Source organism: Strongylocentrotus purpuratus, unplaced genomic scaffold (assembly GCF_000002235.5).
Source record: "Strongylocentrotus purpuratus isolate Spur 01 unplaced genomic scaffold, Spur_5.0 spur5_scaffold_8, whole genome shotgun sequence".
NCBI lineage: Eukaryota > Metazoa > Echinodermata > Echinoidea > Camarodonta > Strongylocentrotidae > Strongylocentrotus > Strongylocentrotus purpuratus.
The window spans coordinates 18,407,427-18,551,605 of NW_022145614.1; the positions used below are offsets into that span (position 1 = coordinate 18,407,427).

General features: G+C 37.2%; 4 protein-coding genes across 6 annotated transcripts; 1 reads left to right on the forward strand and 3 right to left on the reverse strand.

The window, feature by feature from the left end:
- Positions 1-3,697: 3,697 nt before the first annotated feature.
- Positions 3,698-58,946, reverse strand: LOC100890216. 3 transcript variants are annotated; one of them, XM_030975132.1, is made up of 36 exons: positions 58,800-58,946; positions 46,519-46,713; positions 43,992-44,060; positions 42,833-43,380; positions 42,144-42,437; positions 40,932-41,119; positions 38,909-39,174; positions 37,974-38,147; positions 36,490-36,632; positions 35,135-35,239; positions 34,618-34,732; positions 34,033-34,139; positions 31,148-31,246; positions 28,878-28,950; positions 27,989-28,086; positions 26,610-26,811; positions 24,870-25,106; positions 24,188-24,456; positions 23,028-23,198; positions 21,489-21,608; positions 20,948-21,085; positions 20,198-20,365; positions 19,703-19,860; positions 17,878-18,047; positions 17,540-17,619; positions 16,638-16,829; positions 16,009-16,142; positions 14,773-14,857; positions 12,430-12,627; positions 11,768-11,905; positions 10,267-10,409; positions 9,038-9,161; positions 7,905-8,050; positions 6,924-7,044; positions 4,988-5,229; positions 3,698-4,066 (listed from the first exon to the last, which is right to left on the reverse strand). In XM_030975132.1, exons 2-36 carry the CDS (start codon positions 46,643-46,645, stop codon positions 3,913-3,915), a joined length of 5,796 nt encoding a protein of 1,931 aa, XP_030830992.1. In that variant the 5' UTR covers positions 46,646-46,713; positions 58,800-58,946; the 3' UTR covers positions 3,698-3,912. The 3 variants fall into 3 exon arrangements, with proteins under 3 accessions (XP_030830992.1, XP_030830994.1, XP_030830993.1); XM_030975134.1 differs by lacking the exon at positions 58,800-58,946 and adding an exon at positions 53,957-53,997; XM_030975133.1 differs by lacking the exon at positions 58,800-58,946 and adding an exon at positions 53,914-53,991.
- Positions 58,947-87,566: 28,620 nt separating this feature from the next.
- LOC578328 (dipeptidase 1) lies at positions 87,567-97,824 on the reverse strand. Its single transcript, XM_003726825.3, has 10 exons — positions 97,416-97,824; positions 94,361-94,502; positions 93,865-93,997; positions 92,830-92,980; positions 91,988-92,054; positions 90,888-91,064; positions 90,294-90,402; positions 89,793-89,868; positions 89,287-89,422; positions 87,567-88,827 (listed from the first exon to the last, which is right to left on the reverse strand). The coding sequence occupies exons 1-10, from the start codon at positions 97,562-97,564 to the stop codon at positions 88,651-88,653; spliced, it is 1,317 nt and encodes a 438-aa protein (XP_003726873.2). The 5' UTR covers positions 97,565-97,824; the 3' UTR covers positions 87,567-88,650.
- Positions 97,825-101,265: 3,441 nt separating this feature from the next.
- Positions 101,266-112,034, reverse strand: LOC585068 (deoxynucleoside triphosphate triphosphohydrolase SAMHD1-like). Its single transcript, XM_011682029.2, has 11 exons — positions 111,763-112,034; positions 110,812-110,927; positions 109,970-110,052; positions 109,011-109,154; positions 107,453-107,686; positions 106,340-106,431; positions 105,561-105,620; positions 104,439-104,646; positions 103,874-103,945; positions 102,841-102,945; positions 101,266-101,493 (listed from the first exon to the last, which is right to left on the reverse strand). The coding sequence occupies exons 1-11, from the start codon at positions 111,897-111,899 to the stop codon at positions 101,326-101,328; spliced, it is 1,419 nt and encodes a 472-aa protein (XP_011680331.2). The 5' UTR covers positions 111,900-112,034; the 3' UTR covers positions 101,266-101,325.
- A 10,996-nt stretch (positions 112,035-123,030) lies between these two features.
- LOC105445892 (monocarboxylate transporter 3-like) lies at positions 123,031-128,971 on the forward strand. The gene is made up of 4 exons (XM_030975061.1): positions 123,031-123,366; positions 126,025-126,165; positions 126,715-127,644; positions 128,458-128,971. The coding sequence occupies exons 1-4, from the start codon at positions 123,165-123,167 to the stop codon at positions 128,580-128,582; spliced, it is 1,398 nt and encodes a 465-aa protein (XP_030830921.1). The 5' UTR covers positions 123,031-123,164; the 3' UTR covers positions 128,583-128,971.
- Positions 128,972-144,179: the final 15,208 nt, after the last annotated feature.

The window sequence follows — 144,179 nt, forward strand, 5'->3', positions numbered from 1 at the left end:
ATTTGCTGCTTAAAATCATCTGTCCGGACACACAATACGTGGCTATACTTAATGAGCTTTAAATAAATTTACATGTATAACGCTATTATGGGCTTATTATGTACAAATTCACAAAAATTACCTTACTTTCAGAGAATTTTGCCTCATGTTATTCGATTCGTAGTTCCTCTTTGAAAAGTATGACACTTTTTCATGAAGTTTCTAACTCTCAAAATCATCCTGGAAAGTTATTCTTCTTTGAGTGAAATTTGTAACTATCATATGCACACACATAGTCAACATGAAGTGAATATGCCAGGTTGTTAGTACTGCACATCAAAATGACAATATGTGAAACAATTAGTATACAAGCGCAATACAAATACATGGAATCACACATAAAATTCAGATACTGTCTAGTACTAAACCTATAAAAAAATATACACAAATATTGCTACTTAAAAAGAACTACATGTGGACAGCTATATGAATAAAACTTATCAGCAAGAGAAATCACACACACTATTTAGATACTTTCTAGTAAAAAACTTATTAAAAATATACAAAAATATTTCTACATCATCAGAACTAGATTTGGACATATGAAAAAAACCTGGCAGCACGATCAGAAAAACTCTGTCAAACAAATAATAAACGTAAAATAAATTTTTAAAATGCCTTGTATCCTCTGGAAAAAACACTATTTAAATCCCAGGCATTATAACTATTAGTTTGTATCTAATTTTGGTGTACTGTACAAACTTGTGTCAAATTTAATATAGTGCACAGTCATTAAAAATAAATTGTTTATTTTTTTCCAGGTGGATGAACATACCAGCAGATAAAATATTTTACTTTGGTAAAACATTGTCAATAACATATACACTTATTTCACTTATATCATAATAATTCAAACCAATTTTTTGTCATGGTTATTCATCTTAATCGTTCCAACATCTACGAATAATATTTCCAACATCTACAAATAATATTTACAATATTTGATCCTTTGTTGTAATCTATAGTTAAATATTCATCCCTAAAGTTCATATCAAATATGAATACAACAATTCAACAGTAAGACAAATAAAACATGTACACACATATTGGTAGTAATGAGTGTTTAAACATCAAATTCTAATCAAAGTTGCCCTGATAAATACTGACCTATTTGGTCTCACAAAATTAAAGGTTGCATGAAAGACAAGATAGACGAAATACTTCTCAAATTTTACCCTGATTAATTCAGATGTACTCAAGGTGACAGAAAGACACACATTACAAAAATACTTCTCTCAAATTTTGCCCTTAAATATTCAAAAGTATTTAGTCTCATAAATTTCAAGATTTCAAGGTGACACAGAAAGGCATGATCTACAAAATATTTTATCAAAGTGTACCATGATATAATTCACAAGTCTTTGGTTTCACAAAATTCAAGGTGGCATTAAAGACAAGACAGACAAAATAATTTAACAAAAATGAAATTGTCCACAAACATTAATTATTCACACACATATTGGTAAAAATGATTGACAAAACATCAAATACTGATCAAGGTTTTCCTGATAAATTTAGATGTATTTGGTCTCACATAATTAAAGGTTACATGAAAGACAAGACAGACGAAATACTACTTATAATTTATCCTGATTAATTCAGATGTACTCAAGGTGAAGGAAAGACACAAGGCTCAAATAGAAAATTCCTTTCAAATTTTTCCCTCAATAATTAAAAGTTCATTTATTTTAGGAACACAAATTCCAAGGTGACACAGGAGGACACGATTCACCAAGCACACATCCACATTTACTGATTGTTTTCAAACACTTATCAGGGGATTGTTTCACAAAGATCCTAAGTCGTACTTAACTTATGGAGAGCCATTTGTAGCCTTCAAATTAAATATATTCAAAAGCAAAAATTCAAGTATTTTAGACTTTCCATAAATTCCACATCAACAACATGAAATCTCCTTGATAAAAGAAAATAGAAATGATCTGAATCAACATTGTATGCCTTTCAAATAACTTTAACAAGATATTTTCATAGATGCTAACGGCTTTCCATAATTGTTAAGTCCAACTTGGAGATAAGTTCAACTTATGATCTTTGTGAAACACCCCCCTGGGCTGGTCTCTTACATTCAAGGTGACACAGACGGACATGGTATATGAAACAAAGATTATCAGAAAAGTCTAAAATACAAGCACTCATAAAATTTAGAACATATATTATGCAACATGATGACATTATATTCATGTGTATAAAAATCCATGCTAGTTTAGGAATAATATTTTATTGCCATTGTTAAAAACTAATATATATCTACACAAGTACACATTGAATTGAATAACATTGCAGATAACCACAGCAAATTGTACTGAATGAAAGACGGAATCCCTGAAAATAAGTCAATTACGACACAATACCCATGTGTAAAATCCAAGCTTGCCTGAGAATTATACTTTTAAAACCATCTTCTAGATTATAAAACAATAACTTAGTAGAAACAATTTTTCAGCTAAAATACTGAATCCATTAAATTGACACACAAGGCATTGAAGAACTCAAGCAGATACCCTGTATACATGTACATGTATAAAAATAATAAGATTTTCTGGCTTGAAATCTTAAATATGGACAAAGTAATAATGCCCGGTCTTAGTCCACAAACTCATGGATCATTGAGTTACGATACTCCATTCCGTAAAAAAAAACTAATGTTATTTGTGACAAAATGAACAATGAACGCATGAATTAAATTATGAAATCCATAAGATTATATGTTATAAACAAGTTAACTGGACTTTTTTTTTTTTTTGCTTATGCTGTTATTGATGTTGTTTAATCCACTACCTGGATGGTTGAGAATTTTTTTCGAATTTGTGAGAAATCAATTTCACAATGACATGTATGAATTTCTTCAATCATTAATTTTATGGTATTCTTCTACAAAGGACAGCACCGGCAATTGGTATATTTAGCGAAGTCACTTCCTGTTCCCATACAAATTCAATGGGTCGAGAACGGGGAAAGTCTGATAGAAATGATAGTTTTGGAACCAATAAATTCTAAGTTACAGATTGTGGTGTTGCCTACATAACTCTCATCAAATCAATGGAGGAGTGCATGAAACCTGAACAATAGTTTAGTAAAATAAGAAAATTGTCGACACTGCTGGACATTCTCTATGGAAGCTGGAAGAAACCTTGTCTTATCGTCTTCTCAAGTATTGGTTCTGCACATGTGGACTAGTCATAACTGAACGAGTCGTTGGACAGAGTTTAACAGGACCTTAACTTTAAAATATTTAACTTTAAAGAATTAAAACAAAAATTTATCTATCATCTCAACAACCGCTGTACAGACCTGGGATCTGTTTCTCAAAATTTGTTATAAAAAAAAAGTTACACTAATTCATATAAGCATTTGAAAGCAGTGCATTCAATGATTGGTGAGCACACTTGTAAGAGAACTTAATTGTGGTAGACATTAATTATAATGAATTTCATGACACAGCATCCTCCTGATAGGGGTGATCTTCAAGTTTTGTAAAGTATAAGTTCCTTGATTGACAGAAATGACATTCACAAATTATTAACAATAAAGAAAGATGAAAACAATTATTTTGTCTTTCACCATTTTTTTTCGTCTTCATAACTAGAGAATTGTTTGGTTGGAATGATTACCATTTTGGCCAAAAATTCATGTTTTTTCCAAATATTCAGAAATTTGACCAAATAGGGGTCTCAATCAACCTTATGACATGTGGGGGTATTCATTTTGAATTATGAGCAAATGGACGCAATCAATTCCCCCCTCCCTATAAATGATTAATGATGAAAGAGATAAATGGAACAGCATCTTCCTGATGCGGGTGATCTTCAGGTTTTGATAAAGGATAAGTTACTTGATTGAAAGAGATGACAGTTACAGACTATCGACCATATCAACAGCTGTCTTGGCTGCCTTGGTGCTGGGATGCTCCCCGAGGAACAGGTTGAAGACGCGGTAAGCCTCCTCAAACTGGTACTTGGCACGCTGGTACATCTTGTTGCCAAAGAACTGTGCTCCGAGATTATATCTGTAAAATTGAATAAGATTAAACATACATACCATGATTGAAAGATATATTGGACATACATCTTTAAATATCTCCATAGGGACCATTAACAACAGAATCAAAGACCTAACCCTTATAGGCCGAATATATTTCATGCACGTGTACGAACAGAGAGTTGGCGGTCTCGTTCACGCACAGTTCTCTTCAGCTAATTGTCAACTTAAATTACCTTTTATACTATACTAATTACAATCCTTTCACCTGGGAACAAACTGATTTGGAATTTGTGTATTTTTATCTTTTTATTAAAATTTTCGAAATCTTGTACCAGTAATCTATGCAACGAACCTGAAAGAAAATCGCGCTCAGCCCACAGCCTACTAGCAACATAACATACAAACAAATAATAATTAAATCAATTGGAGTTGAAAGCATAAATTACAATTCGATATCTTCAAATTTAATAATTTCAAGATGGTTTCTCTTAATTATCACATTGGGAAAACAAGAAAACCATAAAAGACTTTACCTATTACATTAAAAATACATGCAGTTATTCCTTCATACCAAAGAGCATTTATTAACCTTATAAGCCTCTCATGACTACTATACTTTAACTTTAAGACTGGCAAATAAATAACTCTGCATTAAATTGTTAATTTTTTTCTGCTAAAATCTGTTAAATATTGCTTGATTCTAATTACACTGCTACAATATAGAATGTAATGTAGATATTTATCTACAGGCCAACTGTCATTTCTTCTTCATATTCTAATACTGATAGTAATCCATTTAAAGCCCCACTGCACTACTTATAGCTACTTGCACCCTCTATATAGCAAACAATGTCTAAGCGGTGACCATTGTTCACATGGTCCCCTTTATCTTTAATGTTACTTGGCAGATAGGCTTTAAGGAGAATATGTCTTCAATGAATCTTACCTGATTGTAGCCACATCAACATGATCCTTGCCATATGCCTCGAGTAGGATCCCCAGGGCTAAACTGAAGGTCTTCTCTGTACCACTAGCATTCATGTCATCCTGCACCAACCCGATGTTGTTCAAGATGGCCGCTATGTGGGGATGCTCGGATCCACTTTCTCTCAGAGTCTCGTTGAAATCAAACGTGTGACACGCTATGCCTTCCTCCAGTCGACTTTGGTCGTAGAGTATCTCTCCAAGCTGTTGGACAGAATGCATGTCAACCAGGATGAATTAATGTAGATATCGGTGAATTGCAAAACATGGGAGAACTCCATGCTTGAATCGTAACCATGGCACTTCATTTTATTTTCATATTTCTCATGTTTAACATATAATTAACAGTAATACATAATAATTAATAAATAACATAAAGATAAGTGGTCAATATAGAGTACTGATTTAACTGAGAGAAATATGATGGGACCTACATGAAAGCAAGCTTGTAAAGCTGTAGGCCCCAGTAAAATAGTTTGTGGTAATAAATGGAGGACGGATATAAATAGTGACCAGTCCAAAAGAATCCAAAAATAAATAATTTAATACCGGGCAAATAACATTTGAAATTCCTTGTAGCACAGTCCAAATTAGCTTTTTAGATATTACATGGCAAAACCAAGCTTTATTTCTTCTCAATGATGACGTAAAGTGTAGTATGCATCATATTTCTTTATCTTTAATAACACAGAGCCCAGGAATACACGCACAACCTTTGTTGCACTCACCTGCCATGCACTTAAACGTCAATTTTTTTGTATTTATTTAAGGAAGAGAAACAAAATTAAGCTACAGATGTAGATCACTTTACTTGAACAGTGGGTATGGTATCTATTCAACCAAAGAACGTCGGGACTTTTTAAAAATCCCACTGAATATCTTAAACAAGATGCTCAGTCTGTGTTGAATCAATCAGAGAAACTTAGGCTAAATGAGATTGATAAATTCATTTCAGACTAAGCTTGAGCACAGCCTCAGGTTTAATTCAATGGGTAAAGGGCATAGGGTTTAATAAGGTAGCACAGTGATATACGGTGGCACTGATGAGTACAACTTTCTAATATGGAATACATCATCAATAGCCCAGTTTGTATTTAGCACAAAGTAAAATTGACCCTAAATATCCACATATCTTTTACACAGCATGGAGTAGACCCCGGCTCTTTAGGCATTTCAAAATCACTGAATCAACTAAGTCATGAATGTGCTTCCTGAATACCTGTGTTTGCCCACCTGTGTTCCATAGAATGTAGTCGGTGCATAAATTAATAATGATGACACAACTTTCATGAGCATCGTATCCGGTACTTTTTCTCGGTGGGTTTTACAATTCTGGTACAAATGACCTTTATCAGCCCATACACAGATTGTATCTGTGGCTTTTTAACATATGCTTGTCTCGGCCATCTTGGACTTCTAGTGGTTCAGGCATGCATGCAAGTCTGGATCAAAATGTCTGGTGCATGCATGCTATCATCAGCTAGCTGGATTCATGTAGGTACATGTAGGTGAACTGTTGATATTATTGGCCAGACGTGGTCTTTTGTTAAAAATCTGTGGTTCGGCATGCCCCTAACTTTAACTATTAAAGCTCTGAAGTACAAACAAAAACTACAACATATCTAGGGGTCAGTGACACAAAGACGTAACTCCATTTTGGCCATTTTTAGAAAAAGTGGTTTAAAGATAGAGGTCCACTTGGGCCTTAAGGAGTTAAGTCTATGTTTCACTAGCCATTGACTTCAATGGGGTGTTGGGAGGAGTTAAGTCTTTGTGTTTCTTGGAAAGCCAACATTTTTCTGAACATTTTGATATCAAATACTCATTTTGGCAAAATATGGATTTACGTCTGTGTTTCACTGACCCCTCGATATATTGTGATTCTAGACGGGACTCACCTTTCCAATTAAAGCAGCCGTGTAATGGTGGTCCTGACCTACGACCTCCTTGCTCACTCCAAAGGCTCGCATCAGTAGCTTCTTGGCAAAATCAATTTCACCTTGGCGACGCTTGACGGAGCTACAATTTAAAAAAAAAAGAAGAAGAGCAAAGAATTTATCAGTCTACAATTGACATCACAATTCATTTGTTTTATTGATGGCTGCTGCCTCTGATCTAGAGATCAGTTGGAGTAGAACATGCTGTAAATAATTATTTAAAAAAAAAAAAAATAATAATGATAAAAGAAATTTTAAGACTAACAAAATTGTAACTTTCTGCTCTTCTAATTCTATGTGGCTGTTTAAGATTACAGCTAGTTGAAGTTCATAGTAAATGAATTGTATATAAGACATTCAAATGCTGCTCCTCACTTAAATTCTGGCAATTTTGAAAGTAAATGTACATGATTTGCAGCAGCACATATATTATAGAAAACTTTGAAGGGTTGCTCTTGCAACAATTATTCTGAGGTAATTTCCTACACTAACTGAATTCCTAACTTGATCACCCTGGACTAAACACTATAAACTACCCTAATCCTCACCCCAAAGCTAACCTAAAACCCAATTGCAAATCTAACCCTATACTTTTTACGAAATAACGCCTGGAGAGTCTAAGGAGAGACTTTAAGTTGGACTTAACTATGGCAGGCCATTCATGCCACTGTTTGCTCTCGCCATTTATCTGCATTGGTCTCTCAAGGGACATACAAATCATGGTCACAAATCTACAGAGTTAACATGTTTTGATAGTTCATTATTGATGGAAAACATATTATCTACAGATCATAATGGTGAGAGCAAACAGTGGCATAAATGGCCTGCCATAGTTAAGTCCAATTTAAAGTCAATCTTAGTCTTTGTGAAACACTCCCCTGGAGGAATTGTTGCTAAAGTAAACGCTGGAGCATCGATCGCTTGAAGATCATGTATACTCACACCATGGTTATGACTGCCTTGACCAGCTGCAGTTTCTGCTGTGGGGTCTTGACCTTGTTCAGCCTGGAGAGGGCATCTTCCAAGTGCATCTCGGCAGGTTTGAATTTGCCTTGTTTCAGACAGACATTCCCAAGCTCTATCAAGACCTGACATTTTACATCACAAAGATAGAAAGCAATCAACAGATCGTATAGCTGGCCATAGATTACGATGCAGCAATTCTTTTGTCACCGACTATTTTCCAGGCCTGTGATTGGTCAAATTTAGTCAGCACTGACTAAATTGTCGGAGAACATGATATTAGTCGGTAAAAACCACTGACTAATTGTTTCATGAAACACCCCCCTGATGGGATTGCATTATGAAAGAAACGTTGTGGATTCGATCAGAAAACGTTGATCATCTAGCTAGCATATAAGTATTGGTGTGTACTGCGAGGTTCTGGAATCATCAAAATGATATGAAATTTGGCCCAGGCTTATTAAAGTAACAAGCACTGTACTTAGAAACATGTATTTTGGACTTCACGAACATATGGCATAAAAATCTGTCCCGATATTATGATGTTACATACCATATTTAGAATATTAAGGCAGTTGAAGAGCCATGCTTTTCAGGGAACATTTTTTATCTCATGTTCTTCCATACTTGCATAACACAATGATAATTAACGCTCGCCAATTATTTTTTACCTCTTCCCAGAACTCAACCTTCTAATTAAGCTCAAGGATGTATAATCGAGGCTGACCATATTTTCAAATATCTTACATATCAAATCATCTGCTAATACTAGATAAAATTTGAGACTCCAGAAATAATTAGTGAATTATATTTTGGAGTGCATTTTTATTTCAATGCTCCATATCACCACGTTGAAATCTTCTCCACATGTCTGTACCTTAAAATTAACTTAATGCCCTTAATTCAAGCAGTATTCTACAAGGAAATTATGGAGAGTCAAGCTTTAGCATAATTTATCTCTCATCAAAAGTATATATTACAGAGGTATAGCAAAATACTATGTTCTTGTACCCTTTATAAATATAATATAAATGTATAGGAATAGCTAGTGCATACAATTTCTGTGAATGGATTCATAGAGAAAGGAACTGCATTGAAGTAAATTTACTTACATCAATGACGGTGGGATGATTACATTTGTGTTTCATGCTGTAGTTGAAATGATGCTGTACGATGGTAGAATGCTCAGCAAGGTATCGCAACTCAAGCTCCTTCAGCAAGCGCTCATTTAGGACTCTGAAAAAAGACAAGGACATCAGAGATGACAATTAAGCTGCACAAATTCTTGGTGTTTTATAGATTTTTGCTTGTTTAAAAGGCAAACAATTTCAGATTATTTGAGATGTGGTACTAAGAGGAATGGTCTTGGAACAGAGAGATTAAAAACAACTAGACGGACATTCGACTGCGCGCAGTCGAAAATGATGTCTCCGCCATGGAGCAAGTTTACAAACCAAAACGGAAGCAATTTTAAAAATTCAAGTTTGATTGTAATCCACTAAAAGATTCTCAGAATAATATGATTACAAGCTATTTTTCATAAACATGTTTGACCCTTCGATCTTTGACCTCAGGAACCTAAAATCGAATCACTTCATTGGCTCTGCAAGATACATGTTTTGAGTTTGATAGTAATCCATCTGTCGGTTCTATTGATAATACGTTCACAAGCTATTTTTGCATACATAATGAGCCCCATATCCTTTGACATTTGACCTCGTGACCCCAAAATTTAATTAGTTAATTGGGTCTGCAAGATACATACATGTCCCAAGTTTGGAGGGAATCCATCAATTGTTTCTTGAGATAACGCGATCACGAGAACGGGACATGCGTACGGACGGACGGACAGACAACACAATGCCTCCGGCTTCTTTATAAAAATATGATATTCACCTCGGTTGCAGAAATTTTTTGCAAAGGCATTCAAGAGATATACAGATGTATCTGTTTTACGAATGATCCTACCTCAAAGTTGTAGAAGTGTTAGTGAAGGTTTATTCAGATATGACGCGGTAAACCGTTGCAAGCAACAATTAAAGGACTCATGTGTGTTCATTGAGCTCTGTGTTATAATCTCCAGGATTTGTGAAGCGTTTTGTCATTATCATTTTTTAAATTATTTTTTAAACGCAGTGTCGAAACCAAGGCGATGCGCTAGTGCCCTTTGGTAAGGCATTAATCCTCATTACCAGGTCTCTCGGAGAGGACCTAAAGCAGTCGGTCTTCTGGTTGCTTACTAACAAGCTTTTATTGCTTTCTTAGCTGTCAGGTAAAATAACAACCACTATAATATGAACCAAACTTCCTTTAACTTCACTGCACTGTCCAGTATACCTACCTAGCTCCTCGTAGTAATCCTAGCTGCATGAAGAAGACAGCCATAGACTTGATCAACTCCACCTTGTCTCTTGACTGCTCCCAGATCTCAGATCTAGAGAGGACGTCCAGATACGCCTGCTCCACAGGCTCAAAGCCTCCCAACTTCGATAGAAAAATGAAAACAAAAAATGAAGAGTGGCAAAATAAATGAAAAAGTAGTTTAGTCATAGTGACTGGATAGTGAAGAGCTTGATGGCTTAGTGGTAGAGCAGTGGTCTTGTAAGACGTAACTGGGAGGTCCTGGGTTAAAACCCAAGTCAATGCACTCTTGCCCTTTGGTAAGGCATTAATCCTCATTATCAAGTCCCTCAGAGAAGACTAAGTAAGCAACCAGGGAACCAACGGCTTTAGGTCCTCTCTGACGGACTCGGTAATGAGGATTAATGCCTTCCCAAAGGGCACTTGTGCATCAACTTGGTTTCGAACCCTGGGACCTCACAGTTATTAGACGACTGCTCTACCACTGAGCCATTGCATCTCCAAAAGTTTTGATCTACCCTTTTCAGTGTCAGCTTGAAGTCAAATACATGCTTGGTAAAGAGTATATGAAGCAATTGTGGCTGTTACAATTAATGTCCACTAAAGAGCAAAATTTATGATCTGTAGTTCCTTCATACTAACTTCCATCGTTAACACTAAACTTGAAATCAAATGCATTCACTATTATACTGTACTCTTGGTAATGTGAGCTTTGGACGCCATTTGAAAGAGATTCTTAGTCAAATATTACTTAAAGCCCCACTGCACTATTTATAGCACCCTCTTTATAGCAAACAATGCCTAATCGGTGACCATTGGTCCCCCATGTTCCCCTTTTTCTTATGTTTAATAGTTGAGAGCTGATTTGATGAGATAACCACCTGTCAGTGACCATGTAGGGAGGTCTAATCCCTCCTGGCAAAACTAGTGCAGAGGAGCTTTAAAGGTAATACAAAGTTTTGGGAAATTTTGAAAATTGGGTGGATAGTGGATCTTTACAATTTTGATATATTTTTGGATGCCCCTGTGGATGTATTATAAGCACTAAAAAAATTAGCCCCTAAAACACTTCTGTTTTCGAGAAAAATTAAAAATAAAAATTTACCGGTGCTCCCGGTAAATTTTGATAAATTTCAAATAGCGCCTATGGCCGTACAATCGTAGCTGCGACTATGAAAATCTCAGAATATGTAGTTGGGATATATATTTTCCAAACGGGAATAGCTAATCGGTCGATTTCAGTCAAGAAACATTGTTTTATAGCTAAATTAATATCTTGACCTTGAGAGGGAGCTATACAACATAAAGAGTTTATTATTTATAATTTCATAACTTTAGACTCGATTTCAACCGCGACAACGATCAATGTATATTGTAGGAACGCATATGCTTCCAATATGTTAATTTGAACCAAATTCATGACCCCATACCAAAACTTTGTAATACCTTTAAACTCTGAACCAAAGCAGCAGTTATCTTACCATTCTCCAAGCCTTGATAAGCTGGAAGTTTCCATCCTCCGTTCTCATCAGGATCTGGAATACGTTGACGTTGAGGACGGTAGCCCTGAGCCGAGTCAGCTCCCTCGCTTGAATCAATAAGTAAGGCACTTCATCAGCCTACAGCGTAAGAGAGTAACATGCCAATAGTTTGAGAGTGCTCAAAATGACATGAAAGGTACCCTTTACTGCTTCTTTCATTGAGCACATAACAACAAGACTAATTTGAACTAAAAGACTTTCAATAATATTACAATTTTCACTGTTCTAAGACTTGGAATTTCCAGTTATTTAGAATGAATAAAACCACTATCGGTTGTTGAAAGAAATAAGAGAAGAAATTCTCTGTAATTCGGTAAAAGCTGTAATTCAATATGAGTACACCTTGAATTTGATATTTATCTCTTTTGTGACATGGTTGGCAACTTCTCACCAGGAATTTCACTGGTGTACAATGTGTTTGGACTAAGAAGAGCTAGTTGTTTTGTTCTTTAAAAAAGAGTTATTAGAAGGGAAGATACTCTAGGCAAATATGACAATGAAGAAGAATCAGAACTTAATCATGACTCTTGAAAGTTAATTTATAATTATCAATCATGAACCTGCTGGCTAACAGACGGTTTGAAAATTAAAGGAAAACTTACATATCTATCATCGATATCCTGTGCATTGAAGAAGTTTGCCAGCTCCACATAGTTCTTGCGCTTGTCCTCATCTGTGGGCAGGTAGCGACTCTCAACGGCTTGTCTGAGATGATCGTGGAAGAAATTCAGCAGTCCGTTGCGATTGATGAGATTCTCCTCCAGGGAGAGGTAGAAAGGAGACCAGACTGCGCTTGGTACCTGTGGAGTGACAAATTCCATGATTGATGATGAACTCTTATCCTGCTGTAATGAATACAGACAGGGCTAATCCCCATTGTGCCAAGCCACAAATCCCCCTGTGACAAGTTTATTTTGAGATAATCTGATAATCTAATGGTGGGATCAATAGCGCGTGCGAGGCACTCAGCACAGTACAATGAGCACGAACAATAACTGCTATTACGAATGCGAGCATGCATGCTTAAAGCAGCTAAGCTATGGCTCGCTCGCGTGAATTAAGCAGCCAATCGATAGCGTGCTCGCATGTACAAAGCACTTTAACGGTAGCTTATGGAAGGATATGAGTTAAAGAGAAGGTTGAGTTCTGGGAAAAGGTGAAATATAATTTGTGAGCGTTATCATTGTATTTTGTAAGTGTGGAAGAACATTAAATGAAAAATGTCCCTGAAAAGCAGGGCTCTTAAATACCTTAATATTCTAACTATGGCATATGTAATATCATAAAAATCGAGACAGATTTTTATGCCACATGTACGTGTAGTTCCATACATCTTTCCGAGTACAGTGCTTGTAGCTTTACCAAGACTGGGCCAAATATTTCTTATCATTTTGATGATTCCAGAACCTTGCAGTACACAACAATACTTATATGCTAGATGATCAACCTTTTCTGACCAATTCCACAATGCAATCGCTTGACCAGAACTCAACTTTATCTTTAAGCCTTGCATCCTTCCTCCTTATTTCAACTATTGCACTGTTAAATTAAAAATTCTATTCCTATGCCTTATTATTTTCTTCTCTTTCTTTAGTTTCTTTCACCTTTTCTAGGTTTCTAATTGGTCTATTCCATTATCACAGTCCTAATTCTACCAAATTTGTCTACTTAATTTGCCATATTCTGCCTGATCTTCTAAACTCTGAAAATTAAATCATAAGAAAACACAAGACTTTGTTTGCATCAGGGAATACAAGCATTTTCAAAATGCAATGTTACTATAATCGAGACAGATTTTTATGCCACATGTTTTTGTAGTTTCATACATCTTTCTGTGTACAGTGCTTGTAACTTTACCGAGACTGGGCCAAATTTCTTATCATTTTGATGATTCCAGAACCTTGCAGTACACAACAATTATATGGTAATGCAAATTTCTTGCCTCTAAGATATCTATCCTAGAATTTCCAAAGAACTAATTAAACTTGCACAAACGCGAACCTTCCAAAACACTGGTGCTACCATCATCATCTCCATCATCATCATCATCATCATCACCATCATCATCATTCCACAAGCTTGATCATATTTTCAACATCTCTTCTTGCAAGTCACACCATTGAAAGCATGTCAGAATGGCTATTCTCTGCACTGTCACCACCAATGATAACACACCAATGTTTGAGTTGAATCAAGTGCGAATGTTTACGAGAGCCCAGGGTTCAGGTCAAAGGTTGACCATTGAGTGCGTTGTGTTGAATTAAAGAGGTGCGAATGATGAGCCAATGAGAAGGCTGTGATTTGTGAATGATTAAGTCATTTAATTATTGTTTGTTGTGTGATCCAGCAGGTCTGGGGGGGGGGGGGGTGTTTCACAAAGCCTTTTTGCAATGACAAATGACAAAAATCAGTGACAAATCTGCTGATAACCAATCAGAAGCAAGGATTTCAGTAGCTTATAACAAAACTGTCACTTGTAACCGATGACAAGTTTTGTGAAACGCCCCCCTGGTATTTACATGTAGTCTCTTTACAACATCATCCAGTTGTGACAAGAACAGAGTCTAGCGCTCTTAATAAATACTAGATGGTGGCAGCTTTAATACTATCCTGAGAATGTTTACTTGACTTTGGTGGCAAAGTGATATGTAAACCCCTTTTGCTCACTAGAATTACATCACCCCTCTTAATTTCTCCCTCTTATACATATATTCTTCCTCTTCAGTTATTATTAGTCCCTGCCCCCCCCCCCCCCCTTTTCCGCCACAACTAGTGGCAGCGGTTGGATAGAACTAATGCAGTGTAGTACTATCATTGTACTTTTACCAGTAATCAAACCTTGATCTATACACCAACTACCAATGCAGCACTATACCACCATCACTAATATCCTAATCCTTATCATTGCACTATCATTCACCATTATTACACCATTGTATTCTTACCTTGAGCAAAGTCATGAGTTCATTCTCACTCAATCCTCTGTGTGAACACCAGATGGCTGTGGTTGTATCCCTTACAAGATTAGGTCTGAGCAACAAAACAAGATGTGGGAAAAAAACACAACAGTATATTAAAATGAAATATTTCAATTACTATTAACCCAAAAGAAGCAGTATAGTGTCATACTCATTATTAGATGTTGCAGGTTATGCTAGGGTCACAAAGGTTTGTATGAAAGATAATTTCGTATGAATCTCCGTTTTTCCATTGTCTTCCCGAATTTACATTGTCTGAAAATCGTTTGTACGGCGTTCGTAGCAGTTCGTAATGGCATTTGTGACCAAGGCTTTACATGGAGCATATTTGGATGCCTTTGAAAGAATACTTGCAAGAATAATTCATCAATTGAACAGATTTAAAGACTTGTGACCTGTAGATTATAGTGCCAATATGGAAATAAAAATGTAACAGTAGTATTATGTTGTAGCCGTACATTGTATTTGTCATTCTAAGAAAAGTATTTGTTGACGTGTGCATCTTGTACAATTTTGTTTGTAAGTTCTAAAATTGAGCTATACATGGTAAAGCTATCGTAGTGTCGTATTCAAGCGGTTTAAGCACTTGACTTGAAATTTAAAGGTCATGGTTCGATCCCCTACACGGCACTTATGTCCTTTGGCAAGGCATTAATCTTCATTTGCCACACTCGACCCAGGTGAGGTAAATGGGTGCCTGGCAGGAATTAATTCCTTGAAATGCTAGAGCGCTGTATAAATGCCAGCTAGGCTAAAGCTGGAGTAATAATAAATGCGCCTCGGAATAGAATTTCTAGATAGACGGCGCTATAGAAATGCCTATTATTATCATTATAGTGTAGACTTAAAATTCACAAAGGTCTGATCCACTGTATGATTTTCAAATCAGATTAGCTCCCTGAAAAATTTAAACTCATCATAACAGAGCTCATTAATTATGAACATTATTTAAGTATTATGTTGTGAAAATGAAGATATCTACTGCTGCATAAAAGACGAACCTAGATATGGCTTCTTTCACAAACAAAATTATTTAAACAAAAAATTAAGCTTTTGAGTAATGTACGCATTCTACAGCTGCCATCAGTGCAAGCACCATTAAACCAAGACACATCTCATTTCTCGAAAACCTTGAACAAACTGATCTTGATTTTGAGTAAGGTAGACATTCTGCTGCATGCTGCCAGCACTGGAAACACTCACCTAGACACAGCTCCCGTCTCGAAATCACTTTCCAACCTCTGCAGGATCAAGACAAAGAGGGCGCCAGCATCATCTGCGGCCAAGTAACTCTTGATGGCAGTAGTGAGCTGGGAGAAACTGCCGTACATACGAACCTGATCAAAAAAGGGGCAAACATATAACACACATTTGTAACTCAAAGCATGATATATCTACTGGTATGGACTTTCAAGCAATAGAGACAGAGATGAGACTGTTTGGAATCATAATGCCTTGCATGGAGATGCTAAGGTGGTTAAAAGTCTGATGGCTTCTTGAATTTTCTCAGTTTGCTGTCTTTAGCACCTGCATATTTTTGAAAAAAATGTGACCATCATGCATATGCCTACTCTAACAAGTGATTGAACTGACTTCAATTGATGCATCACCTACACATAGTTTATGTAAATGTACGGTCATGAGAATAATATTGCCAATTAAATCTTGGGCACATATACTTGCAATTATTGTAATGATACGCTCAAAACAAAATCAACCACTCCCCTTATCAAACAGAATGTTAACAGTGGTAACCATAGAGATGGACAACTTCCACCATTACTACGAGTGTCAAGAATAAATTCAAACAACGTAAATATGAGTTGGCTTACCTCATCCAAAAGAGCCTTGAGGTAGAGAGGATTTGAGCTCTGTTTAGCGTTGAGGATGAGGTCCGTTTGTTCTTGGTTAAGTGTCTTTCCATACAGGTCCATGTAGCCGGTAATGATATCCAGCTTTTCCTTTTCTTGAAGTCCTTCTACCTTGTACGTCGGCATGCCTGACATGTCAATCACGTCCTGGGTCTGGATTTAAAAAAGTAAGACAATTTAGGCCTGTTTTCATTAGCTTGAGATTGCCAAATATCTCGCTATTTGAACTATTCCAATCACAAATTATCCAGTTAATTTGCGTCGTCATTAGCCTGAAGTTGCAATCAGCGGGATATTTGCTTGAGATAATCATCCCAAGATATCTTGGGCAAGTTTGCAAAATATCTCGCTATTTGTTCGGTGCGTCTTCACCAGCACGAAGACTCGCACTATTGCTGAATGCTGAGCATTCATATCATAAGTGATAGGGTATACCTGCAATTGCATGGCCCTCAGAAAGAACAGCATTGATGCTGATGAGGCTTCCCTAGATTCACCAAGTTATTATTATCCTTATCAAACCACAAGATTAGGTCCCTTTGGGATCAATTAGTCATCTAAGCATTGGCTTATCTATACTACATCAAATAAAGGAGTGAATAAATACACATACATGTATGCCTATACCACCAGTCCTCAACAATCGTTTCTACAGTTGACTTGCTTTAGCGCATTTATTTTACTTTAAAAAAAAATCACTATTAAAAAGTTGATATAACTTCTATGATGGGCAAACTTTGAACATGCACTTTCTATAATGGTGGGAGATGCATGTTCAAGATTTTAAACTTATACAATTAGAGAGTAATAAAAACTCATGGTAATAATAAAGAAATGTTGGTAATAAATCAATGATGACATACCTGCCCAGGAAGCGTAGATAGAAGCATTTGCAGGTTGCAAGGCAACAACTTTGGCAACCATATCAGGCTCTTCTCCTCACCTAAACAATAAAACAAACATGGAAACAAGAATTTCAAGGAATGTGTGAAGAAACCATCTCAGCAATTCCTACAGTCCACTCTGTCAATATCCATCTCTTCTTCTTTTTTTCCTCCTCCTCCTCCTCCTCCTCCTCCTCCTCCTCCTCCTTCTTCTTCTTCTTTTTCTTCTTCTTTTTCTTCTTCTTAACACCCTCAACTCCTTATGTTCTCTCAAATGAGCGACCCTTTAAGACCCAGAATGACTGGCTAACACATACCACTTCCTCCTGCTCCACTGTCCAACTGATTCAAGGCATCCAGAACAATCATGACCTTTGACCTGCTGCTAGCGATACTGAGCCATGATGGGAGGTCAATGACCAGGTTCCTGTCAGAGGTCGGTATTTCCAGGTCAAGGTTATAGAACTGCTTCATCTCACCATACAGTCTATATATAAATGTGTATGATTAAATGAATTTTAATAACAAATTAATGAATTTTGATATCAAATATCTTGTGGAATTGCATCTCAGTCATTGGACAATAGCTAGATTACAAGATATGGAGTAAGGGGTTAGAATTCCTGCCACAGCATTGTCATCCCTTAGCAAGACGTTAATCTACATTTGCCACTCTCCACCCAGGTATATTGTATCCAGTAAGAAGAAGCTCCATGATACATTATAGTGATACATTCAAGGAATTTAATAGATTTACATAACATAAAAACATTGAAAAAAAGGAAATTATAATAAATGATTTACTATTTTAAAGACAAGAACCAACGGCACATAATGGTTAAGTAATTATGATCTTAGTCCGGTATAGTTTAATAAGTTATTTCCAAGAAACGACATAAAATGCTACATATCAGGGATAGCTGTGCAAATTTTTGCTCACCCCTTTGACTCTTGCCAACATTATCTTTGGTATTTCAAATTGAACTTATTATTGTAAACTCAATCTAATTTGACTTGGTCTAAATCAAGATTTATTCATTTCATTCCATAAAAAAACACATATGTAAATAAACTAGATGGAATTCGACTGCGCGCAGTCGAAAATGATGCCTCCGTCATAGAGCAATTTTACAAACCAAAACAGAAGAAATTTTTTTCGAATTCAATTTCAATTGTAATCCATTGACAGGTTCTCAGAATATCGTGATAACAAGCAATTTCTCATATACAGAATAAGCCCTTGACCTTTGACCTTATGAACCAAGAATCTACTCAGTTCATTGGCTCTGCATGTAACATACATGACCTAATTTTGGCAGGATTCCATCAATCGGTTCTTGAGATAACGGGATCACGAGCTGTTTTTGCATACATAATGTGCGCTGTGGCCTTTGACCTTTGACCTCATGACTCCTAAATCTAATCAGTTCATTGGCTCTGCAAGTAACATACGTGACCTAAGTTTGGCGGGAATCCATCAATCGGTTCTTGAGATAACGCGATCACAAGCTGTTTTTGCATACATAATGTGCACTGTGGCCTTTGACCTTTGACCTCGTGACCCCAAAATCTAATCAGTTCATTGGCTCTGCAAGTAACATACATGACCTAAGTTTGGCAGCAATCCATCAATCAGTTCTTGAGATAACGCGATCACGAGCTGTTTTTGCATACATAATGAGCCCTGTGACCTTTGACCTTTAACCTCGTGACCCCAAAATCTAATCAGTTCATTGGCTCTGCAAGATACATACATAACCAAAGTTTGGCAGGAATCCATCAATCGGTTCTTTAGATAACGCGATCACAAGCTGTTTTTACATACCTAATGAGCCCTGTGACCTTTGACCTTTGACCTCGCGACCCCAAAATCTAATCAGTTCATCGGCTCTGCAAGATACATACATGACCACAGTTTGGCAGGAATACATCCATCGGTTCTTCAGATAACGCGATCACAAGAACGGGATGTACGTACGTACAGACGTACGTACGGACGTACGTACGGACGGACAACCCGAAAACATAATGCCTCCGGCTACTTCGTAACGGAGGCATAAAAATAATATAGGTGTAGAAAAGAAATATGAATTATACAAACATGAGAAGGTCACTGATACATACGAAGGATAAATGCAATACCTTCTCAATAAATTCAAATGAGATGCACTTTCTGCTGAGCTCCCAATGAAATGTTTGAAGAGGAAAGTTTCTGGGTTTTGCTCTTCAAAACGGCCACACCAATTGGCAATGAGAGCAGATTTACCCGATCCAGATGCACCGATGATTGTAAGAGGTACCTAGATATATTACAGAGATGAAAGAAAATAGGAAACTAGTAAACTACCTCTTTAGCGCCTCATTCCGATTAAGAATTATTCACATCCCCCTGATTGTTTTGTAAGTCTTTCAAAAAAGGGGGAAATCGGAACAAAACGAAGGGATACTAACAATTTATACCAAAATGATAAAGAATTGAAAAGCATTTCCACACATTAAACACTTTAAGGTTATCACTAAAATGTATAAATTATGACTAATAAATGTGCATGATATCACTGTAAAAAAGAAAAAGATCATTTCTTTGGGGGGGGGGGGGGGGGAGAATCATTCGCATTGATTCATGTGGAGTCTTACCTTGGGTTTCTGAGCAAAGTAGTTGTCGATGTAATCAAAGTACTCCTGTCGTCCGATGTAGACGCGTCGTCTAGCGTCGGCAAAGGCATCATGGGCTTCTGACTCTCTCTGTAGAGCTGTCAGGTTGGTACCGGGCGGGAAATCTTCGTTGATGCACTTGACCAAATCCTAGGATTAAGAAAATTATTTGGACATCTATTAAATTACTTGTTGGTTTACATATATGTAAGTTTGTCTGCAACTGGAAGATGCAGGGACATCGGAGAGTGCAGAAGGCCACTGGTTACCAATTAGTCCTTGCCCATAATATGTTGGTCGTTAATTCTGGTTTATCACATTATTCTGGGCCCCGTCTTATAAAGAGTTACGATTGATCCAAATCAATCGTAAGTACTGCAATCAATCAATAAAAAGTTTGCAATCTCCTATATCTTATGTACATATAATTGCGATTGATATTAACTCTTTATAAGATAGGGCACAGGTGTCTAAAGTGAATTACTACAACATTTTAAATATAAGCAGAACAATTGAGATGTTTTGTTTTTTGAGGGAGGGGGGGGGGGTGGGGGGTGGGTGGGGGAGAAGAGTATCTCACTGTCTATAACTAGAAAAAAACAACCAAAAACTATTCTCTGATACTATATTTACATGTAGCAACGGATATAGCCGGTGGCATACAATCACACCAAATCTTTTCCTTGTCTTTCACTTTAATAAAGGCAGGGGTTCGTTCTTCCGTAAACCAACCTCTCTGATCATCGTCGCAGCATCAACCGCGCCCTCAAAGTTCCTCAACGGATGTCCAGAAGCCACAATAGATGCCCTCAGCTTCTGCTGTAAGTCAAAATGCCACTGAGTCTCTCCTTTCACATTCTCTCTCTCTTCCTGCACAGGAGAAGAAAAAAAAATCCCCACTTAAAAATGGAACAAAGAACAGGTAAAACTGCAGATAGTTTGCATCTCTGTGAATCACGGAAAACAGAGAATCATACTTTCTCAATTTGTGTCTTTCCTGTATCGTTCTTCAATCACTGTACTTGCATTCTAATGACTTAATATCAGTGTTGCACGGTTGTAATTGAGATTCTGATACATGCATGAACCAAAGTTGCTACTCATTCATTTCTTTGTCATCTACATGTATATCTGCATTCACATACGACGAACACAATAACGACAACTACAACAAAGATGCCGGAAATAGTGACGACTATGTCGCGCTCTGCTCTAAGAGAATGAGATCCAAATGGATGTGAGAGCTAGAGCATGTATATAGAGATCTTCTTACTTCAGTCTCTGCAGGGGGTGGCAGGTCTTCTCTCTTCACTTTCGCCTCACGCAGATAGAAGAAGATTCTGTTCTTCTTGTTCTCTTCATGAGGTCTGATCGCTCCATGCATCACCTCCAGCTAAAAGAGAAGAGGAAAACAGAGAACAATAAACATGCAATTTTTCAGGAAAAAAACAGTGCAATGTCTTTAAATTCCATGTCTTTAAAATTTTCAGGATTACTACTTTAGTAAAATATCTCACACATACAGAGCCTCTCAAGTAATCTAGAAAATGGGAGTTCAAAGTAACATGCTCATCAGATCAACAGGTTGAAAATTCAAAAAATATCTGTAATTGATTCAAGCTCCTTTAATTACCTTGACATTGCTATTCGGAAGGGTCCGAGTTATAGCTTGTTCACATTACCACAGTTAACCGTGCTCTTTTTGTTAGTGCACTGGGTAAATGAATGACACGTGGGGATGAAAACAGGAGCTGCGTGCAACAATGGTCCTATACTCATACTCACGTAAATGCACTGTACAGTACGTTTAAAGGGATAGTTGAGTTCTGTTTGCAGACCGCAAATGCCTTCAAAGTGCATGGTTATTGCTCCATAATTCTTATCTATGACATTTTTTAGTGCCCTTTTAGGACCTAAAATTGCTATGAAGGTAATTTTAGACCCCAAAATGTGTGAAATTTAGCCAATATGATCATACCAATTCAGCTCCACTTTCAAAAAAAAATTCGGTGACCGTTAATTATTTAATTTAAAAAAACAATACATGGGCCGGCTGGTTGTGCGTAATATAACCAACACGGAAAAGCCAATAAAAAAGCCAATATCGGCATTGGCTAAAATACGACGTAAAAGGCGCCATTTTGTTTTTTCAACGGCTTTTTCAAATTATATAATATTTGTGGGGGTACACAAGTATTATAAATCGTTATATTTATGGATATTTCAGTTGTCTCTGAACCAATTTTGATCAAACAGAGATGATTTTGTCATTTAAATTGAATGTTCTTTCAAATTTGACACTAAGTTTTTCATTATCTCACAACAAAACCATTTTGTGTAGCGCCCTCTGCAACAGAACTCAACTATCCTTTAAAGGGATGCTGAAAAAAATCTGCCAAGGTTTATCGAGATATGTGAACAAGCCTATATTCCCCTGGGCCAAGATAACCAAGATCTAACACACACATACCTGCCAACATTTGAAAATAAGAATTAGGAATTTTTAGCACGGTATGCCTTCAAAAATAAGAAATCCCACTTGCAGCTACATGTTTAACTGGCAATATGCGGTAAATCTGTACCAAAAAGCGAACACAAATTCGCTGCTCGATCATGCAACTATTCAACGCACACAATACGTGAACTCTCAAATCGCGGCAAATGATAAAACAAGCTTAATTTGGCTTTAGCACACACACAAAAAAATTGAAAAATCAGAATATTCCGAATTTTCAGGACCTAAAAATCCAGAAAATCATAATATTCTGGATTATTCGGAAGGGTTGGCAGGTACGCATACATATGAACTTACCTGTGTGACGCTTGAGTCAAAGCGGTATTCATCGACCCACTTGAAGTGTTGGTACTCATCCACAGCCGTGTCATAGCTTATGTCTAGGAGTTCATCTTTGAACTTTCGGGACTGGCTCCAGCCGAAGCGATCCCCCATCAGGCAGATGAAGTACGGACGACACTTGTCAATCTGTAGGGTTATTATAAAGCATTTGTATAATACAAACAACTGGAACTCCATTTTACTTCACTGAAACCGGATTAAGATTGCTTTAAATGCAGATGATCTTCAGCCAGGCACAGGTTTCTTTCATGTTTTGATGAAAAACACTGGTCAAGGGAAACAAAATATAAGGTCTTTTGAGACAGCTAGGTGGTTGCTGAAGCAGGTTTGACTCGATGGATGTTTAAGAATTGTTTAGATTGTGATCCAGCTACAGAGTAGTTATCATCAGCAGCAGCAGCATCATCATCATCATCATCATCATCATTATCATTATCATCATCATCATCAGCATCATCATCCCATCATCATCATTAATCATCATCAGTACCACCAACATCATCTCAATCATCATGAGTACCATAATTATCTCATCTTCATTTATCATTATAAATCATCATCATCATCACCATCATCACCATCATCATCAGCAGCACCATCATCATCAGCAGCACCATCATCATCATCACCATCATTATCTCATCTTCATTTATCATCATAAATCATCATCATCAGCAGCAGCAGCATCATCATCATCAGCAGCATCAGCAGCATCATCATCATCATCATCCGCATCATCAGCTGCAGCATCATAATCATCATCATCATCATCAGCAGCAGCAGCATCATTCATCATCCTCATCATCATCATCATCATCATCATCATCATCATCGTCCATTCATCATCCGCATCACCAGCTGCAGCATCATAATATTCATCATCAGCAGCATCATTCATCATCATCATCATCATCATCATCACCATCATCATCATCATCATCACCATCATTATCATTATCATCATCATCATCATCATCACCATCATCATCATCATCATCGTCCATTCCTCATATCATAAACATCGACTCTCCAACTATGAAGAATAAGGTACTATATACATTCTTTCTTCCTCTTCATCTTCCAACAGAAACAAGTTTGTCAATCAATTAAGTTACCTCTCGTAGACATATCTCAATGGTCCTTCCGCTTTTCGTTTGCTCCTCCGTGATGCCCCATCGAAGGTCGACGTAGGTGAAGAAGACCCCCCGATCCAGACACAGTCGATTGACCTCACGGAACACCTTCTTGATGATCAACTCTCTCTCCTCCTCAAAGTCTCGGAACGTACTGGAAACAAAGACTCGGATCTCACGCTTCACTGCTTGTTTTCTCACGTTGAGGGTAATTTCGGTGTTCCCTGGATTGGCAGTTACTTTTGCAGCAGCTTTATTGTTAGGTGAAAAAAATGGAATAACAAACTTTGATTTGTATTCAACTTGATGTTTCTTCAAATATTAAAATAATTATGAAGATGCATATACTATGTATATATATATATATATATATATATAGCGAAATGATGTGTAAGCCTGAATTCATCTTTCCCTCTTCTTTACACATATTATATAATAGTGGTCTGATTTTAAAGCCGATTTACTAGATAATATAAATGTCGCAGAGGAAACTCTGAGATACAAATACAGGAAATATGGAGACCTTATTTCTATTCCCTTGTCCATATTGATACGATTTATACACTATCAAATCAATATATAATCTCATAATAATGAAGAAAATCATTTCATGGGATGGGAAGTTTGATGCCCTTTACTATTCTCTCAGCTCTTAGATGCTTACCTTTTGTTTTATCAGCAGAAGACTGCATTAGCATAGCTATAGGCTTCAAAGCGTCACGGTACTCCTCTTGGAGCTGACTCAAGAAAGAAGCGATCCCTTGTTTCCGTTCTTCTGCTGTACTCGTCTCGACGTCTGAATATTCATCTCCGCTTGCCGGGCTGACTTCACTCATGACACGCAACGCACCAGCGGACATGACGATCCCAAAGTGCCCCGCCCAGCCCTTATCATCTTGACCTAGTTCCCAAAAAATGAAAAGGGAGGAATCATATTTTGAAAAAAACAAGGTTTATGAAAAAATGGATTTGAAAAAAATTGAATAAAATTGAATTCCATTCCAACGTCCTCTTTTGCCTTCCCTCTCATTCTATTCTAATTTGTCTGTATTCCTCTAAAACGCCATACACAGATTCTTAAGACAAAATAATATATAAACACAAACTGTGGAAACCTTCAAACAATTCTTTTACTTATGCCCCCCCCCCCCACCCCCTCACCATTCAGAAGTCAACAGGTTAGGCCATAAAAAGTTCATGATGAAGGATTTTTTTTTTTAAAGAGTCAGTACGAACTATCTTTAAACTAGATGGAATTTTGACTGCGCGCAGTCGAAAATGATGCCTCCGCAATAGAGCAATTTAAACAAGTTTGGAGTTTAAATCTCCAGTGGTTCTTGAGATATCATGATAACAATCTCAATGTATGGAATTTCATAAGTTGACCTCTGTGACCCTTGACCTTTGACCTACGTGCTCCAAAATCTAATCAGATTGTCTTCCTATGGTGATACACACTATCATTAAGTTTGAAGTTTAAATCTCTAGTGGTTCTTGAGATATTATGATAACAATCTCAATGTATGGAATTTCATAAGTTGACCTCTGTGACCCTTGACCTTTGACCTACGTGCTCCAAAATCTAATCAGATTGTTTTCCTATAGTGATACACACTATCACTAAGTTTGAAGTTTAAATCTCCAGTGGTTCTTGAGATATCATGATAACAATCTCAATGTATGGAATTTCATAAGTTGACCTCTGTGACCCTTGACCTTTGACATACGTGCTTCAAAATCTAATCAGATTGTTTTCCTATAGTGATACACACTATCACTAAGTTTGAAGTTTAAATCTCCAGTGGTTCTTGAGATATCATGATAACAATCTCAATGTATGGAATTTCATAAGTTGACCTCTGTGACCCTTGACCTTTGACATACGTGCTCCAAAATCTAATCAGATCGTCTTCCTATGGTGATACATACTATCCTTAAGTTTGAAGTTTAAATCTCAAATGGTTCTTGAGATATCGCGCTAACAAACTCAATACAAGGAATTTCATAAGTTGACCTCTGTGACCTGTGACCTTTGACCTACGTACTCCAAAATCTAATCAGATCGTCTTCCTATGGTGATAAATACTATTCCTGAGTTTTAAGTTTAAATCTTAAATGGTTCTTGAGATATTGTGATAACGGTCAAACGGGACGGACGGACGGACGTACGGACGGACGGACGTACGGACGGACGTACGGACGTACGGACGTACGGACGGACAACCCGAAAACATGATGCCTCCGGCACCACCTTCGGTGGCGGAGGCATAAAAAAGCTCTGAAAATTAACAGATTTTTTACAGACTAGTTCCCCCCTCCAATTTGGAATTCAACCGATGAGGACATCAAATAGGTCATAGTGCAAGATTGATTTAAGACAAAATTTGATGCAATCTGAACCTACCAGAGCTCTGAAAGTTGACGGTTCTAACTCCTGGTCCGTAGCCCTTGAAAGTAAAGCTCTCCCTGATCCATCCCGGAGTAGTGATGCTACCTTTACGTCCAGTCGTCTGTTTGGCAATCACGTTGTCACTTGCATCGAGGAGGGACACCGTGAAGGTGTAGAAGCCTCCTTTACAGGAACCCTCATGGAAAGATTCAGATGCCTGAAGGGAAAAAGGAAAGAAATTCAAGCTCTGACTATTAAACCTGCAAGACGCAATATGTATACAAGTACAAATAATGTGAATGAAACATTTAGTTTAAAGCTTATCAGTACTAGTTTACAGGAGGGATTAGACCGCTCTGCAAGGTCACAGGACAGGTGGTTATCTCATCAACTCAGCTCTCAGTTTGCATAAGAAAAAGAGGATCATTGGGGACCAACGGTCACCGCTTAGGCATTGTTTAATAAAGAGAGGGTGAAGTAGCTACAAGTAGTGCAGTGGGCCTTTAAAGCCAGAACTTTTGGCTATGATGCAGATAATGATGATTATCAGGATGAATCTTGGAATGATAATGGTGATGATGATGATAATGATGATGATGATGATGATGATGATGATGATAATGATGATGATAATGATGATGATGGCAATGATGACGATGATAATGTTGATGATAAGTTTGATGTTGATTGCAATAACAAGATAATGATGATGATTATGACTGATAACAATGATTACAATAGCGTGTGATCTATAAAATTCTACTCTTTAGCTATCGTGCACTAAATGATCTAGCTCCAGAATATATTTCATCCCTTCTGTCACCCCACTCTGCAGGTCGTTCTGGTTTACGTTCATCACATAATATTAGGCTTAAAGAAATATGTACCAAAATAAATTGGGGGGGGGGGGGGGGATAGAGCATTTGCATCAGCAGCTCCTTCTTTGTGGAATAAATTACCTTTCTCTATTCAGACGGCCAACACTCTTTCTACCTTCAAAACTGGGCTTAAAACTCACCTGATGCTCAATGCTTATTGTTAAATTTCAATGTTCTTTTTATACAATACATGCAAAACAAACAATCATACTGTGCCACATTGTATGTACCATGGCACCATGAAGTTTTGTTATCTAATGCAAGTTACCATTTAATATTTCTTTAATCTAAAGTATATTGAATATTAATTTAAATTATTTGTATGCGCCTTGAGCATCTCTAGAGATGGATATGTTGCGCTTTATAAATATTGTTATTATTATTATTATCATTATTACGATTTCAATGATGATGATTATAATAATATTGGTGATAATAATGATGATGATCATGATGATGTTGATGATGGTGATGATGATGATGATGATGATGTGATGATAATGAAGATGATAATACCTGAATCTCTGGGGCTGTGTCCAGATGTTTTTCTGAGAAATGCTGAGTCAGAACGATGTCCTGAGATTTGGTGCATGTCACATATGACGTTACAAACTCTGCATTTGATAATAAATAAAAGAATACAAATTAATACGCCCATTTCATCAAGAACAACTGTCACATTTCAGGATAAAATTTGTTCACAACCATTCAATTGCCAATATTTCAGTAGCTTATAACAGTTATTGCATCTTGTTATTAACATAAGGTTATATGAAATAAGGAACTGAACCCTGTTTCATAAAACTTGTTATCAATAAAAAAAAATTATACATTTCTATGACAAATTAGCTCTCGACCAATCAGATGCCACTATTTCAGTAGCTTATAACAGTTATTGCATCTTGTTATTAACATAAGGTTATATGAAATAAGGAACTGAACCCTGTCTCATAAAACTTGTTATCAATAAAAAAAAATTATACATTTCTATGACAAATTAGCTCTCAACCAATCAGATGCCACTATTTCAGTAGCTTATAACAGTTATTGCATCTTGTTATTAACATAAGGTTATATGAAATAAGGAACTGAACTCTGTCTCATAAAACTTGTTATCAATAAAAAAAAAATTATACATTTCTATGACAAATTAGCTCTCAACCAATCAGATGCCACTATTTCAGTAGCGTATAACAGTTATTGCATCTTGTTATTGATAGAAAGAAAGTTATATGAAACGGGGACCTGGGTCCTGTTTCATAAAACTTGTTATCAATAAAAAATGAAAACAAATCTACGACAAATTAGCTCTCAGCCAATAAGATGCCACTATTTGAGTAGCTTATAACAGTTATTGCATCTTGTTAATGACATAGAGTTATGTGAAACCGGGACCTGTACTCACTCTTCTCCGTGCCATCACCACCATCACAAACTTTGAAATTTCCACCATAGTTCCAGTGCGTCATGTCACCGTTCTATTGCAATCAAGGTCAATATCAAACAAGAGAAGTAACACTGCAATTCCAACAACCCTATGTTCATATGACTCAGAGTGAACCAATCACCAGAAAAAGATTTTGCACCGCTTAACCCGTTGAATACTGAATTGCTTATTTCCCATCGGCTTAAAGATGAAGTTGAGTTCTGGTCATGCGATTGCATTGTGAAAGAAACGGTGTGGAATTGACAAACACTGTACACAGAAAGATGTATATGGGACTACACGAACACGTGGCGTAAAAAACCTACCCCCGAGTTTTACGATGTTACATGACATATTTAGAATATGAAGGCATTTGAAGAGCCATGCTTTTCAGGGAACATGTGTTATCTGATGTTCTTCCACACTTGCATAATAAGAATGATAAAGTTCACAAATTATTTTTCACCTCTTCCCAGAACTCAACCTTCTCTTTAATATAGGAGCCACCTGGTTCCAGGAGTCAATGGATTATAAGGGGTACCCTTTTCTTCCTAAACTACTGTATAAGCAAAATATGAGCTTCATATATTTCTTCTATGAAGAGATACCGCTAGTGCTTGCAGTAGAATAGGGCATGCACAGCACCCAAGTCCGAATTGAATTCAGCGGATGCCCTATTTATTTTATTTTTTATTTCTTCATACTTCTTAACGGTTAACCTATAGAATGTTAGGTTATATTTTAATTTTAAAGGTTGATTTGATAAATTCAAACTTTATACAAACTATTTTTTAGTAAAGTGAGTAAAATGAGTGGTGTACTTTAACTCTTTACTGGCTTTGATCAAGTAATAGAACAAAGAAGAACTGCCGCAGTCAACATTTTGCACACATCGTTTTAAAGGGGAAGCCCACCCTAATATTAAGCTGGTTTTAATAGAAGCAGAAAAATGAGAGGAATAGATCAGTAAAAGTTTGAGCAAAAACTGATTTAACATAAGAAAGTTATCAATTTTTGAAGGTGCGATCAGGCAAACACAAATTGGCAACTCTGTGACATATCTTGTGAGGTCCCCTTCCATCTGCCCAGTACTAACAAAACAAAAACAAACAAAAAATTCTTTAAAAAAATTATCAATCACACATTCACCCTAAATACATTTATTGCAAATTTGTTTTTATACCACCCCTGTATGAAATAAATCTATTCCATTATCAATAACCAAGAAAATGAAAGTTCATGAAATTTTCTACACAGAGCAAATTGGAGAGGAGCTCGCGAGGTACGCCACAGTGTGCCAACTGGTGTTTTTCTGAAACCAACTAAATATCCTGTTTAAGTGTGTGTGTATGATGCACTCCAAACAAGTCAAGGGGGGAGTTTCACCAAGCCTTTTTTCAATGACAAATGATGAAAATCAATGACAAATGTGCTGATAACCAATCAGAAGCAACGATTTTAGTAGCTTATAACAAAAACTGTCATTTGTCACTGATGACAAGTTGGTGAAATGCCCCGCCGGATTTAGATCCATGGCGAATAGAGAGTTAATCGCTGCATAAAGCACCAAGCATTAGTACAATATACGAGCGATAGGGATAGGGGTTAGGGTTAAGGCTAAGGCTAGGGCTAGGGTTAATTATAGGGTTAGAGTCAGGGTGAGAGTTAGAGTCAGAGTTAGTGTTAGAGTTAAGTTTAGAGTTAGGGTCAGAGTTAGTGTTAGAGTTTGAGTTAGACTTTAGGTACGAGGTAGGGTCAGGGCTAGGGTCAGGGTAAAACCAGATTAAACCAGGTTTATAAATTAATCTGCCATTATGAATACCAGCCAATAATTTCTTAACACTCACAAACAAAATAGAAAAAGCATATGAACTGCACAAGAAATAAACCATTTGAACTTGACCAATGCTGCTAACAGGAGTAATTTATAGGATTAAAAGATTGATAAAAAATCCATTAAAGGGCAATCCAACCCCTACCTACAATAACTTCATTTGTAGGAAAGCAGAAAAATAAGATAAAAAGAATGGTGAAAGTTTGAAACGAATCGGACCAATAATATTAAAGAAATTTATGAATGTTTGAAATATGAGATCACTAAGTTTATGCGAATCTCAAATTGGCACTTCGGTCAGCGGCTTGTGACGTAGTTGCGGATAACTCTCCAGTTTGTCACCTTCTCCCTTGGGGCACAACACAACGACAACAACCCCCCCCCAAAAAAAAAAAAAAAAAAAAAAAAAACTTACCTCGCCTGATGCATTTTCGATGAGGTTTTGAGACCAGCCGGCAATCTTCATCTCCTTCAGAGAGAATGTACGATTCAACGGCAGCAACTTATCAGCAAGCTGAATACACGGAGAGATCGAGCATACGGAAGAAAATTAAATGAAGCAAATCAGAATGAGCATTTAGTTAACATCTTATATATTTTTATGTTGTATTATTTTAGGCACATCAGGATCTCTAGCGGTGCAGAAATATATATTTGCATCAGGTTTGTGCTTTATGAATTCATTTTTATTCTTATTATTATCATTTATTCCTATTATTAAATGAAAAGAAAGAAAAGAAAAAATCTGCCTTCAAGAAGAAACTGGAACGATAAAATGACACGGTCAGTGCATGGGTCAATGCATGTAGCATGATGAAGAATACAAGACAGAATATGAGAGCGAAAGAAAAAGAGAGACAAAGAGAGAGAGATAGAAAATTCAGAAACAGGGTGTCAAAATAGAAGGACAAAGAATGACAGAATATGAGAGTGAAATAAAAAGAGAGACAAAGAGAAATAGAGAGAGAGAGAGAGAGAGATAGAGAGATAGAGAGAGAAAATTCAGAAACAGGGTGTCAAAATAGAAGGACAATGAAAGACAGAATATGAGAGCGAAATAAAAAGAGAGACAAAGAGAAATAGAGAGAGAGATATAGAGATAGAGAGAGAAAATTCAGAAACAGGGTGTCAAAATAGAAGGACAATGAAAGACAGAATATGAGAGCGAAATAAAAAGAGAGACAAAGAGAAATAGAGAGAGAGAGAGATAGAGAGATAGAGAGAGAAAATTCAGAAACAGGGTGTCAAAATAGAAGGACAATGAAAGACAGAATATGAGAGTGAAATAAAAAGAGAGACAAAGAGAAATAGAGAGAGAGAGAGATAGAGAGATAGAGAGAGAAAATTCAGAAACAGGGTGTCAAAATAGAAGGACAGTGAAATACAGAAACAAAAACAGAAAGAAAATAAGCATAGGAAATAGAGCTGATGTTCATAATTCATGATTCAAGAATCTACCATATCCCATTCTCTTTTTCAAACCAATTTAAAAATCACGATCTGACATAATAGGTTAAACCATAGACGTAATAGAATGGACTATCGACGAAGCAGTTTCTTTGATCCTATGAGTTCCACCGGCAAGGTTTAAATTTCGCGCCGATGCAAAAACCCAGCGGTGGTCCCACCGCAACCCGACAGCTGGATGCGATCACTTGCGCAATCTTTCATAATCGCAACAGCAAGCTCGCGATTTGGGGTTGTTCGCTGCTCCTTCAAATCGTTGAGAACCTAGTGTTAAATAGTATGAGCGCTCTCCGCCATGCGGTCGTAGCGAACATGTTTTCGTCTTTGTGCCTGACGATATTATTGTTATTGTTTTCAGCGTTGTATTTATACTAACAATTATTATTTATTTCGATGTGTGTATTGTTCCATAATACATATTTTTCTCGTACTCATGAGTCATGTGTTGTTTATAAAGTAATTAGAAGGGCAGGATTATCATTAGATGACATAAATAAGGAAGAACTTTATGATTATGATGGGCAGTCCATAATTATATCGACATAGCAGACGACGGAAATGTTGAATATTTTGTAATGGTCAATTCCCAAATTTACGGACACAGATATTTATCCTAATTCCTAGATTCTCAAAAAAAACGTACACATAATTTATAGTAGGCCTACATCAAGATAAAATAAGATAAAATCTGAGGGAAGAAAAAAAAAAGCAGTCACTCTCGGATTAACAAGTCCAAAATATAACTTGAAAAAAACATGCACCCGCCGATCTCTATCAATGGGACTACGTGTGCAATTTGGATTAGACAAAGGCACGGCAATTTAGTGGTCATGATGCGAAGAAGTCACGCATTACCACAGATTTTCTGAGCACTCACGAAAACAACCCCATTCTTCCAATGCCTATAAAAAAAACGCACGCAAACGCAACAAATAACGAATGATTGTATTCGACCAGCGAAGGATTTGTGATCACCACAACGTCGTTGGTTTCACAGAGAAATTAACGGAAACAGGAGAAAAAAACACTTTTTAAACTGTATTTTGTAAGCTCTTGTGGTAACTTTCCTTGCTGATATGATGAGTTTGCTACACACCAACACAAATTCGTAAAAAATCGAAGAAATCACCGATTTCAACGGCTTTTTTTACAGATTGGCGAGCATGAACAGGACGTAAACCTCATGTTTACATCCGGGGCATTATTAACGTAGTATTTAGCTGCGCATGGGCAGAAGGCTCTCCTGTCACGATTCATTCATGAAATGAGAAGCGCAAATCGTGGGAAGCATTGGTCAGTGCGAAGCGACTTGGCCGATAGAGGTCGGCAAAATCCCGGTGGATCTCATAGGACCAAAGGACCCTTATCGGAGCTTATCAAAACATGCCCGCAGCGTTGCGGTCAGACTTAAAACATAGAAGAAAGTAAGACATAAGAACAGGTGGTAGCTATCATTACTTTTACTACTCTTGCCGTCAAAAGTCCATTTCTATTACGTCTATGGTTAAACTACACTCACATGTAGGAAAGTACCATGTATCACTAGTGGAATAGGGGGGGGGGGTAGCCTGTACCTCATTCCCCCCTTAAAACCCATTCGTACACACTATGAGTACAAATGCACTTAATATGAACCTAATTTAATGTTTACACCCCCCTTAAATCTCAGAGCCAAAATGTACCGGTACCTGGAAATATGATATCCTTTTTTTGCTTTTATAAGTATTTTTTGTTGTTGGAGGGGGAGGGGTGACAAGGACGGGCGTGTGTGTGGTTTGTTAAGAGTTGTGCAGCTAGCCTCTTCCCAGAACTCAACCTTCTCTTTAAAAGTACCTCTTGCTGGATCTTGGTTTCATTCTGTTTCTCTTCAGGAGTAAGAGTTGGCTCCTTGAAATCCTTATCATACACCAGGATTCCAGAAACGCAGACATCACCGCCATCTATCAGTGTAGTTATGAAAATGAAAGAAGAAAAAAAAAAATCCATTTGAATTTAATCAGAATCAATTGCAAAGTTTTACCGGTATATAATCTATTTGATTCATAACCTTCCATTCAACAGCAAAGATTAGGAATCCGTAAGGCAAAATTAGGAATACCTTTTACATTGTATACGTTTATATCAAAGTTTTCATAAAAAGAAAAGAATCTAGTAATACATGTATGAGCTTACAGGCCCTAAAATAGGACCATGCATCCCTCCAAAATAGGAATATTTGGTGGCTATATTTGATGTCTGTCCGTTTCTCTATCTTTCTCGTGATCTTTCTCTCTATCTTTCTCTTTATCTCTATCTTTCTCTCTCTCTCTCTCTCTTCTCCTCTCCTCTCTTTCTATGTTTCTCTTTCTCCCTCTTTCTTCCCCTCTCTCTCTCTCTCTCTCTCTCGCTTATTTACTAATAAAGCTTAATACAACTCACTTGTATCAAAACCGATTGTGGTGCCACCAGGTTCAACTTTGATTGGTACTTCACATGTCTTTGCTATGGTTCCTACTGCATGTACATGGCCTTCACTCTTCAACTGATCTAGTAGCTGCATGAAATGAACATGGAAATAAAGAAGAATGCATGTTTACAGATCTTAATCTTACCACTTATAAGATGCGCCACTTCATTTAAACAAGCTACTATTTTCAAAACAACAACATCTACTACTACTACTACTTGTACTACTACGACGACTACTACTACTATTACTAGTACTACTACTATCACTACTACTATTAATCTATTACTACTATCACTACTACTACTACTACTACTACTACTACTACTACTAATACTACTACTACTACTTCTACTACTACTACTACAACAGGGGCATCCAAACATATCAAAATTTTAGAATTACTATCCATCCAATTTTCAAAATTTCCCAAAACTTTGTATTACCTTTAATAGACAGACGGACAATAGAAGATTTTTATAGACTTACCGGACGAGTGTAGTCTACATCATCATCATGTATGAAACTTTTTGCCAAATCTGCTCCGACAGAGTACAAGCGTAACATGTAATCTCCTGCTGGCATTGATTGCATCTGTAAACATCAACCAGAAGAGACATATCAAACATAAACAACTTTGAGAAACAATTATATTGTTTTGTGGTACCTAATCAGTTATAATCGTTATTCATAAAAACACATGAATTCTTATAATCGTTATTCATAAAAACACATGAATTCAATCCAGCTAGAAGTAGAGTCTACGTCCCCTGATTAATAGAGCAGCAAATGAACCTCTTGATTGCATAATATTCACCATAATCATGTCATCAAAGTAACAAGTACAGTCATATGGCATAATGACTTCAATACAACAGCATTTTTATTTCATGACATAATAAATGTTGTAAATTTATTTTTACAGATTTACAATGATTGTGTATGGAATGAATTGCAACTTGGCACTACATAATTTAAATGGACTAAATTAAGCCTGATTTAACCTAGCTATGATCCCCCCCCAAAAGAAAAAGTCAATAATCTTTTAGTTTTGTTTCGATTTGGGAGGGGGTATTTTTGTTCTTGTCCGTATGCACACAAGAATATTTATGTTCTCATTTGAGTACATTATGGGTTTTGCTGTTGGTGTTGTTGTATAGATTCATGTAAAGGTTCAACCATTTCAAGGGATTGATACAACAAATGCTCTGAATGTGTATGTCTGGTCCTATACCCACAGGTCACTTTAACACCAAGTAATACTTATGAGAGCAGGGTCATGTATTATAAAACCTTTTGATTGATCGAAAAGTTAATATTGAGCGTAAGCCTATGGCTCATCGTGTATTGATCAAACTTTAGATCAATCATCACTCTTTATAATACGCGGCCCATTATTATTATCATTATTTATTTGACATATAAAAAGCACAAATACAATACAGCATGGCAAGAGACAAGTACATAATAAGAATGAACAAACACATGCAAAGAGATAAGGGAGCAGCAAGTGGGTCAGGGTGCACAAAAGTGAAGTTCATCACTGTTGCTCGGAAGCATGTGCCCCCACACATTCTACTCCCAGTACATAATTAAAAATTCTATTCATAGAATATTGCACATGATAAAAGGGGGAAGATAACAAAATAAGATGGAATAAAAATTGAATATAAAAAAGTTAATTAAAAAAAATGATTAAAATTTTTTTTTTAAAGATAAAAAATAAAATAAAAATAAAATAAATGACAAGAAAGCTAAATATTCAGAGCAAAGCATGTGTTGGTCCTCCTATAAATTGTCCCCCTCATTAGGAAACAAACTGTTTTGGGATTAATTGTACTCACGGGAAATTCTATGCGATTCACAAAACCATTGTGTGTGCGGTTGTGCGTGCTGATGAGATAGGAGTCGTATGTACCTCCCAACAGCGAATAAAGGTTGCGATTTTGAGGTGTACAAGAGCCGAACTTGTTCATACAATCCAGACCTTCAGAAGAAAATAAAAGCAAGTGATAAAGTATGAATTATAATAATGTATTCCTTGAACTCATTACGAAAAGCTCTCATTAAAAACATACCCATCGACTATAACTCAGGAACCAATGTAATTCAGGTGGGGTATCACGATCCCCATTTCGTTTCTCTCTCGTTAAAACTTGGACAGAGCCTTGCAGCTCTATGTGAGAGATTAAGATATTGGATTGCAGCTGTATATACTCTTCATCATCTTATGTATTATAGTGTAAACTAACTCTTACTGGGGCTCTGCCTGAAAGGAAATGAGAAGGAAGAAATATATTTTACCTGTTTTAAGATATTTTCATGTCCAAAAGTAACTCATAATTTTGATGAAGACCAAAATGAAAGTTTGAACAAAGCAAAATGACCCAGAATTGGCGATATAACAACAATTTTAACTGTAAAACAAAGCAATCTTTCTCCCTTCCTCTCTCCCTTTATCATGATTATCTCTCTCTCTCTCCCTTTCTATCACACCGGCAAGGTAGACAAGATATCGGCAGGGGGATTACATTGTATAGCGCTAGTGTTTTCTTTAGGCTTATAGCTCTAGAAGTGGTGAAAAGTCAAATGGAGGTTTCAAATTTAAACAACGAGATTTCGTCATGTGTTTCTTCATTTGAAGCAGTCAATAGACCTAATGTTATGTACTAAAGAAAATTGTTCTCTTAACAAACTTCTTAAAAGAAATTGTCTGTTTGGAGGCAGAAGGGAGCTTAACTCATAAACTTTAACTCAGGGTCAATGCCCTTCTTCCTCTGAATAGATTAAAGGTAAAGACCAGTTTTGGAAACGCACCCCCCCCCCTCCCCTCTCAAAAAATGAAATGGAAGCTTTTATTACCAATCATGTGAAAGAATATGTTTTGACTAATACGTGATGACACAAATTTTGCTGAGAAACCGGCCTACTAATTGATATATTTGGTAAAACATTATATCTATTTGGACCTGATAGATATAACGCACGTGTCGCGCACGTGTCACATAGTTCCATATACATCTTTCTGTGTACAGTGCTTGTAACTTGACCAAGACTGGGCCAAATTTCTTATCATTTTGATGATTCCAGAACCTTGCAGTACACACCAATACTATGCTAGATGATCAACCTTTTCTGATGCAATCGCATGACAAGAACTGATCTTTACCTTTAAGAATTTGTTTAGTGTGGGATATTGACTAGGAGCACTTATTACAGGAACAAGTGTCATACAACCAAGTATGATTTGATTTTGAATTTTTCTTTAAATTCTGATTTTCAGGCAACATTACCCTGCAATTTTATTTCTGAAATCTATTTCACTTACCGCCAGTCTCGTTTTCGCCAATATATTCATACTGAGACTGCGTATTATCGAAAACAGCGCCATTGAGAGCCTCGTAGGCTGGACCACCACAGTTGAGAGCATAGGCTACCCCAGGAGGTTGCTTGATCACCTGATGAGGGGAACCCCCCAGTTCGATAGATACATCAGCTCCATCTGAGATACAGGGAGAGACGTATTAAACTACAAATTGAGAGGAATACCCTAGTTCAATAGATACATCAGCTCCATCTGAGATACAGGGAGAGACGTATTAAAATACAAATTGAGAGGAATACCCTAGTTCAATAGATACATCAGCTCCATCTGAGATACAGGGAGAGACGTATTAAAATACAAATTGAGAGGAATACCCTAGTTCAATAGATACATCAGCTCCATCTGAGATACAGGGAGAGACGTATTAAACTACAAATTGAGAGGAATACCCTAGTTCAATAGATACATCAGCTCCATCTGAGATACAGGGAGAGACGTATTAAACTACAAATTGAGAGGAATACCCTAGTTCAATAGATACATCAGCTCCATCTGAGATACAGGGAGAGACGTATTAAAATACAAATTGAGAGGAATACCCTAGTTCAATAGATACATCAGCTCCATCTGAGATACAGGGAGAGACGTATTAAAATACAAATTGAGAGGAATACCCCCAGTTCAACAGATACATCAGCTCCATCTGAGAGAGAGGTTGATTAAAGTATTAAAATACAAATTGAGGGGATCCATCTAGTTCAATAGATACTTCACCTTCATCTGATAGTAATGAAAAAAGGTATTAACATACAAATTAATTTTACATTTTAAGATTTATATTAAACTTTCAAACGAGAGAAAATTAATGATGATTATGGCACTAATAAGAACTAGCCACTTGCTGCTATGCTAATGATTGAATAGCATATTTGACTCACTTTTGTCTTTCAGTACAGCAAATGCTCGATAAACCTTCAGTCCTGGGCTCTTCTCCTTCTCAGTCAACCCCCTCTGGAAAGCCAATCTACCATCAGGCTGTTCCATCCAGTTTCCTCCATCCACCTCCTGGACGGAGACCCCATCACAGGTCACTAGGACCTTGGTCATGTTGTCCACCCAGACGGTCAAGTTATCATCATCTATGGTCAGACCTCCCTCTACTGTTCCTGAATCTCCGGTTGCCAGGCATTCGTGTTGCAAACACCTGTATCCATGGGCAAATACAAATATTGTTGTTGGTTTATTTTCAACCTGGCTGCTAAAAATGTATGTATGCTTGTAAATAACCAACCAAGGGACCTACAGCTTTATGTCCTCTATCTGACGAACTTGATGAGGATTAATGCCTTACCAAAGGGCACCTGCGCATTGACTTGGTTTCAAACCTGGATCTCCTGGTTATGAGACCACTGCTCTCCCACTGAGCCATCGTGTCTCCACAAATTGGTTCACTAGCTTAGTCAAATTTTAGAAGGTTATGAGATAAATTGTGCTCTTAGCCTAGTGCGAAGAAGGTAATTTGAGGACTGTCAAACACTATTTTTCATGTCCTGATAATTTAACCTAGCTGTTCATTGGCTAGCAAAATTGTTTTAGTAACACACACGCATACATGGCAATCTCTTTACAAAGAAGACATGTCGGCTGGATGAGCAGAAGAAATTTCATTAAACCAGGTGAAGAATTAATTAAATTAACTTAAAAACAGAGCTGCCATTAACCAGACATATATTCTAACAAAAGCACAAAAGCAGCAATAAACATGAATATATCAAAATTAATATCATGTACCTGCCATTCTTTCACTGCGAAGATTAGGAATCCCTCAAAACAGAATTTAACTAGATGGAATTTTGACTGCGCGCAGTCGAAAATGATGCCTCCGCCATAGAGCAATTTAAACAAGTTTGGAGTTTAAATCTCCAGTGGTTCTTGAGATATCATGATAACAATCTCAATGTATGGAATTTCATAAGTTGACCTCTGTGACCCTTGACCTTTGACCTACGTGCTCCAAAATCTAATCAGATTGTCTTCCTATGGTGATACACACTATCATTAAGTTTGAAGTTTAAATCTCCAGTGGTTCTTGAGATATTATGATATGGTGATACATACTATCATTAAGTTTGAAGTGAAAATTCTCCAGTGGTTCTTGAGATATCGCGATAACGATCTCAATGTATGGAATTTCATAAGTTGACCTCTGTGACCCTTGAACTTTGACCTACGTGCTCCAAAATCTAATCAGATTGTCTTCCTATGGTGATACACACTATCATTAAGTTTGAAGTTTAAATCTCCAGTGGTTCTTGAGATATCATGATAACAATCTCAATGTATGGAATTTCATAAGTTGACCTCTGTGACCCTTGACCTTTGACATAAGTGCTCCAAAATCTAATCAGATCGTCTTCCTATGGTGATAAATACTATCCTTAAGTTTGAAGTTTAAATCTCAAATGGTTCTTGAGATATCGCCCTAACAATCTCAATACAAGGAATTTCATAAGTTGACCTCTGTGACCTGTGACCTTTGACCTACGTACTCCAAAATCTAATCAGATCGTCTTCCTATGGTGATAAATACTATTCCAGAGTCTTAAGTTTAAATCTTAAATGGTTCTTGAGATATTGTGATAACGGTCAAACGGGACGGACGTACGGACGTACGGACGGACAACCCGAAAACATGATGCCTCCGGCACCACCTTTGGTGGCGGAGGCATAAAAATATAGTCTATCTCTGATATTATTATTTTACACATATGTTTTCAGAAAAAAGAGGAATCTTGGGTTTCTAACATTAGTTTGAAGGCCAAAAAATTAGGAATCATTTCTCCAAAGGAGGAATGGTTGGCACTTATTCATGTATATCTCAATGTCTAACAGATACATTACATAGATCCTTCTTTCAGCTGAGCATTATTCAGACGGGACAGACGCTAGGATTGGGAGTACCTTTCATTGGAGTCTGGAACATCTTCTGGTATGTTTGTAAAGAGAGCATAGCGACACGGCCCGCTAGGTCCAATGATCTGAAGGGCTTTCTTATCGGCCATGGAGATGGTCCATACGTCTGCAGATTCCATGACCCCAGACATACCAGCGATGTATGTGACACCAGCTTGGTCTTTCATCAGGGTCACCTGAAAAGCAGCAGCAATAGTTGAGAACAAAACAGATAACTTTAGATTGCACTTACAATGGAAGCTAGTGGACACTAAAACATAATCTATTTTGCTAAATCACTGCTATACTTAGTGTGTAAAAAGCTTGGGTAGTTTACATCAACAAAGATCGAAGTGATTACTATTAAAAAGGGGGCATTCTATAAAAGGAATGCTGCCTCAACCTCTATAGCATGTATATTCCCACTTTTATAATTCAAATTTTAGAATAATTGCTCCTTGTACCACAAGTAATTTACGATCAATAAATATACTGGAGCAAAAACAAATTTAAATGGCCAAATTAAATTTGGCTACATTTATTAAAGATGAACTGGAGGGGAAAATGGATGGCATAAGGGGAGGAGGTACACCAAGAACTGGGGCACTGCCTGACTTGATAGATGACAAAACATGAAACATACACTGTATGTAAGAATAAACAGCACTGAGAAATGCCTAGCCACATGGCTCTTTTACGTGAACCTGCAATAGGGGGATTGGGAATATGATATAAAATAGGGTATTTGTTCGTGGGTATCAGATTGGCTAAAAAGGTGTCACATGACACTAAACAATTTGTTAAATGTGCAAGAGCATGTAATATAACCATATCATCTTTGGCACAGTCAAACGTTTACAATTTTGAATTAGACTGTGTATCTCGCTTCGCTGTATCATGTACCCATTGTTTGCATTGTCTTAGCTCTGAATGTAATCTACAGGGCCTCAAAGGCCAAGGACTACAAATACCCTCAATGCTATATAACAAATAATGCATGAATTTCTTTGCTCAATATATATCAAACACATGTTCACTCCATTCAATTAAAAATTTTCCTCAGCGACATTGTACTCCGAACTCAGCCTGTGGCCTTTAATAGTGAAATGGAACATTACTCGGGAAACTCTGAGTTTGTCTTTTAATTTATATATATATTTTGTTATATTGAATGCGGAGGCATGCATACTTTGTACATCATACTATCTAGCTTCTCGTTACCTGATAGAGAGCAGATGTGGTTGAGTCTTCATCCTGTAAGCTATGAGAACACATGATTAGCATGGTGCGTCCTACAAACTTAGAGCCATCTTCCAGGAGAGTGGTTGGGTTGATCCCGCTGAACGCCTGGAGGTGGACGACCTTCCCTCTGGGTTTGTCCTGGTGAGCCTCTGCAAAGGTAGCGCTCTTGCTGTGATAGACAACGTAATGACTAAGAGATGGCCCATCCAGTTGCAGGCTTCCATCTGAGCTCTTGAGGGAAAAGCTGTCACTTCCTTCGGGTAGCAAGGGAACCTTGATGAAGAGTCAAACATTTTAGGAATATTTAGCTATTCTTTATCAAAAGGCTGCTTCAAACAACAAAAACAAAAACAGCAACAGCGGATATGTGATGGAAATTGGTTTTAAAAAGTTGGCTACCCAACCACACATATTAGGGCTAAGGTTAGGGACAGCCACGTCATTAAAATTGCCTGTGTCTGTGTGGTGGATTATTCTGAAGATGATCTAAAAAGTGATACTTCACAACAGATGTAACATGCTGTAACTTTTATGTAGTAAGCTTCTGTCACTGTCTTGGTCATTGTCTTGACCATGGAACAGACTGTGCGAAAATAAAGAATAAAATCAAATATTTCCTCCCAGTATAGATCTCATGGCCTGATGTCACAACATAGCCTGTGCCTCACCTGCTTCACGTTGCCATCTCGTTGAAAGTGGACAAGGTATGTCTGACTTGGCACCGCTCCCGATTTATTGGGCTGGGCGCTGCATATGACAAGAGCACAAGAGCCTTCTGGATCAGCGGTCGTACTGATGGGAGGTGTAGGGACTATGCTAGCCTTCAAGTTGGCACCAAACAATCCAGCCTTGGGTCCTTCAAACAGGACCCCACAACCTCCGTGGCCAAACTGGACCATGTTTGAGATGACCGTGGCGTGAGATTTCCCGTAGATCAGCTTGGGTTGGAGGAAGCCTTGGGCGTTGGTGAAGACCTCGTTCCAGTTGTAGATGCTGTGCTCACCTGCCTGGGCTAGTGACTTGATAGAGTAATGGTTGCCATCGAAACCGCATCTGAGCAAGGTGATTTCGGAGGAATCACTGTCACTCTTGCCTCGTGTAAGCAGGAGCAGGGCGGTTCCTCCGCCGTGCTTTGCGTTGACGTTAAACTTGGAGTCAATTATGGCTGGGACTGGAAAGCCGCAAGAAGTGGATGCTTCGATGCAAGCATAATCAGCTGAGAATTGAAAGGTCCATTCAAGTGGCAATTTACTTTAATCAAAAAACCCTTTTCATATCTTAACAAGTACGACTCTGCTTTTCCACCGTTACATCCATTTCCATGGACTCTATTCCTTCTCCTAATTTAACATCCTCTACCCATTTTTAATAAGTGGTAAAAAACACCATACAAATGACAACTTCTTATTCAGTGTCATGATTTCAAACAATCCATCATCATCTCAAAGTTGCAACAATATTTTTTTTTAAAGTTTATAAAAATGAATAATGCACAAGTTCTCTATTCATAATAATCATTTATATCTCAATCAAGATAAAAAGTCTATCCACATTAAAACAACAACTAAAGATCATTTTTTTCTCCATAGAAGTAGTTTTTCTTTTTCTTCATTTTTTTTACGTTAGCGTTATGGTACTTGTTTGTGAAAATCGCAGTAACTCTGAAGTATGAGTGTCCACTATTATTATCTCATCAAAATCTCAAGGTTGAATGCCCCCCTCCACAAATAACCTATTGTTACTCTCTTTTAGTTTGAATAACAATGTTTGCATAATAGATGTATGTCTCTTTAAAATTGCTGATTGTTTGAACTTGATGTAACTTACCAACAGCAGGAGATGAAGGTGGTCTTGGAGGGAGATTCAGATTGACTTTCTTCACATCCACAGAGGCAGCTAAAACAAAATTATTCAACCCAAAAAATAAATTGTTCAATGACAACACATTAAAAAGAATTACTCAACACTTTTGAAAATTAGAGCAAAAATTCAAGGGACATCTGTATTTTCCATATGGATAGTACAGAGATATTTCAAGCAAAAACTAGATGGAACTTCGACTGCGCGCAGTCGAAAATGATGCCTCCGTCATAGAGCAATTTTACAAACCAAAACAGAAGAAATTTTTCAAATTCAAGTTCAATTGTAATCCATTAAGAGGTTCTCAGAATATCGTGATTACAAGCAATTTCTCATATACATATATGACCCTTTGATCTTTGACCTGATGACCCTAAAATCTACTCAGTTCATTGGCTCTGCAAGATGTCCTGACTTAAATAGTAATCCATCTGTCAGTTCTAATGAGAATGCATTCACAAGTTATTTTTGGATACATAATGAGCCCATGACCTTTGACCTCATGACCCATGAATCTACTCAGTTCATTGGCTCTGCAAGATACATACATGATCGAAATTTGGCAGGAATCCATCTATCTGTTCTAATGAGAATGCAATCACAAGCTATTTTTGCATACATAATGAGCCCTGTGACCTTTGACCTTTGACCTCGTGACCCCAAAATCTATTCAGTTCATCGGCTCTGCAAGATACATACATGATCGAAATTTGGCAGGAATCCATCGATCGGTTCTAATGAGAATGCAATCACAAGCTATTTTTGCATACATAATGAGCCCTGTGACCTTTGACCTTTGACCTCGTGACCCCAAAATCTATTCAGTTCATCGGCTCTGCAAGATACATACATGACCAAAATTTGGCAGGAATCCATCGATCGGTTCTTGAGATAATGCGATCACGAGCTCTTTTTGCATACCTGAGCCTTGTGACCTGTGACCTTTGACCTTGTGCCCCCAAAATCTAATCAGTTCATCGGCTCTGCAAGATACATACAAGACCAAAGTTTGGCAGGAATCCAGAGCTGCCAACCTCCAGAACAGAAAATCAGTAATCACAAGGCTCAAAATCAGTAATTTGGGGTATAAATCAGTAATTTCTTATGCGGCGCTATGAATCTAAAAAAACGGCACGCCAACACTGCGCGGACGCATGATTATCTGAAATTTTTGGTGATTTTACTCACACAAAGATGTTAAATATTGAATTTCAGGTCATCACAACACAGTTTATCATGAAACATGGCTTCTATTCACAGCACTCGCTACGATAAATCATATTTAATTTTTTTTTTTTTTTTAAAAAAAAAAAAAAAAAAAAAAAAAAAAAAAAAAAAAAAACATTTTTTTTTTTTAATCCGTAATTTGAGACAACATTCCGTAATGGTCGTTAATTTCCGTACCAATTACGGGAAATCCGTACTAGTTGGCAGCTCTGGGAATCCATCAATCGGTTCTTCAGATAACGCGATCACGAGCTGTTTTTGCATACATAATGAGCCCTGTGACCTTTGACCTTTGACCTCTTGACCCCAAAATCTAATCAGTTCATCGGCTCTGCAAGTAACATACATGACCAAAGTTTGGCAGGAATCCATTAATCGGTTCTTCAGATAACGCGATCACGAGAACGGGACGTACGGACGGACGGACGGACAACCCGAAAACATAATGCCTCCGGCTACTTCGTAACGGAGGCATAAAAAAGGAATTCATTAAAACGAAACTTACAACCATGCGCAACACACTTCCAATGCAGAAATGTCCATTTCGCATGCTGTTATTTCCATATTAGGAGTTTAGGACTTACTTACAAGTAGGTAGTTTTTTGTTGTTGTTTGGTATTATTGGCGTTTCATTCTTTTTGAGAATATTTACGCCTTTCAATTTTTGTTCTTTACTACATGTATTTGTAAATTCTTACTCTTAATAAATCTCTATTGAATTCTATTGAAGTATTGATCAACATTTAAGGGCATTTGGTTGATGTGCGGTATGTGCAACTCCCAAAACCCCCCAAACAAACGTTTTTTATGAAGGAAAAAACGTACTACCGTCATTTTGAGGAAAAAAAAATGAATAACTCCGGGAAAAACGCAATTGGCAGCTCTGTACATGCCAAAAAAAAATGTTGCAAAAGAGGCATGTTACAATCTATGACTATGAGGTGATGATAGATTTACAACATAGGATGACCCCCCCCCCCCCCTCCCTTGTTTTATTGTTTTAAATATTTGGGATTAATATAAGTCCCAAATAACATTACAACTCAGCACCAAATAATCTTTCTAAGCTGAAAGACTAAACCAGGAGATTCAACTCTTAAATTCATATTTTGAAACAAGTTTGGTTTTGATCAGTATAGAAATTTATGACAAAGACTATACTGCAATTGTTCAAACAAAACAATGTATTCTCTTCATTTTCCTCCGATGCCCTACAGCCAAAAGGTCCCCTCTTTCCTAAACATGAACGAGATGCTGACATACTCACAGGTAGCTTTGGCGAGCTGAGCTACTCTCTTCAGCTTGGTATTTGTTCCTGCCAGTTGGAAAGCTGCCACAGCCTTCACTTTCTTGGAGGCCGTCGGCCCTTGGTTCTTGGACACCTTGGTTCCCATCGTAGCCTCTCGTTTCAGATAGTCATGTACAGTCTAGTTCAACAACATCACACAGAAAAAGTCTACACCTGATGGGGAAATTGAAAATGATGTTATTGTTACATATATTTTTTGGGGAAGGATATTGTAGCAGATTTTAATTCTTCAAGTGCCATGTACACATATACATGTAGACCTCTGGAGTCTACGTACATAAACATTTTTTGTTTTAAATTTGGGAGTGAGACTATCAAAATAATATTAATGACATTTTTAATCTGGTGAGAATGTCATTTCATAAACAAAACACACTAGAAAAAATACGACATTACGTATTCTGGCTGGCACCTCGCTGCCTTATACTAATAGTAGGCTAGTTAGTATTATACTTTCACGTTTTTATTCATGTAGGTCTATACTACTAGTACTATAGTACGCCTATAATATAGGCCTAGTACTCTATATAGGGTCTAGTACTAGTTGTAGTACATGAATAAAAACATCAAATATTCAATCACCTCGATGCAAAAATATGAATCCGGGCTAACTCGGCCCACGGGACTACTCGGCCCAGCTGGAAAAACTGGGCCGAGATGTCCCGACCTGATTAATCGATCGAAAGATTTCAATGTGTATATGTTTGTGCTCTTTGTGACTTAATAATGCCCTTTCCAACCTAAATCTTTAATGGAATTGTGTTAAATGATACTAATGAAGACAATCTATGACTTATCTTTAGGTAAAATGACAAAAAAAATGACATTTCGGACAATTTACTCACAGCTCGCAATCCGCATTGCCGCACGTACATTAAATGCGCGTTGTATCTACTCGGACCACTGAAATTCGAGCAGTGTTTTTGTCGGTAAATCACTGCAAAAATATCATTTTTATCTCGTATGAAGGTCTATTTTTTATTCCTGACACAGATTTCATTATTGAGAAGTCGAATATAGTACATTTTAGACGAGATGGTTGATGTTTGTTCACATTCTTTCGTCCTGGCCGTAAATTAGCAGACTACTGCCTAGTGCTACCGCAGCAGCTCAGCTCAGTGTGCAGCTAGCCGTACAGCGCCGCCGGTCGGGTCGGCGGGGGAATTCACTGACTCGTGCCGGGCCGCTGCACTGCATTGCATGATTGTACTGCCCAATTTGATCGAGTGATGTGAGTATAACTAATCAAACTAGATCTATATCTACTGTATTATCATTATTCATTCCGAGTAGAATATCCAATTTGATTTAGTGAGTAAAATAGACCTAGATCTCTGTAGCTACATCATCATATTCTAGATTAGTCATTCAGAGTAGAATATCCGATTTATGAAGGAAGGAATGGAATTTTTCTTTTTTCATAATCAGATAATCATATTTTACTCCTAAAAGTTAGAGACTTGATAAATAGCTAGATCTAACTAAGGGCCTAGCCTAGTACTCTAAGCAGATTCTTCAGTGAGCTGAAGAATCGCCTTCTTATTTTTTTGGAGGGGGCTGCTTCAAAAAAATTCTACGAAAAGAAGGTATTGGCTTCAAGTTTTTTGTATAAATAATGTAGCCCCCACCAACCCCCCCCCCCCCAAACAAACCAAAAAAATCTCCTTTTTGTTCCCTTTTTCTGGGAATCAAAGAGATATATACAAAGCAAAGCAATTAAGACATGATTTTGCAATGACGTGCCGGTGCATGGAGGGGCAGGGGCAGAGGCGGCCCTCCCGGGGGGTGGGGGCAGGGGGGCACAGTGCCACTCCCCACTTTTTCAGATACCCCAAAAGTGCCCCTTTTTACATAGAAAAAGTGCCCTTTAATTTTGTAAGAAATGCCCCTTTTCCCTTGACAAGTGCCCCTTTTACTTAGTAAAAGTGCCCCTTCCCCCTTTTCACCTTTGACGTGTGCCCTTTTTTATTTTTGACACGTGCCCCTTTTCCTTCGGCATGTTCCCATTTTCCTTTGCAATAAGTGTCCATTTTCCATTCTCATAAATCTTGAAATAATCTTGAATAAGTGCCCTTTTTAATCTTTTTTTCAAACATGTCCTCATTTTTATTTAATTGTTCTAACTTTGTTTATTTATTTAGGTTTTTTTTTGCCTTGTAACTTGCATATATGAAATAATACATACCAATACCACAACACAAGGAATGGTGTGGCGTGTCATCTGTACTGGTTTCTGCATGTTACAATTTTTTTTGGGGGGGGGGGGGCTGGGGGTTAACAGATTTATAACTGATATCTGTGTACCTGTATAAATATGTATACTATAAATAAATAATAAATAAAAAAACAAAATTGCATTACCACAACGTGGCATAAAATTAATACACGATTACACCTGCTTATCATTTGTTATTATGAGTCTGCTTTATGTCATATTGTTGGAGTTTGTATCTTGGAGTCGTAAACAAATAATGTTTATTGCTATTATGTGTGTTTTTCAAACATGTCCTCATTTTTATTTAATTGTTTTAACTTTGTTTATTTATTTAGGTTTTTTTTGCCTTGTAACTTGCATATATGAAATAATACGTACCAATACCACAACACAAGGAATGGTGTGGCGTGTCATCTGTACTGGTCTCTGCATGTTACAATTTTTTTTTTTTTTGGGGGGGGGGGGGGCTGGGGGTTAACAGATTTATATCTGATCTTGTGTACCTGTTAATATGTACATACTATAAATAAATAATAAATAAAAAAACATAATTGCATTACCACAACGTGGCATAAAATTAATACACGATTACACCTGCTTATCATTTGTTATTATGAGTCTGCTTTATGTCATATTGTTGGAGTTTGTATCTTGGAGTCGTAAACAAATAATGTTTATTGCTATTATGTGTGTTTTTCAAACATGTCCTTATTTTTATTTAATTGTTTTAACTTTGTTTATTTATTTAGGTTTTTTTTGCCTTGTAACTTGCATATATGAAATAATACGTACCAATACCACAACACAAGGAATGGTGTGGCGTGTCATCTGTACTGGTCTCTGCATGTTACAATTTTTTTTTTTTTGGGGGGGGGGCTGGGGGTTAACAGATTTATATCTGATCTTGTGTACCTGTTAATATGTACATACTATAAATAAATAATAAATAAAAAAACATAATTGCATTACCACAACGTGGCATAAAATTAAAACACGATTACACCTGCTTATCAATTGTTATTTTGAGTCAGCTTGACGTCATATTGTTGGAATTTGTATCTTGGAGTCATAAACAAATAATGTTTATTGCTATTATGTGTGTTTTTCAAACATGTCCTTATTTTTATTTAATTGTTTTAACTTTATTTATTTAGATTTTTTTTGGCCTTGTAAATTGCATATGAAATAATACGTACCAATACCACAACACAAGGAATGGTGTGGCGTGTCATCTGCATGTTACAATTTTTTTTTGGGGGGGGGGGCTGGGGGTTAACAAATTTATATCTGATCTTGTGTACCTGTAAATATGTACATACTATAAATAAATAATGAATACAAAAATAAAATTGCATTTCCACAACGTGGCATAATACATAATGGAGACAATGTTGATGATGTAAGGGATGGAGATGATGAGAGGGATTGGTGAGGGATGTTGATGATGAGAGGAATGGAGATGATATTGATAATGAAAGGGATGGAGACAATGTGAGGGATGGAGGTGATGAGAGGGATGGAGACAATGTGAGGGATGGAGATGATGAGAGGGATGGAGACGATGTGAGGGATGGAGAATTGGAGATGATGAGAGGGATGGAGACAATTTTGATGATGTAAGGGATGAAGACGATATTGATGATTAGAGGGATGGAGACGTCTCCATCCCTCCCGTCTCCATCCCTCTCATCGTCTCCATCCCTCTCACCATCTTGTCACCATCTCCATCCCTCCCATCATCTTCATCCCTCACACTGTCTCCATCCCTCACACCGTCTCCATCCCTCACACCGTCTCCATCCCTCTCATCATCTCCATCCCTCTCATCATCTTCATTCCTCACACCGTCTCAATCCCTCACCAATCCCTCTCATCAATGTCTTCATCCCTTACATCATCAACATTGTCTCTTTCCCTCTCATCCCCTCCATCCCTCACCAATCCCTCTCATCATCTCCATCCTTCCCATTGTCTCCATCCCTCTCATCATGTCCATCCCTCTCATCATCTCCATCCCTCTCATCATCTCCATCCCTCTCATCATCTCCATCCCTCTCACCATCTCCATCCCTCTCATCATCTCCATCCCTCTCATCATCTACATCCCTCTCACCATCTCCATCCCTCTCATCATCTCCATCCCTCTCTTCATCTCCATCCCTCTCATCATCTCCATCACTCTCACCATCTCCATCCCTCTCACCATCTCCATCCCTCTCATTGTCTCCTTCCCTCTCATCATCTCCATCCCTCTCATCTTTATCCCTCTCATCATCTTCATTCCTCTCAACTCTTGTTCTTTTTGGTTACTAAATAGTAATCAATTATACTGCTTTATTGCTGATTTTTTTTATTAATTTTTTTTTTTGGGGGGGGAGTGGAAATTCGTTTTGACCCCCCCCCCCCACACACACACACTTTTCGTTGGGAGGAGGGCGAGTCCCCTGCCCCCACTTCTGGCGCCTATGATCGCAAGAATGGCTGGATTTCTGAAAAAGGGGCACCTACAAAGGGACACATCAACAATAATAAAAAACCATTTTTAGATATTTGTATAAAGGCCTACGCCTTCGTCAAGATTGTGAATACATTACCACGAATGACATCAATATTTGTTTATTTCTTTACGTGGAACAACATTATTGTTTAAGCAACATACTTCGCGATTTGGTGTGATGGACTGAATATCGATTTTCGAGCAAGCGAGCTAAAAGTGTAAGGTCCCATTTGAAAAATTACATGATGAATATTAAAGACAATTTAATGAAGAAAGACTGAAAAGTTCTTTTATGTAATTATGAGTAACATTATAATTAAAACATCTGAGAAAGAAAAGTAGGCACCTATCAGAAGGGAAAAGGACATGTACAAAATGATAAGGGGGCACTTTAGGGGAACCTGAAAGAGTGGAGGCACAGTGCCCCCCCCCCCAACCAAGAATACCGCCTCTGACTGTGGGCAAAAGTGCGAAACTAACCCAGAAAATCTAGAAATAAACCACATTCCAATTTTATTTCGCGGGTCCACTGCCCACCCCCCCCCCCTATCAGTACGCCAGTGCTTCCAGTATCCTACCATTAAAAAAATTCTGGGACAGAAAAATGCAGCTGTTATAGACCTCTAGATCAAAAGTATATTATTGTTACAAGGGAAATCAACTTTATTCTTTGTAATTGCTGTGTTTTTAAAAGCACGAAAATCATGAAAAATGACAATTTCATTTCAATATATATTATTGTTACAAGGGAAATCAACTTTATTCTTTGTAATATTTGACTGTTTATAAAAGCACAAAAATCATGAAAAATGACAATTTCATTTCAATATATATTATTGTTAAAAGGGAAATCAACTTTATTCTTTGTAATGACTGTGTTTATAAAAGCACAAAAATCATGAAAAATTACAATTTCATTTCATTTTAGATCTAGAAATCATGATGGGAAAAAGTGTGGCGAGTTGTCCGAAAAGGCTGTGGCGAGTTGTCCAGGGTATTGTGGCGGGTTGTCCAGGGTATTGTGGCGGGATGTCCAGGGTATTGTGGCGGTTGTCTTGGGGCGGGTTGTCTTTGTGGCGAGTTGTCTGGACCCCATTTCGTTGTACCGTTCTCGACTCTTTATCCTTATCTGAATTTAGTTCCATCCCCCCTTCCCGCGCGGAAGCTTTGATGTTTCATCAAATAATTAGAGAAAGAAGACGATTCGTTGCACCGTTCTCGACTCTTAATCCTTTTTCTTCCTACGTCCTCTTCCTTTTTCTTTTTTTTTTGGGGGGGGGGGAGGGGGGGGCGACCGCCCCCACTGCCCCCCCCCCTCCCTGGCTACGCGCCTGCCCCTCCAAAATAAAAAAAAAGAAGGCGATTCTTCAGCTCACTTCTCTTACAGTACTAGGCTAGGCCCTTACGAGAGATCTAGCTATTTATCAAGTCTTTAACTTTTAAGAGTAAAATATGATTATCTGATTATGAAAAAGAAAAATTCCATTCCTTCATTAATCGAATATTCTACTCTGAATGACTAATCTAGTGTATGATAATGATGTAGCTACAGTAGATATAGATCTAGGTCTAGTTTACTCACTAAATCAAATTGGATATTCTACTCGGAATGAATAATGACAATACAGTAGATATAGATCTAGTTTGATTAGTTATACTCACACATCACTCGATCAAATTGGGCAGTACAATCATGCAATGCAGTGCAGCAGCCCGGCACGAGTCAGTAAATTCCCGCGCCGACCCGGCCGGCGGCGCTGTACGGCTAGCTGCACACTGAGCTGAGCTGCTGCGGTAGCACTAGGCAGTAGTCTGCTAATTTACGGCCAGGACGAAAGAATGTGAACAAACATCAACCATCTCGTCTAAAATGTACTATATTCGACTTCTCAATAATGAAATCTGTGTCAGGAATAAAAAATAGACCTTTATACGAGATAAAAATGATATTTTTGCAGTGGTTTTCCGACAAAAACACTGCTCGAATTTCAGTGGTCCGAGTAGATACAACGCACATTTAATGTACGTGCGGCAATGCGGATTGCGAGCTGTGAGTAAATTGTCCGAAATGTCATTTTTTTTGTCATTTTACCTAAAGATAAGTCATAGATTGTCTTCATTAGTATCATTTAACACAATTCCATTAAAGATTTAGGTTGGAAAGGGCATTATTAAGTCACAAAGAGCACAAACATATACACATTGGTATCTTTCGATCGATTAATCAGGTCGGGACATCTCGGCCCAGTTTTTCCAGCTGGGCCGAGTAGTCCCGTGGGCCGAGTTAGCCCGACTCCAAAAATATTATAAGGACATACAGGAATCTCTCTAGCATGGTAATATTTTGATTAAAAAATATAACATATAATTGGGCACCTCACTGACATCATCGAGATAATCCTGCCACGGCCTCGTTGAGTAATTAAATTATGTAATAATTCAGGCGTTTTAACTTTTACTGCTGGAAATTATACTGAAGATGGAAATCGTACTGATTATGATATTGATAGTGATAAATGTTGCGAGAGCAGAGCGAGTGGGAGTGAGAAAAAAAAAACACTTAATTTTCTTTAAAATGTTATTTCTGCATGAAAATACATAGCAATAGATCTAGATGTTTAATGAATTTTTCTTGCGGCACCTGATCCGAAAAATAGGCAGACGAGATGTCCTGCCGCATGCACCCCAGTTGCCGGAGCGCGTACACCGCGGTTGAAAAACGCTGCCATAAACGATCGAGCCCGAGTCCGAGCCGGGCGAGCCGTGCCGAGCTTCCAGCCCCGCGAGCCGTGCCGAGCTCCCAGCGGATAGCATACGAAGAGCGGCACTAGAGGTCGGGGCGTGGCCGAGTCAAAGGATACGTCACACTTCATGCATATTCATTATACAGCGCGCGCGTAATACAAACGCGACATAATGCTAGTCATAATGCCAGTGCGGCATGCATGTACTTCTCAGATCCTCATTCGACCAAATACAATGAAAACGATTACCGGTGCTCTCAAATTTAGCCATATTTTGTCGTAAAATAATGTTCCGCTTGTGATTCATTCATTCATTCATTCATTCATTCATTTCGGTTTATTGTGTCAAAATTCAATGTTAAAACAGTCGGCGACTGATACAAACAAAGATTACAAAGTTCAAAGAAATAAAGAGAAATTACAAATAATCATGTACATCAATATGGAACGATCACATATTAGTTTAAGGAATAAATTAACAATGATGATAATGGTAACTTCAATATATTGCAAAGATTACAAAGTTCAATAAAGAGAAATTACAAATACATGTACATTAATATGGAAACGATCACATTAGTTCAAGGAATAAACTAACAATAATGATAATGGAAACTTCAGTATATTTCACATCATACATAAAACAAATCGAACTTACATGGATGAGTGGGTAAAAAAAAAGGTAACAAAGAGAGAATGGACAAAGCATTTCATTTCCTTTTCTCGTAATATTTAGATTTTGAGCCTTTACATTTTAAACACATTAACATAAATTGATAGGTAAAATGTGATGGTGATATTAATTGTGATGTGGGGACATTTTTTAACATATTAATCGGATTTACATGTTTTAAAAATAAACAACTCTATACTAGTAAATATGAAGAAAGTTGGAAATTAAGAAATGAAAAGGGCACCTGTAGAAGATCTAAAGAATCACCTCAAGTTCCGCTCCTTTATTAATGTGTTCTTTATATCACAGACCCGACCGCCGCTAGTGCCGCTCATACGACCTCTAGTTCTGCCCCTTTATTAATATGTTCTTTATAATCACAGACCCGACCGCTAGTGCCGCTCATACGACCTCTAGTTCTGCACCTTTATTAATGTGTTCTTTATATCACAGACCCGACCGCTAGTGCCGCTCATACGACCTCTAGTTCTGCTCCTTTATTTGTGTTCTTTATAATTATGACAGACCCGACCGCTAGTGCCGCTCATACGACCTCTAGTTCTGCTCCTTTATTAATGTGTTCTTTATATGACAGACCTGACCTCTCGTTCTGCTCCTATAACCTGCTGTGTATAATTTACTGTAGTATCTTCTAAAAAACTGCGTTCTAACCATTCATTTCATAAAACTTGATAAGATCATGTTTTAAAGTTTTGTTCCCACTTAATTTTTGCTCATTTTAAACATTCAACTACATAAACATTTACATGTAAATCAATTTCAACAACCTAAAAAATAAAGATCAAACAAATATTCTGCTTGGTTGAGTGTTATTATATTGCCATTAAGTTCACATTATAAAATGGTAATGTATCGCATAGATTATGTATGGAGTTTCTAGACTGAACCGATGAACGTTATTTTTATGTACTTAACAAAGATTTTGTTAACAAACTTCTCCATCAACTCAAATTTACACTGGAAGAAAAAAAACTGTGACCTGATAAAAAATAGAATGCTTTACCACAGAACTAGTTTTTAATTAAAAGTTTGTTTTCTTTCAAAGATTGGATCAGAAAAAATATATATATATATGCTACAAACCCTGTGATCAGGGGCGGCGATCCCGGGGGACGGGGGGACACGTCCCCCCCCCCCCCCCCTCATTTTTTTTAGGGGGGGGGGATCGTCCCTCCCTGAAAAATTGAAAAAGTGAGAAAAAAAGTGTATATCAAATACTGACTAAAGACTGCAACAAACTTTTAGGCTCTGGAGGGCCCTAGAGTGCAGCGTTTAGACAAATAAAAATGCAAAAATCTTCTCGCTCCGGAGCTACGCTCCCTCGCATAATATTCTCTAAAGTGTACAGTAAATATTCTAGAAAAGTGAAGTGTGAAAAAGGTATATTGCTTGTTTTTATACTATTCTTTTGCTAATTAAAGTATGTAATTTGTTAATACAACAAAACTTCAAAAACCTGTGAGGGGATAGTCACTTCCGTAACCTCTACCCCTCTCGTTCACTTTGCCTTCTCGCCTTGGCATAATGATGAGGAGGGGGGGGGGGCTTGGGGGGCAGTTGCCCCCTAATAAAATTCAAACTTGATTTATTTCTAACTCGATACCAGTGATTTACAAATGTTGCTGAAATGGTATGGTTTTTCCCTGAGCTTCTGGGGGCTCTGCCCCCTGGACCCCACCAAGGGTCCTATGGCTGGCCCCTGTTTGCTCATCTGACCGTTATTAAATGCCTAAAACCCCTGAGCTTCATGGGCCTACGCCCCTGGACCCCACCAGGGGCTCTAAGACGAGCCCCTGGATGCTCATCTGACCGTTATTAAATGCCTAAAACCCCTGAGCTTCATGGGCCTACGCCCCTGGACCACACGCCACTTTACGCTCTACTTGTTATATGCTCCATTTGCTCTACCTAATAAAATACTTTAGCCTCCCCCTCTATGAAAAACGTTCCGCGAGGCCTGCATGTACAATGTTAGAGTGGGGATGCGGATTCCCCCCCCCCCCCGTTTTTGTTCAATATATACGCCACTGCTCCCCCGTCTCTTACATTTCGTCCCCCCCCCCCCGGTCATGAAAAGAAATCGCCGCCCCTGTCTGTGATACCACATACAGTATTGGATTGTACAAATTTAACTTTTTCAGCAAATGACTTTAGTATCAAACATAATATGCCCAGTCTGACAATATAAAATATCAAGTATCCAATATCAAGTATTTCACAACAATAATAAAAAATAAGTAATCTATTTTCCCTTTATTATGTTAGCTCCCCCCCCCCCCCCAAATTCTTATGGCTGGCCATACAAAATATTACAACCCAAAACAAAACAAAACAAAAACCACACAATTATTCACCATCTTGCGTGCAGGGTTGGGTTAAAATATAATTGAGAGCAGAAAGAATGACAGTATCATCTTTCTGACGACGTATTTGGGCTTTTCAATAGCTCATGGTAAAATTAATTTATGAGCTATATATTTCTTAATATATATTTATATTTATATTTATATCTATTTTGTTTTCAGTGATATTTTTTATATATATTTGTCTAAACTCTTAAACCTCAAATTACAACACGTAATTACCAATTTGACTATCATTATTTTTTTTATTTAAAAAAACAACAACTAAGAAATGCATATAAAATATATGAGATACTGAAACACTTACTGATGCATTCATTAGAGCCAATGTGTTGACTACATCGATAATAAGCACGAGTTGAATACTTGTCGGTTGTCAGTCAAAACAAACTTTACAAAGACATGAGGAGTATAACCTTGAAATCACATCAACACATATGTATAATACTCATGCTGGTTTCTATATGGGCAAAAAAGGAATCATCTTTAACAGTGCTCAATGAAACTATGAAGGGTTTCGTTCAATTAAAAAAAAAAAAAAATCATATTTATTTGCTCTGACATATTTCCCTTTGCTTTTTACAACTTCATAGTCAGGCCCTAGTAACTGATTACTTTCACTATGACATGAATTGTTGAAATGAACAGATAACCTATTGGTTATCTGTTCATTTCAACAATTCATGTCATAGTGAAAGTAATCAGTTACTAGGGCCTGACTATGAAGTTGTAAAAAGCAAAGGGAAATATGTCAGAGCAAATAAATATGATTTTTTTTTTTTTTAATTGAACGAAACCCTTCATAGTTTCATTGAGCACTGTTAAAGATGATTCCTTTTTTGCCCATATAGAAACCAGCATGAGTATTATACATATGTGTTGATGTGATTTCAAGGTTATACTCCTCATGTCTTTGTAAAGTTTGTTTTGTTTTTATAGTAACTATAACTTGTTCATGGATTTGAATATTATATGTTATTCGATGGAAACTTGAATACATACAAACTCATTTTTTGGTTTTGGTTAAGGGCTGAGGTTGACTTTGCCTTTCCAGTGCTACAGCATCAAAAGGAATTCAGGTCGCTGAAGCTCATAGATTTATATCCTGAACATGTCAAATGTACCACTTAAACATATTTTCATAGATGATACAAAAATGTCCCCACATCACTTAATCACATAATACTGGACACTATTTGTGTCCAGTTATTGTTATGCATGCTGAGTAATAAAGGAGCAAACGTAAATATACTGGACCTCAGTAGGGACATCAAAGGATACATAACCATCTGTTTTATTAGAATTTGTATTTTTTCTTTAATTCTAAAAAGAAAAGAAAAAAAAAAGATTCTTGTTGTTGTTAAAAACCTGCATTGTAAGTAATGGTCACTGAACCGATTGATCAATGGCTGCACTAAAATTCATATTAAAATTTCTCTTTTATGATTAAACAAAGTATTTTGGACATCTATCCTCAACATCAAGCTAGGGATGAGCAAAATATAAATCAGCTGTTACATACCGTTCGTGTTCGAGTTTGTATCGCGCGCGCTGTATAATGAATATGCATGAAGTGTGACGTATATTTTGACTTGACCACGCCCCCGACCTCTAGTGCCGCTCTTCGTATGCTATCCGCTCCCAGCCCCGCGAGCTCCTAATTCTAGATCTACAATGTCAATGAAATGAAGGTTAAAAAAGAAGCGTCAATTAGATAGTTCAATACCTGCTTATATCCAGAGCACTTCTTCTTCTAGTTCATTGATCCTTTTAACGGTATGGACCTGGTTGTTCGTTAATTGATGATGGCGATTTTACTCCGAGGTACAAAAGAAGCTTTCTTCTTCTTCTTGTTGAGTTTATTTTGTGTATGGCCAATTAGGATTAGCTAGAGCTGGCCTTAAACATGTGCGTATTGCAAAGAAATCTGATCCAGCTAGTACTCATATTTCTATTTAAAAATATTATGATAATCAATACAATTCGTTTCTAGTGTTTAATATCATAAATATATTTCTTAGTAACCCAAAATAGAAGTTTAGAAGATTACTCATGTAGTCATCTTCTATGTATTTCTTTATTGGTCTTGAAACAGACTAGTCAATTACAATCGTTTACACGTTTCCATAGTGCGATCTGCGTACATGTAGCTGCGTTATTTGCCTATTCATGTGTTTCTTATGTAATCTCTATTAGTACAGTGAAGTATTGTTCTCGTATTATGTCCATACATCCTTTGATAAAATTCATATAGCAGTACGTTAACACAAATGTATTACATTATACCTAACATTATCGAATTTCATTAGTTATTCATTAATAAATCAAAATCTAATAAATTTTGTAAAATCATAATTACGTCGAAGTTCGGATAGTCTATAATAGCCTTCTGTTCTCTCTCAAATTAAGCATTAGAGTGATTAGATCCTTGTGGTCTACATGGCACATGAATATATTTATATATTAGTTTTTATATATTTGTTGGTATATATTTGTAGCGTAGCTAGCAGCTTCACGTGCTTTTGTTAGCAGTGGCAATTAATAAAGAGTTTATAACTCTTGTTGTAGTTGTTGAAATCTTGCCCTTCAATATGTGTACTTGTTTGGTGCCAAAGAACCTTTCCTTTTTAAGATATTCTTTTGATTACCGTCTTAGTTGTAAAGATCTTTGTACCATGTATCTGTATTTCTGCCATGCGCCACTGCATAGCTACTTGCGCCCTCTATATAGCAAACAATACCTATATAAGTGGTGACCGTTCAGTGGTCCTATATGGTCCCCCTTTTCTTATGTTAATTGAGAGCTGATTTGATGAGGTAACCACCTGCCAGTGACCAGGCAGAGAGGTTCAATAAAATGTATCCTGGTCAAACTAGTGCAGATAGGTTAATATGATAAAAAAACAAACCTGTTAAACCTTCCAACCTTTCAAACCTCTCAAACCAATGTAGGCCTATTATGTACAGGGCCCGTTTAATAAAACCTTTAATCAATATACACTGTCGCTCATATAGTTGGAATATTTTTGTTTTTCCCCAATTGATGGAATTATTTTAAAAATAATTTAAAAATAATAGATCTAGATAATACATTCTCAGATTTTATAGAATAATAATTTGCCAATGTGTGTTTTGCGTGACTGCTAAAGCATGTGTATGCTACTATGCTTATCAACTAGGGGACCTACGCCCTTAAGTCATAAATGACAGTAATGAGGATTAATGCCCCACGAAAGGGCACTAACATAGCACATCGACACGGTTTTGATCCTGGGGCCTGACAGTTACGAGGCCATTGCTTTGTCACCAAACCATGACTGTACGCAGCGGGGGCTAGGGCAGGGGGCAGTTTTAATAAATAAAAAGAAAAAAAAAGAAAATGCAATAATTTTTCAAAAATCTATTACCTTTTACCCCGGTTCCCAACTCAATTCTTCTTTTTTTTTTTTTTTTTCCCCGTCTTTAAAAAAAAAGAAAGTTTTTTGGTCAGGGGGGGGGGGGGGGCGCTCGCCCCATAGATCCGCACCTGCCTTTTATTACATGAGATGGGAAATAGCACGTAGGCCTACATCGACACTATAGGTGACCAAGTTTTATTATTGCCTAAAAATACAAATATTGTGTCTTTCATGACATACAAAATGTATATTTTCCCCTTAAAATAGTAAAATGATATGAGTTGTGCAGCAGTAGCCTATACATGACACATAATTATAAATTAATGTACACAACTCTCGTCATACCTTTATTTCGGTGCTAATTATGGCAGGTACCATTTATAACATCCAAACTTATCTTCACTCTAACACATCCATGTATTGATTGGTGTAAAATATATGACGTGTATGATCAATCATTTATAAATAGTATTTTGATACGAGGAATGGGGAGAGGCTGAAAGACCTCACAAAGCCTGATTCGTTTTTTGTTGGACAAAAGTTGAAAAAGTAAATGTTCCAAGAAATTTACAAATGATAAAATCGCTGATTTGTGTTAGTATACAACGTAACCAGCCGATTGAAACCAAGCTACATGTATCTTGCAAGGTTTAAGTGTCAGTGATTAAATGGGTGGCATTCTTTATTACGAATAACTGTGAAATTATGTTTCTCATGATATTTGACGAAGGGGCCTGTTATAATGACTTCGATATTGATGGTCATGTGCTGATAATAGTGTACAGGATATCCACTCGTAAAGGAGTCATATTAGAGCTCAATTAGTTTGATAGTTGAATCCACTCCAAAAATGATAATGAAATCCACTCCAAATAGTGGATTGGTTTACTCTTTTGAGTGTCGATTCCGTTATAATTTTGAGCATGGATTTCCACTCAAAATCAAAGCGATCCCTAATAATTATGAGTCCTATAAAAGTGTGGATAACTACTCCTGAACCCATGGTGTATTAAGAAAGTACGTTTAGCAAAAAAAAACAAGATTTCCCATTTTCTATTTTCAACTTCAATTTCTATTTCGATTTAACGAAATCAACTTTGTCTTTCCATATTGCATAATGCATAGCAGTAAACAGGTTTGTTTGATAGCTATGCGAATATACTCTCCATTTCAGATCCTCTCTCAAATATTTTAATCAAACAAACAATGCGATGGACAAGTTATTGATATTGAACTATACATATTTTTTATTATCTTAATTTATTATGATTAATTGTGCAATCTCATTCTTTTATAAAGTGACAGAAAACGTCGGAATTGATGAAAGATCTGAACAAACCACCTTGACAGCTGTAACAGTTGATGGCTTATTTTCTTCGGGGAGAGGGGGGGGGGGGGTGGGGGTATTTACAATGTGATTCACATAGCCCTCTCCGCTGCCCTATTTGTCGATTTGCTTTGTAAACGTCTTTCGAAATCTGAAATGAAACATCGAAATCAGATATTGCTTAGCTAAAAATTGAATACAACATTTTCAATTCCTATATTTTCTGCACGGTAATGGTTTTGTTTAATAAAAATAATCGTCAAGTTGTATTAAACACATATTTCTTTCAAGTCATTTCTTAGTTAGTTATGATTGTTGCCTTAGCGTTTGGAGTAATACAATCGATACAGGTTTAGAGGCGATGCATTACAAGTAAAAATGCTTTAGTAAAAGCTCAGCAGTTTTGCTTTATATCGGCACGACATCCTTAAGTACACACTGTAGCTAATTTCCTTCCATTCCAGTAGAAATATTGCATACAATGTTGTTAAGCTCCGTTTAGACACGAAGGGGCATACATTAGGATCAAATAATACTTCATATGACAATGCTCTTGAAAGACTGAAATTGCCAACTCTTGTGACTCGAAGAGAAAAACTCACCAAAGATCTGGCTATTGCATTAGAAACGAATTTATTGTGCAAATCATGGTTACCGCCACAATACGAAGCGTCAATAAGTATCAAGGATTTTCTTGTAAAACTAAGCGATTCCAGAACAGTGCTCTTTCCAATCTCACACGTATTTTAAACTTTCACTATGCGAATCCAATATAATCGCCTTAATAGCTGTGCAATATTATGTTATTTTTAACAGTGGGGCAATATCAATCAGTCATTTTAAATTCCGTATATATTTTACTACCTATCACATTTTAAATTACTGCTTGTACACATTATATTTATTTCCTTTTTTCTTGATCTCATGTTGTTATTTTATACTTGCATTGTATTGCCTGCACTGTGAAAAGCATGAACAATTAAGACTATGACTGCCATTCATGTCTTTAATAAACCTTGATTGAATTAAAATTGAATTGAACCACGGTGGTAATTTTATGTTACATTTCTGTATAACACAGAGCTCATCGCGTATAGGACCTCTGTTGCGCGCCGCCGCCATTCATTTACACGTGGAAAAAAAATGGCGGGTTCTATGCGGCGGTTTACCGCCACGGGTTTACCGCGACATATCTGAAAGAGCCTTAAAGGTACTATGTCCCTTTTGCAGCCAATCTCAAATTCTGTAGAACTTTGCAGGAATTATGAATATATCATGTATGTTCTATCTGTGAAATTTAAACGTTAGCAGTGTCCTAATATTCAAATTATGCAAGGAAACCCGTTTACTTGCTAGACTTCACTGTCAGACACTATTGAGTGACTGACTGGTTTTTCTTCTTCTTTGGTAATACATACATAAAATGAGATGTAAAGGGTACATGAGTATTTGTCTACACCAATAACCAAATTCTTGTGATGGCCAAAATTAAACTGATTGAATCTTTGCGCAGCATAAATCGTATGACCATTCAGTACAATGGTCTGAAAATCAAGACTATTATTTATTGGCTCTATAGCTCCTAAGTCGATTTGACAACTAATAGTCGTTATTTTTACACTTGAAGACATTTTCAAGCCCCACCTTTTTTAGGGAAGTTCTAAATTAGTATTATCTTTCAAATGCCGTTGGAATTTAACCTTTTAATTTTTTTGGCCTGCAAATGAGACACAGTACCTTTAAGACTGACAAAACATTTCACGAACTCTTTGAAATTATAATGATAAAAACATCTCAATTGACAATTCGATGAGTTACCTGTCATGTATATACTTGCATAATGATCAACGCAGGGTATACATACAATAACAAATCGTATAAGAGTTGAAATCGACAATGATTAAAACAAAATGACAATGAAAAATGCCAATGTTATTTTATGTGCATGTAATGATTAAATATATTTTCTCTTTCCAAAAGAATGGTAACGATATACAATGCTATTTTGAGGGTAGGCCTACCCTCTTCTACGACAAGCTTATTCATATAACTTTGTACAAGAAGCTTTAAAAAAGTCAATCGAAACCACATTGCTATGCATCTCTCCCACCGCTCTCTACCTTTCTCTCCTTCTGAAATAAATATTACAATCATGTCATTAATATCTTCACCAGGTCTATTGTTTCTCATAATATTTCAATCTCTCGTCTTCAACAAAGTCGTCGCTGCTGACACCGGAGCCGCCTACCACCTGGTTGTTGAGCTCGCACACACCGTTGCCGATGTTAAATGACACGCAGTCATCTCGCTTGTTACACTCGGCACCGCATTTGACCAATGACAAGCCATGTTTGGTTTTGATCACGTGATTTCGAAGGCGCCATCCCTGGATCTGCTTGAAGAGAGAAGCCTTTTGACGGACTACGTTTGCTTGAACTGGCACTGGATGTACTATGGAGTATAAGGTTAAAGATATTTTTGAAGAAGTAATATTTATTAATTGATTTATTTATTTAGTTATATCTCCGTAGGGTAGTTCCGTTCAAGGCAACCAAAATAACTGTTGATGGCTTGCTTTCCAAGGAAGCCCTATATTAACAACATCTTAACATATATGAAACACATTGTACATAACAAAGAACAAAATCAGTTCATAACAATATCATATTAAATCTATTTATTATAAGATAAGATGAAACGATTATTGAACATGACATTTTGAAGTCTATAGGAATTTAAAAAACAACACAATATTATAAATTAAAAGACAAATCTAAGCGATAAGAATTAGAATACCGAAAAAGAAGAAGGAAACAATCTTTAGTCTTAAGAGAGAGTGAATACTATACTCCTCGTTCTTCCATTGCTGCAGACTTTGATAATGCGATATATGAGCCTTTTGTGCATGGAGAATTATTCATATGAATATTTTTCTTGAAAGAAACTACAAAATAGTCTAAACAAACATGCATGCACAAAAATAGATCCGTTCACGTTTCTTTCTCTGACATAAATATTGACTTTGCTTAACAATAACCAGGTTAGTTTGGATGTTGGTTGGTTGGATGTGGAATGCCTTCTACATACATACATGTATGTTCTTATGTTCATGTGAAACAATTTTTTAAATATTTTTTTTTAATATTTTTTTTTTGTGGGGGGGGGGGGGGAGTCAAGCAGTTTTGTTGTATGAACAAAGAACCAGCACGAACACGCTCTAAAAGAGAAACAAATGCAAATTTTGAAGAATTTGAGGAGAGATCATATTCTGATATCAAATGCACTTTGCCATCCTCGACATGACTATAATTATGTATATGCAGGTTTATAAGTGGGGGATTGTGTGTGTGTGAGTGTGTGTGTCCATATAATTCGTCCTTGTTTTCACGAAGTGACGGTAGTGAGGAAAATCGTCACGCAAAGTGAACGCAATTTTTTTTCACTACCGTCACTTCGTGAAAACAGCGACGAATATGTGCTGTTTATAAGGTTTTCGCATATAGGTTTATAAGCTTTTTAAAAGTAGCTAAATCAAAGTAAAAGTATTACCGAATCATAAAATATAACTTTCTCAGCACGCACCGTTTTCTGTTTCACAGATATAATGGTACTCATTAAAATAATAAGTGTCCTTCCATTCGTATTGTGACCATGGCCTTGACATTCGGAAACACTCTCCTCCTTCATTAAAAGCCGTGTCAGCGAAGTTGCTATAGTTCAAGCTTGAGCCGTCCAACCATGTTGTAGTAGGTACATTGTCCAACCAAGTCGCTTTGGATAACCCTATCCAGTACCCTTTCTCTTTGTCAGGGCGGGAGTCGACCAGGAACTCTTGTTCGTCCTGAGATCCGATGAAGACCAGGTGCATCCCAAGACTGGCACATGATGCTATTGACGTTTTGAAGTTAGACGCATCGAGGGAGAAATAGTAACAGGACCCGCCTAGTTCGGTTTGGTTTGGATAGCAAGCTGTGACAAAGAGAGAAAATGGAGAGATATAGAGATATGGTTCTCGTGCCTTTTCAACGGCAGCGCCTGTCTTGTGGAATCAGCTTCCTGACCAGCTTCGAGTTGTTGGAAGCATTGACGGCTTTGGAAGAGGCCTGAAAACCTATTTGTTTTCAAGGGTCTCCTCCTAGAGTTGATTTGTCCGTTGCTGGTTGGGAGGCTGATTCGACATGATGAGTGTCTGTCCGTTTGTTGAATTTTTTATATGTAATGTTAATTAATTTAATAGGTGTAATTATAGGTGCATTAATTGGTTTACTTTTTCATAAATATTTGTTGTCATTTGCTTATCTATTTTGTTATTTATTGTTGTATTAGTGTTGTTTATATATTCAAATGTAAAGCGCATAAAGAAATTTACAATTTATTATGCGCTACACAAATATACTCTATTATTATTATTATTATTGGGGAGAGGGGGAGGCTCGGGAGAAAGACAGACAGACAGAAACAGAGAGGGAGAAGAAAAAAGGGAGGGAGAGAGAAACAGACACACACACGCAGACAGACGGACAGAAACAGAGATACAAAGAGAGGGTAGGGAGGGAGGGAGAGAGAGAGAGGGGGAGAGAGATTTGGGGGTGGAGTGGTGAAACAAGGATGGAGACGTGTAAAGGGAGATCGAATCGAAACGAAGGAGAGCTCGAAAATATCAATAATTCGGTAAGTACTCAAACTTTTCATTTTATGTGACGAGATAATCTTCACAGAGAGGAAATAGAGGAAGGGAGGATATATGGGGGATCATCAGGTCAAGCTTATGCTTTTGATGCTCTGGCTACCTTAACTTTTTTTAAATTGTTGGGAAAAACTTTTAACCATCGTGTTCATAGGTGCATAAATAATATTGTTATCCATCCCTAGTAGTAGGGACTTTTTTTGCCTAGGTATAAAATATTTCGCACAATGTTGATAAAAATGATCAAAAGTTGATAAGCCGTTACCAAACTGGGGTTTTTGTTACCTATATATGAATTGTTTAAGTTCACTGCTGATAAAAAAAAAAAAAAAATGTTGACAAATCGTTACTAAATTGAGCATAAAATTGCCCAAAGTCGGTAGGATTCCAAACTACCATGGTGTTGAACACTTTTACCAAGGATTTTGAGAGTGTGCATAAGTACTACTTCTATGTCTATAGTGCTACTTCTACTACTGGAAGTCAACAGTACTATGAATTACTAGTATTTGCTATTGTCGGTATTAGAATATGAAATGGAAAAAAGGGGCGTCTGGATAAGACTTGAATAGTTAACGGAAACATTAATTCTTCTTCGTATAGATTGTAAAAAAAAAAAAAATGGATTTTTGTACTAACCTTGTTCAGTGAAGGAGAAGTATTGGCCGAATACAACGAAGAAAATGGACAAAGAAGAATATATGTCCATCTGTAGATTGAACAAGTTTGGACAAATATATTGAAGTAAGAATGCAGGAGAAAACGAATGGTTTTATTGGCACGCTTTATATAAGGGAGTTTACAGATAGCACATGGTACAAATGACCCCAAATATCCACAGATCTTTTACACAATCATGGAGAAGTTCCACTTTGAGCATCTTAGAATAATAACTGCCAAAGTCCTAGATGTGCTTCATGAATACCTTTTGTTTGACCTCTTGAAAAGAATACTTCCACCTGCGTATCATAGAATGTACCGTTGGTGCATAAATGAATAATGTTATATAACTTTCATGAGCGCATATCCAGTATTCATCTCTGTGTGTTTTACCATTTTGGTACAAATAACCTTTATCTGCCCATGCGCAGATTGTATCTGTAAACTCCCTTATTGCAGAGATACACATCATATGCATATATCCATTAGTACCTGTTTGATTAATATAGGTTTCCCGCTAGATGATTACCAGTTGATTTACCAGTTGAAAACCAGTAGATGATTACCAGTTGATTTGCCAGTTGAAAACCTGGATGATTACCAGTTGCTTTACCTTTTGAAAACCAGTAGATGATTACCAGTTGCCTTACCAGTTGAAAATCAGTAGATGATTACCAGTTGATTTAACTAGTTGAAAAACCAGTTCAATGTATCTTATGCATATTCATGATTAATTTGCATGTTTTCACAGAATAAATAATTATCATGATCTGTCAAGCAAATTTTAAAGCCCGGATTTAAAATTTGAAATACCGATATTGATCGTAAGACGATAATGCGTACATTTGAATGCACTTTAAAGGTAATGCAAAGTTCTGGGAAATTTTGAAAATTGGATGGATAGTAATTCTTTAGAATTTTGATATATTTGGATGCCCCTGTGGATGTATCATAAGCACTAGAAAATTAATCCCCTAAAACACTTCTGCTTTCAAGCAAATCTAATTATCAAAATTTACCGGTGCCCCCGGTAAAGTTCAAATATTTCAAATAGCGCTTTTAACGTTTTTCAATGGACATCTAACAATATGCAGTTCTGATAAATAATTTCCAAACGGGAATAGCAAATCGGTCGATTGATGTCAAGAAACATTGTTTTAAAGCTAAAGTAATCAGTCTTGACAGGGAGATATAAAACATAAAGCGTTTATTATTTACAATTTCATCACTTTAGACTCGATTTCAACCGCGACAACGATCATTGAATATTGTAAAATCGCATATGCTTCCAATATGTCTATTATTTTGTCTATATCAAATTCATGACTCCATACCAAAAGTTTTGTATTATCTTGATTTGAGTGACAAAAATATAAAATTAAGCGTTAAAAACCTATACTTTTTTCCTTTGGCATTCATCAACAACGCCCCTATCCATTCACAACAACATTTCCGGGGTTTGCTAGCAAATGTAGCTTACCAGTGTAACCATGATAACTACAATTACACTTCTTAATATTTTGCATTAAAAATGCTCATCGATATGACAAAAATTATACGAGATGCACTGAGTATATAACTTTGTCTCCTCCATTTAAAGGGATAGTTGAGTTCTTGTTTAAAGGGATCCGGTAACTTTATCTCAGATTCTGAAACAAAATTCTGGATTTAGCTCATGCTGCAATGACCTTTAGGTCAGTCACGAACCCCATGACTTTTACAAGCCGATCGCCCGTATGATTATCGAGATATTTATGATTGGAAATCGAAGTCAAATTTTGCGTTTGCCTAACGGTTTTCATAATACTACAGTCTATAGGGGGAAACGAGTATGGTAAAACGGTCACTCAAAGATTTTTACTTTTTTGAGGCACTTCTTGATCATTTTGAAGCGCATTTTTTTTTAGGACTTCAATACATACACCATGCGTATCACAGACACTGATAACACGTAGGGCCGTGTATCTCAGATTTAACATTGTTAAACGATCCCTTTAAGACCGCAAATGCCTTCAAAGTGCATGTACGTTATTCATGGCATTTCTAGTACCCTTTTAGAACCTCAAATTGCTATGAAGGTAATCTTAGACCCCAAAATGTGTGAATTTAGATTGAATACGATCATACCAATTCAGCTCCACTTAAAAAAATATACGGTGTCCGTTAATCAATTAATCAATTAATAATAACAATACACGGGCTGGTTGTGCGTATTATAACCAACACGAAAAAGCCAACAAAAAGCCAATATTGGCATTAACTGGAATAAAACGTATAAGGTGCTATCTCATTTTTTAACGGCTGGTTCAAATTACCGAATATTTTTGGGGCATCACAATTGTGTGTGTGTGTAGCGCCCTCTGCATCAAAATTCAACTATCCCTTTAAACTTTGCTTTATCCTTTTAACATATCTACGTATTAAACAAATGCATTTATAATGATATAAATCATGTCGTACTTACAGTATATCTCGGTGTCTTGTTTTCGGCAAGTTGTCTCGTAATCTGAAAATCTCAGTTTTGCCGACAGGTGAACGAAACAGCCTCTTACCTTGATTCATATACAATTTACCTACTTATAGAATTTAATATCAAATAATGTGTGCGTAATAATCCATGTCACATATACAACTGACTGATACATAAAATAAAAATGAAAAAAGTGACAATCATGCATGTGTCAAAACATGTAATTACTTTTTTAACTAAACTGCTGTCATTAATGTTAAAAGCAAGACGTCGAGAATCGTATATATATATTTTATTATGCTTTCTCTTTAATTACGGAGTGTAGCTATTGCTTTCACACAGCTGAAACATTTTCTTTGTGACAGTTATAAACCCAAGGTGATCTGGAATGTATGAAATGTCATAATTGATAGTTGACTGTCACGGTGGTGGATGAAATTGCGTTAATTAAAAGCACTATTCATCATGTCAGAGCGTTATGCAGTAAACAATGATGATACTCGAACCAGGGTCCTCTACATATCTTGAAGCGGATGTGTTTAAACAGAATGGAGTGACAGATGAGATGAAATTGAAAAAAGTGGTGGTAGTCAGTTTTTTCTAAACGCAACTTGCAATACATGTATGCCTCTATAAGCTCCTAAAGAAAAATTATTACTTGTTCACGGCCGGCGCAGTATTAATAGTAATAATGATATGAAAAGTCACTATCTTATTAATTAATGAAAGATACTTTTTTACGGGCAATCTATACAAATAATAATCATCTTGTATACCCCGAAAGCGTAAAATCAGTAAATCTGCATTTTTTTTTTTTTAAGTAATTGAAATAATAAAGTGTTAAAGGTACTATGTCCCTTTTGCAGCCAACCTCAAATGCTGTAGAACTTTGCAGGAATTATGAATATGTCATGTATGTCCTATATGTGAAATTTAAGCGTTAGCAGTGTCCTCATATTCAAATTATGCAAGGAAACCCGTTTACTTGCTAGACTTTACTGTCAGACACTATTGAGTGACTGACTGGCTTTTCTTCTTCTTTGGTAATAACATATATGAAAAGAGTTGTAAAGGGTACATGAGCATTTGTCTACATCAATAACCCACTTCTTGTTATGGCCAAGATTAAACTGATTGAATCTTTGCGCAGCATGAAACGTATGACCAGTCAGTACAATATTATTGTCTGAAAATCAAGACTATTACTTTTGGGCTCTATAGCCCTAAAGTCGAATTGACAACTAATAGTCTTTATTTTCCCACTTGAAGACATTTTCAAGCCCCAACTTTTTTAGGGAAGTTCTAAATTAGTATTATCTTTCAAATGCAGTTGGAATTTAACTTTTTCATTTTTTTGGCCTGCAAATGGGACATAGTACCTTTAACAAAAAAAAAAGCGAACTAGATAACAGCAGTGAGGCAGACTGGTCTTGTGGTTAAGCGATCGCGTGGTTTCGAGGCCCTGGAATGGCATTAGCGTCCCTGCAAACACGTTTGTCTCACTCGACCCAGTTGTAGAAAGTGGCTACCCGGTCAGTTGGTAGGGTGTAATAAACACTAACCGTTGATAACGGTTGTTGGAAATAAAGCCGATGTTACAAAAATACAAAAATACAAAAATAAAATAAAATTACCAAAGCTCATTAAAAGCACCTATACGTGTATAGCTAGGAACGTTTTGATTATTATATTTGATATTTTCCCCAATCAAGTCAACAAACCTTTCCCCCCTTTTTATAATACAAATTTTTATTAAGAATTTATCTTTACACTGTAGGAAGGAGGCGAAATTCTTCCAAAGCGCGAGCCTTATTGTGGGGTCGCCATAACAAAACAGACATACATAAAAATTGAATATGGAATTCCCTCCCTTCAGATGTAATCTCCAGCACTAATGTTACTTCATTTAAAACCAAACTCAAACGTTCAGTAATAACTACCTATGTCAAATAAACATGTAATTTCATCTCTCCTCCCTATGTTTTCTTATTTCACCTTTTCCTTTTCTCCTTTACCTGTATGTTAAGTGCTTAATGTTTTAATGTTTTTTTTTTATAATTAAGTTTGTTTGTATCTCATGTTTATGCTATGTTTATTTCTTTATGCATTGGGGGCCCCATTCATCAAGCCTTGCTTTTAGGGGCACCCTGACCATTTACACTGTATCAATAATGTTCATACACGCATAATTTGTATAGTGTTTTTGATTTTAAATGGTTTAATAAAACGAATTGAATTGAATTGAATTGAATAATAATTTCTCATGTTAGTGTTCTCTTTCCCCTACTAGTTAGAAATTGATAAGCTCGTTTTGATTCGTTTGTTTTTATATTGTGGATATTTCATTATTTTTCGATAGAGCATCCCTCGCATTACCTCGCACCCACCTCTTTCTCTCTCTCCCTCCCCCTCCCCCTCTCTCTATCTCTATCTCTCTATCTCTCTGTCTCTCTGTCTCTCTCTGTCTCTCTCTCTGTCTCTCTGTCTCTCTCAACCCCTCTCCCCCTCACGTTGATCAGTGCAAAGGCTAAAGATTCAACAATACAACGGCTTTACTTAATACCATCGACGGAAGTGCAATGTTAAACATTAATCCTCCTTTTTTTCAATGATGTGTAGAATAATGCCGACCGAATGTTCAACGTCGATCCAAAATTTTAGCCCCCTAACCCCCTAAAAATGTGTGATAATCATGTTTGAAATGGGTACATATAAATACAAGAGATTTTCTGAAGACAAAAGGTAAAGCTTTATTCCGCATCAGGATTACAATCTACGTCAAGAAAGAAATGCTAACTTGAAGATATATATGTTTAAAATGTCATTCAGTAATACGATGTGTAAATGACTGTTTACTAAGTACATAGACCTGACAGATATTATGTAAAGTTGTATTAAACACGTACTTATTTCAAGTCAGATCTTAGTTAGTTATGATTGTTGCCTTTTGGAGTAATACAATAGATAAAGGTTTAGAGGCGATGAATTACAAATAAAAGTGCTTTAGTAAAAGCTCAGCAGTTTTATATCGGCACGACATCCTAATACATAGCTAATATCCTCCCTTTCCAGTAGAAATATTGCATACGATATTGTTAAGCCCCGTTCAGATATGAACGGCGGTGGTAATTTCATGTTACATTTCTATACCGTGCATCCCCCAAAAAACTATACACTTTTAAAATAGCTGCCGAATAAAAAAAATATATAATTCTGGGCAAATCTTTTTATATGTATGGAAAGCTCATAAACTCAACTTTTATATGACACCAAAAAGTCCGAAAATATTTCACGCTTGGATGAGCGCTGCATACTTTTGTAAAGGGTATGAAAATTAGGTTGCGCAGGAATTAGTCTTCCAATTTGTGAGAGGTAAATCCTTTGGAGCTTACAAAATTGAGGGTGATATGATACATTCATGATTTGCTGAGTGAAACCAAACTTTTATGCATGAGTGAACAGGAATTGCATTTTTTATTGTCAGTAGCATCATAACTTTCCGTGGTAGCCTATGTGGTGTGTTCATGGGAGTCAGGATGGGGTGATGGTACATGTTGTAATTTCCATGTTACAAACTGTTATTTTTTTATTTTATTTTTTACATCTGTGACTTTTGAATAAAAAATCTTCACCCCACATTTCAGTTACCATTTACCTGAAGAATAAGTAGCCGACATCTTGGACATTCCTTTTTTCAACAAGCCGTGTTTGAATATTCATTTTACATAATCCGTACCTGGGTATAAAGTAAATCAATGAGATGTTCAACTAATCTTACAATAATTGTAATGTGGACTTTCGGATTTTGGGGTGTCATATGAAAGTTGAGTTTATGAGCTTCCCATAAATATAACACTGTTCCCCCAGAATCATATAATTTTTTGTTTATTCAGCAGCCATTTCAAAAGTGTATAGTTTTTTTTTGGAGGCACTGTATATCTTATAACACACAGCTCAGTACGTAGGACCTTTGTTGCGCGCCGCCGCCATTCATTTACACGTGAGATAAAAAAAAATTCATGGCGGGTTTTATGCGGCGGTTAACCGCGACATATCTGAACGAGCCTTAAGACAGACAGAACATTCCACGAACTCTTTGAAATTATAATGATAAAAACATCTCAATTGAAAATTCGATGAGTTACCTGTCATGTATATATACTTGCATAATGATCAAAATAGGGTACATACAATGACAAATCGTATAAGTGTTGAAATCGACAATGATTGAAACAAAATGACAATGAAAAAATGCTACTGTTATTTTATGTGCATCTAATGATTAAATATATTTTCTCTTTCCAAAAGAATGGTAACTATACAATGTTAATTTGAGTGTAGGCCTACCTTTTTCTACGACAAGCTTATTCATATAACTTTGTATATACGAGAAGCTGAAAAAAAAAATCGAAACCCACATTGCTATGCATCCCTCCCATCGTTCTCTACTTTTCTCTCCTTCTGAAATATATATTACAATCATGTAAATATCTTCACCAGGTCTATTGTTTCTCATAATATTTCAATCTCCCGTCTTCAACAAAGTCGTCGCTGCTGACACCGGTGCCGCCTACCACCTGGTTGTTGAGCTCGCACACACCGTTGCCGATGTTAAATGACACGCAGTCATCTCGCTTGTTACACTCGGCACCGCATTTGACCAATGACAAGCCATGTTTGGATTTGATCACGTGATTTCGAAGGCGCCGTCCCTGGATCTGTTTGAAGAGAGAACCCTTTTGACGGACTACGTCTGCTGGAAATGGCACTTGATTTGCTATAGAGTATGAAGTAAAAGATAGATCTGAAGAATTGATATTAAATGTATTCGTTGATTTATTTATTCAGTTTTATCTCCGTAGGGTAGTTTCGTTCAAGGCAACAACATAACTGTTGATGGCTTGCTTTCCGAGAGAGCCATACAACATATACAAATACATGAAACACATTATATATAACTAAGAGCAAATTCAGTTCAGAACAATGTAATATTAAATATATGTGTTATAAGATAATTTAAAACGATTATTTAAATATGTAGGATAAAAAACAATATTAGAATCGTTAAACAAATTCTAAGCGATAAGAATTAAAATACCAAGAAGAAGAAGAAGACAACCTTAAGTCTTATGAATACCCCCTCCTTCTAATTCTTCCATTAAAATAGGCCTATATGAATTACTTTGATAATGCGATATATGAGCCTTTTAAGGAAAAATATTCATAGGAATATTTTCCTGAATAAAAAAACAAAATAGTCTAAACAAACAGGCATGCACAAAATAGATCCGTTGAGTATTACTTAAACAAAAAGTAGATGCACAACGTTTCTTTCTGGACTTCGCTAATTGATGTCTCTTTTGCAGCCAACATCAAATTCTGTAGAACTTTGCAGGAATTAAGAATATGTTATGTATGTCCTATTTATAAAATTTAGATATATGACCTTTTTGAGAAGATACGTTTATATGAATATTTTTTCCTGAAAAAAACTACAAAATAGTCTGAACAAAGATACATGCAGTGTTTGTTCAGTATTACTTTGAGTATTAACAAACAGCAAATGCAGTAGGTTTCTTTCTATGATATATTCCTGACTTTGCTTAAAATGCATTTCTAGTTGTATGTGGAATGCTTCCTTTTACATCTGTTCGTGTGAATTGAATTTTCTTTTGGTCAAGCTGTATGTTGAATGAACAACAAACGGACGCACTAATTGACTAAAGGGATACAAACAAATGTTGATGAATTCGTTGAGAGGTCACATTTTGATATCAAATGCACTTTGCCATCCTAGGTACGGGTGTTGATGTAATCATTTACCTGACACTGGAGCTTGACTGGTAGGTCCCTGGAATTCAGGAGAAACGAATAACAGATACTTAATTTACTTCATCAAATTTCTACAGTCCCATAATAATACACATTATCATTAATGGATATCAATAAAATAATGTAGCTTGATGTCTACGAATTATTCTCATTGGGTTATGTACTAATGCTATCGCTAATCATTCTTCATTGTTTCACTTTGTTGTTTAATTTGATATGTCAACAAATATAATTTCGCTTGGACGATGATGTCATGAATAATTATTATGTGAATTATGCAATCCATAATGTCGTCACACTATTCGGATGAGAATGATACATTGAGGATATTAGAAGGTTTGAACCATTGGTAACTCACGCTTGTTGTTGCCTCAGTTGTTCCATCCGGAATGCCTGTGAATGCAATGGAATGAGATAAAAAATTAGATTAAAATTATCATATTTCAATTTCCGTAATTAATTACATCTTTCCCCTTTTCTAGGTTATTGACCGGGTCTATTAACTTGTATGTCTTCCCAAATTCATTCAGAGGGGGCCGGAGTGAATTTTCTATTGGGGGATTTTTCTGGGTATAAGGCGGACGTGTCCAGGCACACACATTCCCCTATACACTGACGCCAATGATTTCTCCACCCCCTGATTTCTTCGCTGTACATTCTGTCATGTTGACAATATATACCTTTTATTCTCCTATTAACCCCATAATTCGCTCTGCATATCCCTTTCTCTCCCCTCTTTCCATCCCTCTCTCTTTCCCTCTCTCCCTCTCTTTCTTTTTCTACTCTCGAAATCTTATTAATCTCTCAACCACTTTAACGACTAATAATGAATGGAGCAGGGTCTATGAATAATTAGTCCATTTAGTTCGGATCTCTTTCCCTCTCTCCCTCTCTTTCTTTTTCTACTCTCGAAATCTTATTAATCTCTCAACCACTTTAACGACTAATAATGAATGGAGCAGGGTCTATGAATAATTAGTCCATTTAGTTCGGATCGACTTTCACCAAAAATGAGAATGAGTTAAGTGTTATGATTTGGTAATTAGATAACAGCTTGTGGTCACCCTAAAACCCAAATAGAAAATTAAAATACAAGTCATGTTGTTGTGCTAGAATTATAAGTAATATTCTACCTTGATTTTAAATTTAAAATGATATCAATGAAGTTGATATTATTTACGTTCAGCAAATCATGTATCGCGTTGTCACAGATATACATTGTAGTTGCTGATGCAGTCTTTTTAAAGATTAGATCGGGTGAAAAAATATATCTCCATAATATACTTCTCATTCAGACTCTATGGACCATATCCTCTCAAACGATTTTTTTTTTTAATTTTTTTTTTTTGGGGGGTTACCTTTTTTAGGGAGTTTACCCCCAAATCACTGTTTTGTTACTACTGGTTTCCTAATGAATATAATTGTTTGTTTTTATTACCGTCATATAAAAAGAATGTACAATGAAAAGAAAGTAACAAAAATATCAACATTTATTTTCCCCCCAAACCCTTCCATTTTGAGGGAAGTTTTAAATAAATATCGCGCTCAAAAAGGATATAAAAATGTTGATGAATTCGTTGATAGGTCACATTCTGATATCAAATGCACTTTGCCATCCTAGGTGTGGGTGAGAATGTAATCATTTACCTGGCACTGGAGCTTGACTGGCAGGTCCCTGGAATTCAGGAGAAACGAATAACAAATATTTCGTTTACCTCATCAAATTTTCACAGTCCCATAATCATACACAATTAATGATAATTTATCATTAATGGATATTAATAGAATAATGTAGTGTAATGTCTACGAATTATTCTCAGTGGAGGAGATTATGTACTGATGCTATCGGTAATCATTCTTCATTGTTTCACTTTGTTGTTTAATTTGATATGTCAACAAATATAATTCAACCTAAACGATGATGTCATGAATAATTATTATGTGCATTATGCAATCCATAATGTCGTCACACTATTCGGATGAGAATGATAAATTGAGGATATTAGAAGGTTTGAACTATTGATAACTCACGCTTGTTGTTGGCTCTGTTGTTCTATCTGGAATGCCTGTGAATGCGATGGAATGAGATTAAACAAATTATATTAAAAGTTGTCATATTTCAATATCCGTAACATGATTACATCTTTCCCTATTTTTAGGTTATTGACCGGGTCTATTAACTTACTTGTATGTCTTCCCAGATTCAATCAGATGGGGATGGGGTGAACTTTTTTCCTTTGGGGAACTTTCTGGGTATAAGGCGGACATGTTGACAATGTATACCTTTTATTCTCCTATTAACCCTTATATTTCGCTCTGCATCCTCCCTCCTTCTTCCCTCTCCCCCCTCTCTCTTTCTCTCTCCTCCCCCTCTCTCTCTCTCTCTCTCCCTCTATAATGTCAATAACTTATTCATCTCTACCACTTTGACGACTAATATCAATGGAGCAAGGTCTATGGATATTTAGTCCAGTTACTTTCACCAAAAATAGTAATCAGATGACAGCTTGTTGCCACCCTAAAACCCAAATAGATAATTAAAATACATGTTGTTGTGCTTAAGTCTTATTCTGCCTTGGTTTTAAATCTAAAATGATATCAATGACATTGATATTTATTTACGTCAAGCAAAGCATGTATCACGTTGCAACATATATACATTGAGTCTTTTTAAAATTCGATCGGGTGAGAATTTTTTTCCATATACTTATCATCCAGACACTATAGACCATACCCTCTTAAACGATTTTTTTTCGGAGGACGGGGTACATTTTTTAGTGTGTATATACCCCATAGCATTGTCTTGTTAATACTGGTTTCATTAAAATTATGTTTGTGTGTTTTGATTTCCGTCATATAAAAAGAATATACAATGAAAAGAAAGTAACCCGAAATAACAACATTTGTAAATTTATACTTCGTACACAGTTGAAATAAGCAAGAAAAATCACATTGTGCTAAATTGAAAGAAAAAACCCCATTAAGAACGAAAGAATGTACAACAAAATAAACAAAAACATAGACATAAAGACGACTGGATAGCCAATTTTTAGCTGTACTTGCATATGATGCTGGTTTTCCATGGGGACCAGGAATATCTCAGAGACATGCAATAATTATCTCCATTGGCTTTGACCATCTTATTTGCCTACTTACATTCATACTCAGCGTAGATGTAGCTGTACTCCCCTGGGCACGTTGAACCCTCCTGGCATGAGGCAGTGACGATACATGGATTGCGAGTCTCGCAGTACCAAGCCCACTGGGCTGTCTTGTCACTGTTATCACACTGGCTCTCCAGGGAGGGGTCATAAGCAACGCAAGAAGGAACCCTCACACATACTCCTTTGGTGATTCTGATCGTTGATCCTAGGTCACACTCGAGAGTGATCGTTGGGGATCCACCTCCTCGACACCCAGTTTCTGTGTACATGGAAACAAAATGCACATGATTGTATTACAAATTAAAAAGAAAATAAGTAAACAATATACTTAATAACAATTTGGGAGACGTACAAATGCATTGATAAACATTTTTTTACATCAGAAACTTATCAATTGCGGTTGTGAGTATGACCATTTCGGTGAAAGCAGCTGGCCCCCGAGACCGGGTAAACTTACAGCGGAAAAAAACTTCCGCACCAGCTGATGTCATTATGTTGATTTTACCAATGAAATGTCAATTTTTTGCCATGGCACTCTAATGAAAGAGCAACCATATTGACACTTCGAGAGGGTTCCGTCGAATTGCATTTATAAACACCGCCCCATTTGAAAATATGTAAATATTTCAAACGAAACAGCTTCTAACGATTGTATTCGTCAGCTTTTTATCGTATCTTTAGAATAAAGGCATCATGGTATTTTGTTTACAACTTAACGTACGTTAGTAGTTCACATATCTTATGTGCATTTTAATGTGCCATCCTATGTGTGGGTGTAATCATTTACCTGACACTGGAGCTTGACTGGTAGGTACCTGGAATTCAGGAGAAACGAATAACAGATATTTCATTTACTTCATCAAATTTGTACAGTCCCATAATCATACACATATCATTAATGGATATCGATAAAATAATGTAGTTTGATGTCTACGAATTATTCTCAGTACAGCAAATTTATGCTATGCTATTGGTAATCATTCTTCATTCTTTCTTTTTGTTGTTTAATTTGATATGTCAACAAATATAATTTAACCTGGACGATGATGTCATGAATAACTATTATGTGCATTATGCAATCCATAATGTCGTCACACTATTCGAATGAGAATGATACATTGAGGATATTAGAAGGTTTGAACCATAGATAACTCACGCTTGTTGTTGCCTCAGTTGTTCCATCTGGAATGCCTGTGAATGCGATGGAATGAGATTTTAAAAATCAGATTAGAATTATCATAATTATGTCAGTTTCCGTAACTTTTTTTCCTTCTTTCTATTTCTAGGTTATTGACTGGGTCTATTAACTTACTTGTCTATCATCCCAGATTCAATAACTTGAAGAGGGGGCTGGGGTGAACCATTTTACCTATTTGGGTTATTTCTGGGTATAAGGCGGACATGTCCAGGCACACACATTCCCCTAAGCACTGACGCCCATGATTTCTTCACCCCCTCCCTGATTTCTCCGCTGTACATTCTGTCATGTTGACAATATACACCTTTAATTCTCCTATTAACCTCATATTTCGCTCTGCATCCTCCCTCCCTCTTTCCCTCTCTCTTTGTCCCTCTCTTTTGTTCTCTAATGTCAAAATCGTATTAATCTCCCAACCACTTTGACGACTAATATAAAATGGGGCAAAGTCTATGAATATTTGAAAATATGTAAATATTTCAAACGAAACAGCTTCTAACGATTGTACTCGTCAGCTTTTTATCGTATCTTTAGAATAAAGGCGTCATTGTATTTTGTGTCCGACTTAACATACGTTAGTAGTTCACATATCTTTTGTGCACTTTAGTGTGCCATCCTAGGTGTGGGTGTGGATGTAATCATTTACCTGACGCTGGAGCTTGACTGGTAGGTCCCTGGAATTAAGGAGAAACGAATAACAGATACTTAATTTACTTCATCAAATTTGTACAGTCCCATAATCATACACATTATCATTAATAGATATCAATAACATTATGTAGCTTGATATCTACGAAGTATTCTCGAAGGCGGAGGTTATGTACTGATGCTATCGCTAATCATTCTTCATTGTTTCACTTTGTTGTTTAGTTTGATTGAATATGTCATCAAATATATTTTTCTTGGACGATGATGCCATGAATAACTATTATGTGCATTATGCAATCCATAATGTCGTCACACTATTCGGATGAGAATGATACATTGAGGATATTAGAAGGTTTGAACCATTGATAACTCACGCTTGTTGTTGCCTCCGTTGTTCCATCTGGAATACCTGTGAATGCGATGGAATGAGATTAAACAAATTAGATTAAAATTATCATATGTCAGTTTCCGTAACATGATTACATCTTTATCTAATTCTAGGTTATTGACCGGGTCTATGAACTTACTTTTCTGTCTTCCCAGATTCATTCAGGGAGGGTGGGGGGGGGGGGGGGGGGGTGAACTATTTTCCTTTGGGGAATTTTCTGGGTATAAGGCGGACATGTTGACAATGTATACCTTTTATTCTCCTATTAACCTCATATTTCGCTCTGCATCCTCTCTCTTCCCTCTCCCTCTCTCTCTTCCTCTCTCTCTCTCTCTCTCTCTCTCTGTCAATAACTTATTCATCTCTACCACTTTGACGACTAATATCAATGGAGCAAGGTCTATGAATATTTAGTCCAGTTACTTTCACCAAAAATAAAATTGGGTTAGACGTTATCATTTAGTAATCAGATGACAGCTTGTGGCCACCACAAAACCCAAATAGATAATTAAAATACATGTTGTTGTGCTAGAATTATAAGTATTATTCTGCCTCGGTTTACATCTAAAGTAATATAAATGAAATTGATATTTATTTATCAAGCAAAGCATGTATCACATTGCAACATATATACATTGAAGTCTTAGATCGGGTGGAATTTTTTTTCCCATATACTTATCATTCACACACTATACACTCTCAAACGATTTTTATTCTAGGGGGGGGGGGACGGGGGCACATGTTTAGTGTGTATACCCCATAGCACTGTTTTGTTACTACTAGTTTCATTATAATTATGTTTGTTTGTTTTTATTTCCATCATATAAAAAGAATATACAATGAAAAGAAAGTAACAAAAATATCAAAATTTTAAAACTTTTACATCATACACAGTTGTAATAGGCAAGACATATCACATGGCGCTAGATTGAAGAAAAAACAACATTGAGAACGAAAGAATGTACAACGAAATAAACAAAAACAGAGAAACAGACGACTGGATTGCCCACTTTCAGCTGTACTTGCATAGTGAAGCTGGTCTTCCATGGGGACCAGAAATATTTCACAGACATGATGCAATAATTGTCTCCAATGGCTTTGACCATCTTATTTGCCTACTTACATTCATAATCAGCGTAGATGTAGGTGTACTCCCCTGGGCACGTTGAACCCTCCTGGCATGAGGCAGTGACGATACATGGATTGCGAGTCTCGCAGTACCAAGCCCACTGGGCTGTCCTGTCATTGTCTTCACACAGGCCCTCCAGCTCCAGGGAGGGGTCATAAGCATCGCAAGAAGAAACCAACACACAAACTCCTTTGGTGATTCTGATCGTTGATCCTGGGCCACACTCGATCTTGATCGTTGGGGATGCAACTTCTCGACACCCTGTAACTGTGCACATAAAAACAAAAATGCACATGTATTACATACTAAAAAGAAAATAAGTAAACAATATAATTAATAATAATTCGGCGGATGTACAAAATGCATTGATAATCAATTTTACATTAGAAATTCAGCAATTGGGGTTGTGATGATCATTTTGGTGGAGGCAGCTGGCCCCTGAGACCGGGTAAACTTACAGCTGATGTCGCTATGTTGATTTTACCAAAGATATGTCCTCGATTTTGCAATGGCACTCTATAAAAAAAAAGCAACCATATTGACACTTTGAAAGGGTTCCTCGAATAGCATTTATAATCACCCCCCTAAAGCAAGAAAAAGGTATCGGATGCAGACAATAAAGCCGAGCATTCAATTAAACGTAACAGCTTCTAACGTTAGAGTATGGTCAGTGTCAAAATCAAAAATAAGGTTAAATAGGTGATTGGTCAACTGTTGAAGTAAGGAATTCAGCTATTGAAGATTTGCCTTGGAAAAATTATCGCCAGATCGGTGCCCCGACATTTACTCCTGCGACAATTAGCCCTACCCCGGTCTTTATTTCGTCAGAAATAATATAGGATCTATGTTGTCATCTTTGATTTTAGGATTACGATGAGGCTAATAAGCGTTTGTGTGAGTAATTGCCTATGCCCTCACGTTGACCATGTGGACGGAATACTCCCCAGGGAGTGGAGATGGTGCACATTGTCCGTGAATGAATCCGATGACCGGGATAATAATATCTGTAAAGCGCTTATAGACGGTATTCCATATTAAGCTCTATATAAATCCAGATTATTATTATTATTAAGTGCTTGGTGAACTGTTGAAGTTAGCAATTCAGCTAGATAATGTGGAATAAAGGCCATTTATTGTCGCCAGATCGGTGACCCGACGTTTGCTTTTTTCGGCATTGTTAGGCCTACTTCGGACTTTATTTCGTCAAAAATATATAGGCTTCAGCTTGTCATCTTCAATTTAGGGTAGGTTTATGGTTTGGGTTAGGATAATGATGAGGCTTATAAGAGCTTGGTCAACTGTTGAACTAAGGAATTTAGCTAGATTAAGTGTAGAACATTCTCTACGGAGCAACTTAATTTGTCGCCAGATCGGTTACCCACAATTTCGTTCCAGCGACAATTTCCCTGCATTGGCTTTATTCATCAATGGTATCGGGTAAGGTTAAAGGTAATACAAGTTTTGGTATGGGGTAATGATTTTGGTTCAAATGAACATATTGGAAGCATATGCGATCCAATAATATAGTATTACCTTTCATGGCTATTATTAGGTTTTAATTTAGGTTTATTGTTAGTGTTAGGATTAGGATGAGGTTAAGTTTGGCCGCAGAGTAATTGTCGTTAGACCGTTGTTTACCACCGATAAATTCAATATTTCTTACCTCGTGGCGGAGCAGATCCAGCAGTGGTTTTTAATAAGCCGTAAATGATAAAGATGGTCATGATTCTCTTCCACCTTGAATCCATTGCGATGCTTATTCTTGATTCTTGTGAAGGGAACAACAGTTTTGAAACCAATCCTGAGATACAGTAGTTTTCTCTACCTATGATCCGTAAACTACTAATTCAGTTAAACCGTAGGACTGCTCTGAGTCTAAAATCATGTTTAACAAAAAAGGAAAATTTAATATACTTCAGACTAATTTCCTTTGTTGAACCAGATTTTGATGAAAAGCGTAAAGCTAACGTCGTGTTTAAATTTCAATAGAATGCAGGCCTATGTTACCACCAAACGAAATAAAAGCTACGATATGATAAAACATGCACATTTTAACGGGGCTACATGAAATATTCTGCTGTTCCTATTGGCCGCTTGATCATTATTATTCACAATCGATGTTTCATATTTTGCTCTTTTTCTCTTCCCCTTCACCTCTCTCTCTCCCTCTTTCTATCTCCTTTGGTCCCTTTCTCTATAACATTTCTGTTTGCTAGTTTGATCTCTTTCTCTCCCTCCCTCTCTCTCTCTCTCAGTCCTTTTTTTATTCTTTCTGTACTCTCTATACCCATTAATTTCAAGGTCTAAAAAGCACTCTTTGTTTTCATTTCCAATACACTTGTCCCAAAAATGAGAACGCTGCGCTCCGACTAAATTAATTTATCTGTAGTTGTGACAAAATATTTGTGATAAAATATCCAATTAAATGAGCGCCCATAACACTCATATTAAAGTAATTATCTGATGGGCCAACTCCAAAACCCTAATAAATATTTATGAAATGAAATTACAGGCGAACCATGTTTATCAGACCATCACCTTTTGGTAACAATGTGCTTCTGGGGCATGAAATTAGGATCGAAATATCGAATGGAAGTGAGAAGGTGTCAGTTCATGTAAATGTTTAGCAAATACTGACTAAAGACTGCAACACACTTTTAGGCTCTGGAGGGCTCAAGAGTGCAACAATTAGACTAATAAAAATGCAAAAACACTCGGTCGCTACGCTTCCTTACATAATTCCCTTCAAAATGTACAAGTAAATGTTGTAGAAAATTTGTATTCTGTTAATTGGTATCACCGTGATACATTCATTGAGAGGGGGTTGGGAGTGAACTATTTTCATTCGGGGAATCTTTTGGGTATACGGCGGACGCGTCTCTAGGCACACATATTCTTCTATGCATTGACGCCCATGATCCCTGATTTCTTCTATACATTTTATTAGTTGACAATTATATACCTTTATTCTCCTTTTAATACCATCTTTTTCTCTCTCCCCTCTCCCTCTCCTTTGCTCTCTCTCTCTCTGTCTCTCTCTCTGAGTTCAATATATTATTCATCTCTCCACCACTTTGACCATCAATATATATGGAGCAAGATTTATGAATATTTAATCCATTTAGTTCAAATCGACTTTCACCAAAAGGGAGAGCGGATTAGGTGTTCTCATTTCATAAATTTAGTAATTAGATGACAGCTTCTGGCCATCCTAAAACCCAAATAAATATTTAAATGCATGTTATCATGCCAGAATCTTCAATAATAAGGTCGATAATTTTAGCTTTAAAATGCCATTAAGTAAATGGATATTTATTTACTTCGTGCAAAGCATGTATCACGATGTCACAGAAATACACTGTTATAACAATACAATATTTTAAAAGATTGAATTGTGTGTAATATACTTCCCTATATTTGTCATTCAGACATTATACCCTCTCAAACTATTTTGTTGGTAATATTTTTTTTTCTTCGGTCTGTATACCCCATTGCTCGGTTTTGTGGCCCTCCCCTGTGTGTGTGCGTATGTTTGTGTGTGTGTGTGTGTTTTCCCCTTCCCCCTCTCTCTTAGTCCAGATTCTGGCCTATTGATCTCACCACACCAACGCTATCTCTTCCTACTTACTTGCTACCAGCCGATGATGGCGTGATCATTAAATTAGAACGCCCGGCGAAAAAAGGCTGGGCTGGCGAGCATAATTATGAGTTTGTTGATAACGCCATCTTCGACGGCTTGAATCAAGTGTGTAGGGAAATTATAAAGGACCGTGCAGATTCTGGACTACCTCTTTCTATCTCCATCTGTCTCTTTCTTCATGATTTTGACTCTCACATTTTTTGCCGATCAGTGTAAATTGAGGGGCTAGGTACCATCTTTCTCCTGTTCCAACGTAAATGACTTGGGGTGGTGTACTGTATGTTTAAAGGCGGAAAGCTTTACACGATTTCAAAGTGCATTATATTTTCAACACTTTCATTTTTATTCTGGATAGGATTTTAGGATAGGCCAAAATCAACTCCTTAAGTTAAAATTTCAACTGGCCGAAAAAAGTACCAGATATGTATGAGCCGTGACAGAAATAAAAAAAGATTATGTTGAATAGGTAGATTTGAAATAGCAGGTACAAATTTGGGAGATATCGGTATTGTGATTATAATTATTTCATACAAACAAAAATGACTTTGGTACGCCAACGGGTACTTATACAAACCCGGGTGGAGAGAAGCAATCGAGATGAAATGTCTTAATTGCTAGAGGACGTAGGTGCTATGTACCCATGTCCTTCACATCTCAATTTCAAGTATTTAAGTATCTTAATTATGTTCATGACACTTTTTAACACATTGTAGGCCTGCCGCCTTAGAGGAGAAGTCCACTCTGTTTTAACAGTATCAGAAAAATGAGAGAAATAAATGGGTCAGTGAAAGTTTGAGCAAAACGGATTAGAAATAAGAGAGTAATGAATTTTTGAAGGTACGATCAATAAAACACGAATCGGCATCTCTCTGATGTAACTTGCGATCGCCAGCTCCCCTCCCATTTGCCCTGTACTACAGAACTTCAACAAATTACATTTCCCCTTAATAATTTTTTTTTGAACAGATTTACCCTGAAGACAATTATTGCAAATATATTTGTATACAACCCTGTATGAAACAAATTGATTCCATCATCAATATCCAAGAAAATGAAAGCTTATAGAATTTTCTGTTAGATACGTCACAGTGTTGTCAGTTTGTGTTTCACTTGTGACAACTTCAAAAATACATAACTTTCCCATTTTTAATCGGATATTGGTCAAACTTTCGCTGTTTCTTACATTTATCTGCTTTTATTGAAATAAACTTAATATCAGGATGGACTTTTCCCTTTAAAGGTACTATGTCCCATTTGCAGGCCCCAAAAATGAAAAGGTTTAAATCTAACGGCATTTGAATGATAATACTAATTTAGAACTTCCCTAAAAAAGGTTGGGCTTGAAAATGTCTTCAAGTGGGAAAATAACGACTATTAGTTGTCAAATCGACTTAGGAGCTATAGAGCCAATAAGTAATAGTCTTGATTTTCAGACCATTGTACCGAATGGTCATACGTTTTATGCTGCGCAAATATTCAATCAGTTTAATTTTGGCCATCACAATAGGTGGGTTATTGATATAGACAAATGCTCATGTACCCTTTACAACTCATTTTATGTATGTTATTACCAAAGAAGGAAAAAGCCAGTCAGTCACTCAATAGTGTCTGACAGTTAAGTCTAGCAAGTAAACGGGTTTCCTTGCATAATTTGAATATTAGGACACTGCTAATGTTTAAATTTCATAGATAGGACATACTTGACATATTCATAATTCCTGCAAAGTTCTACAGAATTTGAGGTTGGCTGCAAAAGGGACAAAGTACCTTTAACGCATACGTTTTAGATGTTATCTTATGAACTTTCTGGTAATTTCACCTGCCAGGAGGTGCAACATCACTTTCCCCTCTAGATCCATACAAATATTTTTTTTTGCTAAATATCTTCCGTTCTATAAACGAAATTCGGAAAGAAATTAGAAATTAAAAAAATGACTGGAATATGCTATTGATTACTATAGTAAATGAATTTTAATATCATAGTTACAAAGGTTAACATTCGTTACACATGTATATACAAATATATATAAAATATATAAAATGCATAAAATATATCCATGAAATACATGTCAATGTCCTACTCTACATTACGTTTATGTATATCTTGGCAACTTTTAGAATAAACCTGAGAAAGACAATCACAATCTACAACGAATATCCTCTACTACAATGAAATATAGATTCATATGGCACAATTATGATTTATTTGATAAAATTTAATAGGGCTTGCCTTTTATATTACAATTTTAACTTCTTTTAATTCGGATCGTGAAATGAGATATTATTCAGGTGAAATTTATTCCACGTGATTTCCCTCTTATTCAAGATCATAAATTGAACGTGTCCGTTCCACAATCGTTATCATATTACAAAAAAACAACACTTTTAAGGCCAGATTTGTATCAATATGTATATAAAAGAATACTATACAGCGTATTCATTTACTAGAACGTCTTAAAGCCTGTCTGCACTATTTTGACCCTGGTGGTCACTGACAGGTGGTTATATCATCCAATTGGCTCTCAAGTAACATAAGAAAAAGAGGATCATGGGTGACCACGGGTACCGTTTAGGCATTGTTGGCTGTATAGAGGGCGCAAGTAGCTATAAGTCGTACAGTGGGGCTTTAAGTCTTTTCCCTCGAATTCGGACCAGCTTGTCATTGACGGAAACGTCTATTTGAAAAACTGTGGTTGTAAACTATAGAACCGTATTTAAAAAATGTGACCAATCTCATTGTACGCTTTACTAGTACCCATAACAGGGTCAGTTTGTCGTCGCCATCAGCTCTCTTTTATGGAATTTGGGCCAGCTATGGGGCGAGCAAAATGTCATTTATCGACAAAAACGCCTCATAATGTTGGTGTAACTATTGTTCCCTTTACAAGCAGTTAGGCCCCCCCCCCCCCAAAAAAAAAAAAAAAAAAAATCTTCTGTACTTTACGTACAATAATTGGTTAAAACCTCCTATTTGGAATACTGTGGGGCGGTGAAACTATATTCACATACTTTGTGTGGCCACAATTATTGTTCGCTTTACAAGCAATTATCAATTAGCGTCATTTGATCGTCGTTACTAGCTCTCTTTCCTCGAATCTGGAAGAGCTGAGGCCAGTAATAGACGGTCCTGCATTTATTAGATTTCTCGTGGCGGCTGTGGACTGATATCCGTGTCTCGTCTGGTAGGGTACTCGCCCGCATTTCATCTCGAACCTGAACAAAAAATGAGGAAAAAGGAAAGGAAAATGGTTTTAAATGTTGAATATTTCATAATAATAATAATATTCCGTTCTTGTACTGGGCATATCACATTTAACGTTCCTACGCGCTCCCAAAAAGCTTTTACAAGTATACTTCTAGCAAGTATACATTATCAATTACATTCTAGGACCTATATATGGAGTCACCTTTATATTTACATGTACATGTGTATAATCATGTAAAATAATTACTGTGTAACATAAAAAACTATTTCATCAAAGTGTTAAAATACTATCGTGTAATGGCATTCCGACATTTATGTAATTAGCACCGGCGACATTTTACTCCATGCTTTACATCATAAAGTTATTGGACTTTGCCTTCGGTTATAGAGTTTTAGGTTGGCTGTATAAAGGGATAGTGTTATGAATACTGTCAAATCTGGTGACCAGATTAAAAAAGTGTATATACCTGTTCTGCTCTCCGTAGAACCCTGAGGAGGTTGTTTCCCATGGCAGCTTTGACCTCTTCCTCCGTCCAGTCTCTGCGAATCAACTCGGCGATGAGATTAGGATACTTCGACACATCCTCCAGGCCCTCGGGCATGCTGCAGAAGATACAGTATAAATCCATTCATACTATCAACATTTTGTCGTTACTATTCCACTGAATACGATTGAAACTTATTGTACAGCTAGCGTGAATCCATGATTCTCTTCTTTAAAAAGTACAACGGTGACAAATTGCACAATCAAGAGGGGTTTTGTTTTTTATCTTGCTGTTTTCAAAGTGTGGGAGGGCGCGCGCGGGCCGGGTATGAAATCCTTGAATTGTACTGATTATTTAACAGGGTAGGCCTAAATACGGTGTATGATAATGAATGAACCGGTACATTACGAAAATGAACACTGTCGTACAAGAAACTATAATTATCTAGAAAAAAGGTAGCGTCAATAAGAATATTTGGATACACTTACGTTGGCACCCCGTCAAAGTCGCTTCCTATGCCCACACATTCCCAGCCGCACACCGATTTAATGTGATCCATGTGATCTGAAAAATAGCCATATTGTGAAAGGGATGGTTAGAAGAAAAAAAATCGAGAAGATAAGGAATTACAAGTCATCACATTTTTGAAATTGCCGACCAGCCTAAGAATATAGATCATGAATTCACCCCAAGTTCAAACAATTTTTGTTGAAAATCTTCTGGCAAGAATGAAACCTTGGTCAAGTCATTTCTTTGATGTGTGCGATTGTGGGTAGGGGAGTCACCCACATTAAGTGGTTAAACAACTTGAAATCCTCGCCCCAATATAATATTGATCATGAAGAAATGAATTAATTTTAGAGAGGCACAATAATGCTAGACCCCATGCCCCCCGCCCGCCCTCCTTTGGAACCGCGCCTGCCCCTATAGGCGCTTTTGGATCATTGGGTTATTCTGAATTTGATATAAAAGCTGAACAACAAATATACCTGCTACTTGAAAAACGGTTGCGTAGGTTAGATCATCAGATACGTTTCCTGGGGGACAGTTCACGTATGCTGTGTAGAAATTCACCATCACAACGCCTTTGTTTTTAACCTGATTCAAAGAGAGTGATGTTGAAATAAATCGTGTTCCAAGAAATGAAATTTAGATCTAAATAATTGTGAAGGGTTTATTTAGATGTGTAACTGTATTTCATTTAACCCAAAATGAAGAAGATTTTGCTTTTACCCCTTCTCTCTTTCTCTTTCTTTCTCTCTCCCTATCTCTCTTAGTAACAGGACTAAATGCATCACTTTTTCGTGGAACTTTTACCAAGTAATCAAGGTTTGATTCACAAAGTTATTCTGTTCTATAACAATACCTAAGCCAGTGAGGAAAACAAATACAAAATCCTTCGCCGCCAAGGTTCTTTGTATTTATTTACTATAATTAACATGTTAAAAATGAGGAAGAGAAAGTGCAATTGATTTGATATGGTGTGCACTCGAATTCAGGCGTTGGTTTTGCATAAAGGCGACGGATAAATAATCGAGGCATTTGCCTTACAAATTTCTGAATAAAATATTCTGCCGAATTACCATGCGTTTCAAGATGTAGTCCGGTACATTCCTGTCGTGGTTGCAAACAGCATAGGCTGACGAATGGCTGAAGATGATTGGAGCCGTGGTAATGTCAAGTACATCTGACATGGTCTTCTGAGATACATGAGCAAGGTCGACCAGCATACCTATACGGTTCATTTCCAAGATGACACGCTGACGAATGAAAATGCAAAAATAAAAGGCTAAAAGGACATACAGTTTGATATTCGAAAGAAGAAAAAAAGACTTCATTTTCTTTTGAAATGAGACATAAAAGTTATATTTCAACGCCTATGATTTTATCTCTTACATATCGGGGTAACGTTTGCTATTACCTTCTTCCTCTGCTTTTCCTGCTTCTTGTTCATCGTCGTAATCTTCATTCTTTTTGTCCTCTTTCCTCTTGTTTTAAATAATGTTTCTTCCTTTTCTTCGTGTTCGTCTTTTTCTTCATCTTCGCCCTCTTCCCCTTTGAAAGTAATAATAATAATAATAATATTATTGCTTATATAGCGCTTAATACGTCAGGAATGTCCGAGTTTCTAAGGGGTATATTCTTCGTTTATCACTTGATTTTTGTATAATCTTCGATTTATCGAATGCCCTCTTAATAATATATACTTTGTAATTTTTGCCATGAGTTTAAAGATAAACTCCAGTACTGGTAAAAAAAAAAAAAAAAAAATTCTCACAGAATAAAATGAAACTTACACTGAATGTTCAAGATTACAAATTAATGACATGTGCCAAACAATTTGGGAAGAAAATGTATACTGGCTGAGTAATGAGCATAGAAAGACAAGGAAATCAAGGTAGTACCAGCCCCGACATCATGTGTGTTGTCCCATATATAGCTTTCTATGTGAGTGCTTGTTACTTTACCAAGACTCGGTCAAATTTATTATGATTTTGATGACTCCAGAACCTTGCATTGCACACCAATACTTACATGCTACATGATCAACTGTTTCTGATCCTTTCCACACCTTTTCTTTCACAACGCAATCGCATTACCAGTACTAAAGTTTATCTTTAAGGCAACAAACAATATTTATTTGTCTAAATACACTTAAAAAAACACTTTTTGTAATGCTTACTTTCCCAAATGCAGAAAGACCATTGAATTCTGGATCGTCTTTCGCGGTTTCTAACCAGTTATCAGCCCTGTAAAATTAAAAGAGATGTTCAAATTAGTATCATTCTATCTATGTTTGCCGTTTATCATATCAAAACAATTCATCATAACAGTAATGAAAAGGGGGTATTGTTCCGGTGACTAGCGAAAATGCAGCTAAAATTATGAAATATACCGCACTGCTTGAATTTAACATTACTTTATAGACTTTAGAAACAATGTTATGTTAAGTCAATGATTGGTGCTTGTATTTTCGGTATTGAGATTTAATAGTGACGTCTACATGGCAAATGTGTATTGATCATGTCAATAATGTAATGAAACAATCTTATGGACTGAAATATGGATATAACTCCTTATGGTGATTAAAGATGATGATAATGACAATGATAATGATGATATAATAATAACTATACAAATAGTAAAAAATTATTAAATTCGATTATATATTCAATTTTTTCTCAATTAAAACTGTTAATGTATACACCCTCATATGTGATCCGTATCTATATCCTTCCGTTTTTATTATAAATATATCTTTTCATTTTGTAATACATGTAAACAAGACGAATCTAAAACGAATGAATAAATAATATATTCTAATTACCGATAAAACATGAACATTCTACGCAGTTAAGAAATTAAGCAAATGATTACATGAATATATATATATATATATATATGATATTACTTTTTATTTTGGAAGTTCGCATATAATCATATCTCCATTCCGACACCCAAATCCAAAGTCTTGCCCCATCAAATATGTACAATTATCTTTATCAACATTTTGTTGCACCATACCATGGGGTATTGCAGCTATGTGTAACCGTCATGTAGCGAACTCCAACCCGATAGAGCATGCGCAGTGTAGCTAAACTGTTATCGATGTTGTGTCCGCCTTCGACCCCGATGAGAGAGGCTATTTTCCCTTTTTTATGAGCCTCCAAGATACCTGTAATAAATCAAAGGCAGGACAATTTAAAGAAGAATAACAGAAAAAACAGAAGCTAAAACCAATACATTATATACCTAAAATACTATTACGGTTAAACACAAAATCTAACTAAAAGTGTTGTTTTAAAGGCCAGTAGTGAGGCAATCTATGCGCCATGACTGCCGTTTTGTAAAAACTTTCGTGGAAGAAATGATATTTCTTCCTACTTATCAATATCATACTCCTTAATACATATAACATTAAACATGCACATATGAATTTGTACGTACCATGTTTACCTATTTTTCCTCATGTTAGTAGACATAACGTCATATTTTTATTAAATAAATGAACTTTGCTCCGTAAGTTTTGTTATTGGTCGAACTTTATTCCACAATATAGACGTCTGTAAGACGCAAAGGATGACTAGAGGTCGCTAATAAAATATTCAAAGAGGCTTTTATTGAAATATGACAACACATTATTGAAGAAAGAAAAACTTTCTGTTTAATCAGTAGCAAAATACTAGTATTCTATCATGTTCCTTCTTTCAATTTTTTAATTTCGATTTCCAATCATAAATATCTTGATAATCAGACAGGCGATCGGCTTGTAAAAGTCATGGGGTTCCTGACTGACCTAAAGGTTTATAATCATCATTGCAGCATGAGCTTAATCCAGGATTTTGTTTCAGAATCTGAGACAAAGTTACCCAATCCCTTTAAAGCCGTCGGTCTTCTGGTTGCTTACATTCAAGCATACACGTGTTTTCTTAAATAGCCGTCAGGTACCGGTAAAACAAACAAACCAACCAATCCATCAACAACATTGCATATAAGAGAGTATTTGGTCATTAAATCTTTAAAATCAAGTATTGAATCTACATTCTTAGATAATCATACCATCAGCTGTTGTTACAAACTGGAAGACGTCTGGATACATATCACACATCCTTATGATGACGTCAATCTGGTCCAGCACGTGTGTCACAACGTCCATGTACTGAGATCCACAGGTGGTATAGGCCGCCCAGAACTAAAAGTCAGATAAAATCATGATGGGAAATACAAAGTCGTGCGAAAGGTATTTTTTCAACATTTTCATATGGCCGTGAGTGTAACTCAATTGTTTATGAATTATTTTAGGGTTTGTCTTATAATTTGCTGCAGAATGTAAAATGAATAAAGTCATACTTACCTGAAATTTTGAGATTTAAATATGTATTAACAAAATATTTTTTTTTAATGTATGTAAACAATTAAAAAAGCAACGAAAAGCTGTTGAAAATACATGTGTTCAAAATATTCTATTAGCGTTTAGACAATTAGTATATGTATATAATATTTATGCATGATGAATATTTTGAACTATATGAGAAATATTTAGTTGGATATATACCTGTCCTCCAAGTCTGCCTTCTTTGAGTCTCGGGATATCGGTAAAACTATGACCCCATATAGGGTTCAGATCCTGTGACAGATTCAAGTTCTGGAGCTGGTTTCCGATCCGACTAACGATCTGAAATGGCCAGTCATTGTGACTATACCAAAATAAAACAAGGAAAAAGACATGACCTAGGGTGAGAGAGCGGGAAGTAGACGGATGAAGAGGAAAAAGGAGAGTGAGGGATTTGGTGGTTTTTTAGTTGTTTTTTAATAGTTGTATCTTGCTTAAATTATACAACTGTTGTCAGCAATTTACACTTATAGATTTTGTATTGACATTTTCATGGATCTCTCTGAAGCCACTCTCCACCCAGGTCTAAATGGGTACCTGTTATGCTTGACCACTAGTTACTTTGGCAGCTCGGCTACGACCAGGGTAATATGTGTAAATCGCCATGAGCGTCAGAGCCTAACGGATACTGGCGCTATACAAATTACCATATTATTATTATTATTATTATAAATCCTAGTAAAACAAACTAAGTTACCTTCTTCCATATGCAGTTTGATTTAGCTAATTCACTTGATAATTTATTTCTCATAATCGAAAAATGTTTCATTAAATAAGGTAAACAGGGTTGATTTTCATGGTGTTCATATTGATTATAATTTGCATTGGGATACACATGTCAATTAGGTCACAATAAGCTCCACCCTAAAAAAAAGCTCCAGATCTCATTCATCTTTTGACATCATTTGTCAATCATTAGTGAGCTACAAGAGACAGTGGAATATAGCTTGACCATCAGAGCTGACCACCTGTTTACAATAGACCATACAATATAGGAGTTGCTATGTCTGACGTGATGTATTGTATGAAAGAATGTCATTTTTTTTCTCGACCGGTTTATTTTCGGGGGTCGCACGATCTGTGTGGGATGCGTGTAAAGGCGGAGGAGGACATATATGATTGAAGAATAACACAAATATAACACGGACAGAATCTGGACTAGGTGTAAGCTTGATGAGCTCCATTGTTAGTTTCTTGATGAATACACAGCTTCTATAGAAAAGGATCGTGGTTGAGTGAACTTGCCGCCGTACATGTTAAGGCCCGGTCACACAGCCCTCCACGGGCGTATCGCGGCCGAATCACGGCCCAAAATTTCTGCCCGTGAAGCAGACGCTGTTGGACGCTTTGAGGTCGCGATAAAGACGCGATACAGCCGTACTTTACCCGTCGTTACACGCGGTAAGAAATTCACACGCGGTTGGCCGCGCGAAAAAGTTTTGGGCTGCCCAAAAATTTAGACCGCGGGTAATCGCGGGCGGTACACGTGGTACACACGCGGTAAAGACGCGGTACAGACGCGAAACGAACGTGCTAGGACGTGCTACGGCCGCGGTTAAGACGTGGTTACACGCGGAATTGGACGCGAAATTTTAGTGGGTAGTCGCGGGTGGAGCACGGTCATAGCACGTTTGTTCCGCGTCTGTACCGCGTTGTTATCACGTGCATTAGCGTGTGTACCGCGTGTAAGCGTGGTAGGCCGCGGTACCGCCGCGCTTCACCCGCGATAAGGACGCGGAACAGTCGCCGGCGTCTGTTCCGCGGGCATACCACGGGTAAACCGCGGGTAAGCCAATTTTGCACATTTTCCACCACGGGCAACCGCGGGCAAAAAAAAAATCGCGAAATTTTACCCGCGATACAGACGCGAAAGGCTGTGTGACCGGGCCTTAACGCAAATCTTTTATCGGAAAGGCGGAAAGCCAGTACTCAAAGCCCAAAACAAACTCAATCCGCTACAAAACTTATCTGTAGGTGCTACACAGATCGACTTTAGATCGTAGACACAAACATAAAAGAAGTGATAATAGGCCATGTAACACAAATTTATACTGATACGAAATATTTCATTCACCTGTCAATAAAAATTAGTATTGGGTTTCAAATAGAATGCAAATTGCATATATTACGTGGTATTAGGTAGGGCAAGCCATAGTGTTGTCCTAACTAGCAGCAACTATTAAATGTATGCAATTTGAATTCTGGCTATTGAGATACATTTATTCGTAACAGGTAAATTAAATAACTCGTATCGAGGCGCTTCTCACAGGTATATGCATAAATCTGGTTACATTACGAAAATGCACAATAAGATACTAAAGATATGTAAAAACGAAGTGAGAGGGAAAACCCGTAAGGTGCACACTTCTCATTTAAAAGAAGAAGATACAGAATAAACATGCATGCATTTACTGCACCAATCGAAATGCTTTGTTATAGTACATTAGTTTTCTTAATCCATTATCATAACGGCAAGTACATAGTTCATGATCACAAAGACTAACAAAACAAAAAAACAACTACAATTATAAAAATAGTCGAAGGCAATCTTTACTTCTACTTCTATGCTAATACCCATCGAAAGACTTTTCTATTTCGCATTCGTCACTTAAAACTGTGAACATGGCAATGGCACAACTATTATTACATGATCCGAACAATGATTATTTCTGTAGGCTCCCCAATATGCTAGAGTTCCATATGTACCGCCACTAAAATTGAAGAAAAAAAAATATCGGTATGGTTCAGAGTGATATACCTAATAACAATATAATATATAAAACAATGGAAAGTAGGTTTAGGGTTAGGGTTAGGGTTAAGGTTAGACAATGAGATATGGAATGAAAGTGTAATAATATTTAGCGGGGTTATACATATCTCTTTCCGTGTAATATCTCGAAAGTCTTGGCGATTGTGATCAATAAACTTAGAAGTTTAAGTTCAAATTGTATGTTGTTGTTGTTGTTGTTGTTGTTGTTGTTGTTGTTGTTGTTTAATTTAGGCAAGTCAGTCAGTTTATGACCAATTTTTGCCGAATACTATGACAAATTTGTTTTGAATTCAAATTTACGTATATACACTCACATAATATGCGTGTATATATATATATATATATATATATATATATATATACATATATGTATATTTCTTCTTCTTCTTTAAAAAGCCAAAGCAAAAAAGGGGGAGATAATGATATCATGTTAGATTGCAGGCTTACCCATCTATAAGTGGCACCTCAGACATGTATTTCAGAGCTTTGTTCTTTGCAGTATTTACCGAGTCATGATCCCGCGGCCGAGGGAGAGACCTTGCCGTGTTGACCAGCAACATGAAGAGAAGAGCAATATGGGAAAGACCAGACGCCATTTTGCTGATTCACAACATGTAACGACAGCTATCAGTATTGTTGTGTTAATTCAAGATGCAATATGATACTTGACGTTTGGACTCTGTACCGACACTTTACAAGCAATCAATATGGGGTATATCCGGCGAAAAGATATCCTAGCGCAATTAGCTAGTATCATATTTCAGAAATGTCAATGACTATAATTATATACTCGCAAACCCGTGGAGTTGCTCGGCCTCAGGAGGCATTGTGTACTGGATAAGAAGTAGGACAAATACATTATATACGAGATCGCACTGACCGGTTTGGTATTACCTTTATAAAAGACAAGTCATCAGACCAAACAATGGTAAACAATTGAATAGAACTACTCGCTGTCTGTATGACGTAACACACCACCCCTCCATCGCCATACAGTCAAACCTGCTTTAGTGACCACCTGTCTACAAAGACCACCTGTTTACAAGGACCACAATTTTAGTTTCCCTTGAAAATGGCTTCTCATTGAAACATGTACTGAAGGAACCTGTCTACAAAGACCACCTGTCTGCAAAGACCACTTTTTGTGTTTCCCTTTGGCGGTCGCTATAGACAGGTTTGACTGTAGTTGAAAGAGACAGACGTAGAGTGAGAGAGAGAGAGAGAGAGAGAAAGAGAGAGAAGAGGGGGGGGGGGTGGTTGTCGTATTACCAAAGGCAGGCAAAGTGTATATACAAGGAGACACACCATAATACAACCACTTTTGACTGCTATGAAAATGAAATTTTCATGTGACGTAAAATTTAAGGGGAAAAAATACTTTGTATAGGATACCTTTAACGTGAAATACAACTGTACGTGACGAGGAAATTCACCTTTTCTCTTCCTTCTTTACAATCTCCCCTCTGTCTCTCTCACTCTCTCTCTCTCTCACACTAAACGTTGGTCTCTTTCAACCTCCTTCTCCCCTTTCCGTTCTGTCTCTTCTCCATTTCTCCTCTTGCTCTTCCTACTTTCTCACTCTTACTCTTTCTTTCCTTATTTTTTTTTTGTTTACCATATACTCCATCTTGACTTACAAAGTGTCTTCTAGTAAACCAGGAAACATGAGAAATGCGCATGATTCAATATACTTTTGATAGACCTACATAACATGCCTATTTGACATGCTACTTTATTAGACAAAATATTTAACATTCTAACCAAGTGAAACGTACAACATTATTTAAGATTATTCAAACAAACCGAAAATCGAGTCATACAACTATGAAAGTGTAACGTACTTTCGTATACAAAGTAACAGATGTCTTCGAATATAAGGTATCTAATTTCAGCCTTTGTCAATAAAATATGTAATCCTCTGTAGATTGTCTAAAACAGAAATATTTAAAGGTGTATTCTTATATTAATCGATTAATCAGATCAAAGCTATATGTTGCTAATGTTCAAAACTATATAAGTTATTTTCATAGTTTCATCGCCTCAACACGAAACAATGTGTTACATTGCATACAACATTTAAATGAAATGAAATTCATGCCCCGAAAATGAATCTTCCAACATATTTCTATGTCTGCTTTACTTTGTAAAATATACAATGTAAATACTCAATAGCAGTATTATTCTTCACCATGTTTTGTTGATGATGTTATTATTCACGATTAAAAAAGGAGAGTAATATCATAATTCTATTTACACATCCACCACACAAGATTGTAATATTTCGGATTATGTTTTACGGGCCACTTGTAAATGACATAATCGCATATATAGCTTCAAATCACGTATAGAGACATCGTAGATGCAACACGAGCTATATAGATGCAGTAGTTTTAATATAATCAATATTATCCTTATCCTAAGTTGCTACAACCGAAATTTCACGATAGCAGCACATTTTCAAGCGCTTGCTTAATCTCTGAATCCAACCCATGAAATTTCAGTCGAAACAGTTAGGTTGCATGGGACATGGCAGAATATTGTTCATATCATTTAAGCATAACCACTCTTAATTGCGGTAAGTATGTTAAAAGACCGGAACATTTGGTGCGTTTAACGGAGAAGATGGCCTCGGTTAATTTTTTTTTTTTTTTTGCGTTTCGAAAACTTTTAGGATAAATATTTGTTATGAAATTTAATAACGAAATATACAAATTTGTTAACAGTTGGTGAATTTCATGATTTCACTGTGGAGTAATGATACGATGAATCTTAGAGAACAGGGAGAAAAGTTTAGAAAAAAAAGTTTTTTGACTCTGTCATCGCATCCTACAGTATTCAAAATACCTCTCATGTATGTATTGTATTGTATTTATTAAACTTCATTGATGTACATCAATATTCTGTTTATAAACATATAAACACTTTACAATGTAATGTAACAAATCAATATTCTGTTTGGAAACATATATGTCATATAAGTCGATTTACAATGTAATGTAATATATCAATATTCTGTAAACATATATACCGTATAAATCAATTTAGACTCGCCTTATTCTCAAAGAAGATTTGTCAACAGTTAAAAAAAAAAAATCAAAACTCTACACAGGACAAATGTTTGCACATGTTCACCATTTGTGACATGTTAAAGTTGCAATGTAGCTTATCTACTCACTTCGTTTGTAAAAACGAATGGTCATTTTTTGTATGCACGCTATGATTACATGACTTTTTGTAAAGTTTATGATTAAGACCACAATCTGACATTTTTATTTTCGTAACGACGGCATGGATATAATGAAAATAAAAATGAAAATACTTTCCTAGAGCTGGAAAATTATATCTAGAAAACACACAAATGCTTCAAAAAGCAACGCGGAGAACTTTTGTAGTATAGTGTTTATGGTGTTGTTTTGGCATTATGAAATCAACTGAACAAATAAAAATTGTGATATTACGTAATTTTGTGCAAAAATATTCCACTATGATTCAGTAAAGCTTCATTGGTTGTGATAATCATAACATTTAGTTTAAGCTTCTACCAACCTTAAAGTATTTGTGATATTCTATTATGCATTACGAACTAACAAGAACAAACCAAAAGGAAAAGTGACATTCAATAAGACCACACAAATGTCCACTCATGTAAAAAAGGGAAAATTCAAAGAGGCAACAAATGATTCTCAATCCCTGAATATATATTCAAAATCCAAACTTAAAAAGTACCTTCTACACAATCTTTGATACCTCCGGCAATTCCAATACCTAACTGAATTATTATTATCATTTATTGATTTGTTTTGTTTTCTCTTCTTTTTCAATATAAATTGTACATTTATTAATACATACATGTTATCATGTTATATTATGTTACAACTTCATCACTTTTATTAAAATCTCCCACATTGAAATCAACTTGTTTGTAGTCATTCTGCTATTTCTATATTTCTAATCCTTCTGTATTTTGATTTCGTTCTTGTTGATTTGTTTCTCTCCTAATATTCATTATGTCATTAATGTGTTGAATAATTACTATGTATATCGTGTAAAATGTTTATTGAAATGTGGAAATAAATAAATCCAAAGTCAATTCGATTCGATAGATTTGTATTGAAGAAACATGCATAAAACGTTAACATACGGTGGCTAAGGAAAGTTTTTCTGATATGGTTGTGTATTTGAATTGAATTGAGTGTGATTGTATGAAAAGAGGGTAATTAAAAATGTCTTATTCATTTAACTGTTCACATAATGAGGAAAATTTACATAAATCACCGGGTTTGAAAATCAGAGGAATAGTAGCGAATTTCAAACAATCCTAAAATACAAAATAAACCTCTCTAATACCAACATATAATTATATTCCCAAGTAAGATTGCACCTTTGCCACTTTTTCTCTTCTGGGGAAGTTTTTCTTTCTACACCAATCTTTGAAGCGTTCCCCTGCCTTGGCGGCTTGCTCGGGTTTTCTGCAGTAGAGACGAACGTAGCGCTCCTGGAATTTCTTGGGAATGACCCAAGATACCTGCAAAAAATATTTTAAAGATCACTTTAAAGGCCCACTGCACTACTTGTAGCTACTTGCGCCCTCTATATAACAAACAATGCCTAATCGGTGACCATTGGTCCCCAATGATCCTCTTTTTCTTATGTTAACTGAGAGCTGAGTTGATGAGATAACCTCCTGTCCAGTGACCTTGCAGGGCGATCTAATCCCTCCTGTAAACTATGGCAGATAAGCTTTAAAACAACCTAACTTTCACAATCATCTAAGTTAAGCGAAATCGAGACATATCTATTGAAACTTATAATATTTATAGGCAAACGGAAGTATGAATATACGTAGTGATAGTTCAAAAAGGAGGGCTATCATAATTAAAAATGTATACAAGATCGTTACAAAAGGGTCATAATGATGGAGAGATGTAGGAGATATTTGAAATTCTTGGATCACTAAATAATTGAATTATGCAAAATATATTGATTTTCCCCACGACATATCTTCAGCGTTACTAAACACAATATATACATGAACCTTAATGTATCAAGAGCTCAAAAGACACTCCTGACAGGGGTAATAGTTATCTGTAATTCTGTAAAGCGCTTAGAGACAGTTGTATTAAGCGCTATATAAAAGCGGAATAGTATTATTCATTATTATGAAAAACAGAACCAATGAATAAATGGCTCTGAATATTTTCATGTTAAAACGGAAAATAATAAACTTGTAAAAATGTGATGTGCTTATTAATATTTGTTTACGAAATGGAAAAGATTAAGTTTTTTATCCATCTACTTTGTGTTCTTTATACAAAGTAGTATCTTCCATAAAATCTCTACAACAGACACAACCGGAAAGGGATATTTATCGACAAAGTTGAAATTAAGACAGGGTTCATTTGCGTAATTATCAAGCGTTAGCTCTCCCTCTTTAAATTTATTTAACTCAATAAAATACATTTGTATTTTTTGATTCATTTTGTACTGGCCATCCGTATTCCAGTCGGCCCGTGTTGTGTTGTGTGTGTTATAGGTAAGAGCCCTGCCCTCTCTCGTTCCTTGTCTCCCTTCTTTCCCTGGCCCTTTCACTCCTTCTATGTTATGTCTATTTGGTTTATGTATGTGTGCGTTCCTTTATTATTGATATACTATAAGTTATAGGGGGCTGCAATCTACAAGCCCAGCTTTTCAGCAGTCCCCTCCATGACCAACATGTTTTATATGCCTGTTGTACACTGTGGACCAATTACAAATATATTGTTAAGTTTTATTGTTTTACTATGTACAATGCAATCCCATGTACTTTATTTATTTTGTTGGAAATGGAAATAAACGAAATGAAATGAAATGATTGAATGAAGTATTAAATCACCTCATCTTCTCCGAGGACCAATGCATCATCTGGGCTATCCTTGGAGTAGAACCGGATAGAGTCCATCGGGTTCTTGTCTTTCTGTCCATAGTTGATGATCACCACCTTGTAAGGAAAAATTAAAATCAAATTAAATCAAATTATATGAAATTGAAATAAAAAAATATATTGAATCTCTTTCAAATATTATAAGAAATATATTAATGTGCTTTCAAATGAATGAATGAATGAATGAATTATTGATTGAATGAATGAATGAGTAGATAGCTGAATGAATGAATGAATGAATTATTGATTGAATGAATGAATGATCAGATAGCTAAATGAATGAATGAATTATTGATTGAATGAATGAATGAATTATTGATTGAATGAATGATTGAGTAGATAGCTGAATGAATGAATGGGTTATTGATTGAATGAATGAATGAGTAGATAGCTGAATGAATGAATGAATTATTGATTGAATGAATGAATGAGTAGATAGCTGAATGAATGAATGGATTTTTGATTGAATAAATGAATGCGTAGATAGCTGAATGAATGAATGGATTATTGATTGAATACATGAATGAGTAGATGGCTGAATGAATGAATGAATTATTGATTGAATGAATGAATGAATGAATAAGTAGATAGCTGAATCGAAATAAATTAATGAATGATTGAATGAGAGAATGAATGAATGAAATAGATAATTAGTAATACAAAATCGAGGGATAGCTTGAAACAAAACTGAATCCCTTAACAGGGATTTTAACAAAAGTATACTTATAAGTCTTTGAGCAAGTTGAAAATTGAACTTTAATTCCTAATCGTTCATCATTCGCAAGGTTACAAACACTGCAAATTTCGAATAGGCGAGACAAAAATATATATGTATCATTTATCTCACAGCAAATTCGTTCTTATAATACGTCTTTCAACCGCGTCAATAAACTGTGTATATTTAACTAAATATGCATTAATACCCTCGTTACTATGCACGGTCATATGTTAATATACATACAATAGCAACTTTCATGAAACTCACTCTAACTGCCAGATCTTCAGCGGGAAGTCCCAGATCCGCCTTGGAGATCTTTTCAGCGATTTCATCCGGACTCTAATTTTTTTTTTTAAAGGATGAAAAAAAAAGAGACTTTTCCAATGACATCAAGACCCATATGTTCCAAAGAAGGCGTATGTTACAGGTTTAAACAGAGAAAAGTTTCTAGTACTTTTCGAGAACAAAACGATAGCCAGGGTCATTTTTTTTCTCCCTTAACGTTGAAGATGTTATACACGAACAAACCTTTTTTTCTCCATATATTGCTCAAATTCACCACCGCGGCAACCACCGCCACAACAAAAACTAAAACAACAACATCAAAAGATGTAATCAAAACACAAATATTAGATCAAGATGTATCATAAGTAGTTTGAATACTCTTGAACAATTGTATGCAGCTTGAGAGCCCTTGCTGTTCGATTTTGTCGATTATATTTTCGGGAGAGGGTTAATATATAAAGTAAATCAATAAATCCTTAAGCAAAAATGTGGTTCTTCTCCAAATTGTAACGGGTTTTTTATGAAAAGTGAAAGTCGCTTCCTTTACCCGGAGTTTGGCGAGTGGCGGTATGAGGACATCACCGGCGCTCGTGTAGACATCCCTCGCCTTGGCCCTCTTCACAATCTCCTTAGCTACACGTACGTTGAGCTCCACCTCACCCGAAGACAGGACCTGGTCTATGGCGGTATCAGTCATGTATGTGAATGCGTGCATGTCCTGCTGTTCCAGGGTCTGCGTCATGGTCAGCATGGTCCTGATAGAAACATTTGATGTATGTTGTTTTTAATACCTTTATTCAATAACTGGATCTTTTTTTATTTTTCCAAATTGGATTTCAAGACTTCCATCCATGACCAACTCGAGAAAAGTAACTGGCTTATGACACTATCAGTCTTGAATGGGCTTACTTCGAATCATCGGATCATCGAGTCGGCTCGGTTGGTTGCGTTACACGACCTTTCGTTGAACAAACAAACAACCTAACTTTAGACCACTACATCGCGTCCCATATATTAAAGACAATTGTTTCGCCTAAAAAGACAATGTTTTAAGACTTTTTGATATTGGATCCTGGAAAATGTCTAATTGTTTATTTTTAAAAAAAATCACATACTGCTTGTAAGTGTCGGCTTGCATGGTGATGTAGATATACAGTAGGCTTGTGGGTGCACCATGTGAGAGAGAGGGAGGATTGAGAAGTTCTGAAAAGGACTCTCGGTAATCTTTCTTGAGGGTTTGTTAGTCCTGAAAAGGACTGTTGGTATAGTCTTGAAAAAGACTGTTGGTTATCTTTCTTAGCTAATAGTTCTAAGGAGAACTATAGCGCTTGGAGAGGATGACTGACGGGAGTGGCTCGACGTTTCGAACAGGTTGACTATCCGTCGTCAGCTATTCTCCACTCCTGACGACGGATAGTCAACCTGTTCGAAACATCGAGCCACTCCCGTCACTTATTCTCTCCACGCGCTATAGTTCTCCTTATAACTATTAGCTTAGAAAGATAACCAACAGTCTTTTTCAAGACTATACCAACAGTCCTTTTCAGGACTAACAAACCCTCAAGAAAAATTACCGAGAGTCATTTTCAGGACTCCTCAATCCTCCCTCTCTCTCACATGGTGCACCCGCAAGCCTACTGTATAAAAATTTACATAGTTATCCAATTACCCATCTTTTCCAGGAAAGATCATCACATGCTCATCGGCTTTCATCAAGGCTTCCATGACCCTAGAAAAATACAAAGGGAAAGAGAGAGAGGGAGGGGAGAAAGAAAGATAGAGAGAGAGACAGAGAGAGAGAGAGAAAGGGAGGGAGAGAGAGAAAAAAAGAGAACGAGAGAGAGAGAGAGAGAGAGAGGGAGAGATAGAGAGAGGGAGGGAGGGGGAAGGGGAGTATAAAGGGAGAGCGACAGAAAGGAAAAGAGCGAGAGACAGGTGAAGATGAACGAATAAAAAGAAAAAGACAGTGATGGTGAAAAACAGAAAACATTGAGTAACATGTGTCATTCATCCCACAGGCATACATAGAGGTGAAGCGTGGAAACAGCTGGGAGGGCACTAATTTTTGTGCAATGGGAAATGACTTGAAATGCAAGTGAACAAGGCAATCGAGTGAAGGGCGGGTACACTCAATTTGGTCTTATCTTCTTTTCACATTGCCTTCTCCTCTTCATTTTCACTCCATCCCCCTCTATATTTAGCATTTTCTTTGATTTTTGCCAAGAATCGGGGGCGTGGTGGGTCCAGTGGGTTACTGTTTCTGTCAACAAAAACAGTTGCATGCAAGTGTTTTAGTGATGCATAGATTTCATTGCTCTTTATATACAGTTTTGATACTTGTTCGTCCCTTAGACTCTACAGGACTACAATATAAAAATAGTTAGAAATGTATATGTAGGCCACCCCTTCTTACTTTACTTTGTTCATTATCAAGTAAAATCCACTTACATGTGTTCCATGACACTGGTTACTTTGTGCTTCAAAGCTTTCCTCTGTAGCGTGTGTTGACCGCGGAACATCTCATACAAGTTTTCTGCTTCCTGTAATAAAAAAACAAGTAAATATCGACGAACCTTAAAGGGATAGTTGAGTTCTGTTGCAGAGGGCGCTACACAAAATAATTTTTTGTGAGATAATGAAAAAATTAATGTCAAATTTGAAAGAAGATTATATTTAAATGACAAAATCATCTTTGTTTGATCAAAATCGGTTCAGAGACAGCGGAAATATAACGATTTCTAATACTTGTGTACCACCACAAATGTTAGATATTTTGAAAAATTTGAAAAAACCTTTGAAAAAAAAACTAAATAACGCCTTTTACTACGTATTTCAGCCAATGCCGATGTTGGTTTTTTGTTGGCATTTTTGTGTTGCTTTTATTACGCATAACCAGCAGGCCCATGTATTGTTATTTTTAATTAAATACTTAATTAACAGTCACCATGTTTTTTTTTTAAGTGGAGCTGAATGGGTATGCTCGTATTGGCTAAACTTCACACATTCTGGGGTCTAAAATTACCTTCATAGCAATTTTAGGTTCTAAAAGGGCACTAGAAATGTCATAGATAAGAATAAGACCAACAACCATGCATTTTGAAGGCATTTGCGGTCTGAAAACAGAACTCAACTATCCCTTTAAGCTGAGAGAGAATTTCATATTATCAATTATTAAAATATAGTTTGACTGGATGTAATGTGATGTAGACTATTAATATAATTATTCTCGAAAGATACTTTTTTTGCATCTTCTCGAGGACGGGACTATTTTGTGAGGATAGTGTCTGAGATACCGAGGATTCGGAGTGAATTCGGTCTTCTTAGCGTTTTTACATTAGGACAAGAAGCATCCATTAATCGTAGGCAGACAGGTAAATTAAGTTCTAAATTCATTTACTACTTCAGATAACTCATTATGTCTGTTTGTATTTAGAAGATTCTATGATATTGTTTATATCTTGACGTGGAAATAAATTAATGAAAAATGAAAAAAACAAACTTGTAAGACCCATCTGCTAAAGTTCATAAAATTTCAAACTGTACATTCTTCATACTCTCTACCTTATTCTTGAAGCAGATCTGCAGTTCCTCTGGAATAGTCACCCGCCCTCCTTTGTCGTCCTCGACTTTGTGCTCGGGTACGAGGATCACTCGGGCAAACTTCATGCACCTCCTGTGATCGAAGTTGTTGGCGATCCCAAGATGATGACAGTCACGGGCCAGGGAGTCCCACTTGTCGACGTCGATTCCGTTTCGCTTGTTGACCACCACCTCGAAGAGGAAGCGTTTTCTCGGCTGTAATAATGTTAAATAAAATTGGGTTACATGAATAATTTGTAACTGGTTTCCTCCATTGGAAAATCATTTCAAAGTGTTTATGAAGGTATCGATTTATATGAAGGTATTAAGTTGTATGTGATTTGAGAGTGAAAAATTAGTCTAAATTCCTTTGTTTTTTAAATGTTGAAATTGATATTATACCAGCGTGAACTGATGACAAGATAAACAGGACACAGTTTATTAATTATGTTTCTATCACATGTAAAGAGTACATGTTATGTCTGTAAGTGAAAACTGACTTTGTCAAAGTTTATTAATTCGTTTTTCTATTACATGTAAATAATGCATCTTATGTCTGTAAGTAAAACCTGACTTTGTCAATCAACGGTTATGTCTTCGAGAATCCGGAAGAATATGGGGTTCCTAGCTTTGCTCGATTTCAAATCTCTTGTTACATTTTTGTAATCGAATCACCTTCATTCATTTTGTGCGAAACGAACACTTTTTAAAATGCGATTCCTCGGTTCTACAGGACCAATCAGCTCTTACATATTTCTAGAAAGGGCTTTTATACATCTGATTTTCCACTCTAGTAAAACTAAATTTTTTAATATTTTCCTCAGCGATTGGCTTAACATGGTGGAAGCGTCAATTAATAATATTATAACAATCCGTTCTTGTATTGCGCATAAGAAATTATGGTTAAACGTACCTATGCGCTTCCAAAGAGCTTTGGATATTATTACCCTAGATTTAGCTACGGCAGCCGTTATCAGCGCACAGTGTAAAGAATAATCCTACAACGTACAAATTTACCTCACCTGGGTGGAGTGTGGAAAATTTAGATTAACGTCTTGCCATAGTGTTGTGGCAGGGATTCGAACCCCATACCTTGTGGTTCACAGTGGGGAGACTGTCCCACAACACCTCTACATAAGGTGGTCAGGCTATTCGATTGAAGGAAATATCTTTCATTATTATCTATAAGGCTTCCAAGTGGTACAATAAATCAGTGTATTCAATATCTTTAGCGCTACCCGGATGACTGACCAATATTGTTTTTCGTATTGCTCGGTCATCCAGGAAACTCAACTATCTATATCACAAAAAAGGAAAAGAAAAAAAAAGAAGAAGCCATATTTACCGAGGTAAGAATTGTTTTTATTTCGCTAGTCAGCCTGATATAGATGATAATAATAATATTATATGGCTTTGTTTTCGTGTGATACAAGAATATATTGCTCTCGCTATGACAAAATTGGACTCGTCTCCGACTCTTTCAATATCTACTATTATTTAATCATTTTCAGACGGTTCTCATCCTGATCATGATACTTACATCATTACACTCATCAACGTTTCCTTCCATCATGCTCTTGATAGTCAGGATATCATTCTCCTGTATATCATGCTGTTTAAACGTGTCCATCAGATCGTTCTCCTCGATCAGGTGGTCAAACATCATCAATGTCAGGTCACCGTGCTACCAATTCAAAGATAGAAATGCAGAGGTTGAGAAAGAGAGAGAGGGAGGGAGAGAAGGAAAGAGAGAGAGAGAGCTACACTGTTAAAGGTTGATGAAAAAACTGTATAATTTGTGTATGAAATGTTAATTTTTATATTCCTTCTACTCTACTAACCCTCTAAAAGGCAAAAAAAATCCATTAACAATTCTCAAACCAGAAAGATATTTATGATTTTCCTTGAAGGCGTCACTGTGCGACACTCTCTAACAGTAAATTCTCCCAACTATTTTTGAATTTTCCCAACCGTTTTTCCATGAAAATAAGACATGAGGCAGGCTTTAAAACAAATTTCGACATATAAATGTCTGGAATGGTATATAGAGCCAATTCTTTGCTTTGTAACGATTACCAATCACCTAAAATGTAATTAAAATGTAATAATATAGTTGGGAGAATTATAGAATCTATCAGATCAGTTTTTCTCAATTTGTTATCATTAATAGTCGTCTGTTTTCACTCAAACTTTCAGTGTATCTTTAATTGTACATCTAGCAATAAAGTCACTACCTTAAAACCATTTTCTCTAATCTGAAGAGTTTTACCAAGTCCCTTTAAGGACTTAAAGAGAAACGTCCTACATAAATTATTCTGTATAAAATGACTAACGGACCTCCGTATGGATACAGGGAATGAAATGAAAAAGATTTCGTCATATTTCAACTTCCTCGATTTGTTTTCTCGTTTGTGCATAGTCAGTGATAGTTGTTCAAGTTTTGCAATGCATAATATTTTTTTGCACTTTCATGGTGACAGGTAATGAAAAATTACTAACCTTCAGCGGTTCGCCTTTCTTGTTCTTGATTCCAAGTCTAGGAAGCAAGTCATTCTCAAAGACGTGAGAAAATGGTCCACGTCCTGGCAAAGAATAGTTTGATAAATATCTTTATTGATTCCTGACTAGGTATATTATTAAATAGGAAGGAAACGGTTGACATATTCAATATTATGTAATTAATTACAATGGCTCATTGTTATTATTGCCTGAAATAAATTTCCGATATTCAAATAGGCCTAATCAGGGTAAATTTGGCCGGAATAATGACATTAAAATAAATTCACTAATACAATTTAACAGTTCATATATATATAGGTAAGTTTGGTCATCTTCATTTGAATTACATATCCATTAAACCTCTATATATTGGCAATAAAATAATAATTGAGGGTAAAATTTCTGCCTTCCACTCAACAGCCAAATAAGTCAAATAAGAACAGGCCTATCTTTCTTTCTTTGAACATTGTGAACATACATATAGTATATAGTAATTTTTTTACCTCCAAATTTAGAATACCTTTGTATGTATGGTATATTATATGATAATTATATGAATATATGTAAATCGGACGTGTAGCAGTGTAATAAATATAAGGTATAATCATAAAAATGAAACATGGTATATGCGATAAGTAAAACATAATAATTCAATTCAATGATAACTTTTTGGTCACAGTCAAGCTTTCCAATTATCTGCAAGACCAAATCCCAAAGTTACGTGATAAGGAAGGCGTACGAAATCAGAGGTTCACTGGACTACGGAATTTGATCCCCTAAGCCTTCGGCCTCGTGACAGTGAATTCGGTCTCATGGACCTTCCGTTAACCCATCTTTCTTACCCAGGTCATGGCACAAACCAGCGATCTGTACACAAAGGATGTCTTTGTCTTTGATACCGAGCTCCGGTTGATTCCTCTGTAGGGGGAGCAGGAACTCACCCGCAAGATGGCACACTCTGTAGAGAAATTGAAACCACGGGCCTTTATTTATTTTGCCAATTCAATTTGAAAACACATTCAAGTTCGAAAAGATCGATTTTTTAAAACTAAAAACGATATAAAATAAACTAAATTTTGATTGATTGATTGATATTTGTTATTCGCCAAGACTCAACATACAACAATATAAAAGAATAACAGATCAAAATTTAGCTTGAACAGGATAACCCATGAAAGCTCGAAAGCTTATAATGTTGACTCTTTCTAGAATGTTAGTTAGAACATGGCGAATGTAAATTTGACGTGATAATGATGTATCAATGCTAAACACATTTCTTATTCCCCTTGCCTCTTGATAAAATAAATACACACGTTTCATAATAGCCTTCTGAAGACTGAAAGTTATAACGAACATCTTATTCTGACCTATACGCCATGCAGTGAGTATGCTAATCGGCTGCGGGTTGCGCCAGAAGGGAAAATATAGTTCCATTCGCGTTCTTAAACACTCCAATTTTTCAAGAACATTTTTACTTAGATTACTTTTTCCATTTGATCTGCTTGTTTCACTATTGAGCTGTTGGTTGCTCTAATGAAAACAGAAAAAGCTTTCACCGATTAGTTTAATCTTCGGGTTTCCAAGAACGGCACCAGACTATCCTTTGATAACAAAATGGGTTTGACTCATAATAAGTGTAATAATCGGGTATGGGTTACTCCAGAGAAATATAAAACTACCTACCATCGAATATATACCGTTATGAAACCCCCCACTTTTTTTTAGGAACATGAGCCTATTTATTTTGAATATATTCATATCAAGAAAATGTTTTCTTTAAAATGTTGACATACCCTAGTGAGTGCGCTAATCGGGTGTGTGTTGCTCCAGGAAACACAGAGAAGCTGCAGCCGAGCTGCTTGATGTCCTGAAGTCTTTGGAACTGCGGTGTATCAATTATCTTGAGCAGCACGTCGCTTTTGAACTCCATGGGGCCGTGGACAGGGTCCTCAATAATCTGAAGTAGAGAGAGTGCACATATAAACTTCTTTAATAAAAAGTACCAATGTTATTATCCCATTTTCACAGGAAGCGTAATCGTGCTGACACAGGGCAGCGTCAGCGACTGACGCGGTCTTTGATGCAGCGTATGAAAGTCATATATATAATATCGTAAACAGAATGAGTACACAATGAACAGTACACACATACAATTGGTTCTGGTCTTGTGGCCGTTGCACACGAGGCTTCATTTTTTTTTTTTTTTTTTTTTTTTTTTTTTTTTACTTCGGACTGCGTCAGCGACTGACGCGGTCGTTGACGCAGTCATATTAGAGTAGGAGTGGTATCGTACATAAATTCAATCCAAAATGAACAGTGCAATTATTTAATAGTATGCAACAGAGGATGACACTGTAATTTTTTTAATTTGTTGCTGTCAATATTTCGAAACTGGAAAATGGAAAATATTTATTCTGTCAAGAGACGCATGCACCCCCGGTGATATCGTGAAATTAGGCCTACAGATACAAAGAAAACAAACGACCACCCTCCCCCCCCCCCCCCAAAAAAAAAAAGTTAACAAAAAGACGCAAAGCAAGCAAACAACAACAACCAATAAAACAAAATCTAAATACTTTTCCAAAGGTAATATTGCCTGACAGTAATTCAATATGGATTTGTATGTCAATTATTCGTATCTTAAAATTCTCTCCCCTTTCCTTTTCTTCTCTGCAAGCCACTCTTTAAAAAAAATTGTATTTGTATTGTTGTTTCTAAGTTGAGGGCTGCGGGCACGTCAAGCTACTTTGCTTATTTCTGTAGCCCTCCTGCATCTAATTTATATTAATTATGCATTCAATATATGTGTTTAAATTCAATATATTTGTTTAATATCGTTTATTATCTGTATACAATTATAATCACTTGAAATATTGTATCAAGCCATATTATGTTCATGAAAATGTATGATGAAAAAAAGAAAAAAGATGCAGAAACCAATAAATCAAATCAAATCAAATTAAAAAAAAATCAAGTCGAAGATTTGTAAATTCATGTTGATACCATCTGTTTGATGTTATTAAAACAGTTCTTACCCCTGTCATCTCTTTCTTGCTGCTCTTGCTCGTAGATTGCTTGGAATCCTCCATTGTTTGATCCCTTCGGCGAAGCTGTAAAATAATAAAAATGAAAGTTACCTGTATAGCGCATATCACTAACACAAAGAAAGTCCCTTTGCGCTTAGGAAAGAACGAAATAGAAAGAACGAAATATAGTTAGGGCAGAAAAGAAATTATAATTTATGCCTGATACATGAAAATAAATTACAAACAACAATATGATAATTTCTATGGGTCACCAGTTTCAAATAAGTTTTTGTCACTTTTTTTTTCGTAGCAAATTAATGTTTAAAGCTAAAGGCCAGTTATGGTCATGCGATTGCATTGTGAGAGAAACATTGTGAAATCGATCAGAAAAGGTTGATCATCTAGCATAAATGTACTGCAAGGTTCTGGAATCATAAAAATGATAAGAAATTTGGCCAAGTCTTCATAAAGTTAGAATCACTGTACACAGAAAGATGTATATGGGACTACACACACGTGCGCGACACGTGCATTTGTATCTCTCAACAGGCGAGAGATACACTAATTTACAAAAATATATCAATTAGTAGACGGTTTCCCGTCAACATTTTTATCATCATGTATTATTCAAAACATATTCTTTCACATGATTGGTAATAAGAGCTCCCATTTCATTTTTTGAAATTGGGGCGTTATCAATACTGGTCTTTACCTTTAAGTTAATTTCGATAAATTATAGCCTGTTTAAAATTTAAACTGTGTAAACAGAAAGTAAGACAAAAGGTTCAAATCATTCAGATTGCATCCCATAGGAGTGACACAATGGGAAAGGCTGTTATGGAGTAAAAGTCGGCGCCTGTAAGTTAAAGGCTCTAAAGTGTGATTTATGATTTATAACTTATTTGAAAATCATGAGAGCGATCAACTCAATCGCGTTTGATATGGTACAAAAAACATTGTACATCGATAAAATAACATTTCATTTGAAGAAACATACATGATTATTAATTACCACAACATTCATAATATGTAGTGCATGGTTATATACATGAAACAATTATTGTAAAAATCTGCGCTACCTATCATTACAATTATCAGCATAGTCCATAAATATGAAGAAATCATATCATTAATCTCATATTTTTGTTAAATTACACCGGCACTCTTCTCATCCGTTCATAGTTAACGATGACAACCGGTGTTTCTTAAAATATTGCTTTTGCGACTAATATGACAAAGTAAATTCCGCAAAATATAAATTGTAATCTTTTATCACCTGGGAGATGTACTGTGCTCAGAGGACGCCTGTAGATTCGTCACTGAGCTAAATGAAATTTTCACAAGGCGTTGTAGCATGCACAGCTTTGTCGATGTTGACGGTTCTATCACTTTGCTGCCTATGATTCGAGAGTAAAAATTATATCACTCTTCTGTATATTATGAAACAAAAATAGCCTTCTTACGTTATCTTCATGATATGAGGAAATAATCATGTGCGTTGGTTATTTCATATAACTAGAACGGAAAATCATTCTCTCAAATATTTTGATGCTTTTACTATGTTTATGCTTGATCCTATACAAACATAGCTACTCCAGAAAAATATTCAAATTAGACACGGTTGCTTGATCAAGTAATCACATAATTTTCAATGATTATGTTAATCTATCTCCGGATATTTCGATCGTAACCATGGTTACTCATTCATGCCATCGGAATGTGCATTCCATTGACCTGAGTACAGTTTGAGTAACTAGTCCATTTGCTGTTAGCCTAGTTCAGTATAATTAACCTGATTCTAATTTGTTTGAATGGCACGATTCAGTACACTAATCTCATGTATGATGTTGTTGAGCAGCCGTTTCAGTTCCGTTTTTTTTTCCCTTCAGCTAGAATTATTGTACATGTACATTCAGTTATATCGTATTGTCTTTAGATGCCATATCTTTATCTTGTAAATTCCATTTATTTTGAACTTAAGTCGAAGTCAGGTCTTGACCTTTGCGATGTGTAGATAGTAATACTATCTACACATGTGAAAGTGCGTTGCACTGTGCAGATAGTAGTAGTATCTCTCTCTCTCTCTCTCTATCATCTCAATCTCCCTATCTCCTTGTGTACCCTATTCCCCTCTTCTATATGCCTCTTTCTCTATATTCTTCTCTTTGCTGATTTTACTCACACTCTTGCATCTCTCTGTCTCTCCCTCTGATTTTGTATTTTACTTTTTTACTATACTCTATTCGTTCTACACTTCACAACGAATGCATTGTACAACATTATATGGATTTGCTAGTTTACCTCTTTATTCTCCCCAACAGATCTTATATACAACAGCCTATTCTTGCCCCTAGGACATTGATGTTGTTGGTGAGCTGGGTGACGGGGGAAGTCTATGAAACTCAAGTCACTCCACGATGCAGACTGATCGCCACCCTCCCTTTGGACGACAAACACCAACGCTCTGGATAGCCGATGAAGAGAAATCGATCTCGCAGAAGAGGGCGAATTTTCAGGAGGGAGTAATTGTCCTCGGGAGGGGGGGGGGGGGGGGGGTACTCCTTGGGGGTAATTCTCCGGGGGTAATAATGTCCACGGGGCCGGTTGTACTTGTCGGGGGTAATTTTTTGGAGGTAATTGTTCTAGGGGGTAATTGTCCGGTCGTTACTGTCCTCTTTATACTTTTTTGAATAAAAGAAATAAATTATTTAGGGTTTTATTTCCTAAATACCAGAAGTAGTAAATATTATCAAAATCATGCAATTTACAACATACTGACTTTAGAGAATATTCAAAATACGACAGAATAATTCTCAATTGCTAAACAAAACAATTCTTTCATACATTTCCTTATTCGTTTAAAACATGGTATGACGTCAATGCTGATCTGGCTGCTTCTCGAGCCTGATTGTCACACCTTTACGTTATCACTAATGACAAGACGGGACCTCAATCAGGAGGAATTTCCATTTTCAGATTATCATATCTAATCTTAATCTAAGATTTCTACGATGATCGTAATTAGGATAATCCTAATTATTTTTTATTTTGTATTGAAGAACCATTTTTTCTGAACGGTGACACTTATCTTTGATGCATCATTGTAATCTGAGGCGGGGTGGCTTGATTTTCTATCTGCCGTTGTCCGTCCCGGCTAAGACTGCCCCAAAATACTTTATAGTATGTGCCACCATTAGTGCCACCGTTTGAATTAGAATTTAAGAGGAATTTAAGAAGAATAGAGGATTTTCTAAAAGGTATGAGGCCTGACCAAAATTCCCGGAAGAAAATTGCGCCAATGACAAGGATTTCGGGAATTTTGCCGGCCTGTTTAATTAAGGCATTAACAGTGTGGAGGAGAGGTCGGAGAGAGAGAGATATAGAGAGGTCGGAGAGAGAGAGAGAGAGAGAACTCATGCCAGATCCCGACATTTTTTTCTTCTTTTGCTGCTCAATAATTCATGACGAGAATCCCGTAGGCTCTCGTATATGTTTCAAACTGGGGGCCACTTTTTTCTGTATGGCAGAAGCGATATCAAATGATCGTGAATTAACATTAACTAGATTTTACAAAAATCTTTAATAAGCTGCCACAACAAGGTAACATTTAGATTATAAAATCATATCATAAAATCATAACAACACAACAGTAACAACAGTATGAATTCATAACAAAAATAATGATTTTAAATACCTGTTCAGACGGTAATAGGTTTTTAATAAAAAAAGATCAAGCCTTATATACAATTCAGTCCGCTGCTCATGCCCATAATTAACATTAACATATATGAATATGTATAAGGTTCATAACAAATCATACATTTAAAATTTCACAGTTTTTCTATCGAATTTATCTCTTCAAACTCATCAATGAATGAGAAGTTCTTTTTTTCTCGTGTGGTTATTTACTTATATAAACAAAATGAGAAAACATTTATCTAGTTGATTAGTAGTTTCTTTAATGTGTCTCGTACTTTGCTCTAACCACCTATTGTTCCACGCAATTTAAAAGAGATTCCTTTTTATCTATTTGCTGTTTTTGTTTGTTTGTCTGATGTGTAACATAAAGTAATAAAAAACAAACATCAATGTGCATCGGTCATAAAACGATCTGTTATCAAGCTTATCTCACCAATACCGTTCATCTGCGGAAGTCGGAAAGATCAAAGAGAAAATCATGCAGAGAGTAACATTAAAGTTGTCACACTAGCTAGCTACGACCGGTCGTCGACTCCCGACAACCGCTTGCCGTAGTCGTGGCAAAGAGGTCTTTGAAATTCGTTGTCGATGCTCGGTGATTGGTCTCCAGATTTTTGGTCGGCTGGAGGTTTACGCTGCTACATGTACCCTTCGAAAACATCTTGCCGACAAAACTGGTCGTGTTAAGATTTTCCTATGTTTTTCCAAGGGTAGGCGACAGTTCTCAGATTGATCGATTGTCGACTGATCCCCTTAAAGGTAATACAATTTTTTGGGAAATTTTGAAAATGGGTGGATAGTGATTCTTTACATTTTTGATACATTTGGACACCCCTGTGGATGTATTATAAGCACTTGAAAAAATTTAGCCCCTAAAACACTTCTGCTTTCGAGAAAAATTGAATAGTAAATTTCGATAAATTTCAAATAGCGCATACGGCCGTGCAATGGTAGCTGCGACCTTGAAAATCTCAGAATATGTAGTTGTGATATATAATTCCCAAACGGTAATAGCTTAATTTTAGTCAACAAACATTGTTTTATAGCTTAACTAATATATTGACCTTGAGAGGGAGCTATACAACATAAAGAGTTTATAATTCACAGTTTCATAACTTTAGACTACTAAATTACTGTAATTCTTCTCTTTCTGGCCTCCCTCAGTCACATCTAGTCCCACTTCAAAGGGTACAGAATAGCGCTGCTCGGCTTGTGACTCTCTCGCGTAAATCAGAGCACATAACTCCAATATTGAACTCACTACATTGGCTTAAAATTCACCACCGCATATCCTTCAAAATTCTTCTCCTGTGCTACAAAGCTATCAATGGCTTAGCCCCCTCTTACCTTTCCGATCTCATATCCTTACGTTCCCGTACGTCGTCACGAACACTTCGTTCATCTTCCACATTACTGTTAACACCTGGACCCCGCACTAACACCCGGTATGGTGACCGCGCCTTTTCAGTTATTGCCCCCGCTCTCTGGAACAAACTGCCCGCCTTTATTCACTGCGCCCCCTCTGTATCTCAATTCAAATCTCTACTCAAAACCTATCTTTTCAAATTGTAAATTGCAGTTGTGCGTCGGTCAATGGAGGTGCGCACCATATTTGTCTTTATTTAGTTGATTGCCACTGTTTTTCTTACCTTATCTATGTTACTTTTGTATTTTTGCTTTTTCTTCTAATTTAATTCTACGGGTTATAGTCTTCTCTTAATCAGAACACTGTGCGCTTAGAAACATCAGTATTAAGCGCCTAATAAATGTTATGTATTATTATTATTATTATTATTAGACTCGATTTCAACCGCGACAAGGATCCGATATTGTAGGATCGCATATGCTTCCAATATGTTAATTTGAACCAAATTCATGACCCCATACCAAAAACTTTGTATTACTTTTAAGATTTCCACTGCTTTCCGTGACATATTTGGTTGAGATAAAGAAAACGGCAGCTGATCGACTATATATATACAATCAGTCGCCGAGTAATCTCCAAACGCTCACCGGACACCACCAACTAGTAAAGAGTTTAACTGTAGACACTCTGAGCTTCTATTGTCGATTCTACCGCTGGTTTAAACATTTTTTTAGTTTGACACTTTTCCATTGAAAGAAAATTATGAATATTAATCACTTTTCTGTTTTCTGTCCATTTTATATGATGTAATACTGTATTCATAGTAAAAAATGTTTTTTTTATGCTGCAGCAGCCTAGTAGAATACAAAGATTGAGTTTCATAGATTTTATAGATTAAAAAAGAATAATTATGACTTAAACATGGTTATATTTTTAAAAATAAAAATGCACATTATCAATATTTTGAGTCATCAAAGTCATTATCATTATATTAACCAGTTTATGAGTCATCTGTCACTCCTTCTTCTTTCCAAGGCAGCCACTTCAAAACAGATTATAACAGATGACTTTTGTTCTTATTTGTCATTATGGTGAAAAGGTACTTTGTTTTCGATTCCTTTTCCTTTTACTATTGCCCTCTCTCTGTTATCTGCACGCAGCTCCGCTATCTTTATTTTTAGCTTCCATCATTAAACTTGTATTATTTTTTTCATAGTGATTGTTAACAGTTTTCCCGATCAAATCGTAATAATCGGCTTCAATTGAACATACTTTTTAATAACAGTTAAAACATTACAGAGTGAATAATTATGAAATAAAATCACACATCATCTAAACAAATACATAAAGCAAGAAGATTGTTATGCTTGTTTGCACTAAGGATACCCCCCTCCAATTTAAAGCTTGCCGACAGTCGAAAGAACGTCAGCCATTGATCTTCGACTAGTTAATTGTTATCGCCGATTAAGTGCCGAACAACTGCCCCAAACAACCGCCAAAATTTCCAGGAGCTGTCTTAAATTAGTCCGTAAATCTTTGATAATCGGACAATTGTCGTACAACATTCCGCAACCGATCGGCAACCGATCGCCCACTATAAATTATTTCAAATTGGTCGTCGATGGTCGCAGTTTTTTTTTGGTTGTCATAAGTTGGCAAACAGTCGTACTCCGATTGTGAAGGTTCTTTGAAATAACCGCGTGTTTGCACAAGTCAGGTCAGTCCAGGGATGAAAGTCCATGTCCTCTGCTTTTACGACTCCAGAAAATAAATAACATACGCTGTGAAAATGTCGGATACGAGGATTGTTCAACATGAGGGTAAACATGTATCTGGGGAACTCTTAGGCCATCACACACCCAAGTTACGCGACATTTCTAATAATTTGTATTTAAATGTGGGCGAAACATTACCAAAATCGGACTGTTTACCAAACATTGTTTTACAGTGTAAACAAAACTTGTTTTGTATGACTTAATTAAAGATGAAATAGGAATGATTATTGCAATCATTTATGTCCATGCAGGATCAAGCTTGCAGGGGCGGCGATTTCTGTTCATGACTGGGGGGGGGGGCGAAATGCGAGCGACGAGGGAGCAGTGGTGTAATGACCAAAACCGTTTTTTTTGGGGGGGGGGCAGAAAAAAAAACAATCCGCATCACCACCACTCTTACATGTTACGCAGGCCCTGGGGACGTTTTCAAAGTGGGTGGGGGGGGGGGGCTAAAGTATTTACGATCAGGTAGATCAAAGCAAAGCAAAGTGGAGCGTAAATTGGCTTGGGGTCCAGGGGCAAAGTCCCGGCGGGTGTCAAGGAACGGAGCCTCATGAAGCTCAGGGGTTTTAGGCGTTTAATTACGGTCAGATGAGCATATTTTGATATCTTATTTGTGACCCTGGAATGCAGGTCACTCCGCCCCCAGAAGCTCAGGGGTTTTAGGCATTAAATTACGATCAGATGAGCATCAAGGGGCCGCCTTAGGGCCCTTGGTGGGGTCCAAGGGCAGAGCCCCCGAAAGCTCAGGGAAAAGTCATGCCATTTCAACAAAATTTGTAAATCACTGGTATCGAATTAAAAATAAACCACGTTTCATTTTTCAAAGGCCCACCCCCATCAGTACGCAAGTGCGAGGGAGCATAGTGAATGAGAGGGATGAAGGTGACGGAAGTGACTACCCCTCACAGGTTTTTAAAGTTTTGTTGTATTAAAAAATTACATTCCTTAGCAAAACTATAGTATAAAATCAAGCAATATACTTTTTTCACACTTCAATTTTCTCTGTATTTACTTGTATATATTTTGAAGGATATTATGCGAGGGAGCGAAGCTACCGAGTGAAAAGATTTTTGCATTTTTATTGTCTAAACGCTGCACTCTTGGGTCCTCCAGAGCCTAAAAGTTTGTTGCAGTCTTTAGTCAGTATTTGCTATACATTTTTGTGTGTGCACTTTTTCAAATTTTGAGGGGGGGGGGGACGTGTCCCCCCGTCCCCTGGGATCGTCGCCCCTGCAAGCTTGGATACACTATGGCACATGCCACGGATCAAGTCAGCGACCTTCACTGATGAAGGCATGCAGTGGTTCATTGATGAACTAAGTTTGACGCGCAGAATGCAGTATATATCAAGAAGAAAAAAATAAGTATTCATGTTTTTAATGTTTTGTCTATACAAGTTCTATAGTCTATAGATCAGAGAAGTAGTAGGCGTACACGAATGTTGGTGCTCTAATTTGTTCATTCAACTATCCGAGAAGAGATTTAGAAGAAATGAGGGAGTTAAGAGGACACTTCAATTTAAACCAAGTTCAATATTAAAGGCAGTGTAAACGATTCATGAAATAAATTACGAGGAAAGAATAAACTGAATCCTGTTGGCTTCAATTAAAGATCTATCCACTTGTATTATTTCCTATATCAAGTCAGGAAGATATCAGCCGGATGTATGCATGGTAAATCATTATTATAATCCAGGATCGCGGAGGAGTCCCTCCAGCTCCCCCCCCCCCACACACACCCCCACTCCAGGTTACGCCTTTGGTCCTTTCGTCGTTTAACTTTAAAAGGTCAGGGAAGAAGAGTTAATAGACTACCACCAGCAGATCAAAATTACTTATAGTTATGCGAGATTGTATACATTTTTTAGGATGAAAAATAAACACACCACATAGCTTGTGGCCCAAAAGTAGGAACTCTCTTTCTGTTTGATATAGCACATGGGGCTAGTTGCTGTATAGTTGGTGTTGTTGGTGGTATCATCATCATCATCATCATCATCGTGATCATCATCGTGGATTTAAGTCTCCGTTCATCTACGGGAGTCCTGCGCCCATTCTGCTATTATCGGTGTATTGAGCTCGTTCTTATATCAGTTTATAGAGACATCTCCCAGATTTTATAATTGGGCTCAAAAATTTGGTCCGAAAACGGGATCTGGGTCATTTCATCGTCTTTTGGAGGTTTAATTTACCCCCCCCCCCCGAAAAACCTCTCCTTCATTAAATTTACTGTAAGTGCTAGAGGGGAGAAGTGGCGCATGCCTCTCATAACCAGAGCCATCTATATTATACAGAGCTTGGCCAACTTGGTTTCACCTGTCAGAACATGGCGTGTATTCTTTTGTTTTGTGCTTGCCCAAACAAATCAGTAGTCGCCATATTGTGTCCAACTCGAACCGGTGTGGTCAAACTCTGTGTATAGATGGCTCTGCTCATAACCTCAGTTTGCTGCCGCCATTGAATATAATAAAGTAATAGTATGATTAAACTAGGGGAGGTGGGGGGGGGGGGCTGATATTATTGTATAGGTCTTTCACCTGCATATCTATTCAAAGAAGTCACAACTATAGGTCAGATAAAACGAACCTGACCGCCACCGGACAATCAATAGACCAATCAAACAATAGACAAGGCCGAGAACCTCGATCGTGAAAGATATACTTTTTTTATTGCTTGCAGCGAGGAGCCATTGCGGTCCTTCAACTCGGTGATTGCTGTAGCAACCATCTCGGCAGCCGGTGGGTGGGCGGCCGGCTTCTTAGTAGTCACCTTCTTAGAGCTATTATTCTCAGCCATCTTGATATACGGTGCGTCAGGAGGTTAACAATAGAGACTTTTAGATTTATAATAATAATAGCCTAATAAGTCCACTCCAAATTTTATTAAACCGAAACGGAAATTCTTTTTGCCCAATTGATCGTGAGCCCGGCAGCCACTGAGCAGCGCCAGATCGACGTTGCTCTATCCCATATTGTTGAACGCCAAACCAGGTAGCAACAACTCCCATCTTTTAACGTCTTTTGGTATAACGCGGCCGGGGTTCGAACCCACGACCTCCCGGTTGTGAGGCGGACGCTCCACTGACTGAGCCAACACTCCTGCGTAGCCTGATACTTGTGACGTCCATTCAAGGCAGTGAATTAAAAGGACGTCGACCGTAGCAATCCACATTGTCTTCGTGCAAATCTAAAAGTCCCTATTGATGAAGAACTCAACAAGTTTTTTGGGTGGGGTGACGATCGCTCAAGGTGGTGTTCTGCCCAACGACTGAGAAGAAAGAGAAGAAGAAGACTTGATAGTACATGGATTATACCCCTTCATCCAAAAATGGCCGAAACTATGCTGGAAGATTCTACCGACTCCTGGAAATACGTCATCCTTCTGAGTAAATTTGTGCTTCTCTTCGTTGATGGCGGGATCGCCAAGTCTTTTGGAGTCCTCATCCCCGGTGTCGTCGTCCGGTACGACAGTGACTTTGGGACCGTTGCCTTAGTTTTGAGTCTACCCAGCACGATGATGTACTTTACCGGTAAGTCCACCGACATTTTGATAGACCATTTTCGTAATGCAATTAAATTTAATTCATGAATCTTTGGTGCCATGTTACAAATTCTTTTATTCACCTGTTACGAATAATTGTATTACAATACAAATTACATACTGAATTATATGTTGTTAGGTAGGACAAGCCATAGGCCCGAATTCACAGACCAAGGTTTGAGCTCAAACCTCCTTTTGTTTTGCCAAACCTCCTTTTGTTCTTTACAAACCAGGTTTTTAAAAAACGCGTAAAACGCGTCATATGACGTACGAAAACCAAGGTTTGTCGACAAACCTCCTTTGTGAATTCGGGCCATAGTGTTTGTCTTACCTAGCGACAATCGATGCATGCAATTTGCATTCTGACTATTGAAATGCAATTATTCATAAGGTGAATGAAATAATTTGTAACATGGCACAAAGACGTAGGCGTTAAATTTGGTTACATTACATTACATTTTATAACAGGTTATGAAATAATTCAATGCACACCTCTATGTTAAATGCCTTGTTTCGAATCACTGCTAAAAATATTTGATTTCAATAGTCAGAATGCAAATTGCCGCGCATAGACTTTACGTGGTGTCAGGTAGGACAAACCGTAAAGTTTGTCTGACCGAGCAATAACTACTGCATGCAATTTGCATTCTGACTATTGCGATACGATAAGATATCCAAGTAATTAACTTATCGCTAGGTAAACGCGTGTCAATTTGAATACATTTTGAAAATCGACTATAGCCATGTTCAACGGGGGCTTCTTAATTAGTCGGTGTAAGTTAATCCCTGCAGCAGTAAATATCCCATTAGTATTTGGCTTACACCATTAGTTGTCCATACCCTCTAAAACCTCTTTCGCACCGGATCTGCGTGGAGTTGCGTAGTGTGGCGTACCGACTACGCCGAAATTAGGCTGCGAATTCATGATAAACAAATTGTTCGGCGTTGTCCCTGTGTAGGTTATGCGTAGCAAGGCTGGCGTACGATGGCGTATGGTTACGTACCCTGTGCATAGGCACCGCGTCCTACGACGTAGGCAATTGGCGTACCTACGCGTACTATTGCGTATAACATGCGAAGGGTTGCGTACGTTTACGTAGACCTGGCGTAAAGGTTTGCTTACGGTTGCGTCGGTTGCTTAATGTGTGCGCAAGCTTTTATTGGCGTAGGATAGCGTACTATTGCGTAGGTTTGGCGTACTGTAGCGTAGTGTTGCGTAGCCTTGAGTTTAAAATGCGTATTTTTCTGCGTATAGTGTCTACGCCAAAAATACGCCGTCCATCTCGCGTATCCCTTTGCGTCCCTCAGTGTATAGTAACGTAGGCCAGCGTAGGGCAGCGTACGCACGGCGTAGTCGGTACGCAACACTACGCAACTCTGCGCATGGCCCCTGCTCCTGGATAAATCCAGGAATAAATCGGTCGGCGTAATGCCTCGGTCACACCTTTGCGTACCTGGCTTGCGTATTATTGCGTATTGCCCGAACGCAACAGGCAGTCATACCCAATAAAGCGCAATAAAACGTGCTCACTACGTACTCAATACATAAAATAGCGCGCATAGTCCTGCGTTGGTCGCTCGCTAGTTTTACCCCAAGGACAACAACCCCTAGGATAGTTGTCCGGGGGTAGTTGTCCTGGAGGTAGTTATCTGGGGGTAGTTGTCCGAGGGTGTAGTTGACTTAGGGGTTAGTTCACTGGGGGTGGTTATCCGGGGGTGGATGTCCAGGGGATAGGTTTCTTAGAACCCTTTTACTCATTATGATTGTTAATCTAAAGGTGATATACATTGTCATGTAAGGTCATGCAGTCGATGAGAAAGATTTTTTCTTGATACAATATTTTGATGTGCAAACTCAAGTCTTAAACGAGGTTTAGCTTGTTATGTTATTAAAGATAAACTTTATAGTACTGGTCATGCGATTGCATTGTGAAAGAAATGGTGTTGAAAGGACCAGAAACAGTTGATCATGTAGCATGTAAGTATTGGTGTGCACTGCAAGGTTCTGGAGTCATCAAAATCATAATAAATTTGACCGAGTCTTGGTAAACTAACACAGAAAGCTATATATGGGACAACACACATGGGCCCGAATTCACAAAGCAAGGTTTGAGCTCAGACCAAGGTTTGAGGTCAAACCTCCTTTTGTTCCGCCAAACCTCCTTTTGTTATTTACAAACCAGGTTTGTGAATTCGGGCCATGGTGTCGGGGCTGGTAGTACTACCTTGATTTCCTTGTTTTTATTTGTAATCTTGAACATTCAGTGTCAGTTTCGTTTGATTCTGTGAGAATTAATTTTCTTTTTTTACCAGTACTAAAGTTTATCTTTAATTACTAAAAATGACGGCTTACGGTTCCTTTTTTGGGTCTATATTTTGTTTTGATGTGATTCGTTTAATATGCTTTATTTTTGTTTGTTTGTTTTTTGTTTCTCCTGTTTTCCGTTTGCGAAAAAAACACTTGACACTTTTCATAATAGCTTTAAAAACACGACTCGCATCAAACTTACTCAGTCTGCACATTGTTTCTAGCTTGAGCATGTAGAATGTATTTTGAGTAGATAATACTTAATAAAAAACTAAAATTAATCTGAAATAGATAATCACGAAACTGTCTTGTCGCTATTCCATTCTTATAAATTTGTAGTTCCCATAGCCACACTCTTGATGAAAGTGATGACGCCGCGGACAATGGGGATGATTGGCGGACTGTTGAGTGCAGTGCCCATTATCTGTGCTCCTTTGGCTCAATCAATCTACATCCTTGGGATGATGTTGGCTGTAACAGGTAGAGTAAATTGAGTTTCACAGGTAGACTAAATTGACTCGAACACAGTGCGAAATTTAATAACAAAACGGTCTCAATATTGTCGTGAACTCTGTATCGTTCTGAAACAGGGTCGTCTAATATATAATCAGAAAACTATTCCTTTGTTCAGGTACCTTACCAATTGATAAAAAGAAGAGCCACCTTTGAAAAGATCATAAATTGGGATAGGTGAATACCGGCATTTAAAATCCATTACATCTTGAAGAGCATTTTCTAAGCTTTTAAATGATAAGTGTTTTTTTAGTTTTCCATGCCTGACACAGCTTTCACATCTTCCCAGATAATGGTATTCATATACAACTGCGTTGCACAGTTTTTGTCTTCTCGAACGATCTCTAAAATAGAAATCCTCATTTAGTTTTCTATTCATTCTTCCAAGTTTTTGCATGGCTCTCGTATTTACCTATAGTGTCCATATACACAAACATAAACTACTATGCCTAATATTGTTAATTTTCTTGAACAACTTGTCTATTATAAATCTTAATTTCCGTTTATCCTTCTTAGGTTTCGGCATGGCTCTTACATTTTTCCCGATAATGGTGTCCATCAACGACTACTTCGCTAAGTCGTTCATCTTCTCAAACACCCTGACCCTCTTCGGAACGACGTGCGGGGCTTTTCTGGTCCCTGTCATTATAGAGAGGTCTTTGGAAGCCTATGGATACAACGGTGGATTTCTCATCCTGGGCGGCATTGCTCTTCACGCCGTGGTTTGCGGTGCTGTCATCAGACCACCTAGGGATAGGAACATAGACAACGTGAGACCCTCCGCCGAAGGAGAAGGAGATTCATTGATAGTAGTCCAACCAGCTGAGTCAACTGAGATTGATGTACTAGCTGTAGGTGAGACTTCAACAGCCTTGACAGAATTGAACGAGCAAGACTCGAAGTCCAAGAATGATACAATGGCGAGGTCGTCAAGTAGCACAAGTTGGCGGTGCTCATGTGATTCATTTACGTCAACACTGACATCATTCATTTTCTTCCAGGAACCATATTACACCCTCATCGCTCCGGCCATAATCTTACAATGTTTTGTGATGGCCGCTTGGATGCTGTTTCTCGTACCTCACGCAGAAGAAGCGGGAATTGAACGATCCAATGCAGTCTTTCTCTTCACTATAGCCGGCATCAGCGGTATATTTGGCCGCATCTTGTACCTAGTCCTTCTACACTTTAAATGTGACAATACCATTATCTTCTGTTTCACTTGCACAATCAGTGCAATCTCGTGTTTTATTGACTCTGTCAGTTCCAGCTACATTTTCCTAGCAGCAATGGCACTCATTCAAGGTACCACCTTCTTCATTTTAGACTGTCTTCCACACGCGATGATGAAGCTATCTGTTCGAAATGAAGCGAACATTCCTAGAGCCATTTCACCAAATCTATTACTAGTCGGGATAGGTGTAATAACAGGAGATGCTTTATCGGGTAAGTTTAAGTGTTTGATACGATAACTTTTACGGTTAGAGTGTTTAATAACCTATTTTGATGTTTCTGTATTCAATTTATACTAATTCTAGAATCTAGCTTTAAAAATGACGACTCAGAACGCTCAGAAAAAAAGCTCAGTTTCGGAGCTGTATTGCTCAACTGTTTATGACGTCACTGCAGGTGCCTCTCCGGTGAAAAGGAGGGTGATTTAGGCATAAAATGTCTTTATAAAAGGCAAACTATGATATTATTTGACGAAGAAAAAAACATTTAGGGCCTATCCGAAAAATAATATGCACTTGATAATCCCAGTACTATTCATTTATGAATTATAATGAGATTGTAAGATCCTTAATTGTAGGACAAATCGGACATACCCGCAGTGACGTTAAATGCGTCATCAAGGCCACGTGACCGTATAACCTCTTTTCGAAGGGCGTGAAGCAAGCGTGAAAACTGTGAAAAATGGATGGTTATTATCATCTTTTGGTCAAAACAGAGATTTTCTGAAAAATCAGAGGCTAGAATAATAATAAGTAGAGGTGTATTTATGTTTTAAAAGGCTATGTTAGTTGGGTTAGAGTGGCCCTTTAATGATAAATACAGTTACTACGACAAAAGGTACCCATCTTTCGGAAACAAATTTGTTTGCATCAGTATAAAATAGAGTTTGTGGGCATGTCGGAGAATTTACTTATATATCTCAGCTCACATGATAATGGATTTTGAACACTTAACAATGTTTCTGAACATGATACAGGTATATTTTTTGACTGACGTGTAATTGTAAAATATCTAACTTTCTTCCAGGTTATATCTATGACGTCACATCGTCGTTTGGCACGGTATTTGTAGTGTACGGTGCACTTCTTGTCCTCATCACGGTCAATCTGGTGATCTTTAAGCTGAATTTTCGACGCTGGTCTCGTGAGTAAAAATAACTGCCAAACAATATGATGACGTTCCATTTCGAAATATCAGACATCACTCAGGAATGGAATCATCAGTGGTGGTATTCAGTGTGAACGCATTGCGCAGTTAATTAATGAATCAATCCTGCCAGGTAGCCATTTACTACACCTGGGTCTAAAAAGGCATCTATAAATAAAATACCTTTTATAAAGACGATTGCACCAAGCAGTCCTGGCACCAAGCAAGGACTCAAACCCGCACTCTTTCAGCTGAAACTAACTGAACATATCTCAGTACAACAATGCTTCTACATGTATATGCTACATGTATATATACCTTCATTAGACACTCTGATAAATTGAAATTTCTAGTTAAACTATGGTCATTATATTTTAGAATGACGAACACGACGAACGTACATGTAGTTCATTTCTTAAATGATTGTAAATTTTTAGTTGATTTTCTTCTTGGACTAAATAAAAGAAAAATCCATGTTATATTCCCATGTATGTGGAGTTGGTACCTGATTTTATGTTACGTGAACGACAATCTAAAATTCATTTTCGTTTTTTTTATAAGAAGAATAAAGCCTTATTTTTTGTCACTTTCATTGTTTAGGATCGCACGATGAGTTTGGATCCAAAAGTCGTTTGTTTCTCTCACTTTTAAACAAAAGTATGTAGTGTACACCATTTAATGATTATGATGTGCAAATGAAGGGAACCGCGTTTTTTGCTATCCTCTTTTCAATCATAGTTATACACTATATTAAAATGGATTCGCTATGTCACATAAAAAAGCAATTATATTATGAAAATTATGATTGACAATCACTGTGGAACGGTATTGTATTGATAAATAGATTTTTTTTAGATGAAAAGCAAGAAAACCTTTGGACCTTAGCTAGTGTTCATTGTATTAAGTTGTCAATTTGATGATCGTGGCTTATGATTTAATCGACGAAGGTAAACTTAATGTCAGGGTTATAAGTCAAAACCTTTTAACGAGCAGAGTAGAAGCAATATACAAGTTCGTAGTTAGCACATCGTTCAGATGACCCCAAATATCCACAGACTTTTAAACATAGATAAATCCCACTTTGTGCCTTATAGAATAATCACAGCTAAAGTAATGGAGGTGATTCTTCGTTTGCCCTCTTGAACGGATTACTTTCACCTGTGTTCAATAAGGGAGTTTACAGATACAATCTGCGCATGGGCAGATAAAGGTCATTTGTACCAAAAAGGTAAAAAAAAACCACAGAGATGAATACTGGATATGCGCTCATGAAAGTTATGTAACATTATTCATTTATGCACCAACGGTACATTCTATGATACGCAGGTGGAAGTATTCTTTTCAAGACGGAAAACAAAAGGTATTCATGAAGCACATCTAGGACTTTGGCAGTTATTATTCTAATGCTCAAAGTGGAACTTCTCCATGTGTAAAAGATCTATGGATATTTGGGGTCATTTGTACCATGTGCTATCATGTAAACTCCCTTATATAATGTATCACTGGCGCATGCATGAATAATGATTGCATAACTTTCGTGAGCATGTATCCAGTATTAGTCTCAGTGGATTTTACAATTTTGTACCTAGTGACCTTTATCTGCGCATGCGCAGTTGTATCTACGAACTGGCGCCTCGAATTTCTTTGGTTTACATATTTTGTCAATTACTTTCTAATTGGTAACAATTGTCTAAGGGACTATAATGTTTCTACTTGATGACATTGTACGTGAAAGCAATTGCTCTTGAGCTCACTAACAAATTTCATCTCTTTGTACACATTTTTGAAATTATATTTGTTGTCAATGACATATAATTTGTGAACATGCAAGATATAGATAGAGGGGGAGCGCAACGACAGACAGTCAGAGGGGCCAACTGAACTTGGAGAGAAAGGAGAAAAAAGGAGAAAAGGAGAAGAAGAGGGGACGGCAAAGTGAAAGTAAAATTCTGCAAAACCCTTTAACCCCCCCCCCCTCCCCCTCTAATTTGGTATCCTTATTTTCAGTGCTTCATCAACCATGTTAGTCCGGAACCACGCACCCTCAATGGCTGGACCCACCGACATATTTGTTTCCCAGCAATAAGCCCGATCCTTTTCAGAATGTACTGTTATTAGGAATAATCGAATCTAGATGTGTCTTCTGCGGCGCCCCTGGGAAAAATAAAAACATCTTCTTTAAATAAATCCTTTCATTTTTGTCCTATTCACCCCCATTTTTTTAGTATATGGAATAGGCTTACTTTGAACCATCGCCGGGTTATCGCGTCCGGTCGGGTGGTCGGGTTACACGGCCTTTCGTGAAACAAACGCGGAAGATAATGCCACCTTTCTTAGATTTGGCTTAGGGTTTTCACAACGTGTCGGGTGAATTGGACCAGACCATTTGTAGATGAGAGGGTTAATTTCAAACACTCTACCCCTGATTTTTCGTGAATAAAAGGGCGATTTTTCACAAAAGGTTGGGTAACGCGACCACCCCGGACCCTATACTCGATGACTCGATAATTCAAAGTAGGCCTACGTGAAGAGGCACTTGTTTAACAGTCCTAGATTGTTGCAGGCGCGTACGCAGGGGGGGGGGGGGGTATTTTTATGTGTATAAGCCCCCCTAACCCCCCCCCTTTGGATTTTTTTTTTTTTTTTAAATAATAATAATAAAAAAAATAAAAAATTATCCCCCCCGCCAACGGAGCAAAATGTCAAATTTTCAAATTTCGAGCCTAAAAAAAAAAAAAAGTGTCCTCTTACCCCCCCCCCCCCCGCTTATTCAGCGGCTGGCTGAGTCGATGCGAAATTTTCAGCCCGATTTAAAAAATTTAAAACCCCTCCCCCCCCCCCCCTTGAAAAAATCCTGCGTACGCGCCTGGATTGTTGATAGTACATATTATTATATTATTTTTAGGTACAACTCAAGTAAGTGATTTAGCACTATAAAACATTGAACCATTGCAATGAATTATTTTGAAAAGGGTTTTATTCTTACTAGTACGTTTATCGTGTGGTTGTAAGCAGAGAATCTGGCTAACTAAATGTACCTATTAACCATGAATTCATTTTCTGTCATATGGTAACACAGTTGAGATTTTTTTTTTTTTGGGGGGGGGGGGGGGGGTTGGGGTGCCTTGAATTTTTGGAAACAGTGTTGATACTGTTTAATTTTCGCCTCGATTGCAAATTTTATCACTTTGCTCTTTTGAAGCTTTATTTAGTGTTGTTAATGTGTGTGTGTGTGTGTTTGTTTTCTTACAAATTATTAGTGTGATGGTTGTGACCTATGATTGCATCGACGAAGCAAAAATTATTGTCGGTGTTATCAATCTTAGCGTTAAGGATAGTCATTATGAAGATGTTGATGATGAAGATGTCCAAGATATCAAATTATTATGATGACCGTGGTGTGTGTACAAGCGGATAAAAGGGCGGGGAAACCTTGCGTCGGGGGGGGGGGGGGGCTCCTTTGCTCCCAACATTTTCACTCCCTTGAATTTTGAAAATAATATTCCACAGAACACAGGCACATCAAAATCAGTGCCTCATACTCAATTGATTTACTTTCGAGTCACCACATTTAGTTATGGGCTTCCAACTATTTCAAATATTGTGGTTGCCCAAACATGGCCAACAAAAAAATATAGTTTGGTTCATTTTTTAGAAAACTGATTTAATACATTCTATGTAGTTGAGTAAACTTTAATGCTATGTATTATTAGTAACACTATATTTATTATGAACAAAACTGACATTGTTTATTACGTGAAATGTGAAATATTGAAAATAAACCGAACTGAACTATTAAATCCTTCGCTTTGTGTTTATACATTGTATCAGTAGGTCTGTATACGTAATATCAACGAGATAAAGCAAAAGGAGAGGTAGAGATGATGAAGGAGATAGAGAGAGGGAGAGGGGGATACAGAGAGGAAGAAAGAGGAGGAGGGTGAGGGAGGACGAGGAGAAGAAAAAGGAGGGGGTGGAAAGATGTGAATACTAATACGAATACTAATACGAGGGGAAAGATAAAAGGTGAGGAGAAAAGAGCCGAGAGTGAGAAAGAGAAAGAGTGAGAAGCAGATGGTAGACTGAATGGTATTCACATAAAACTATACATAAAATATTACTGCTAATCAATATAATGAAAACAAATATTACACAAAAGCTTGAATGTACAACATTTTACTGTAAGCTATGCAGTTATCTTTACTTAAGGTTTGTCAGACTTCGTATTAAAAAAAAAAAAATTGCAGCCAGAGGCTGAATCATAAATCACATTGGTTAAAAAGTAATTGAATTATATCTAAAAAAGAAAAATGGTAAATTACCTAGATAATTTCAAAAGCTTGAAAAGGTAATATACCGTAAGTATACAAAATCAGCACATACCAACAGGAGAAAGAGAGGGGACGAATGCAAGAAAAGATATGAAAACAAAGGAGGAAGAAGGGGATGGAATAAATAGATGAAAAGAAAAGAAACATACCCTCACCGTTAACCCTGCATCCACCATTCCTCACACGACAAATCACCGGGGGTGCCAGGAACACGTGCCGCCCCTCCAACCTGTCATCCCACCCCCATGTCCATTCCTCACACGACAAATTACCGGTGGTGCCAGGAACACGTGCCGCCCCGTCCCCAACCCTTCTGTCATCCCAACCCCATCTGCCCCTGATGTTCAAGCCCATGTACAACATAGCGAGATTTACAGAACATTCTGTCATGTCATTAAATACTATGATTCGGGCAGGGGTGGCGCCAGGTTATTTTATTAGGGGGGCGAACGGGCGCGCCACGCAGGGGGATGTCTAAAGATTTTTCGAAATTTATGCATAAATGGCTCGCTTTGGTGCATAATTTTTGCCAAATTAAAAAGAAAACAGTCTTGAATTCAACTAACAGGAACAAGAATGCATGGGAGGGGGGGAAGGGGGGGGGGGGTCTGACGGGGGATGTTCCCCCCTCAGAAGTTGAAGATTTTTTTTTTTTTAAACTGATGCATACATGGCTCGATTTGGTGCATAATTTTTACCAAATTAAAAAGAAACAACCTTCACCAAATTTATCTCACACAAGTCCAATATTTTACAAACTAAAAACCCTAACAATATAAGTTTACTGATCATGTTTAAGTATTTAAATAATATGCTCCCTCTTTCATTTAAAAACTTTTACAATATGAATAAAGCTATTCACTCTTACCCTACCCGTAATTCCTCAAATGTTCATCTAGTAAACCGAAATTACTTATCGCCCATAGATCCATAAGACACCATGGTCCTGACCCATGGAACTCTCTCCCAGAATCTATTAAATCCTGTTGCTCCCTTTATTCATTTAAAGCAAAAGTGAAAACGATGTTATTATCAGAATACTAAAGGTAGCATTTCTGTGTCAACTCTTCATTCTTTATCATGTCATCTCTTCCTTCATTTCAATCATTGTCATCATCTTCATCATCATCATCTTCATCATCATTATCATCACCCTCATCAGATTCTGCATTGTCAATATCAATCAATATCAATCATCATCATCATCAAATTTGTATTTTCAATTACCTATCCGTTTCTGCTTAATAAATGTGTTAATATATTTCATGAGTTTTGTCTGAGGCTGTCGTATTATAAAGCAATCTGCTTACAATAAGTCCTTCTTCCGCAAATTATTTTATAATGTTTTATAATATTTGAGAAAATGTAGTAGTTATGACAGTTTAATCGCGGTAGAGGTTTACGGTACACCATGTGTAAAGTCCTAGAAGGACTAAGGAAAGTGGATAGAAAATAGAAGTGAATTGGAAAGGCGAGAAAGTGGAGGTTGGAAGGAAGAGTATCTTTCGGAAGTGAGTATAGTCCTGAAAAGGACTGTAAACCAGAAAGTTGTAGAAGTATGAGAGGTTTGAGTAGAAGACTGGATTGAGTTGGAGAGTTGAGTAGAGTTGCAGAGCAGGAGCAGGAGAGTAGACTCGACGTTTCGGACAGGTTGACTGTCCGTCTTCAGGACCGCCGCGCGCCTAGCGTACACTCACTCCTGAAGACGGACAGTCAACCTGTCCGAAAAGTCGAGTCTACTCTCCTGCTCCTGCTCTGCAACTCTACTCAACTCTCCAACTCAATCCAGTCTTCTACTCAAACCTCTCATACTTCTACAACTTTCTGGTTTACAGTCCTTTTCAGGACTATTCTTTCCAACTCCACTTTCTCGCCTTTCCAATTCACTTCTATTTTCTATCCACTTTCCTTAGTCCTTCTAGGACTTTACACATGGTGTACTGTAAACCCCTACCGCGTTTATTTATACCACCATGCAAACCTTCAAACATCATCTTATGACAGTTTATCATTTCGTTTTTGAAAATAATGATTTATATATATATAGGTATTTTTTCTGACAATGAATCATAAATAAGCAAATAATGTATTTGCTTATTTATGATTCATTGTCAGAAAAAATACCCAGTACTTTATCTTATCATTGCTATCGAAAAAGTGTATAATTACATGAATGCAGAAGAAAATCAAATCAAATAAAATCAAGTTCAACTAACAGGAACAAGAAAGCAGGGGGGGGGGTGTCACAATATTTTTCAGAAGGGTTGTTATAGATGAATTTTTCGTTTCCTTTGAACAATCAGCCATAACGTTTAGGAGATACAAGGATTAATTTGATTTTTCGTCTCCGTTCATCTAATGGAGTCCTGCGGCCATTCTGCTATCAACAGTGTATTGAGCTCGTTCTTATATCAGTATATAGAGACATCTCCCGGATTTTATAAGCGGGCTCAAAAATTTGGTCCGAAAACGGGATGTGGGTTCAGAGGCGGATCCAGGGAGGGGGGCGGCACCTCCCCCCCCCCCCCCCCCCGGGGAAAAAACGTGTAAAAACACGTGAGTTTTACGTTTTTGGGGATGGCCCCCCCCCCCTGGCGCCCAAAGGAGGGGGGGGGGTGCAAATTTTTAAATTTTCGAAGGCTAGAAAAAAAAAATGTGCTCACTACTCCCCCCCCCCCCCCCCCCCCCCCCCCCCCCCCCCCCCCCCGCTTATTCAGCGTCTGGCTGAGTCGTTGCGATTTTTTTCTGGGAGCAAATTTTCGGTAGCAAAAAAAAAAAAAAAATAGTGATCACTACCCCCACTGAGCGAAATTTCGGCCGGCGCGATTTTCAAATTTTTGGGAGCGAAAAAAAAATAGTTGGGCCCCCTCCCCTAAGAAATCCTGGATCCGCGCCTGTCCGGGTCATTGCATCGTCTTTTGGGGGTTAAATTTACCACCCCCCCCCCCCCGAAAAACCTCTTCTTTATTGAACTTACTGTAAGTGCTGTCTAGAGAGGAGTGGTGGCACATGCCTCTCATTACCAGAGCCATCTTTATACAGAGCTTGGCCAGCTTGGTTTCATCAGTCACAACACGGCATGTATTCTTCTGTTTTTTGCTTGCCCCAAAAGCAGTAGTCGCCATATTGTGTCCAACTCGAACCGGGTTGGCCAAACTCTGTGTATAGATGGCTGTGCTCATAACCTCATTCTGCTGCCGCCAATGAATTTCGATTATTCGAGTTATCGAATCAGCGCATTTGTGAGAGAATGCAACGTAAACAATATAGTTCAGGGTCAAAGTTGTTTACTCTAGCAAAGTGCAGAAAGGTCAAAAGAGAAAACTATTAGTTAAGCGCATCGCGCGCGATACCGGTAAAGTGCGCGCATTCCAAGTTAGCATGCGCGGCACAACAACTGAATTCGTCTCACATACTCAACAAGTTCCACTGGGGTTGGATGTTTTTCTTTTAGTTCTCCCAGATTTTAGGAACAGGAATATTCACGTAGGAACAGGAATATACACGTAGACCTATACTTTTTAGGTGTCTACACTTGAACAATTTTATTACCAAGACAACTTTTACCGTGCTGGCTCGTCGAGGATGGTTTAGCCCACACTATCGCCTGGTATAACTCTGGAAGTGATTATTCTGGATACATAAACTAAAGGCTAAAGCTAAAGGGGATCTATAGATCTAATGTTAGACTCTAGATCAAGTCTAGATCTACTCTATAAACTAAACCGGACTATCGCGCTCGATCAAGCCCGAACTTGACAGTGACAATGGGGAAGAAAAGAGGCGGGCAGACGACTAGCTAAACGCAAAGATCGCGAGACCAGAGCATCAACACGGAATGTGTTAGTGTTACCACAGGACCCAGCACGAGAGTGACAAGGCCTAGATTTAGTACTACTAGCTCTAGGACTACTAGTAGTAGGAGAGGGAGATACACGTCAAGGTCAATGCCAAGGGAGTCGGTGTCGCAAGATCAGCCAGTGACCGGCCCAGGGACGGTGGAGCAGGCGCCTGCAGCCCAGGCAGCAACACCCAGTCAGTCGTCGGGACGACCCTCGGTCGTGACACAGCCGGGTGAGTTTACGATAAACAACCGTCAGCTTGACATTACAGGCATTAGGCCTAGATCTAATGAAAGCATAGAGACCAATTCAGCCCTCGTCCCTACCGTATCGTTCCCTTCCATAGTACCAGGGCGAGATGGATGTCTAAATACGGGTTACTAGGCAACCAGGGGATGACGGCTCGAGGGCAGGGATACGTTCCAATGGAACAGTGTCAATCGGGTTTTACTTTAGTTCAAACGGGACAACAACTCATGCTTAAACCAATAGTAACAGCAAGAAACAAGATCTACAATATTGAGGCGTGGACAAACGCCTTTTTGACATTTGCGAGTGTCTATTTGCAGGCACATCCAAACTTCGCACAAGAGATCCTAAAATATTGCCACCTCATACGGTCGGCATCGAGCAAATACACAGGGTACGGATGGCGGGACTATGATGTGGAGTTTCGCTCCCGTAAATTAATATCTAATAAAGATCGTGGGCTAGTATCGATGGAGAGTTGTGGCTCATGCACGTTGTAGGGGGTGGGGCGCCTAGACTAACATTAACAACAATAGGAACCCCCACGGCTAAGCCTCCAACTTCCAAGAGTGGGGAGGCCAGACCATTTCAGTCCCAATTTCCCAGAACATCGGGCACCAAAAGTCAGGCTTACTGGAGTCAACCAGCCCGCCGGCTGGGCGGCCGCCAGCTCGGAGCTCGGCAGTCCGGTCCCGGTGTATGCTATGCACTTAACTTCAGACATGGAAAATGTGAGCGTCAGCAGTGCAAATTCCTCCACAAATGCTTGGCATGCGGCAATACCGGCCTCGGGAAAGTTACCTGCCCGCGGGCCCGGGAGGCGATCACCAGCCAAACCGCATAAAGCAGATCTAGTAGGCCTAGATAGTCTAGTAATTCTTAAATACTGGGGATCAATATAACGAAGGGACATCAATGGCCGATAATAATAATGTTAACGTAAAGTCGGTACAAGATCATCAACTACACTCACTAGCTCCATCTCCCATTAAAGTAGAAAGACTAGTAGCAGAGTTAGAAAGATATCCCAATAAAAAGGCAGCGCAATTCTTAGTAACCGGTTTCACCCAGGGCTTCATATTGAATTACAACGGCCCTCGGTTGCCTGACGATCTACCAAATTTGAAATCGGCAGATCAGAATAAGGTAGCGACAAAAAGAAAATCGATAAGGAAGTTACTTTGGGACGCTACGCAGGGCCATACGAGAAAAGACCCCTTCAAAATTTGAGAGCAAGCCAATGGCTTAGTCCCGAAGAAGAACCCAGGGGATTTCCGACTAATAAACCACTTATCCTATCCGAAAGGGTACCCGATTAATGATTTCATTGCCGATGACGCATGCAAAGTAGAATACAGTAGCTATGATACTGCCGTAGATTTAGTTTCTAAGACGGGAATAGGGGCTGAGTTAGCAAAAGAAGACATAAAATCTGCATTCAGACTGCTACCCATATCAACCCAGGACTTTGAATATTAGGAATAAAATTCGAAGGGAAGTATTACGTAGATAAGTGTTTACCAATGGGGATCCGATGCGCACCGGCATATTTCGAAAAATTCTCCTCATTTCTAGAATTCTGTGTGAGGGACAGGCTAGGAACAGATAGGATAGTTCACTACATGGACGATTTTTAGCAGTAGGGTCGGCAAATGCAGGAGGTATGAAATGTTTAGGAATAATAACCGAATTTCGCTCAGTAGGCAGTGAATTAACTAGGTGTCCCTCTGGCTATGGAAAAATCGGAAGGGCCCTGTACAAAATAGACATATCTAGGCCTGGAGATCGACACCAGCGTCATGCAAGTTCGGATACCTGACGGTAGGTAGCAGCCTTGAAACAGAAAATCCGCAGGGCCTTAGAACAAAAGTCTTTGGATCTGAGGAATATTCAGTCGTTAATAGGATCCTTGAATTTTGTTTGTCGAGCCGTACGGCCAGGTAGAGCGTTCCTAAGGAGGTCAATAGATCTCCTGAAAACAGAAGACGGGTCAAAGGGTTCACGGCGTTTAACGGATGGAGCCCGTGCTGACCTCGAAGTTTGGTTGTCTTTTCTGGAACAACTTAACGGGGTTACAATCATTCAGCCTAGGCAATGGTCAACTGACGACATCCACATGAAAAAAAGCACGCCGCGTTTCATGCTAGTAAAGATAAGATTCTCAAAAACAGATTAATATGGAAAATCAACAATTTTTTGCATAAGAGAGAATGGCATACACAACAGTTGCCCAATTGCCGCAATGTATAGTTTTCTCAACTTGAGACCCAAAACCCATGGCCCTTTGTTTTGCCATGCTAATGGGGCCCCATTAACCAGGTATTAATTTAGAGCAGTATTGATTAAGGTGTTGATCTTTTCAGGGGTGCAATCAGCCCATTATGGCACTCATTTATTTCGTATTGGTGCTGCCGCAATTGCTGCCTTGAATGGATTACCCACAGAAAAAATAAAAGAGATGGGGCGATGGCGCAGCGGGGCCTACAGGTCTTATGTAAGACCCTAGTCATATTAGAATAGAGATATCCTCCTTCCAAAGGTTATAGCGTGGAAGGTTGTAGTTTACATTAATAAAATTGAGAGTGCTCTTCCTCATCTCTCACATGAAGCAAATTATTGTAGTTGATCATAAGTTTTCAAAAAGTCATGTATACAGTGTAAAAATAAATAAATAAATACAAAATATAAAAAAATAAAAAATAAATAAATAATAAACAAATAATAAGAAACCGATTATCGTGCTTACCAAATTATAGCACGGGCACAATATGATGCTCGTTTTAACCTTAACTACAAACAAGTCGAATAGGGTGGACTATGAATAAACATATGATCGTGAAAAGAATTATGTACATGTATACTTCCCCGGAGAACTCTTTTGTTTTCACCACAGGTACTCGAGCCCAACGGTTGTGGCTATTGGGGGATAGCTTCGTCAGGAGAGCCGGCGAGAGGGCATCCTGGACAGGCAACCACAACCTGGGAGTAAATGCAAGCGAGGTTAAATGGTTTGGCAGAGGCGGCCTAACCCTACACGAATTTCCGAGAGCTCTCCAGGACTTACTAAGGTACAACCCAGCTCCTACCATCATGATCATTCACGTGGGTTCGAACGACCTCGGCCGCTATGGAGCCAAGCAATGTCGACAGGCATTAGATGACGCCCTCACCACAGCCCGGGAATTATTACCGGGGTGCCATATTTATTTTTCAAGCATAATACCTCGTTTGTTCTACTATGGATATGGCCGTACAGTGCATTCGCAATTAGCGATTAATAAGGTGAGGAAAGCCCTGAACAAATATGGTAGAAGAAAGATCAGGCGCATGCACAATGCATCGTTCATCATGCACAACTTCATCGCGCAAGAACACCAATATTTTAACAGGGACGGGATACACCTGTCGGACAGTGGATGTGACATTTTGATACAGAGTTTCGCAACGGCGGCTCGAATGGCTGGGTTAACTTAAAACTTGAAATCTCTGAGAAAACGCCGTTTAAATATAATGACTCCCTCAAAATAATGCACGTGAGTCTTGCGACTCAACACTTTAACATTTAAGCTGAATATAATATTATTTGTCTGCGGTACGATTGTATAGCAGACAAATGTTGTTTGTATCGTTAATGAATGCATATTTATGTTGGGTCCGGGGCTGTGCCCCGATGGAATGTAATTTGCATAGGCAGCTCGTACAGGTGTGCGAGCTAATTCTGCCACGGAGACCAGGGCGTGGCATGAATTAGTGTGTAATTGAATCATTTTAGCTTGAGCTTTCAACGAGACAACTTTTATTTACAATAAAAGTGCGTTGTGTCATGTACTGTTACATGACTGTGTTTGAATAAGGTTTTCCAGAGTTTTTATGCTCGTTGAGTTTTATCTCTGGTTTTTTATCCTGGACCATGATAGGTCCGGTTTCCAGTGAAGGAAACGGTTTCCAGTGAAGGAAACGAGAAGAAATGTTTGTTAAACATTCATACTGAATAAACGGCCGGCTCTCAGTAGTCGTTGTCAGGCTATTCCACAATAATTGAAGTGTATTATTGTGTTATTTGTGTGTATTGGAAAGCAAGAGGGATGACAGACGAAATAATATGTGAGATTATAGGACAGACAGATCATTGCATAATGTATATACATGCACATGTCAATAGAACAAGGCAGAATCTGATTTGGACCATGATATGGCTCGTTGACGCTGCTATCATGGTTGTTTTGTTGTTGGTTTTGGTATGGCAGCTCGTCAAGTATACCTACATGTATATTTCTAGTTTAGGGAATAATGCCAAAGATAATAAGATAACAGTGGATTGTACAGATGAATACAAGGTGTACATGTAAATAGACGTTCGATCAAAATAGGACAGTCGACTAATGACTGAATCTTATTTGAGGCTGTGCAGCTCGACTGTACACGGGCAAACATGTTATTATTGTCTTCAACATAGTGATCGTGTTTAATTGATTTAACGTGGATTCATAGATCGTAATTGTTCATTTCAATTTTGCTCGGCAAAGTCACATAAAATGTGATAATGGTGCAGAGAATTTAAGCACCTGGCTTGGTATTAAGGTTTGGGAACCGATGGAGAAAAATAATAAAAATAAAATTGTTAGTATTTTTGATAAATGCCCTTAAAGAGATGACTATAGTTTGCTTTGTTTGAATGGGTCCAAGTGACAACAGATAACATCATTTCATTTAATTGTTCGTCCATTTATGGCAGAAAGTAACAATTTAGAAAACAAAACAGACAAAACTATTTAAGAGGCAAAAAAAAAAAAAAAAAAAAAAAAAAAAAAAAAATGGTTTGTATTGGCTGTTTGGGGTTGAAAATTGTCAAGGTTGCTTATTGCTATTGATATTTATGTTAATTGTTGTTCATAACAGGGGAGAGCGGTTTGCCCAATGGCAAGGAGGGGCTCTCAGTAGGAGAGGTTGTTTAGGGGAATCCGTAATCTCAGGAAACTGGGACTTCGGTTGGATGTCTTCCTCCCGGTTGGTCACGTGACCCGGGTTCCCCTACTTAGTATCTCGTTTTTATTTAGCCTCTCCCCTCTTCCCTGTACAATAGTGCGGGTACAGATATCGCCCCTTTTTAATTTCATTGCATTTCTGTTATTTGATTGTGACATTAATTGTTGGACGGTTTGAAAGGGGGAAATTCTATCCCCAGTGGAATAAATGTTGAGAAAATGGCAAACAATGTATCCATGTTGTATTTCTTCTCACAATTCGATTATTCGAGTTATCGAATCAGCGCATTTGTGAGAGAATGCAACGTAAACAATATAGTTCAGGGTCAAAGTTGTTTACGCTAGCAAAGTGCAGAAAGGTCAAAAGAGAAACTATTAGTTAAGCGCATCGCGCGCGATACCGGTAAAGTGCGCGCATTCCAAGTTAGCATGCGCGGCACAACAACTGAATTCGTCTCACATACTCAACAAGTTCCACTGGGGTTGGATGTTTTTCTTTTCCCGCCTCCCCACCCTTCTACTCCTTAGACAATAAGAAAGGAAGAAATAAGAAGTAGAAAGTGAAAGAGCTCAAAGAAAGGGGGAGGGAAATTTACACAGCAGAGCTCGGGGAGGATAGATTTGAGACATGTGGCCAAAAAACAAAAAAGTGATGATGATTATGGTTGGTTGGTTTGGCTTGATGCATTTTAAATAAATGGTTGGTTGGTTGGGCTAGTATGCTTTTAATGAATGGATGGTTGGCTGGGCTTGTAATAATTCGTGTTATGGTTGGCTGGATGGGCTTGTATTCTTAATTGGAACAAAGTTTTGGTTGGTTGGTTGGGCTAGTGATGTTCCAATAAATGGCTGGTTGGTTGGGCCAGTAAGCTATTAATGAATGAATGGTTGGCTGGGCTAGTATAATGATTCGTTTTAGAGATTGGCTGGATGGGCTTGTATTCTTAATTGGAACAAAGTTTTGGTTGGTTGGTTGGGCTAGTGATGTTCCAATAAATGGCTGGTTGGTTGGGCCAGTAAGCTTTAATGAATGGATGGTTGGCTGGGCTTGTAATAATTCGTGTTATGGTTGGCTGGATGGGCTTGTATTCTTAATTGGAACAAAATTTTGGTTGGTTGGTTGGGCTAGTGATGCATTTTAAATAAATGGTTGGTTGGTTGGGCCAGTAAGCTATTAATGAATGAATGGTTGGCTGGGTAGTATAATGATTCGTTTTAAAGATTGGCTGGATGGGCTTGTATTCTTAATTGGAACAAAGTTTTGGTTGGTTGGTTGGGCCAGTAAGCTATTAATGAATGAATGGTTGGCTGGGCTAGTATAATGATTCGTTTTAAAGATTGGCTGGATGGGCTTGTATTCTTAATTGGAACAAAGTTTTGGTTGGTTGGCTGGGCTAGTGATGTTCCAATAAATGGCTGGTTGGTTGGGCCAGTAAGCTTTTAATGAATGGATGGTTGGCTGGGCTTGTAATAATTCGTGTTATGGTTGGCTGGATGGGCTTGTATTCTTAATTGGAACAAAGTTTTGGTTGGTTGGTTGGGCTAGTGATGTTCCAATAAATGGCTGGTGGTTGGGCCAGTAAGCTATTAATGAATGAATGATTGGCTGGGCTAGTATAATGATTCGTTTTAAAGATTGGCTGGATGGGCTTGTATTCTTAATTGGAACAAAGTTTTTGTTGGTTGGTTGGGCTAGTGATGTTCCAATAAATGGCTGGTTGGTTGGGCCAGTAAGCTATTAATGAATGAATGGTTGGATGGGCTAGTATAATAATTAGTTTAATGGTTGACCGGATGGGCTTGTATTCTTAATTGAAACAAAGTCTTGGTTGGGTGGTTTGGATTGAAGATTCATTTGAAAATTCGGTTTTGGCATTCTTTATTTTGAAAATATGCTGAAGGGTTGTGGCTCGTAGAGCCTTCTTGGACGCTGTAATTAAGTAGATATAAGTGCCCAGATAGATGTATCGAAGCTTATCATAACTCATCCTGCTATGAAATTATTATATGTATGTTTGGGGTTGAAAATTGTCAAGGTTGCTTATTGCTATTGATATTTATGTTAATTGTTGTTCATAACAGGGGAGAGCGGTTTGCCCAATGGCAAGGAGGGGCTCTCAGTAGGAGAGGTTGTTTAGGGGAATCCGTAATCTCAGGAAACTGGGACTTCGGTTGGATGTCTTCCTCCCGGTTGG

Coding starts and splice junctions, on each gene's coding strand:
- LOC105445892 (XM_030975061.1), top strand. CDS start 123,165: ATGGCCGAAACTATGCTGGAAGATTCTACCGACTCCTGGAAATACGTC. Junction 126,166..126,714: donor GATGATGTTGGCTGTAACAG/GTAGAGTAAATT, acceptor TATCCTTCTTAG/GTTTCGGCATGGCTCTTACA. Junction 127,645..128,457: donor AACAGGAGATGCTTTATCGG/GTAAGTTTAAGT, acceptor ACTTTCTTCCAG/GTTATATCTATGACGTCACA.
- LOC100890216 (XM_030975132.1), bottom strand. CDS start 46,645: ATGGGAACCAAGGTGTCCAAGAACCAAGGGCCGACGGCCTCCAAGAAA. Junction 24,457..24,869: donor TTCTGCTGATAAAACAAAAG/GTAAGCATCTAA, acceptor CTAACAATAAAG/CTGCTGCAAAAGTAACTGCC. Junction 12,628..14,772: donor AACTCATGACTTTGCTCAAG/GTAAGAATACAA, acceptor GTCACTCCACAG/GTACCAAGCGCAGTCTGGTC.
- LOC585068 (XM_011682029.2), bottom strand. CDS start 111,899: ATGGAGTTCAAAAGCGACGTGCTGCTCAAGATAATTGATACACCGCAG. Junction 109,155..109,969: donor AGAAAGGCGAACCGCTGAAG/GTTAGTAATTTT, acceptor TTGAATTGGTAG/CACGGTGACCTGACATTGAT. Junction 104,647..105,560: donor ATCTTTCCTGGAAAAGATGG/GTAATTGGATAA, acceptor TGTTTCTATCAG/GACCATGCTGACCATGACGC.
- LOC578328 (XM_003726825.3), bottom strand. CDS start 97,564: ATGGCGTCTGGTCTTTCCCATATTGCTCTTCTCTTCATGTTGCTGGTC. Junction 92,055..92,829: donor CATAGCTGCAATACCCCATG/GTATGGTGCAAC, acceptor TTAATTTTACAG/GGCTGATAACTGGTTAGAAA. Junction 91,065..91,987: donor GTCTTTCTGCATTTGGGAAA/GTAAGCATTACA, acceptor TTCATTCGTCAG/CGTGTCATCTTGGAAATGAA.